Here is a 135,510-nt window from a genome sequence, read left to right on the forward strand (position 1 = left end):
TTGGATGTGTGGGGCCAAGGGGAGACATGCAGGACGGGGGTGGGAGGGATTGGACGTGTGGGGCCAGGGGGAGACATGCAGGATGGGGGTGGGGCCAGGGGGGGACATGCAGGACGGGGGTGGGAGGGATTGGACGTGTGGGGCCAGGGGGAGACATGCAGGACGGGGGTGGGAGGGATTGGACGTGTGGGGCCGGGGGGAGACATGCAGGACGGGGGTGGGAGGGATTGGACGTGTGGGGCCAGGGGGGGACATGCAGGACGGGGGTGGGAGGGATTGGACGTGTGGGGCCAGGGGGAGACATGCAGGACGGGGGTGGGAGGGATTGGACGTGTGGGGCCAGGGGGGGACATGCAGGACGGGGGTGGGAGGGATTGGACGTGTGGGGCCGGGGGAGACATGCAGGACGGGGGTGGGAGGGATTGGACGTGTGGGGCCGGGGGAGACATGCAGGACGGGGGTGGGAGGGATTGGACGTGTGGGGCCAGGGGGAGACATGCAGGACGGGGGTGGGGCCAGGGGGGGACATGCAGGACGGGGGTGGGAGGGATTGGATGTGTGGGGCCAAGGGGAGACATGCAGGACGGGGGTGGGAGGGATTGGACGTGTGGGGCCAGGGGGAGACATGCAGGATGGGGGTGGGGCCAGGGGGGGACATGCAGGACGGGGGTGGGAGGGATTGGACGTGTGGGGCCAGGGGGAGACATGCAGGACGGGGGTGGGAGGGATTGGACGTGTGGGGCCGGGGGGAGACATGCAGGACGGGGGTGGGAGGGATTGGACGTGTGGGGCCAGGGGGGGACATGCAGGACGGGGGTGGGAGGGATTGGACGTGTGGGGCCAGGGGGAGACATGCAGGACGGGGGTGGGAGGGATTGGACGTGTGGGGCCAGGGGGGGACATGCAGGACGGGGGTGGGAGGGATTGGACGTGTGGGGCCGGGGGAGACATGCAGGACGGGGGTGGGAGGGATTGGACGTGTGGGGCCGGGGGAGACATGCAGGACGGGGGTGGGAGGGATTGGACGTGTGGGGCCAGGGGGAGACATGCAGGACGGGGGTGGGGCCAGGGGGGGACATGCAGGACGGGGGTGGGAGGGATTGGATGTGTGGGGCCGGGGGGGGACATGCAGGACGGGGGTGGGAGGGATTGGACGTGTGGGGCCGGGGGAGACATGCAGGACGGGGGTGGGAGGGATTGGACGTGTGGGGCCGGGGGAGACATGCAGGACGGGGGTGGGAGGGATTGGACGTGTGGGGCCAGGGGGAGACATGCAGGACGGGGGTGGGGCCAGGGGGGGACATGCAGGACGGGGGTGGGAGGGATTGGATGTGTGGGGCCGGGGGGAGACATGCAGGACGGGGGTGGGAGGGATTGGACGTGTGGGGCCAGGGGGAGACATGCAGGACGGGGGTGGGGCCAGGGGGGGACATGCAGGACGGGGGTGGGAGGGATTGGACGTGTGGGGCCAGGGGGAGACATGCAGGACGGGGGTGGGAGGGATTGGACGTGTGGGGCCAGGGGGGGACATGCAGGACGGGGGTGGGAGGGATTGGATGTGTGGGGCCAAGGGGAGACATGCAGGACGGGGGTGGGAGGGATTGGACGTGTGGGGCCGGGGGGAGACATGCAGGACGGGGGTGGGAGGGATTGGACGTGTGGGGCCGGGGGGGGGCATGCAGGACGGGGGTGGGAGGGATTGGACGTGTGGGGCCAGGGGGGGACATGCAGGACGGGGGTGGGAGGGATTGGACGTGTGGGGCCGGGGGGGGACATGCAGGACGGGGGTGGGAGGGATTGGACGTGTGGGGCCGGGGGAGACATGCAGGACGGGGGTGGGAGGGATTGGACGTGTGGGGCCGGGGGAGACATGCAGGACGGGGGTGGGAGGGATTGGACGTGTGGGGCCAGGGGGAGACATGCAGGACGGGGGTGGGGCCAGGGGGGGACATGCAGGACGGGGGTGGGAGGGATTGGATGTGTGGGGCCGGGGGGAGACATGCAGGACGGGGGTGGGAGGGATTGGACGTGTGGGGCCAGGGGGAGACATGCAGGACGGGGGTGGGGCCAGGGGGGGACATGCAGGACGGGGGTGGGAGGGATTGGACGTGTGGGGCCAGGGGGAGACATGCAGGACGGGGGTGGGAGGGATTGGACGTGTGGGGCCAGGGGGGGACATGCAGGACGGGGGTGGGAGGGATTGGATGTGTGGGGCCAAGGGGAGACATGCAGGACGGGGGTGGGAGGGATTGGACGTGTGGGGCCAGGGGGAGACATGCAGGATGGGGGTGGGGCCAGGGGGGGACATGCAGGACGGGGGTGGGAGGGATTGGACGTGTGGGGCCAGGGGGGGACATGCAGGACGGGGGTGGGAGGGATTGGACGTGTGGGGCCAGGGGGAGACATGCAGGACGGGGGTGGGAGGGATTGGACGTGTGGGGCCAGGGGGGGGCATGCAGGACGGGGGTGGGAGGGATTGGATGTGTGGGGCCGGGGGGAGACATGCAGGACGGGGGTGGGAGGGATTGGACGTGTGGGGCCAGAGGGAGACATGCAGGACGGGGGTGGGAGGGATTGGACGTGTGGGGCCGGGGGGGACATGCAGGACGGGGGTGGGAGGGATTGGACGTGTGGGGCCAGGGGGAGACATGCAGGATGGGGGTGGGGACAGGGGGGGACATGCAGGACGGGGGTGGGAGGGATTGGACGTGTGGGGCCAGGGGGAGACATGCAGGACGGGGGTGGGAGGGATTGGACGTGTGGGGCCAGGGGGGGACATGCAGGACGGGGGTGGGAGGGATTGGATGTGTGGGGCCGGGGGAGACATGCAGGACGGGGGTGGGAGGGATTGGACGTGTGGGGCCAGGGGGAGACATGCAGGATGGGGGTGGGGCCAGGGGGGGACATGCAGGACGGGGGTGGGAGGGATTGGACGTGTGGGGCCAGGGGGAGACATGCAGGACGGGGGTGGGAGGGATTGGACGTGTGGGCCCGGGGGGAGACATGCAGGACGGGGGTGGGAGGGATTGGACGTGTGGGGCCAAGGGGAGACATGCAGGACGGGGGTGGGAGGGATTGGACGTGTGGGGCCAGGGGGAGACATGCAGGACGGGGGTGGGAGGGATTGGACGTGTGGGGCCAAGGGGAGACATGCAGGACGGGGGTGGGAGGGATTGGACGTGTGGGGCCAGGGGGAGACATGCAGGACGGGGGTGGGAGGGATTGGACGTGTGGGGCCAGGGGGGGGCATGCAGGACGGGGGTGGGAGGGATTGGACGTGTGGGGCCAGGGGGGGGCATGCAGGACGGGGGTGGGAGGGATTGGACGTGTGGGGCCGGGGGGAGACATGCAGGACGGGGGTGGGAGGGATTGGACGTGTGGGGCCGGGGGGAGACATGCAGGACGGGGGTGGGAGGGATTGGACGTGTGGGGCCGGGGGGGACATGCAGGACGGGGGTGGGAGGGATTGGACGTGTGGGGCCAGGGGGAGACATGCAGGATGGGGGTGGGGACAGGGGGGGACATGCAGGACGGGGGTGGGAGGGATTGGACGTGTGGGGCCAGGGGGAGACATGCAGGACGGGGGTGGGAGGGATTGGACGTGTGGGGCCAGGGGGGGACATGCAGGACGGGGGTGGGAGGGATTGGATGTGTGGGGCCGGGGGAGACATGCAGGACGGGGGTGGGAGGGATTGGACGTGTGGGGCCAGGGGGAGACATGCAGGATGGGGGTGGGGCCAGGGGGGGACATGCAGGACGGGGGTGGGAGGGATTGGACGTGTGGGGCCAGGGGGAGACATGCAGGACGGGGGTGGGAGGGATTGGACGTGTGGGGCCAGGGGGGGACATGCAGGACGGGGGTGGGAGGGATTGGACGTGTGGGGCCAGGGGGAGACATGCAGGACGGGGGTGGGAGGGATTGGACGTGTGGGGCCAGGGGGGGGCATGCAGGACGGGGGTGGGAGGGATTGGACGTGTGGGGCCAGGGGGGGGCATGCAGGACGGGGGTGGGAGGGATTGGACGTGTGGGGCCGGGGGGAGACATGCAGGACGGGGGTGGGAGGGATTGGACGTGTGGGGCCGGGGGGAGACATGCAGGACGGGGGTGGGAGGGATTGGACGTGTGGGGCCGGGGGGGACATGCAGGACGGGGGTGGGAGGGATTGGACGTGTGGGGCCGGGGGGGACATGCAGGACGGGGGTGGGAGGGATTGGACGTGTGGGGCCAGGGGGAGACATGCAGGATGGGGGTGGGGACAGGGGGGGACATGCAGGACGGGGGTGGGAGGGATTGGACGTGTGGGGCCAGGGGGAGACATGCAGGACGGGGGTGGGAGGGATTGGACGTGTGGGGCCAGGGGGGGACATGCAGGACGGGGGTGGGAGGGATTGGATGTGTGGGGCCGGGGGAGACATGCAGGACGGGGGTGGGAGGGATTGGACGTGTGGGGCCAGGGGGAGACATGCAGGATGGGGGTGGGGCCAGGGGGGGACATGCAGGACGGGGGTGGGAGGGATTGGACGTGTGGGGCCAGGGGGAGACATGCAGGACGGGGGTGGGAGGGATTGGACGTGTGGGCCCGGGGGGAGACATGCAGGACGGGGGTGGGAGGGATTGGACGTGTGGGGCCAAGGGGAGACATGCAGGACGGGGGTGGGAGGGATTGGACGTGTGGGGCCAGGGGGAGACATGCAGGACGGGGGTGGGAGGGATTGGACGTGTGGGGCCAAGGGGAGACATGCAGGACGGGGGTGGGAGGGATTGGACGTGTGGGGCCAGGGGGAGACATGCAGGACGGGGGTGGGAGGGATTGGACGTGTGGGGCCAGGGGGAGACATGCAGGACGGGGGTGGGAGGGATTGGACGTGTGGGGCCAGGGGGAGACATGCAGGACGGGGGTGGGAGGGATTGGACGTGTGGGGCCAGGGGGAGACATGCAGGACGGGGGTGGGAGGGATTGGACGTGTGGGGCCGGGGGGGACATGCAGGACGGGGGTGGGAGGGATTGGACGTGTGGGGCCAGGGGGAGACATGCAGGATGGGGGTGGGAGGGAGTGGTAGTAATGGGGGACTTTAACTAGACAGACAGCTGTTGGAAAAGTAAGATGGCAAAACCATATTTCCGATAAGTTCTTGGAACATATTGGGGACCACTTTTTATTTCAGAAAGTCAAGGATGTAACTGGGGGCAGCCATTCTTGACTTGATTCTGACCAACAGGAAGATGCAAATCTGAAGGTTGAGGGCAATTTGGGTGAAAGTGGTCAAGAAATGATAGAAAGACTAACACGGCTGCTACTCTGAAACAAAAAATGATAGAGTTCATGATCCTAATGAAGGGAAGGAGTGAGAGTATCAGAATAAAAACAATGGAATTTAAAAAACAAAACAAAAAACCCACAGACTTTAACCAATTTAAAAAAATCACAAGTAAGAAAATCTAAGGGAAAAAGGAGTTCAGGAGAGCTGGAAGTTTCAGTCTTCAAGGTGCAACACAAACTATCCCAATGTGAAGAAAATATTGGAAGAATAGCATGAGGTCAATATGGCTCCATCAGGCAATCTTTAAAATCAAAAAGGAATTCTACGGAATGTGGAAACATGGATGAATTGATAAGGAAGAATACAAAAGAATACCAGAAGCATGCAGGGACAAAATCAGAAAAGCTAAAGCACAAAATGAGTTGCACCTAGCAAGGGACATAAAAGGAAATAAGAGGTTTTAAAATACATTAGGAGCTACAGAAAGACAAAGAAAAGGAGTACTTGTGGCACCTTAGAGACTAACCAATTTATTTGAGCATGAGCTTTCGTGAGCTACAGCTCACTTCATTGGATGCATACCGTGGAAACTGCAGCAGACTTTATATATACACAGAGAATATGAAACAATACCTCCTCCCACCCCACTGTCCTGCTGGTAATAGCTTATCTAAAGTGATCATCAGGTTGGGCCATTTCCAGCACAAATCCAGGTTTTCTCACCCTCCACCCCCCCCCCACAAATTCACTCTCCTGCTGGTGATAGCCCATCCAAAGTCAGAAAGACAAAGGAAACCCTAGGTCCTCTGGAAGGAGAGCTAATAATGGGTGACATCAAGAAGGCTGAGATGTTTAATGCCAGTTTTGCTTCAATCTTACTAAAAAGGTTAATGGTGACCAGAGACTCAACACAATTAATATTAACAAGGGGGAAGGAACACAAGCCAAAATAGGGGAAGAACGGCTAAAGAATATTTAGTTAAGTTAGATGTATTCAATTTGGCAGAGCTGGATGAAATTCATCATAGGGTACTTTAGGAAATAGCTGAAGCAATCTCAGAATCGTTAGCAAGTATTTTCAAGAACTCATGAACAACAGGTGAGGTCCCAGAAGACTGGAAAAGGGCAAACATAGTACCTATGTTTAAAAAAGGGAACAAAGATGACTCGGGGAATTCTAGACCAATCAGCCTAACTTTGATTCCTGTTAAGATACTAGTGGATAGGGGGAAATAGGAGATGTGCTATATCTTGATTTTAGTAAGGCTTTTGACAGTCTCACAGGGAAATGTGGTTTAGAGCAAATTACTATGAGGTGGGTACACAGCTGGTTGAAAGACTTACTCAAAAAGTAGGTACCAATGGTTCGCTGTCAAATTGGGAGGGTTTCTCTAGTAGGGTCCCACTAAGGTCACCCCTGGGTCTGGTACTATGCAATATTTTCATTAATGACTTGGATAAGTGAATGGAAAATATGCTTATAAAATTTGCAGATGACACTATGCTGGGTGGGCTTACAAGCACTTTGGAGGACAGGATTAGAATTCAAAATTACCTTGACAAATTAGAGAATTGGTCTGAAATAAAATGAAATTACTTAACTTTAGGGAAATAGAAACTGAGCTTGAATTAATATGCAAACTAGATACCATTAACTTGGGTTTGAATAGAGACTGGGAGTGCCTGGGTCATTACACATATTGAATCCATTTCCATAAAGTTAAGTATCCTCACGCCTTCGTGTCAACTATCTAAATGGGCCATCTTGAGTATCACAACAAAAGTTTTTTCTCCTGCTGATAATAGCTCATCTTAACTAATTAGCCTCTCACAGTTTGTATGGCAACTTCCAACTTATCTGTGTGTGTGTATATATATATATATATATATATATATAATATATATATATATATATAATATATATATATATATATATATATATATATATTCTTACTATATGTTCCATTCTATGCATCTGATGAAGTGGGCTGTAGCCCACGAAAGCTTATGCTCTAATAAATTTGTTAGTCTCTAAGGTGCCACAAGTCCTCCTGTTCTTTTTGTGGATACAGACTAACACGGTTGCTACTCTGAAACCTGGCAAAAATGATAAAAAGTTTAGAAAACCTGACCTATGAGGAAAAGTTTAAAAAAAACAATGGGCATGTTTAGTGTTCAGAAAAGACAACTGAGGGGGGATCTGATAAGTCTGACTATATGTTAAGGGCTGTTATAAAGAGGATGGTGATCATTGTTCTCCATGTCCACTGAAGGTAGGACAAGAAGTAATTGGCTTAATCTGCAGCAAGTGAAATTTAGGTTAGATGTTAGGAAAAATGTCCTAATTTTAAGGGTAGTTCTGGACTAGGCTTCCAAGGGAGGTTGTTAAGAACATGTTGAACAAGCACCTGTCAGGGATGGTCTAGGTTTACTTGATCCTGACCCAGCACAGAGGGGTGGATTCGATGACCTTTTGAGGTCCTTTCCAGCCATGCATTGCTATGGATCTGTATGGGGTTGCAGAGGATGGAATGCAGGATGAAGGTGGGAGGGAATGGATGTGTGGTGGAGGGGGAATGCAAGATGGCTGGGGATGGGGAGCACTGGTCACGGGTATGTGTAGGGGTAGCAGCCTGTCGCAAAGATCACTGAAGAATTTGGGGCCAAGCCCACAGGTCTTTGGTGGAGATGAGGGGACAACCATTGTCCTTAGTTAGGTAATTACTACATGCTTAGAGGCAGGAAAGAGAGAGTCTTATGGTTGGAGCAGTGTGTCTACCTCCCATACTGCATGCCCAGTAGCATATACATTCCTGAGCTCTGGAATTTCACAGGAATAAATCCATGCATAGGCAGCTTGCCCTCTGAACTTTATATTCCATTTGCCATGCTTCTTGAGTTTTGACACAAGCTGCATATAGCAGAACACAGAATCGAGCTGAAAGACTGTATAAACTTAAATTGGGGCATATCTCAGCCTTGGGGGTTGTTGACATTTTAAAGGATTTTGTAAGAGATAAAGGAAATTGCATCTCAGGCTCTAAACCCCTCAGGTTTCTGGAGCTTGGGCTGCTACCCACAGCCCTTTGCAAGTTTTCTGTAACTGTCCAGCATTCCATTTTCAGAAAGGTGGCAGCTCTAATTTACACTCCAGTGTGTTTTAAGATGTTAATGGTTTCCATTCTCAAGTGTCTGATGATTTTTTAAGAAATGATGACAGGAAATTCCAGCTTATCCTTTCAATCTTTTCTTGATCAGCAGGTCACGCTCTTTTTAAAATGAAGATACATCCTTAGTTTAAGGCAGGGGTAGGTAAACTATGGCCCATGGGCTGGATCTGGCCCACCAGCCATTTTAATCTGGCCCTCGAGCTCCCGCTGGGGAGCAGGGTCTGGGGCTTGCTGCGCTCCAGCCAGGAAGTAGGGTCGGGGGCTGCTCCGTGCTGCTTCTGGAAGCAGCAGCATGGCCCCACTCCAACTTCTACGTGTAGGGGCAGCCAGGGGGTGCTGCTCTACATGCTTCCCCCACCCCAAGCGCCGCCCCCACAGCTCCCATTGGCTGGGAACTGCGGCCAATGGGAGCTGCAGGGGTGGCGCCTGCAGACAGGGTAGCATGCAGAGCCACCTCGGCGTGGCTCCATGTAGGAGCTGGAGTGTGGACATGGCCGCTGCTTCCAGGAGCTGCTTGAGGTAAGTGCCGCCCGGAGCCTGCACCCCTGAGCCTCTCCCCACGCTCCAACACCCTGCTTCAGCCCTGATCCCCCTCCCACACGCTGAACCCCTTGGTCCCAGCCCAGAGCACCCTCCTATACCCTAAAGTCCTCATCCCCAAACCAGAGCCTGCACCCTACTCCCGCGTCCCAGCCTGGAGCCCCTCCCTCATCCTGAACTCATAATTTCTGGCCCCACCCTGGAGGCCTTGTTAGGGGGCTTATTCCTTCACCCACTTACTTCCCTGGTCCTTCTTGCATGAACAGAGAGCAACAATACCCGAAGTCCAAAGGTGCAAACAATTTGATGTTTATTGGGGTGAACTTCCATGAAGCATGATTCCAGTTTCCTTCCTTAGTATCCTCCTTCCCAGCTCTGACACCACAGAGCCTTACACCTGTGTCCCTGTTCCCATTTCTGCCCTTAGCAAAACATGATTCCAATTTCCCCACTCCCATTCCCTGTTCCCATTTCCCCCTTTAGCAAAACATGATTCCAATTTCCTTACCCCCATTCCCTGTTCCCATTTCCCCCCCACACACACACAGCCCCGCCCCCCACCCTCTCACTTCCTGATTGACTGCAGACTATATAATAAAACTTGAGTTCTGCTTAGCTATACCTTAACCAATCATTTTCCTGAAATTTAACTAACCAATCCTAACATATTGTAACATGATTATGTAACAATTATATCCCACCACCTTAATTAGTTTACACCCAGCAAAATTAATTATACAGCAGACAGGAACAATCACAGAACCAGACAGAGATTATACAGACAAACAATAGCAAAGTGGGAACTATAATGACAAAACAATACAGAAGTGAGGATTTCACAGCCCAGCTATTGATAAGTGAGTTCTTGCCAGACAGGATGCTATCAAATTAAGTTTCCTTTTACATCTTCTAGGCACTTCCCTTTCTCTGGAGGCGATAGGCATTATCAGGACAGGATTGTATTCCTAACAGCCCAATAGCACCTTCTTTCAATGTGACTAGTTTGGAATGTAAGGATGTGACCCTTGGCTTCCCAGTTTATGGCTGTCTCTGCTGCTTAGCCAAAGGCCTTAGCCTAAGAACAGGGCCTCAGACTGTCACAGTAAGAGAAGGACCTTACACCGGCAGACAGTGATTTTGATTTTTTCTTTTATACCTCTATAACTAGCCAAGTGATAAGAATACACCTAAATTCTTTGAGTACAGGCCTTTACCGACAGGCCTGAATATCTATATCCTAACAGGCCTCACCCCCTCCTGCACCCCAACCCCAATTTTCTGAGCATTCATAGCCCACCATACAACTTCTATTTCCAGATGTGGCCCTCGGGCCAAAAAGTTTGCTCACCCCTGGTTTAAGGGCTCACTGGTTGACTAGCCAAATGTCTTTTATTGCTGTGTAATGGCTCTAGAAAATTTGGTTTAGATTCTCTTTATTTTCTTATGTTACTGTTTTTGCATTCCTTAGATGGTTGTGTGATAAATGTTGGGCAGCAGTATCTGTGTGTGTACACAATACAGATTTGTCTAGTTGAGAGTTTCAAGGGTAAAGGATAGTTTCCTGGTCCCAAGAAGAGAAATACATTCTTTTAACTTCATCTCTTCTATAATTTTCCAGCTTAGTTTCTATAGGAGAAATAGTGAGCATGTATGTGAGGAAGGGGAGAGTTCTGAATTTGTGCAAATTAACCCGTGTTTTAGAACAAATGTGAGTTTATTACTATCCAGACAAATCAAGCCCCAGTTGTGTATATTAGTAGTACAGCAGGCCATTTTTTATTTTGTAAAATCTTCCCTACAAATCAAATTTGCTAGCCAGATACTATTTTTTTCATTTTTGTTTTGTAATTTATATTTGAGAAGCAAATTGTTCTCTGTTGCAGTCTGCTGCAGAACAAATACCAAACAAATACCAGAACAAATTCTGGAGTAGACACCAAAATTACCATACTAGATCAGACCAGAAGTCCATTTGGTCCAGTGTGCTCTATCCAAATATGGACAGTACCACATACTATAGAAAATAATTAAAAAAACCCCTCTGCATTGTAGGCAGTTATGGAAATACAAATATGGGCAGAAGTATTCATTCTCAAAAAAACAACAAGGAGTCCACAGACTAACACGGCTACCCCCTGGTACTATTCTCAAAAAAATAATGTAAAGGTTGCGGTTTGGAATTATAAGATATTTGACTGAAGTTAATTTATAAGGTTCCATCAACTTGTGTGTTTTAACTAATGATCACTCCCCACTATGCCTACCTACATGCCTCCAGCTTTCATCCAGACCACACCACACGATCCATTGTCTACAGCCAAGCTCTACAATACAACCGCATTTGCTCCAACCCCTCAGACAGAGACAGACACCTACAAGATCTCTATCAAGAGTTCTTACAACTACAGTACCCACCTGCTGAAGTGAAGAAACAGATTGACAGAGCCAGAAGAGTACCCAGAAGTCACCTACTCCAGGACAGGCCCAACAAAGAAAGTAACAGAACGCCACTAGCCATCACCTTCAGCCCCCAACTAAAACCTCTCCAATGCATCATCAAGGATCTACAACCTATCCTGAAGGACGATCCATCACTCTCACAGATCTTGGGAGACAGGCCAGTCCTTGCTTACAGACAGCTCCCCAACCTGATGCAAATACTCACCGGCAACCACACACCACACAACAGAACCACTAACCCAGGAACCTATCCTTGCAACAAAGCCCGTTGTTAACTGTGTCCACATATCTATTCAGGGGACACCATCATAGGACCTAATCACATCAGCCACACTATCAGAGGCTTGTTCACCTGCACATCTACCAATGTGATATATGGCATCATGTGCCAGCAATGCCCCTCGGCCATGTACATTGGCCAAACCGGACAGTCTCTACGTAAAAGAATAAATGGACACAAATCAAACGTCAAGAATTATAACATTCAAAAACCAGTCGGAGAACACTTCAATCTCTCTGATCATCAATTACAGACCTAAAAGTGACAATTCTTCAACAAAAAAACTTCAAAAACAGACTCCAAGAGACTGCTGAATTGGAATTAATTTGCAAACTGGATACATTTAAATTAGGCTTGAATAAAGACTGAGAGTGGATGTGTCATTACACAAAGTAAAACGACTTCCCCATGCTTATTCCCCCCACCCCCATTCCTCACATGTTCTTGTCAACTGCTGGAAATGGCCCACCTTGATTATCACTAGAAAAGGTCCCCCGCCCCCCGATGGTAATAGCTCACCTTATCTGATCATTCTGGTTACAGTGTGGAGGGTAACACCCATTGTTTCATGTTCTCTGTGTATATAAGTCTCCCCACTGTATTTTCCACTGAACGCATCCGATGAAGTGAGCTGTAGCTCACGAAAGCTTATGCTCAATTAAATTTGTTAGTCTCTAAGGTGCCACAAGTCCTCCTGTTCTTTTGTGGATACAGACTAACACGGCTGCTACTCTGAAACTCCAAAAGCAGTGTAGCATCGTCCTTCTGACTGGACTGAACCATTATACCAAGTGACGGGGGTAGCACTGTTATATTAACATCTGACCCCATAAAGTGCAGCTACAACAGAAGATTAGGGCTGTTCATTTTAGAAAAGAGATGACTAAGGGAGAATCTGATTAAGGGCTATAAAATCATGAATGGTGTGGAAAAAGTGAATAGAGAAGTGTTATTTACCCTTTCACCCAATACAAAAAACGGGTAACACTCTTAAATGAATAGGCATCAGGTTTAATACAAACAAGAGGACGTACTTTTTCACACAAAGCACAACTCCCATGGAACTCAGTGCCATAGGATGTTCTGATGGCCAAAAGCATAACTGGGTTCAAAAAATAACTGGATAAGTTCATGGAGGATAGGTCCATCACTGGCTATTAGCCAAGATGGTCAGGGACACAACCCCAAGCTTGGGGCAACCCTAAACCTCTGAATGTCAGAAGCCAGGGGTAGATAACTCCAGAATTGCCCTGTTCTGTACACTCCCCCTGAAGCTCAGATATGGACCACTGTCAGGCACAGGATACTGGGCTAGATGGACCATGGTCTGACCCAATAAGGCTGTTCTTATATTTTTGGATATTCCTAACTGAAGTGAGATGACAGTACTGACTGACCTTTGTAGGGATTTGTATTTATATTTTTAAAAAAGATTTGACAGCCTTAGAGTAAATTGATCTGGGCAGAACTACAGCCAAATGTTAATCCGAACTGTGGAGAAGGGGAATCGGTAAGCTTTGAACCACTCAAGACAAAGATAAATTTCATAGTGTTTTTTATTATGAAAAAAAATACAAAAAATATTTTCTTTTCAATGCTCCTTAAGTCAAAATACATCTTCTAAACCATGATATTTTTCAAATCTCAGTAATCAGTCTCAATCATTCGCCATTCCTAATCAATGCAGCCTTTGATTGCATCTTTCAATACCACCATAAATTGGAGGAAAATACTGATGGATCTAAACTGCTTAGGTTTATGAGCTTCCAAAGTTACATAAATCCCCAGCTAGCCTAAAACCTGCTCACAGTTAGCACCACTGAAGTGACCAAATCGGACACATTTTTGAAAGTTAGCACTGAAAAGCACGAGGCTAGTGTATATTGACACAACACCTTCGTTAGCCAATTTAACATGGGCCTCAACTCCTCTGACATTCACTATAAGCCACAGGAACACAAATAAGGGGAGACAGAGTATTAAACCAAAGAAAAATGCTCAGATATGAGAGAGTTCCCCAGATGCAAGCCCTAGCTATACAACTAATCAGTATCGAAAAGGGAGTGAGTGCCAAAACTCAATCATTTACAAACAGCCACAGGAGTAACAAGAGGCCTTAGTCCAATCAAGGCTGTTACATACAGACATAGTGATGTGGATCATCACAGTCACCCATGCAAAATTAAACTGAACTGGTCAAAAGTCTTAATCCAGGTTTCTGTTAGCATCTCACTGCAAAGGAACAATGTCCCTAATCAATTTAATGGGAACAATCACTGTGGACCAGATTTTGCTGTCAATGGAGAGGGCCCTTTGTGAGAAAATGCAGAAAAACCCTTATCACAAACCTACATGGCATAAAAGCCCACCATACTGCCTCCTAATGCTTTATTGAGGTTATTTTAAAATTTCAGTTTCATTTAAAAATATTAGCTTCTAATATTTACTGATCTCCACAGGTCCCTGTGACTGAATATCATAATCCCCCTCTCAGAGCAAGAGAGAACAGCTATGAAATCATAAAACACCAGCCCATGACAAGCTAAAGGAGATTGCCCCCATCAGTGTTCTGTGTGCCCTGGTCAGCGCAGGTACTAAACAGACAACTGCGTCATTATGATATAACATCGCCATACTTCTGCAGCACCCTTTGGAGATCTCAAAGTAATTTACAGACATCATTAAATTTGGTCTCAACACTCTGGGGAGGTAGAAGTATTAAACCCATTTTACAGATGGGAAACTGAGGCACAGAGGTGACTTGCTCATATCAGACAGCAGCAGTCCTCGAAATAAAACTCAGATCTTCTGATGCTCAGTTCTCAGCTTTAGGCAACGTTCCTTTTCATGGACCATGCTCCCTTGTAATACTAGTTTGCACTTCTTGAGCACCTGTCATCCAAGGTGCATCACAAGATGCTTCCCAGCACTTGCAGGAGAAACAATAAGATATGGGAAATGAAGAGAGGGGAATATGAGCCATGATCAGATTGTGATGGCTGATAAATCCCAAATAATGAAAATGGAAGGTTTCCTACAAGAGGTCACCCCATGGTTTAAAATTCACTTTCTATTTCTAATCTTATGCTGGCATCATGGAATTACTGGGGACAGGCCTGTCATAGTGGAACTGAATGTCCTAAGATGACATTTTTATCATGGTGCGTCTGCTGACAGTGCACTAGTGTTCAGAGCTACAGGAACAATCAAAATCTGCCTCTTCCTCTCCTGATCAGAATTCATCCCGCAGCCTTGGAGGGTGGTCCATGCCAAAAAATGAGGAGGACTGCCCATGCACATCACGTTCTCGTTTCACAAAGGCAGTAAATGAAGAGACACAGTTCCCAATAAAATGGTCAGATTGGCCAAGGACATACAAGTCTAACTGGGCCACTTCGGGCTGCAAATTCACCACTTTGATCTGCAAAGTGAAAGGGGAAGAACAAGTTAATCCAGACATCACTGTACAGAATAGATAGTCCCAGAGCAGAAGAGTCCTGGCCGTAACATAGCAAATGGATACAAACTGGAATCAATCTAAACTTCCCCTTTCAAAGGCTCCAGCAAGTACTAGTATTACATAGTGACAGGTTTCAGAGTGGGAGCCGCGTTGGTCTGTATCCGCAAAAAGAACAGGAGGACTTGTGGCACCTTGGAGACTAACCCATTTATCTGAGCACAAGTTTTCGTGGGCTGAAACCCACTTCATTGGATGCATGCAGTGGAAAATACAGTAGGAAGATATACACACACAGAGTGAACATGAAAAAATGGATGTTGCCATACCCACTATAACAAGAGTGATCAGTTAAGGTGGGCTATTATCAGCAGGAGAAAAAAACCTTTTGTAGTGATAATCAGGATGGCCCATTTCCAACAGCTGACAAGAAGGTGTGAGTAACAGTCGGGGGAAAAATAAGCATGGGAAAATAATTTTAACTTTGTGTAATGACCCATCAACTCCCAGTCTTTATTCAAGCCTAATTTAATGGTGTCCAGTTTGCAAATTAATTCCAATTCAGCAGTCTCTCGGAGTCTGTTTTTGAAGTCTTTTTGTTGTGGTATTGCCACTTTTCGGTCTGTAATCGAGTGACCAGAGAGATCGAAGTGTTCTCCGACTGGTTTTTGAATGTTATAATTCTTGACGTCTGATTTGTGTCCATTTATTCTTTTACGTAGAGAATGTCCAGTTTGGCCAATGTACATGGCAGAGGGGCATTGCTGGCACATGATGCCATATATCACATTGGTAGATGTGCAGGTGAACGAGCCTCTGATAGTGTGGCTGATGTGATTAGGTCCTATGATGGTGTCCCCTGTATAGATATGTGGACAGAGTTGGCAACGGGCTTTGTTGCAAGGACAGGTTCCTGGGTTAGTGTTTTTGGTGTGTGGTTGCTGGTGAGTATTTGCTTCAGGGGTGTGTGTATGTGTGTGTGTGTTGTGACAAAGTTCCTCCTCTACCTTGGTGGGTCTTGCGCTTACTGGCGGATTTGCTCGCCTTGGAGCTTCACAGCAGCCCTCAGCTTGGCCGTTTTTCTGAACCCACAGTCCAGGTCGACTCCTCCTGTGTCTGACCAGGAGTTGGGGGGAACCCAGGTCCGCCCTCTACTCCGGGTTCCAGCCCAGGGCCCTGTGGAATGCAGCTGTCTAGAGTGCCCCCTGGAACAGCTGTGCGACAGCTACAACTCCCTGGGCTACTTCCCCATGGCCTCCTCCCAACACCTTCTTTATTCTCACCATAGGTCCTTCCTCCTGGTGTCTGATAATGCTTGTACTCCTCAGTCTTCCAACAGTCCGCGTTCTCGCTCCCAGCCCCTCACACGTGCACCACAAAGTGAAGTGAGCTCCTTTTTAAACCCAGGTGCCCTGATTAGCCTGCCTTAATTGATTCTAACAGCTTCTTGATTGGCTGCAGGTGTTCTAATCAGCCTCTCTGTCTTAATTGTCTCCAGAAGGTTCCTGATTGTTCAAAAAAACCTTCCCTGTTACCTTACCCAGGAAAAGGGACCTACTTAACCTGGGGCTAATATATCTGTCTTCTATTACTCTCTTGTAGCCATCTGGCCCGACCCTGTCACAATATATATCTTCCTACTGTATTTTCCACTGCGTACATCCGATGAAGTGGGTTTTAGCCCATGAAAGCTTATGCTCAAATAAATTTGTTAGTCTCTAAGGTGCCACAAGTACTCCTCATTCTTTTTGCTATTACATAGGCATCTCAATTCAGCTCAAGTCCTTGCCAACACACAGGACTGGATCTTTTAGTTCTGGAGGAAGCTGAATTCTTCAAAGGACCCTTAGTACTTTAATATTGTTGCTGTGGGTAAAGCCCACTTCTCATTCCATGTACCAGTAATTAACTTTCCTAATATGAAGGTTAGCAGTCCCTGAAGTTCACACTGATCTAAACTAGAAGGACTTGGAAATTTTACCTGACACTTATTAGCCCAAGTAGTAAACCTACTAGCCAGGGTGGAAAATATCTGTGCTACCATATTTTCTGTTCCTCCCAAACGTCTTTTTTCTAATATATCTCATCAATTTCTCCCACTACATTAAGATGTGGGCTAGGGCTCTACTGCCCAGGGACAATGCCTGGGTGAAAACTGATGTACCCCACCCCAACTGATGGGAAAGGGGAGAGTGCTGGGATTGTTAAAATGTTAGGGTTATTTATATAGGACCCAAGTCTGCAAGGTTCTGAGCGTCCAAATTCTTATGACACTCAGAACCTCAAAGGATCAAGCCAATAAACATCCAATCCTTTGACACTCACTAAACTATCTACCTCAATTTTAGTGCAGCACCAGGGCACAAAGTATTTCCTGACATCTGTTAATCAGTCAGTCTTAATTTCACTGAACACACACGAGACAATCAAATGTCCAGAGCATGCTGCAGCAGCAGCAGGTGTTGCACTAGCCGGAGGGGATAGCTCAGTGGTTTGAGCATTGGCCTGCTAAACCCAGGGTTGAGAGTTCAATCCTTGAGAGGGCCATTTGGGATCTGGGGCAAAAATTGGGGATTGGTCCTGCTCTGAGCAGGGGGTTAGACTAGATGACCTCCTCAGGTCCCTTCCAACCCTGGAGCGGGGGGGAGGGGAAGGATAGCTCAGTGGTTTGAGCACTGGCCTGCTAACCCCATGGTTGTGAGTTCAATCCTTGAGGGGGCCATTTAGGGATCTGGAGAAAAAATTAGGGATTGGTCCTGCTTTGAGTGGGGGGTTGGACTAGATGACCTCCTGAGGTCCCTTCCAACCCTGATATTCTATGATTCTGTGATAGAGCAGTCCTGTCAGTCTGAGAGTCTGAAAGACTTACCTTTCCTTTGAAAAGCTGCTGTATTTCTGTAGTGTAGGGCTCAGAATCAGTGGCAATGTAGACAGACATAGCTTCCACAGTCTTCACCCAGAGCTTGAGTGCACGCTTGATCTCCTTCAGGTCTGGCAGGCACATGTCCATTGTGAGAGGCACAGCATTGTTTCGGTCATAGCCCACGCACTGTGGCGAAGCCATGAAGTGTGATCCAGCCGTCCCATCCTTCAGCATTTTACATGCATTCTTCTATTAGGGGACAAAAAGAGAGAATGCCATATGTGAACGACAACAGCTAAGAACTGACTCCAACACAGCCAGCATTTCTAGTATATAAACACAGCCAGTTATTGAGTGCAAACTAGGTTTAGACTCATCTCAGAATGACTGACCACATCAGTGCTCCTCTGTTTCTCTTTTAGTATACTTTCTATAGGGATGGTGGCTGCCAGTCCAGTTGTGTGGTGATGACACTGGCTGCCTGCACCAGACCCACTGAAATCTACGTAAGAGCATAAGAGTCATACCCAGTCAGAGCCGATCCGCAGATGAATTCCTACATAGGGTCTAACCAGGAGAGAATGAATATAGGCCTCTCCCTTCTGCACCATCTCATCAGACCACACAACATACTTGTGCAGAGGCCGATGCTCCTCTAAGACTGGAAACTGGGCTGGAGCTCCAGGTAGGGCAAGAACAGGGTGCTCTGATGGTGGAAACCTGGAAGGAGAAACAAGACAGGAGCTCCATATGTTTTCAGCATCTCTGGGAAAGAGAAGGAAAAAGAAACAGGTATGCAGGAAATCTTTTGGCCTTGTCAGAGTGCCAGGGTAAATCAGAAAAGACAGTTACTCCATGGAATGGAAAGAACTGAGCAATCCTGCATTATAGAAGTCCAGTGAACCAACAACCAAACAAGTTGTTCAAGCAGTAGGTGTAATTCCAGACTAAAAACTATGAAGAGATTACATGGATAGCCACTCATAATCAAGAATTGCCAAAATTAGAGCTGCCTGAATGATTTTAACTCCACCCCTTTGGGGACATGCATTAGGATTCAGTTGTTAATTACATGATCACTGACATTCTCAAGAACAAACAAAATGCCTTCTCACCCTCACCATCCTTGCAGTTCTCTCACTTGTCCTTGGGTCTCTCCATACCTCATCCCCATTCATTGCCCTTGCAAGCTCTGGCCAGCTCTCCCTAGAGAAATTCCTACTCTTCCCATCTTGTGGGCTTCAGAGGTGCAAGGAGGAGTCTAGCCTGTGTGCACCTTAGAACAACCACATGAGAGATGTAGGAACTGAACCCTAGCCTCCACTCCTGCACTACAAGTTTCAGTGCATAGCTAGTTAGCCCTACATCGACGGTGTAGCCACCCTTAGCTGTGCACTTTATGAGCTTGGTATAAAAAGTACTTTTTTATACAGTGGATTAGAATGGAAACCATCATGCAAACTGAAATATAACAGTGCCTATCACTCTTGCTGTCAGAAAAAATGAATCTTCACCATTTCAGCATATGAATTTTTCACAACTCAGTGTCAAGACACTGCTTTTTACCTCAGACTCAACAGTAAATCAGAAGTGAATTAATGCAATTTGAGGGACAGAACAATGATAAGACAGCCTTGACATTCATGGCAGTGGATCAGTTATAAGTACTCTTTAGTGTTTCTCACTCCAAGTTAAAGTAGTTCTGATGCACAGGCCCACTGCAGTAATAAATATTAGGCCACTTGTGGCTCTGATAACAGGAAGATATTGGACAGAAGTTTAGTGTAGTGTGATCTTTGTTCATCAGCTGAGACCTGAATTATTTCTGATTTACTTCTGAAGAGCAACTAAAGACTCAGCCAATAAACACGGTAGTTAAATGTTATCACTTACAGGCTGGCAAGTCGCTCAGCCTTACATACTTCACACCTAATACTGTGAATAGAAACACAGCGTTGGGCCAACTGACCATGGAAACGGCTTCAAGGTTTTTGTCTCAAGGTTACACACTCCTAACTGAAATGTTAAACTATCACTTCAAGCCATCCCAAATGACATCAGGGCTCTATGGTGTGACTAGAGTGAGCGTGTCCCTGAGAGAGCCACTCCAAGTGCCTACACAAGTTCAGCTATTGGCATCGCTACTCCACCATGGTGCACAGCTTCCCCAGGCTCTTGCTACCTTTGGATCCAGTGGTCCTTGTAAGACAGACTGAAGGAAATGCCCCCGAAGAGCTCAGACCTATTGAAGTCCACGTTGAATTGATCCCAAAATGGACCAAAGGGATTTCCATCCTGCAAAACAAAGATAGCTGCTCATTCACCACAGCACATGGAGCCCTGGGCACGTGCAGTTAACAGGATACCTGCCCTTAGAGCTGGAATCTAAAAAGTGGAGGACCTGGAGAGGTCTGCAGCCAGAATTCTGCAACAGAAAGACAAGCTTACCAGGGGGTTGATGGCAGTCTGGTATGCTTACCATCTAACAACTTGCTGGGAAGGAGTAGATAAACTGAGGAGACCCCTGTATTAAAATAAAAGACTATTCCAAAAGCTGTCCTAAAATATATCAAGTAACAGGGGTCTGGTGCCCAGTGACCGTTTGTCCTGAAGGAGCCGGACTTTTAAAATCAGTTGGGGATAATTGCTGTGTGGATGTGATATCTGGGTAAAAGGCCAGTGGAATACCTGCTTTTTTTGGTTAAGGTCTTGTTTTTACCTAAAATTATAATTACTGTGAATATGATAAATACACACTTAAACATACAACCCTATTGACTCCCAACCCTTCACTGTCACCACCAGACCTGAATGTAAGTACCTCACAGATGGGTTCTAGTGGAAAAGCAGCACATGGATGGAGTGCCTGAAATGCTCGGGAGAGTGAATAATCTGGAATGCAATGCCCAAAGGGATAGGCAGGGGAAGAAGTGCCCTGTACAGTGATCTAGGACACCAAGCCTTAGGAAGGTCCCAGAATAGCAAATAAATACCAGTCTCAGACTCAATCATTCCTCTGACCTAAGCTAGCAAAACAGGAGTGAGACAATTACCTTCATGGGACAAGTCCTTTTGTCACTGCTTCTCTGAGCTGCTACTTCAAAGCAGTAAGCCACTCGCTTGCCAGGGGGCCAGTGAATGGGTGCTAATTGCTTCATGAAGTCCTCCAAGCTGATAACCCGGTGATATTCTAAGAGAGGTTCCAGCTTGAAGTATTCCTTGTAGGAAACATGCATCTGTGAATGAGAGAAATTAGATCTACTCATAGTGCAATTGGAAGTCAGTTCCAGCTAAATCTCTACTCAAATCAATAGAAAACACTGCCATCTGTATGCTTTTACTCATTCAGTAATGGCAGGATGAACAGCTCAGGACATCTTATGATCCAAGTAAACAAATGCTTTAGAATCCACAACTCTATAGAATTTGATGGGGGGAAACATGGCTACCTACATAAGAACGGCCATACTGGGTCAGACCAAAGGTCCATCTAGCCCAGTATCCTGTCTTCCAACAGTGGCCAGTGCCAGATGCCCCAGAGGGAATGAACAGAACAGGTAATCATCAAGTGATCCATCCCTTGTCGCCCATTCCCAGCTTCTAGCAAACAGAGGCTAGGCACACCATCCCTCTCCATCCTGGGTAATAGCCATTGATGGACCTATCCTTCATGAACTTATCTAGTTCTTTTTTGAACTCTGTTATAGTCTTGGCCTTCACAAAATTCTCTGGTAACAAGTTCCACATGTTGAGTGTGCGTTGTGTGAAGACATATTTCCTTTTGTTTTAAACCTGCTGCCTATTAATTTCATTGGGTGGCCCCTAGTTCTTGTGTTACAAGGAGTAAATAACACTTCCTTATTTACTTTCTCCACACCAGTCATGAATTTATAGACCTCTGTCATAGCCCCCTTAGTCATCTCTTCTCCAAGCTGAAAAGTCCAAGTCTTATTAATCTCTCCTCATATGGAAGCCATTCCATACCCCTAATCGTTTTTGTTGCCCTTTTCTGAACCTTGTCCAATTCCAATACATATTTTTTGAGATGGTGCGACCACGTCTGCACACAGTATTCAAGATGTGAGCGTCCCATGGATTTATACAGAGGCAACATCATTTTCTGTCTTTTTATCTATCCCATTCTTAATGATTCCCAACATTCTGTTCACTTTTTTGACTGCCACTGCACATTGAGTAGACGTTTTCAGAGAACTATCCACAATGACTGCAAGATCTCTTTCTTGATTAGTAACAGCTACTTTAGACCCCATCATTTTATATGTATAGTTGGGATTATGTTTTCCAATGTGTATTACTTTGCATTTATCAACGGTGAGTTTCATCTGCCATTTTGTTGCCCAGTCACCCAGTTTTGTGAGATCCTTTTGTAGCTCTTCGCAGTCTGTTTGGGACTTAACTATCTTGAGTAGTTTTGTATCATCTGCAAATTTTGCCACCTCACTGTTTACCCCTTTTTCCAGATCATTTATGAATATGTTGAATAGGACTGGTCCCAGTGGAGACTCCTGGGGGACATCACTATTTACCTCTCTCCATTCTGAAAACTGACCATTTATTCCTACCCTTTGTTTCCTATCTTTTAACGAGTTACCAATCCATGAGAGGACCTTCCCTCTTATCCCATGACAGCTTACTTTGCTTAAGAGCCTTTGGTGAGGGACCTTGTCAAAGGCTTTCTGAAAATTTAAGTACACTATATCCACTGGATCCCCCTTGTCCACATGCTTGTTAACCCCCCTCAAAAAAAGAGCAGATTCTACTAGTAGATTCTAGTAGATTGGTGAGGCATGATTTCCCTTTACAAAAACCAAGTTGACTCTTCCCCAACAAATTATGTTCATCTATGTGTCTGACAATTTTGTTCTTTACTGTAGTTTCAACCAGTTTGCCTGGTACTGAAGTCAGGCTTACTGGCCTGTAATTACCAGGATCACCTCTGGAGCCCTTTTTAAAAATTGGCATCACATTAGCTATGCTCCAGTCATTTGGTACAGAAGCTGATTTAAATGACAGGTTACAAACTACAGTTAGTGGCTCTGCAATTTCACATTTGAGTTCCTTCAGAACTCTTGGGTAAATACCCTCTGGTACTGGTGACTTATTACCATTTAGTTTATCAATTTGTTCTGAAACCTCCTCTAATGATATCTCAATCTGGGACAGTTCCTCAGATTTGTCACCTAAAAAAAGACTCAGGTTTGGAAATTTCCCTCATATCCTCAGCCGTGAAGACCGATGCAAAGAATTCATTTAGTTTCTCCGCAATGGCCCGATCATCCTTGAGGGCTCCTTTAGCATCTTGATCGTCCAGTGGCCCCACGGGTGGCTTACCAGGCTTCCCGCTTCTGATATACTTTAAAAAAATGTTGCTATTACTTTTTGAGTCTTTGGCCAGCTGTTCCTCAAATTCTTTTTTGGCCTCCTCATTGTATTTTTACACTTCACTTGCCAGAGTTTACGCTCCTATTTTCCTCACTAGGATTTAACTTCTATTTTTTAAAGGGTGCCTTTTTGCCTCTCTCCACTTCTTCTACTTTGTTGATTAACCACAGTGACACTTTTTTGGTTCTCTGTTTTTTAAGGCACTTTTTGAGTTTTCTTACTATGTTTTAAAAAGTTTTAATCTAGAGATTAGAAGAGGGGACTTTAAGTCAGGACTCCTGGGTTCCCAGCTCCACCACTGGCATGCTGAGACCTAGAGACATAAAGAATAGGCACTTACATTTTTCCTCAATGCCCCTTACAAACAGTATCTGATTAAACCTTGTATAGCACGTCAGTATTATCCCTATTTTACAGATGGGAAAGCTGTGTAAAGTTATTATGTAATTTATGTGGCTCAATGTTTATAATGTGCTTTGACATGTTCAGATGAAATGGACTATATAAAGGCAAAGCTACTATAAAGAGAAAATAACCAGTGTGTATCCTTAACATCAACTAATGGAATCATCAAATGCAGCATCAACATCCAGGCTGGCTTGTGAGAGGCACCCCTGTGATCACTAGTTATGATCTTGACTTTTATACCCCATTTACAACAGGGTGATACTTATATAAAAAGTAGCACTGGGCCCCTGTTACAAGGATGCAGAGTTCAGCAGCTGATACAAACCCCTCATTAATAACGTTTTCCCATGAGAACACTGACTATGTTAACTAGGACACGTGGGACTTTTAAAAAAACAACCCGTGAGATGCCATGTTTTTATTCACATTCAGTATCTTTGGTGCAAGAGAGCGTACTGGTGGTGAAAGGAGCTAACTTAATAGCCCCAAAGTCTAAAATCCTCCGGGTATCCATAGAACAGGTTCGGTGCATGCAAACAACAGGGCAAGAATCCCCACATTACCCTGGCAATGTGCCTTAGCTGGAGGGACCATTTCTACCAGCATGATGGAAATTCAGTCCCCACAGTCCATTCAAATCTTGGCCCCTCTGCTGAATCGGGCGATAATGGGGTCAGTTAGTGCCAGCGGAGTCATGCAACATCTGTGCAGTGGGAGCTAGTCTGAGATCACCAAACTCAGGAGTCCCTTTATATATTGTGCACCAGCACATCCTCTCTCTTCCAGAACACAAGCTCTCTGCAGCAGAGACTGTCTTTATTTTGTGTCTTGTACATCATGGAGCACACAGTTCAAAGCCAAGAACCAGAGCCATTATGTAAATACACAAATAGCTATGTAGAAGCCTGTCTCCCTAGAATATTAGATTATTTGGAGCAGAGGGTATTTTTTTCTCTATGCCTGTATAGCATTCAGCATGTTTGGCCCCAGTTGTTATATTAAGTTGTGCTGAATGTATTTATCAGGAACATGCATGTAGCACTACAAACCTACATGGCACCACACCAGCAGCGAGAGGGACACGTTCGCATGGTTTCAACATCAAAGTATGGATGGGCTGATCAGGACTTACATTAGTATAGGGAGGCCTGTGGTGTCGGTACTCAATCCAGGGAGGCACAGCCAGGGTACGATTCAGAGTCTTGGCAAACGCCAAGGAGCCCAGGAAATGATCCGCCTGATTCCCAAATCTCCCTAAAAAAGTGTCAAGATCTGGATTTATTGGCCAAATCAGAGATGCCCATGTTGCCACAAAGACTCACTACAACTCCATGCCCTCCCCCATCTCTGGGTCATCAAAAAAGTGAAGGTTTTCAGGAATTACAGGGATCTGGGGGAGATCTGGGACCCACGGCAGGCTGAGGATGGGATGAGGGAAGGCCCAGGTGGGAAAGGGGCAGGGGTGAAGGGTGATGCAAGGAGGGGCTGTTGGGGTGGGAGAAGGGAGGAAGGAAGAGTGGATGTGGGGAGTTGAGTCCCTGGGGCTGAAAGTATGATTGCAAGAGAAAAGAATGTCCCCAGTGGGAGACGGACACTGGGGGAGCTCCGAAGGGGCTGGAACCTGGAAAGGGGGAAATCGCGGGGGGAGTGGGGCGCAGGATCCAGGAGTGGGGACACAAGAGGGGTCTGGGGGGGCAGGGGCCCGAGAGGGGCACACGGGGGGGGGGCGGCGGCTCTGGGGGCAGGGGTCCAGAGAGGGGGACGCACGGGGGGGGGCGGCGGCGGCTCTGGGGGCAGGGGCCTGGCGGCGGCTCTGGGGGCAGGGGCCCGGGGAAGGGGACACACGGGGGGGGGGCAGCGGCGGCTCTAGGGGCAGGGGCCCGGGGAGGGGGACGCACGGGGGGGGGCGGCGGCGGCTCTGGGGGCAGGGGCCCGGGGAGGGGGGCGCACGGGGGGGGCGGCTCTGGGGGCAGGGGCCCGGGGAGGGGGGCGCACGGGGGGGGGCGGCGGCGGGGGCTCTGGGGGCAGGGGCCCGGGGAGGGGGACACACGGGGGGGCGCGGGGCGGCGGCTCTAGGGGCAGGGGCCCGGCGGCGGCTCTGGGGGCAGGGGCCCTGGGAGGGGGACGCACCGGCTCTGGGGGCAGGGGCCCGGCGCCGGCTCTGGGGGCAGGGGCCCGGCGCCGGCTCTGGGGGCAGGGGCCCGGCGCCGGCTCTGGGGGCAGGGGCCCGGCGCCGGCTCTGGGGGCAGGGGCCCGGCGCCGGCTCTGGGGGCAGGGGCCCGGCGCCGGCTCTGGGGGCAGGGGCCCGGGGAGAGGGACGCACGGGGGGGGGGGGGCGGGGCGGCGGCTCTGGGGGCAGGGGCCCGGCGGCGGCTCTGGGGGCAGGGGCCCGGGGAGGGGGACGCAGCGGCTCTGGGGGCAGGGGAGGGGGACGCACGGGGGGCGGCGGCGGCGGCTCTGGGGGCAGGGGCCCGGGGGGGGCGGCGGCTCTGGGGGCAGGGGCCCGGGGGGGGGCGGCGGCTCTGGGGGCAGGGGCCCGGGGCCCGGGGGGGGGCGGCGGCTCTGGGGGCAGGGGCCCGGGGAGGGGGCGGCGGCTCTGGGGGCAGGGGCCCGGGGAGGGGGCGGCGGCGGCGGCTCTGGGGGCAGGGGCCGGGGGGGGGGCGGCGGCGGCGGCTCTGGGGGCAGGGGCCCGGGGAGGGGGACGCACGGGGGGGGGGCGGCGGCTCTGGGGGCAGGGGTCCGGGGAGGGGGACGCACGGGGGGGGCGGGGCGGCGGCTCTGGGGGCAGGGCCCGGCGGCGGCTCTGGGGGCAGGGGCCTGGGGAGGGGGACGCACGGGGGGGGGGCGGCGGCTCTGGCGGCAGGGGCCCGGGGAGGGGGACGCACGGGGGGGGGCGGGGCGGCGGCTCTGGCGGCAGGGGCCCGGGGAGGGGGACGCACGGGGGGGGGGCGGGGCGGCGGCTCTGGCGGCAGGGGCCCGGGGAGGGGGACGCACGGGGGGGGGCGGGGCGGCGGCTCTGGGGGCAGGGGCCCGGGGAGGGGGACGCACGGGGGGGGGGCGGCGGCTCTGGGGGCAGGGGCCCGGGGAGGGGGACGCACGGGGGGGGGCGGGGCGGCGGCCCGGCGGCGGCTCTGGGGGCAGGGGCCTGGGACGCACGGGGGGGGCGGCGGCTCTGGGGGCAGGGGCCCGGGGAGGGGGGGCGGCGGCGGCGGCTCTGGGGGCAGGGGCCCGGGGAGGGGCGGCGGCGGCTCTGGGGGCAGGGGCCCGGGGAGGGGGACACACGGGGGGGGGCGGGGCGGCGGCTCTGGGGGCAGGGGTCCGGGGAGGGGGGGCGGCGGCGGCGGCTCTGGGGGCAGGGGCCCGGGGAGGGGCGGCGGCGGCGGCTCTGGGGGCAGGGGCCTGGGGAGGGGGACGCACGGGGGGGGCGGGGCGGCGGCTCTGGGGGCAGGGGTCCGGGGAGGGGCGGCGGCGGCGGCTCTGGGGGCAGGGGCCTGGGGAGGGGGACGCACGGGGGGGGGGCGGGGCGGCGGCTCTGGGGGCAGGGGCCCGGGGAGGGGCGGCGGCGGCGGCTCTGGGGGCAGGGGCCCGGGGAGGGGGACGCACGGGGGGGGGCGGCGGCTCTGGGGGCAGGGGCCCGGGGAGGGGCGGCGGCGGCGGCTCTGGGGGCAGGGGCCCGGGGAGGGGGACGCACGGGGGGGGGGGCGGCGGCTCTGGGGGCAGGGGCCCGGGGAGGGGGACGCACGGGGGGGGGGCGGCGGCTCTGGGGGCAGGGGCCCGGGGAGGGGCGGCGGCGGCGGCTCTGGGGGCAGGGGCCCGGGGAGGGGGACGCACGGGGGGCCCCGCAGAGAAGGTCTCACCCATGCAGGGGCAATAGAGCAGGTAACCGGCGGGGTCCCAGGCGGGCGCCGCCGCGCCGCTCGCCAGCAGCAGCAGCAGGAGCCCGAGAGCCCCCACCATCGCCGCGGAACCAGCGGGGCGGGAGGCCTATCCCGGCATGCACCGGGCTCCGGGACGGAAGGGGCGCTCTAGGCCGGGGGAGGGGAGGGCACCATAGAGGCGGAAGGAGCGCGAGCGAGCGCGGCGTCACTCCCACAATGCCCCGCACAATGGGGCCGCCGGGGCCTGAGCCGGAGCCGAGCCTGGCGGGGCCCGGGGGACCGGGGTGAGTGCGGGGACCGGGGAGGAGCCTGCCAAGCCACGCCCCCCGCCAGCGGGCGTCTCTCCGCGCCGCCGGGGCCAGCCCGGACCCCCCCCGACACCCCCCCCCGCGCGGGGCTGTGGCGGACGGGGAGCCCCGCGCGCGGAGCCGGTGCCGCCTCCTGCCCCCGGGCCCGGGCCGTGGAGCCCCGAGCCCTTCCCTGGGCGGCGCGAGAGCCCCGCCGGCCTGCGGCGAGCCCGGGCCGGGGAATCCGCCTCCCCGCCGCTGCCCTGGTCCCGCTCCGCCCGGGGTGGGCCTGGACTCCGGGCTGCGGGGGGCGCAGAGAGCTCGTGGCCCGCCGGAGCCCGACCTTGGCCCCGGCCCCGCGGCCAGCCTTCGCGGCCCCGCTCGCCCCTGGGTCCGTTCTTCCGCGCCAGCGCCGGCTGCCTGTCGGATCTCCGGCCCCGCAGCCCGCGCTTCAGTCCTGCCCTTTGGCCTCTCCCAAACGTTGTGCCCGCCGTGCGAAAGGAGCAGGTGGTAGCGGAGGGGCTGGTTAGCCGGCCGCCAGTCCGGGACACTGGTCATGGGGTCGGCGGTGTAAATGATGAAGATCAGGAATATAATTAAATGCCAGCCAACGTTCAACATGGTTTTATGGGACATGGGCCTTGTCAGATTTGATTCCATTCTTTGGGAGAAGGGAGGAAGGAGTTGAGTTGATGAAGGTAGCTAGATAGGCATGGTGAGGGAGGTAGGAGTTATTAATAAAGATGTAATATATGCAGTTGTGTGAGGTATTTAACTTATAACGGCGTGGCATTTCAGTTTTAAAATAAAGCACTATACAAGATCAGTAAATCACATGTTGAATGGATTAAGAACTGATAGCTTCATGGTATTTGTTGGTGAGGAATCATCATCGGCTGGAGGTCTTTAAAATGGGGTTCTGTAGCAATCGGTTCTAGGTCCGATGCTGTTCAACATTTTCATCTATGATGCGGAAGTGACTTCTAAATTACTGATAAAATTTTCTAATGACACCCAAATTGGTGGAGTGGTAGATCCGGAGGAAGACACGGCTGCTACACAATGCAGTATGGATTGGTTGGTAAACTGGCCCCATTTCAATAAACTGTGTTTTTTAATACAGCCAGAGTAAAGTGTACATTTAAGAACGAGGAATGCAGGTCATACCTACAGAATGGTGGGGAACTGTGTCCTGGAAAGCAGTGACTCTGAAAAGGATTCAGGGTCGAGAGTGGACAAGCAAACAACATAAGCCCTGCTGTGATACTGTGGTAAAAAGGGCTAATGCATTCTTTTGATGTATAAACAAGGTGTAATGACTAGAAGTAAGGGGATGCTATTTTACCTCTGTATACAGCATTAGTGAGACAGTTACTAGAACACTGCAGGCAATTCTGTTGTGCATATTTTAAAAAGGATGTTTAAGAATGAGAGGGTGCAGAAAAGAGCACAAAATTATTCAAGAGCTGGAGAAAATGCTTTTGTGAGGGATTTAAAGAGCTCAGTCTGTTTAGTTTGTCAAAAAGAAGGTTGAAAGATGACAATTATAGTGTATAAATATCTTCATGAAGATAAAATAATGGGACACCTGCCAACCAGTAGCTGACATGAAATGTGAGATTCCTGAACACACTGGGAAAGAGGAGGGGGGACCAGCACATTGCTACTGGATTTTAGAATTGGGGTACCTTAGCTTCTTTTGTATTCTGTCTGTCTAATAGGTGTCTGGTAAAGTTTTCAAGCTATATAAAAACAAATTTTCTTTCTTAGTATGACTTCAAAACATGCTTATAGATACTAATTCTCCTGGAGTCCTCCCATCCCTACTATTTTCCATCCTGTCTGAGGGAACTATTTGTAGTGTCATGGTTTCATCCTGTATCCAGGGCCAATTCTTGTCTCATCTATTTATAATGTTCACTGGGGCTCTGTCTTAACAGAAGGACTGGATCTTTCCCTTCCTGGCTGCAGATCTGGCCCACATCTGGCACTGCTGTTGATGTGTGGGTACAAAGTTCCTCCCTCATATGCAATCATTGAGAAGGGGTTAGAGAGTTTGATGCTATTTTAAGAAGAGTTTCTCATGTTGCTAAATTTAAAGGAGGAGGATATACTCCACTGTGACTTTGGTAAAAACAGCCATTCAAGTTAACCCTTCCCTGCCATATGAGGTTGTGGAGATGTACAGGCAACCGTGTGAAGGCAAAAGAGGGGACAGATTGAAGACAAATCTCCTATTAGAGCTGTAGTGAGAAATCCATGAGAGTTTTAATCTACTAGCAGAAACCGTCCAAGAGGAACCAGAAGATCCATAAGAATACTGTCAAATGTGTAGTTTTGCTGAAAAGCAGATGTTTTGACTGCCCATGATGATGTATAAGATCAGGTCAGACTATAAAAGGGGGGCTGTCTGTCATTACAGCAGGCTTGTTGATCCAGATAGCCAGGAACAATTCCATGTATGGTAGAAAGAAAATTCTAAGACTAGTCAAACGCTGAAACAGAGGCAGCCTATATCAGCCTCCCTCAGAGAGTCATATGTGCTTGTCTTATTGACCCACTTAGAGAAACACATATTTGCTCCACGGGAGCTGCTTTTGTCAGCTCACCCAACTGCTAGGGAGCTATAGAATACCAAAAATAATAAATAATTGAATTGTGGAATTTCTGCGACAGATGATGCAAGAAGGGAAGCCCAGCAAAGCCCAAGAGCAAATCAAAAGAGTGAAATGTATGAAGAAAGGGACTAGGATGATGAGGGGATGTTAGCTTGAAGAAGCAGATGAGAAAAAGATGACAAGCTTACAGCTGTAGAGGCATGACCAGCCACTATGTTCAGAGGAAATGAATTCACCAGGCAGCAATGATGACTTTTAATACAGTAGTTTAAGTTATGTGATCAGATAATGGTTGTTACGTGGGAAAGTTCTAACCCTCACCTCATTTTATTCATAAAAGATTAGTACAAGTGCCTTTAGGACCCCCATGAGATTAAGGGAGGAAGAGGACTGGTGAGAAGGTGACCTGAGACTGGAGAATAACTTTCTCTCTCTCCTTGGTAGCCCTCTGTGCTAAGAATGCTCGAGCCTGTTAGGAACATTTCTCCTCACAGAGTGGATGATTGGCTAGCAGGGTGAATCTTCCATCCAGATTTTACCAGAGTGGAAGCACTCTCAAACCAATCCCTTGTACCAGGCCATGTTGTATTGTGTTTATTCAGAACAAAATGTAATCAAGAGAAACAGGAGAATTTCTTATGTCAGTGGACCGGCATAATATGAGTGGCTTCATGCAGGCTGTTGCTAAGGTATATTTGTACCCATTTGGGTGCGCAGCTAGAACGATGCAGTACCCTCACCCCACCTGTTCTGTTGTTTCAGATGAAGATTTCTTGCTGTTAAAGTCATATCATTGCAAAGGTTCCAGCTATACTGGGACAGTGTAACAGCAAGTCACCAACAGGTACGAGTTCTGCTTAACATGGCCCTGTTCTACTAGGCCTGCCATGACGGCATTTTTTACCAGTGTTCCTACCTGGATTCAAGATGCAAAGCAGGAGGAGGAGGAGACAGGCTGGAAATTAGTCCCCAGGCAAAGGGGTCGAGAGGCTGAAAGTCAAGGCAAGTGCCAATGTGAAATTTCTGGGACCTCCTTTACCAATGTGGACAAGCTGAGAACTCACACGTTCACTCATACGGAGCAGAGACCTTACAACTGCCCTCAGCTGCACTGTGGGAAGGCCTTTGCATCCAAGTACAAGCTCTATAGGTAGGTGACTATGCTCAATGCCTCTAATTAACAGTTCTCTCCCCTCATAGGACTGGGAGAATCCCACTACACTGGGGATTTGTCATATCTAGTGACAGGGTGGAGGAGGGAAAATCTTTGTTACCTTGCAAGTAAAGTGCTGGTGTTACAGAATTTCTTTAGCCCCTTCCATCTGAAGACCTCACATTACTTTAAAATTTAAGGCCCAGGATAAGTATTTTCTGTTTTATTGATGAGGATATTGAGGCACACAAGTTAATCTTACAAAGCAAACAGTGGAAGGCCAAGAATAGCATTCAGGTCTCAAATCCTTGTCTAGTGCTTTAATCACAAAGACCATTTCTCTCCCACTTAGTAGTCAGCCATGAAGAGCCAGACTTTGGTGCTGAAGAATGGGATGGGATCATTAAATTTGCTAAATAAGTTCACTGTGAAGATAGGCTGGATGGATCAAGGTTTGAGAGGGTAAAGAAAATCCATCTGAGTTTCAAGTAAGAATTCAACCCAAATTGGTAGTGACAACAGGTTACCACTCTCTGCTGGCTGCTTCTGAAATGCACTGCTGGTCTCACTCCAGTCCCCAGTAGACAAGTGTCCAACACAAAAGCTACCAAAGTTGGCCCTAGCTAGTTACCCTGGTTGGCAGGCTTAGTAGAGAAGGCAAGAACTGAATGGAAGACTAAAGTATACTTGTGTAGATGTGATGCCTTCTGTTAGGACTGAAACAACTTAAAGGGCATTGTGAGGGAAGTTTGAAATGCTATTGCCCATGATCCTTTACTGGTTTTGTGGATGGAGGACTTGTGCTTCTAGTGCTGTCAATGCAACCCCTTTAAAAAGCTAAAATTTCACACGAGATTTTAAACAAAAAAGTTTTGGAGGGAGCAGGGGGAGAGCTTGCAAAAGCAGCACTTACTGTGCTGTGGGTTGAACACTACCCTAACTTTCCTTCTGTTTTCCTCACACAAGGCACATGGCCACACACTCTGCCCAGAAACCTCACCAGTGTATGTACTGCGAGAAAATGTTCCACCGGAAGGACCATCTCCGCAATCACCTGCAGACTCATGACCCCAACAAAGAAGCCCTCCACTGCCCTGAGTGTGGGAAGAACTACAACACCAAACTAGGCTTCAGGCGACACCTGGCTATGCATGCAGCTGCCAGTGGCGATCTGAGCTGCAAAGTGTGCCTGCAGACCTTTGAGAACACTCAGGTCCTCCTGGAACACCTCAAGGCTCATTCCAGGAGGGCATCTGGTGGAGCAAAGGAAAAGAAGCACTCGTGTGATCACTGTGACAGACGCTTCTACACACGTAAAGATGTGCGGAGACACCTTGTGGTGCACACAGGGCGGAAGGACTTCCTGTGCCAGTATTGTGCTCAGAGGTTTGGGCGGAAGGACCACCTGACCAGGCACATGAAGAAGAGCCACTCCCAAGAATTGCTGAAGATCAAGACAGAGCCAGTTGACATGTTGGGTCTCCTAAGCTGCAGCTCAGCTGTAGCAGTGAAAGAAGAGTTGAGTCCAGTTTTATGTATGGCATCCAGAGACATGATGAGTGGTAAGAGCTTTCCTGGCATGCTGCCTATGGGCATGTACAGTACACACCTCCAAGCTATGCCAAGTTCAGGGATGCCCCATTCTTTGGTTCCCAACTCTCTTCCAATGGGAATGAGTTATCCTCTGGAATCTTCTTCTCCTATCTCCTCCCCACCACAACCTCCTCCGAAGTACCAGCTCGGATCTACCTCATATTTACCTGAGAAACTACCCAAAGCAGAGGTGGAGAGCTTTCTGTCAGAGCTTCCTGGCAGTCTGTCTCTCTCATCTGGTGAGCCTCAGTCCTCCTCACCTCAGCCAGTAACTCTGGACGAGACTCTGCTTTCCAAGAGCCCTGCTAACCTTTCAGAGGCTCTCTGTGCTGCTAACATGGATTTTTCTCATCTTCTGGGCTTCCTCCCCCTGAATCTTCCTCCATGTAACCCACCTGTGTCATCAGGGGGGCTGGTCATGGGCTACTCACAGGGGGAAACCCAGCCATTGCTTACCACTTTGCAACCTCAACCTCAAGAATCTCCCGGAGCTGGAGGCTCCCTGAACTTTGGTCCCCTTCATTCATTACCCCCTGTCTTCACCTCCAGCTTGAGCACAACCACCCTGCCACGTTTCCACCAGGCATTCCAATAAGGTGACTGTGGCACTGGTTAGCGGGTCTTCCGCTAATACTTGCTCGGAGAGCCCTAAAAATGCACAACTCTTGTACTTCTCTGCTGGGATGTGAAAGCTTTTGAAAGCTGTTTCAGACAGGACGATTCTGGTGTCTGGAGGGAGCACTTGTAGACTGGAACAGCAGATATCCCTGTGCATGTCCCAGTCCTCTAGAGTGAAAAGGTTTCAGCTGTATTTTTTTTTTTTTTCTAATTTTTAATCTGTGAATCGGGAGCCACACTTAGCACTGACCTTCCCTGAGGTTTTGGAGCCTTGTCCCTCTTTGGGAAGGGATTGAATCTGAGGAGTTGGGGCTGTTTCAGTTTGGGCAGACTTGGACTAACCTTTTGAAGAGTCCAACTTCCATTTTGTGTTACCACATTGCAATCCTGGCATTACAGCCAATACCTGCAAGTGAATCAAGAGGAGGGGCAAGTCCAGAGACCTATCCCATTTGGAACAGACAGGAGAAGAGCTGTCCTTCCCCGTTACCCCCATCCCATCACCTACACAGCTCATGCCATTTTGCATCAGTGTTAAGCGATAATGATAGCATCAACACGATGGATGCAGAGCACCTCATTTCTTTTTGCAGAGCCATCAGAATAGACTCATTCCAGTGAATTTTTTTTTGAAAACACAACATGAGTCTCTTTCAGTCATTACAAAAATAGGACACACCAGTGTACATCAGTTTTGTATCTGGTGTAGCTAGAATACTGTTTACACAATGAAGTCAGGTTGCACTGATTTCTCTTCACTTGTCACCTTTTTCCCCCATGGGGAAAATAAACTGACTTGGACTACTTCAGTCTCTGCCATTTTAAATGGTAGTTCTTTGCACATTCCCTTTGACTTCCCATATGTGTCAGAGGGGGATGGAGCAACTTAGACATCTGGCTCACTTTCATGGTGTATGAAGTGAGCCCTTTTAAAAACACCACAACCACACAGATCTTGCCTCTATATTGGAAACCAAAGCACGCAAAAAAGCAAGGTTTAGAGCTATATGCTGGCAGCATCAAGTGCTGTCATACAGGAGACCCAGGTTTAGGAGTGATCTCTGGGCTTCTGCTCCATAGGTTAGGCATGGAGATGAAGGACAGTGTATGAGCTGACATCTTTTCTGCCACCATTTGCCAGGGTCAGTGCCCTCCTGGCTGATCCACAAAGCGGCATCAGGAGACATATTTTGACCTCCACAGTGGGGTGATAGCATGCAGGAGTCAGGAGAAAACAAAACTGGCCCTAGTTTTGTTTACACTTAGTCACTGTATTTGAACTGTTTCCCCAACACTAATTGTCCTAACAATAGCTGAGGTCTCTGGGATTACAGTCCCCCTTCCTCTCCTCCAGCCTGGAGTTGTGGGCCTTTTTTATTCCTCCTTTCTCCTGCCATACCCCCTGAACCCTGGGTTTGGCTTCCCTTGCTACCCATCATCTACAGCCTTTGAGTTCTCCTTTGTGGGATCTCCACCTACTGATAGCAAAAAGGTTAAACTTTTAAGGGTCAGTGGACTCCTAGTCTGATCAGCTCCGCATAGTCTCCTGTTCACATCATGCTCAGTAGCCCATAATCTTGGGTATGTTAAATCCAGCTATATTTTAATGCACATCTATGAACACAAACATGCAGCTTTTCGTACCTCAGCATGTAGGAGCATAACAGGCTAAGATAACCCAGGGAGTTTACCAACATCTCTCTTTACAAACCCCCCAAAATAGAGACCTACCTCTGTCCTGTTATCGTAACTCCATAAATGAAGTCAGTTACTGTCCCCCTGCATTCTCTTCTTTCCCTCTTCACTTCAGCTGACACAGTTTTTGCTTTTATCTTCAGCCATTTGTCTCAAACCCAGAGCGCACAATTAGTTCTGTTTTAATTGCTCATAGGCCTGGCTCTTCCTCCACTTTACTCAAGGATTTCCTATAAGTTTTTAGTAATGTCTTCCTAACCCCAGCTGGTGAACCAGCTAAACCTTGAAACATAAGGAGTGATAGACCTTGTCATTTAAAGTTTAGCCAGTGAAACTGCAAATGCTACTTTCGTTCATATCAGTGTAAGTTTTTACCTCAGCAATATCCTGTGAAAATGAGTTTCCATGGATTAAAAGTAGTACTTTCTTTTATCCATTTTCAAATGTTGCCTTTCAAATTTCAGCAAGTGCCTTCTTTTAATTTGAAACAGTAAATAGGGGGATCTCAGCTGGTCTTCTCTTAACCATTCATTATTTTTAAATACCTCAGTCATGTCTCCTATTTTTCTCTTTCCAAATTAGTTTCACAATTTCACTTTAAGTCCGATTCCTGTCTTTTTTTAATATATATATTTTTTTAAAACAAAATCAAAAATGGGAAAAAACTTGAAAGGTGATCAAAACGGAAAGCGTTATTTGGATTTATGCAGTGCCGCCATAATTTTTCCTCATCTCTATATTTTTAACATCTGATTCTCTTTTGGGGTTTTTTTGCCTTCATTGTACTTTGAGAAGAGGTTTTCACTGAAATATCTTCAGGGGTAGCCAAGTCTACAGCCAGGCAAATGCCTCCATTTTCTACAAATACTCTCTCAAAGAATCAATGGAATTCATTTAACTAGTTTTTGCACCACTTGGTTTGCTTTCCATGGCTATTCTAGCAAGCAGGTTCATATATAAAATGATTAACCAACATTAGGTAATATATTAATGGAAAAGCAAGTCTGGAACTCAAACCAACGGTTTACATTGGGAACTTGATGCAAAGATTCATCCTGACCCATAACAGGTCCTTTTGAGTTCAATGGATATAGGATCAGACACTAAGTATGCAGATAAGATTAAAATGCCAAGTGTTGCAAATACCATTGCAGACACAGAAATAATGCAAAAGATCTAAAGAGATGGGAAATAGCTAAATGAGATTCATGCAGGACAAATGCAAGTTAAAACATCTTGGGGGAAATAAATTGGAGAGGAGATATTTGGAAAGCAATATTGTGAAAGACTAAAGGGGTGATAGAGGACAGCAAGTTAGATGTATGTTTACAAAGAAATGTGACAACAAAAAAACTGTGGGATTTTAGACTGGATAAAGCAAAGCATCAATTCATAAGAGGAATAAATATCTATAACTGGGAAGACCTCATCTGTAATAATTATACTGGCATGTATGTAGTAGTTTACATCTGTATGTCTCCTACCACTTACAACTGAATATCATTTGCTCCCTATATAAAATAGGGATAATGAGACAGAGGTTAAAGTCAACATCAAAAGTTCAGAAGTGCCTTTTAAGAATCTACATTGGGCTTGCTCAGTGATAGAACCCATGAATCAACTTCTTGACTTCAGCCCTGCACCATGTCTGATCATGCTGTGTCCTAGAATACTGTATGTTTATGGACACCACTGTATACCAGAAGGGCATAGACAAATTGAGTTTCAGAGGAAAGCAATTAAAATGGGAAAGTGGCTGGAGGGGTTCATTTTAAAAAAGAAATTAATAGAAATAGACACCATGTAATGACCCTCAAATTTAAAAGACCTAGGAGAGAGAGAGAGGAATTACTGAGGATAGTACACAGGGGAAAATAAGGTTAAATAAATAAAAGGGAAAGTTTTGGTTGAATAGCAGGAAGGACGTCAGTCTCCCAATGGAAGTTAAGATGTTTCAGACCAAACTGGGTCAATTTTAGTACACATACAGTAAGGAATAACCCTGCAGTGCCAGGGAGGTGGGCTTCCTAATCTTTCCCAGGCTCAGATTTCTAGAACTGGGAGAATGTCACTCACCTAGATCTTTTTCCTGAGGGGTTACAGCTGGTTCAAGAACCCTTCTGTGTGCAGGTAGTGTAAATAGGAAGAAAATGTCCATTACTTTGCATTTGTCTATGCTGAATTTTATCTCCCACTATGTTAGTGACTTACCTAGTTTTGCTAGGTCTTTCTTGAGTGCCTCATAATAGGGCCTGCTCTTTAACCTGAATAATGTTGGAAAATCACCTCCCTGTTCATCCTCTTTTCCAGGTTAAATAGATGGTAGATTTGATTACTTCTGTTTGGAAACAGCTCTTTGTTCTTTTAATTCCTTCAGCACTGACAGGTGAACAGCAGCTCTCTAGGTGACTTACTGTAATTCATTCTGGAGTTTCCCCATCACTCCTTTCTGACATTGCTTCTTCACCTTCACTTCCTGGAAAAATAAAATCCTGCAGAAGGCATTTCCCATTGTTTTCTGTGATGAAGACTGGTGCAAAAAAATCATTTAAGATGCTTTCCCAGTCTTCCTACACTCTGGTCATCCCTTTTACTCCCTTCCAGACCCACTGATTCTCTTATGGGCTGACTCTTGGTAGTTAATTGCTCTTCAGGTTCCCCCTTAACCACATTTTGATAATAATTTTCAGTTGACCCAGATTGTAGGTGGTTTTCTTCTCCGTAATGATCTCAGTAATTATGCCCATAGTCCAACATTGTCACCCCAAGTCTCTTTAAATTACAACAGTTATTAGACTTACTGGGCTTGCATACACAAATCCTGCACCAATCAGGCGCCTAGTATCCAGAATGCTCTATCCTGGAAACAGATTACTGTACAAATTGATTAATCTCCCTAACACACTATAAATGCACTTCTCCCACAAAACAGAGTGGACCCTGCTTATAGTAAAATGGTTTGCACAGGACTGTTTCATTAAAAAGGTCTTTCCATCCTAGCTGGTCAATATTTCTTCATCTCTGCTCCTACAGCCACTTGCATCAATTTTAATCCCCTCTGATGTATATTTTAATCTCTGCACTGAGAAGGCTGATACCTGGGATTCTGAATACGGCTCACTTGATTTTTATACTGTGCTGAGAGGCAGTGTTGCCTAGTGGATAGAGCACTGGATTAGGACTCTGGAGACCTGAGTTGTTTGCAGATCTACCACTGGCCTGCTGGGTGACCACAAGCAAATCACTTCTCTCTTTTTCTCAGTTTCCTTATCTGTAAAATGGGTATAATGAGGATACTTCCCTCCTTTGTAAAGTGCTTTGAAATCAATAGATGAAAAAGCACTAGGTAAGACATATGTCAGTAATAATACTTAAGCGTTCTTTCCTTTCACAGGACACCCTTGTTTCCAGTCCTGGACCTGTTTTTCCAATGTTATTAGATCTGTCCCAGGTTCTCACTATACTGCCCAATAATGAGTTTGTGTTTGTCTACCTTAAATCTGTAGAGTGACTTTCATTTCCTCATCTTGTTTTGGGCTTGCTTTATTCTTTGAGGATGCCAACAGATTGCAAACCAGAACTTTTGTTTAGAATCCAGCTGTGCTCTGAGTCACACTGTTTTGGCACGATTCTCATTCCATCAGCCTCAGCAAAAGCGAGAGCTCTTACCTACCACAGCAGTTTGTTAATGTACAACCATCCCATCTAAATACCCAGAGCCATCTCTTCCCCACACTTGCATAGACTGCTTCTTACTATACACTTCCTTTCCTCTCTATAAAGGCAGGTTCAGCAAAACCCTTTGAGTTGATCACCAAGGATATTAGACCTTCAAAATGGAGAACACACAAGAATTTACTACTTGGGATTTTTTTAGTTTTCTAACTGAAAGTACATTTTGCTTCCTATGTTACTAATAGGGTATTTGAAACTATATGTAGTCTTAAGAAAAAAATCTGAGCCGTATCTCCTCATACATGACAGCAGGTGCTCAGTTCTTTTGTATGCTGTATATGTCCCTCTCCCACCCATGCAATCTTGCTTCCCACCAGCCACATTTACAAAGTGAACACAAAACTTGGAAAACATGGAAATCATTTTAAATTATGTTCTCACAACATGCAGCAGGAGAAACCAGTGGAAGTGAGCAGGAAACAAAGCCTGACAGAAGAAAACTTAAAGAATTTGGGATTTTATTTTCATTTATTAAACAGGGCAGTTGCACAACCCTCAAAGTGAAAGCATCTGAACTTCCTTATTTTTTAAGACAAGCATATTTTAACAAATTCTTCCACTCCATTGCTGTATTCTTAATGATTAGCACAGGCACTGCATCTTACCCTGAAAATGCTATAAAATCAGAACAGGTCTATTGCATAGGATATGCTGAGATGATAAAGGGAAAGCTCTGTGTGAAACAATTTCTGCAGTACAGGAATACCACAACATGTCACTCAGAGAATGGGTCCCAGTTAAATTAAATATCCAGTTGAAAAGACCAGTTCACATTTGGCATCTGCACCAGCAAACCCAGTTTCTTTCTGCATTTTGTTGTTCCTTTTCAAGGTAATGTACCATTAAGGTTTCCACTTGTGGATTTCACCAGCACATCCTGCTGAGAGATGTAGCCTTTGGCAAGTTTGAAGAAAGTTGAAATTCAGGTTCTTTCTGAATGTTGAAGTCTGCATAGCAGATTCGATTGCTTATGCTGGAAGCCTCATGTCTTGAGCTTATGAGTTCTCCCCACCCCCTTTTTAGTGCCTCATTAAGTTCTTGATTTTTTTTTTGTAGTTTTCCCTAATAACTAGGAGCTGTTTTAGAAAGTTTTTGTAACATTTGTATCAATATTTTACTTTAACAAGGATATTTAACTAAAAAAAAAAATGAAATTTGCCTTAGTGTAGGTTCAAAAACTGGGTGGTGACAAGAGGGAGAGTGCAGGGAACTTCTGGAAGCCACCCAGATTCACCCCTCGAAGTATTCAAGCTCTGAACCTGCAGCTGGAGGAAAAGCTACAGTAGCCTTCACAGCTATGGCAAAGTCAGGCTGAGGATCCTCTTCAAGTCAGGGTGAACTTTGTCACCAGTGGAACAAATTCTGCCCTCAGGTTCCAGTACACAGGAGTGGGACCTCCGAGGGCAGTATTTGGTCCAAAGGCTGGGAGCACCCCTTTCCGAAAGCAGCAACTTGGAATTTCTCTTCTACTGTAGCTGGGGTGGAAGGGAGTCAGCATCTTTTTTCTTTTTCCAGGGATGCAACTCAACCTTTTCCATGCTGCACTTTTAGAGCACAAGTTCCCAACTTCCATTCCTACAGCCACAGCTGTCAAGGCCAGCAGCTTCCCCTCCTTACAGCTGGACTATTTTTTTAAAGAAACTTTCTAGCACTTCTTTTTTTTTTTTAACACACAGTGAATAACCTCTTTTTATAGGAGTATTTTTGGGCTTTATATAAAACAAGGTTTTAAACTGTAAAATATCAAGTGCCATTAGGAAATGTACAGCTCATCTCTGTTAAATTAGCTTTTCCACTGTCTTACAGAATTAAGTCCAAGATGAAAGGGCTTTTTTATAATGAAGTTTATTAAAAACGTTTGAACTGTCTGCCTTGAACTTGCACTTTTTCCCTCAGAGGCGAAGCCCAGTAGATCACAAAGCTCCAATTCTCAACATGGATCTGAATGTACTTTTAATTTCTGCCTTCACATATATGGAGCAAAGGGATAAAAAGGCAGTTCTCTTGTGTGTGTCTTTATGGGGCTGGTTCTGTTTATCTTGTATCAATGAAGGGACAAGAATACAGTATTTTGGAGGCTTACATTTAAACACCCTGGCCACTTGATTAAAGTTATAGCTACCAGCAGTGTTGAAACATGACTGTTGCTGCTATTAAGGTTTTAGCACCATTTTCGTGACCAGAGTGAACAAAACTTTTGTTTGCTTTCAAGGAAGCAGGCTAGCTAATTCCCCCATCTATACTATACAAAATCAGTCAGAGCAGGAACCTGTTTATAACACTTATCAATGCAGTATCAACTTGTAGTGTAGGCTGGAATTGTACTCAAGTACTGAATGAGATTAAAATATGCTTAGGTCATACAGCCACACTGCAACACTAAACCACAGCAGGCAATTTTCACATTGGTGTCCACAGCCTGCTTGACTTTGTAGTGTAGACAGAACCTGTAACGCTTCTCAAAAAAAATCCCTGTTAAAAGTACTAGCAACAACCTCGTTTTGACAGTTTGTTGGTAACGCGATAAACTGATATGGCAACAGAAACGGATGGGTTCTGCTGAAGCTTTTAAATCAGGAATCAGAAGTTACCAGAGGGCAATCCCTTAAGCACCAAGTTAAACAGCTATGGTATCATAAATAATACTTTACATGTAAGGCACTATTAAGAGCACTTCAAACACGAACGTTTCACCGTACCCATGTTGGGTGTCATCTCCATTTTACACAGCTTCCCTGGGTCACTGGTCTCACCTAAGTAACTTGCACAGCCACACACAGCAACTCATTGGTAGAGCCAGGAATAGATCCTACAAGCCTGGAACTAGTTCTGCTTTAAACCCTACACAGTCCTCCCTCAGCAGAAGCTAAGAGCTCTACAAATGAACCATGATTTCCATGGAAGTGAAGAATCCAGCACCTTTCCTCTCCAGAGACTTCTAAAGTAGTCTGCATTTCTTAAAAGCTTCACTAGCCCAACAACTGTGCCTAGATCCAGACAAAATAACTGGGAATGGTGGGAGGAACCATGCATCCTCTCAGAAATTTCTCTTCATGAACCTAAAACCTGGGTTAGTCACTTCCTAGACTTCAAATTGCTGTTTTCCAGGCTAAACAATGTTGCCGAAACCCCAACAGAAGAGTCAGATTGCCACTTATTGACACACTACCATCGAAGCAAACCATTAATTGATCTATGCAGGAAGGCAGGTGCAGCTTGACATTCTTAGCTTGACATTCCTTTCTCCCTAACAAAGTTTCATGTCTTATGTTGTACAGCTCAGCCCAGCCCAGGTTCGTTGTATAGACAACAACAAATTGTCACTTCCTAACCACAAGTCAGTCTGTGGTGAGCCCTGTAGGGTATGTACATCACCACCACAGTAATCAGAGCTAAAGATGGAGATCCAGCTCTCCTCTTTTGGGAACGGATACTTTTGGGAGACTTGGCCAAAGAGTGAAAAGACAGCCCCTGCCTAGCCAGGCACTGAGATTTAGGGTGAAATTGCTGCTTTAATAAATTCACATGCCTGCACCATGCTGCCACAATATTTCTGAACTCAAACAGCTCTTCCATCAAATCTTCATTCAGTTTACAAATGCGATGCCTAATTCCTTAACCCCAACCATAGGAGGCAGAGGAGTATCCTCTCCATTGTACAGCTGACAAAACTGGCAGAGAGAGGTTAAGTGATATGACTAACATCACACAGGAAGTCAGTACTATAGCCAAGAACAGAACCCCAACTCACGTTTTAGACACAGGATTGTGCCTCAGTTCCCCTCAGTATGAAGAACATGCTGCACTGGGAAGAGCCTAAACATTACCATGAAGTTTGCTGGAGTAATAAAGTGAGGTTTTCTCCCTAAGTAGATTTACATTGTACTTCCTATTGCAATTACACAACAAGCTTTATTGTCTTTTAAGAACAAAAGATTGGGTCAAAACAGATGTTATGGGAGAGAAGACCATGAAAGGCTGCTTACACAGGACACTAGGACAACAGGACGATGGAATATTTATTTACAATAGGACACAGAATACATACATTAATTAAAAATACAAAGTAGAATACAGAAAAAAACAGGAGGGAGGGAGGGGAGAGAAATTAATGCAGGCTGAAACTCTCCACTAGGAAATCAACCAGAATCTGAGAGAGAAAGATATTTCAAATTAGAGATTACTAAGGATCCCACACAACTAGTGTATCCCATACCCCCTGCCCCCTTTTCATCCTTGATTCCGGGCTGGGTAACTGAAGATTATTAGGTGAGAAGCAATGCAGAGAAGAAGTTGAATGGTTTGGGATTCTAGTTCTCCATTCTTCCTGCTTGCGGAGCAAAAGGTCACCATTAAAAGTAAGAACCATTTACACAGCCCCAATGCAGACTGTTAAGGTGATACCCACGGTATAGAAAGCCTCAAATGTGTGAGACTCACTTAGCAACAGAGAGAGGTTTTGTTTGGAGTCACGTCTGTTCTGTCTAAATCGTATCACTGTCGCCTGTGACAGAGCAGAATATTTGGAGATTTTTTTCCCCTGTCCTGTTGAAGAAATAAAAAGAATTCTTATAGCTCTGACTAAAGTCACCCCATAGATCTGGGGATGGAGGAAGGCTTCACTGCAATTTGGGCCTAGATTTGCCAGCGGCCATAGTTTTGTTTTAAATGAGTCAAATAAAAATTCAAATGTATTTTTAAAAGCGCCTCCCATGGCCAGAGCCAGGCATCCAGATATGGGAAAGGAGGAACCCCCTATAAGATAGCACTCCTGGGCTATTCCTGAGGGCTCATCACATTTGGTAGCAAAGAGCGGAATACAGGTTACTGAGGTGTGAATCTTTCCTGCTCCCAGGAGGCAGTGTCTGAGAACAGGAGACAGGAATGGAGAGCGGGACCAGCCAAGAGACAGAGTAAGTGGGATGTATACCTCCCCTTTAAGAAATAGAAGTGGGAGGAAATCCTCAGGAACCACTCACTCCATCTCCTTCTGGCCATTATGCACTTTGTAGTAGACGTCCCCAAAATGAAGCAGAGATTTCTTGGCACTAAAGCAACACAGTAATGAGTTTCTCTACACAGGGCTTTATCTAACCTCAGAGGCCTCTCCTAATTAGTAGGGCTGTCCCATTTCCTCAGATGGCCAAAGAAATTAATGGAACAAAACCATGTGGCAATCTCATAAATGTTCTCCAGGGTACAGGGCCTTGTGCTCTAGAATCAACAAGTATTTACGCTGCTCTGGTACAACTCCCATGTTCTGCTTCTTCATGCTGCCAGGAAAGGTGACTCAGCTATTCCAGAAGAGTAGCACTCCTGCCCTCCTCTGAGCCCCTCCAGTTTATGCATCTGGGATGTTATACGCTGTCCAAAAGTAGGGGGAGGGAGAAATGATGCAGAGGGTTACGGTTCCCAAGCCCTCTCAGAGTGAAATTGCACTTGCCGGATTCTGAATGGCACCTCCATGGAACTGTAAACCAGTTGGAACTGAAATCACTGTAGTCAAAGCATGCCAGACGCATTCATGCAGGGGAAGCTTTTGAGATCCTCCTAGCTCACTATGGACTGAAGCACCCTCCACCTCTTCCAAGCAGAACCAAAGCAGGAGACAAACCCTGTGTGTTATTGGTCTGAAGACTCTCCCTGAACCCAAGTGCCATAAGGGCTGAAAAAAAAAAAAAAGTTTCACAAATGTTTCCATTGCTGTCTCAGGTCCATTCGTTATTCAACAAACAAAAGAATGAATGAGCAAAAAAGGGGCTTACTTACATAGAGGGGTATTTTTCTGCTAAAAATCCCTCAAAACTGGAATAAAATAATAAAGTTAAAATGCAAGGTATCTACACACCCCTCCCCCCAGAAGTAGCCCCAGAATCCATGTACGCTGTGCCAAAAGTTACATTCCAAAATGAGTAGGAGTTATTTATTTCTTTTGTCACTCCTCCATTGGGTTTTGTTTCCTTAAAAGAACTGGGAAAGGATCCCCTCTTCCTTTCCAGGAGGAAATGCACACAGAGGTGTCTGCTTTGTGCTGAGTCTGTGCATCTTCAGTCTATTTTCACCGCAGCATAGATCTTACGGACAAACATGTAGGCTGCGTAGAAGCCAATGGTGCCAGTGAGGAGCCAGAAAGACAGGACCATGAGAGCAGTGTAGCCAAAATAGAGTAAGGAGGGAATGAACTCAACGATATCCAGCTAGAATAGATGAGAAAAAGCAAAGTGAGCCTTAATACAAAGTGATGTTAAGAGTCAACTCCCCAGCTCAGTCAATGGCCTATTCCTTTTCCAAAAGAGGATGGTCGGGGGAAGCAGAGTGAGAAAAGAAAGCACTGGATAAGTTGGACATGGAAGCTAAATTCCTCCCCCCTTAGAAGATGGAGCTCCCTCCAAGTCATAGCTGGGATTTTCACTCCAGCTGGGGATGATCCCCCCAAGGCAGGGTTTGAGAACATTAAGCAAATGTTATTCCCCACAGGTGGATGGAGCACAGACCGGAATCTCCAAGTACCTAAACCTTCTTGAACTTGAATAGTGTAATTAACAGAATCATCTCTAGGAGACACAAAAAAGAGCACTAGACAATGAACGAAAAATGATACTGCAGAGAACAGCCATGCACTGGCAGGTGGGATGGACTAGAACCAGATGACCAAATAAGTATTCTCTCTTCAAATTCTACTATGCCCTCAGGGAAGATAGAGCTTTTACACAGGGGGAACTGACAATACCTTATTCACGAAGTAAAAGATGGCATAAATCAGTACATAGAAGGCAGATCCTCCAGACACCAAGAAGGTCCTCCACCACCAGCGATAATCCTGACACGGATAGAAGAGAGAGACTGCATTATTTCAACGACTTCATTTCCCTCTTGGGCTCCTAGGTACACATGACCCACAGTGCCTCCTTGGTCCAGATGGGGTAGGAATTATCCCCCGAGGCAGGCAGGTTACCACTGTTTGGGGATTCATCTTACAAAGAAGAAACTACTATGAATCATTCCCAAATTGTCTTAAGTATATCAGAGAACAAATAATGAACAATGAAACAGAAATCCAGCCCCTTGCCAGGCCCCTGTTGTGGCATATGCCATGGGAAACAAGACAGAGTTCTCCCACAAATATCTGCAGATTGGAGGTATTTCTCCAGAAACAAATTATACTTGAAACGAGTCTCCCTGAACCTCTCCTTTGCAGCTTCCTTTGAGGAAGAGTCTGGGCCCCATCCTGCAAGGTGCTCAGCAACCTCACACCCCCTGAAGTCTGTGGGAGTTGAGGGCATTCAGCACCTTATAAGCCTGGGCCTCACATCAGCAGACTAGACTTCTGCGCTGATGTAACAATCAAGTAATAGCGCTTCTTGAAAGACACAAGGTCTGTTCACAGATCGCTACTGAAACTGCAACGGGGTATGTCTCACCTCAGCACAGAGCTGGAAATATACCATGACAATGCTGATTTGGGAGCAGGATACCACCAGGATTATAAAAACCAGGAAGAGAAAGCCAAAGAGGTAATAGAACTGGTTCTCCCAGATCGCCTGAAACAAAGACAGCATAAGTTCCTCACACAACACTGCACCAGAAGACGCTGGTGCAAATCAATAGACAATCTAACTTTTCACAGCAGCTGACCCAAGCAACAGTAAGTGGTTTGCTCACTGCTAGGGTGGGTCTAGCAGATACACGAAACCTGGTATACTTTACAACATGCCTTGAAAGGCGTTAGGCTAGAAGAGCAAATTCACAAAGCTAGGCAAAAAATAGCTGCCTGGACTCTGAAAAGTCGAGGGAAAGGGGCCAAACAATCGCAGGGACACAGTATGAGGTGGGAAGAGCCACCATGGTGACACCTTCCTTCCCAAGATAAGGGTTCTTGCTCATGGGGCAGGTCTTTGTTCTCCACAGTAACAAGACCCCTGTAGTTTCTTCTGGTCAATTCCATGTGAAGGTGAGAAATGGGAAGGAACTACAATGGTCTCCTCTGAAAAGCTTCACACCTGTGGTTTCTAATTTTTGTAGCAACTGTGAGGCATCCCTTCACCCTGGCTGTCCTTAGCCAAGAATAACCCAAGAAGATTCTGTAGGATCAAATCTAACCCACAACATCTTCCAAGAGTCCCAGCAAGAAAACAGCCTGAAGACCTACGCTCCAGTGCTTCCCATTCACAGGGCCCCAGAGGGGCAGCAAAGCAGTTACCCACTCCCTGCATGCACACACCAAGATAGGTCTACTCCAGGTGGATAACCCCTCTCTCCTTAAAGGCACAATGCAGCGGTGGTAAGATTCTTATTTCAAAAAGAGGTGGATTTGGTGCTTACACTGAAGATGAAGAACAGTTCAATGAACATGGCTCCAAAAGGGAGAATGCCAGCCATAAGAATCCTATGAGTGAGGGAGAAATTCTGTTACCACCAAAACATGACTGTCTTTAATCAAAGATTAGAAAAACCACCACCCAAACCCAGATACACTTAGGGTCAAAGGATACTGCTGGAATAAGTCTCTCACAATTAATTAAAATGAACAATTCCTGCTTTCTTGGCCTTCATAGATCTCATTAGGTAGGTGGTTAGGAGGTACTAAGCTACAGACCAGGGTACATTTACTATTTCTCTAAGCAGCACAATGTTTCAATGAGTAAAGTGGGGTGCAGTGGGAGGGGCAGCCCACACACCTACAATTCACCTGTGATGTCCAGAGACCACCAGATGGCTGCCTTGTACAGTGGGCAGAGGGACTTGGAGTCTAATAAACTACCAGATTTACTACACATTTGCAACTCACCCAACGAATCTGTTCATGTACCACCTCTGCTCCGGGATCTGCCTTGGAATCTGATTGGTCCGCACAGGATTATCATATGGCTGTTTGCGAAATCCAAAATAGTATCCCAGGTAGACCAAGGGCAAGGAGATACCGAACCACATGCAGAGCAGGGCCAGCATGGTGGGGAAAGGAACCTGGAACCATAGCAAGCATCACCACTAGGGTCCTAGCAATTCTACCCACTAAATTCACCAGTGCCAACAATCAGATGAGGCTTTTCAAAGTCCAGCTCACCAACCAACCACAGGATGTCAGTGAGGGACCAGAGGTGGCTCATTGTCACATCCTGGGAATGCTTTAGGTTCCACCATTCACTCTGGCTTTAAATTAGCTCTGTTTCTGGGAGCATGGATTCCCCCACAACTGAAGATCCTGATACCCCCAGTCCCTCTGAATCCTGGAGGAACTCAGGCTCTGGCCATTTTTAGACAGCAACTCAGTACTGACCATACAGGACAGAGCAATTAGAACCTAAATCCAAGAGGCTGTGTCCCACAGCAGCCAGTTTTATCTAATCTCTCATTCTCTCATCTTCCCACAGGTAACAACCTCCCCTGCAGCATCTTAGCTACAGTTGGAAATGCAGCTGGTCTGGGCTCCACCCTGCCTGAGGTTCAGGTATTCTTTTACCTCTCCCTGGAGCCCTCTTCACATCCCACCTGTGTCCAGGGACAGCTTCAAAACACCTCAGGGTGTGCAGGAAGGTCCTTTTCAACATGCACTTATTTGCTTTTTTAAACTGTTCCTGCCTTTGTGTGTTTGCTTGTCAGACTGTCGCTCTCCCAACGGGCACAGCCAAGGGGAGTCCCTTCACCAGGGCATTTGCAGCTGGAACACTTCCCTTAAACAGCATTCCAGACCCCACCAGCCTAAACCTGCTTTGAAACACTCACCATTACAGGCCCAGCTCTTGACTGCAGACACCTCCATAAACTAGAGGAACCCAGAGATTAAGTGCCCTCCCAGGAACCCTGTGAGCACCCTACCCAGCCAGGTTTGCAAGGAGAAGTGGGTACATACCGCTCCAGAGGAGTGCTTCCCCCATATGAAACAGTTCAGGACAAAGCAGATACCAAAGACTACACCAGGGTACAGGGTTGCCGTCTGTGGGAAAGAGCACATGTTAAAAGAGAGTGGGAGCTCATTATCCCCCAGGTCACTGGTCCCCAAACTGTGGGGCATGCCCCCCCGGAGGCATCCTCCTACCCCTCCTGGCCTGGGTGTGTGTGGACACATTCCATTACCAGTAAAAGGGGGGCGGGGGCATGAGCACAAGACAAAAAGTTTGGTCATCACTGCCCCAGGTGATCTTAATGCGCCCATCACTGGGGTAAATTAGGTGCAGAAAAAACACCCCTCTGCTTCACGCATGCCTGAGATCCTACCCCCATGCCCTTCTGCTTTATTGTGATCCATACCCAAAAGACCTCTTTCTTGCCAGGATTTACCCGCACAGAGCTGCCAGGACCCCAGCCCCATACCCAGCTTCTCTCTATATGATAGAACTGGCCAATGCCCACCTGCCCAGCAATGCCTACAGCAGGATGCTTAACAGCTACCAAAAGCAACAAGTGTATTCTGCCTTAGGAAAACATGGCAAAGAGACTCCAAGAGTCACTTACACAGAAGGCCCCTTTCTTCCATCTGTGGCCTTTCAGCGTCCGATAAAGACGGCCAGCGGAGAACCCACCAAAAACCCTGGGATGGAAAACAGGAGAGAAGCCAGGTTATCTCCCATTACCTGACAGGCAACAGCATCCCAGCATAAGGGCAGGAGACACACCTACCCCATGAACATGAAGAGAAAGCAGGCTGTAGTCATCAGGGCGCCCCGGCTAGAAGGTGACAGCATCCCCAACATGGCAACAACTGCAAAACAAAACACAAGAGAAAGGTGGCAACCGATGGACGTGCTCTAGCGAACACTAACTAGAGGAGCCCCGGTTCGCACCATGGAGAATCCAGCAGCCGGGGATCGCTTCACCTCCCACACAGAACTTGTTTTCTCAGGTCGTACCTGAGACCAACAGCCTCTGGTGACCAGAGACAAGGAGGGAGTTAAGACCCTTCCAAGCAGCACCAAGGCTTTGGTCTCAAATAGGAGCAATACATGTCAAACCTCTTAGTGTTTCTAACTACGTTAACAGGTGCAGCTCAGGAAGACAGTGTGTGCTTTACCTTTTAGAGTCTGCCCACAACCCCACCAGCCAGCCCAACACAGAGCTCTCAGATCACAGGTGGACCCCAGCGTCCAAACCACTCAAAACCAGCTGACACTACATAGAAAAATATGGGTTCTTTCCTTAGGGAAAGGCACCTAGAAACCTGGAACTACTGAGTATGGCTCTGTAGTCTGAATCTGTCCTGAAACAGGACATAGCCAGCAAATGAAGAGGCTCAAACCAAGACAAGGGCAAGTACCACCAGCTGCTGAAACTCTGCTGGTGATCAGGCCTATATAAGTCAGATAATTCTCTTTCCCCTCCTGTTAAGGCTGCTCAAACCCAGTGGTGATACTCACAGATAACTATCAGGATCATGCAAAAGAGTTGAATTCCAGAGCCCAGTAGCGAGCTGAGAATCATGGGATATTGTGGAGGCCTGAAGACATCTCCATGCACAAGTTTCCAACCAGATTCCTCCATTGTATCTTCCTGTAGCAAAACCAGAAAAGGGGCATTAAGATTTTATCACCCAAATGGAAACACAGGCTCCTTCGGGATGTCACACTCTCCCAACACCAATTCCCTTTCAGGGAGTCCATCATTCTGACAAGAGATCCTGCATTCTTTTTGGGTTTTAAACTGAAGGTCTCTAAACACAGCTTTAGATCTGGACTGTCACATACCAGGACATGTGTTTACTGAGCTAATTACTTACTCAGTAAGTCTGGAAGAGTTTAATCAAGTCAGTGGTAGTGATCCCCCAGCAGCTTGGCTGAGCAGCTCAGCTGCTGAATGCACCAGGAGCTCACCTAACCGTCCGATCCTCCCCATCAGTTTATTACAGAGCTGCCCCTCCCACCTTCAATAGTGCTTCTAACAAAGTAGGGGTCGGGGAAATGCATCGAGTCTTCAGAGAAGGGCCCCTCCCCACATGTTCTGGTTTTACACAACTCCCCCCCAGGAGAACAGATACATTTCATACAATGTCATCTTCCTTGTTGTAGTTGGCAATGTCCTTCCTGAGAGTGCGGATAATGATCATGCTGAGAATACCTAAAACACACAAACCCAGAGTGAATGAGACATTGTTATAAGGCTCCCAAGTAACCCTGCCTTGCTACTCTCCCAGATGCTACAGAAGCACAACTCAGACTCATAGTTCCTTGGCTCATTCCTTCTATGCGTGGTCCCAAGCAACATGACTTAGGCAACGCAGCTGCTCTCCCAGAGCCTACTCCTGCACCACTGTCAACTGGAGCTTTGCCATTGCCTTTAGTGAGCACAGGATCAAGCTCTCAGGGCAAAGAATAGTATTGATGCACAAACAAGGCCATGTTGTCTTTCCAGGTTTGTTCCCAGTCTCCCTACTAAGCTGTGGAACTCAAAGAGGCAGAGAAAGTTGCACACCAATACTCGTGAGCACGGAGCGTGGCAGAAGTCAAAGCGTCAATGGACTCCTCCACCACAAAGTCCAGTTGGACCATACAAGAAACAAGAGCCAAGGGCTGACTCCAAAAGGAGCTGCCTGGGGTGGGAGTTTTACACAAACTGACCCTTGGCAATACTTTTTATTTACTGCTCCTATTTGGGAATTCAGACCTGCCCTGACGTTTAAAACAAGTTCCTGACCCCCAGTGGCTAGCAATGGGGAGATTAACCCCCCACCCCAAGGTCTCACTCACCTGAAAGGAAAAAGACAACCACGACTGAATTAATGATGGAAAACCAATGGATCTGCACATCACTCATGGTCAGGTAGGTGTCCCAGCGAGAAGCCCATTTAATGTCACTCTCCTGGAGGAGCAGAACAGCATGTTCGGAAACTGATAAGACACCCCAAAAGCCATCAGCTCCCCCTACTCACTCATCACACTGTACCCGCGCACCATTCATTACTCCCCTGTCTGCAACACGGACACCCATGGCACTTTTCTTTCTGGAGCCCAGCACATGGTCCTCCCTCATCCCAGGGTACAGGTCAGCCAAGTCCCTCCTTACTCCCTCACCTCCCAGTGGACAGAGTAGGTGAAGAGCAGCTGGTTCTTCTTAGTGGGATCTATCTCCTGAGGGGCTGAGCCTGCAGCTTCAGGCAGTATACAAGTGCCCTTCTCATCTGCCTTCAGATCTAAAGGAGAAAACATCCACACATTGTATGTACCACATTAGCATTTCCCTCCGCCACACAAAGGGAAGGGCAATCAAGCTTCCCCCAGACATCTAAGGCACAGTCTTGTTCTTACCAAAGACAGCAGAATGCACTGAGGGGACAGCAAGTTCCCTCCCTTGGTGGCTGAGCGCAGCTCTGCATTGTTCAAAAGCTATCCTTTCACCCAATAAACGACCAGCATTCATACACCCTGAAAGGAACCCTGGCTAGGCCCCTCCTTAGCTGGAAAGATGGAGGCTATAGAGACAGAGCCTCATAAGACAGGCATTTGGAAGAGAAATAAGCAGGTGGATCCTCAGCTCCACCAGAAACACTGAAGACCCATCAACCCCCCACCTCCTCCCATGCCCAGGGAGGTAGCAGGATCATAAGAATTAGCATACTAGATCAGACCAAGGTCCATTTACTTCCATCCCCTGTCTCCAACAGGGTCTGATATCTGACGCTGCTTCGGAAGGTGCATAGGATAACAGAACCTATAGAGTTTCATTCCAACCCCCAACAGCAAGAGGTTGCTCATGCCCTGAAAAAGGTGGACTTATATACCATCTAAGAAATTTTTTAAAATTCCATCCAGTGTAGCCATGGACATTCTCCTTATCAATGTAAATGTCTATGTCTGCTGTCTTTTTGAACCTTGTTAGCCTCAGTGAAAGCTGATGGCAATGAGTTGCACAGGTTAATTATGCAAAATTATATTTCCTTTGATCAGTTTTCTCATGTGGTTCATTTCAGTTTCAAGCACATGTCCCACTGCTTTTGTATCAGAGCAGGTGCTTTTATTTACTGGGGCATATTTCAAAATCCCTCAGTCCAATGTCCAAGTCTGCTTTTCAACTGGAACTTGCCACCTGGGATTTAGGTTCCTTTTTGGACCTGCAATGCAGGTGGCAGTGACTGTAGGGAGCTCTGCTGCCATCCTTACAGGCCAGGGTAGACTACATAATTTACCTTCCAGTTTAATGCTCTGGGGAATCACTTCAAACCGCACAACCCTGTAGGTGGGCTCCTGATTCTCCTCCACCTCCTCTCTGTGGTAGTAAAGGATGAAGGAGAGGTGGTTGTGCAGGTAGAACTAAAACAGATTGACATTAAAAAAAAAAAGAAGTGTTAGTGGCCCAAGGGAGAAATGGACAACACCTGGGGCAACAGCTGCACATTCCCCAGGTTAAGGACTCCAACAGCCTCAGATAATCTGGGCTACACAGCAAGGCTGCACTCTATTTCCCTCTGAGCTCTCAGAGAGAAGGAACAGGATCTCTCTTCTCAGTAACTATCTCAGGCTTTTGATCAGAATAAGAACGACCATGTTTCACTCCATTTCAGATCAGGCGACCAGCGATCTTCTAAGGGGCAGAACCCAGCCAACCGTTCAACAGCATTTTGCATGGTACGACTCCACTAGCAAGAGGTGCTCCTTTGAACTTACTGCTCTACAATGTTTCTGTAGTACACCAAATACATATACTGCAAGGGGTCCTGGCTGTCACATGCTTCTTCAAGGCAACCGCATCCCCGATCATATACGGGCAAAGCACAGCAGCTCCATAAAAGTACAGAAGGCTTCCCTCATCCATAAGAGCTTAAAGGTTCCCAGTGATCAGAAGCGCATGTGCAACTGCACACACAATTACAGCATGAGCACGAACAAACGAGGAGTCAGGCACATAGCTGGCTAGTGGCACATGCAATCACTGCAAATGCAATGCAATAACTACACATACAACTGCACACAAGTCTGAAATCTCCACAAAGTAGCCAGGTGGCTGTTCTTATAACTTGACCAATGTCTTTTTATTTTCCCTACTATTATATGCCCTTTACCCACCTCCTTAAGCATATTTGTTTGTGTCACACTTAAACAACTGGATTTTACTCAAGTGAATTCTGATTTTTGCTCTCTAAACTGAATTAATACACTCTCCATGATTGTATTCCAGCCAGTTCCTTTTGTTAATAAAAATACTGTGAGAAATACTCAGTGGCATTTATACAAGGAGCTCAAAGCAAGTTACAAGCATTAGATAATCCTCACAGCACTCCTGGGAAGTAACTACCACCACTTTACAGAGGGGGACACTGACACCCAAAGCATTCTCACAGTCATCTGGTGAATCAGTGGCAGAGCTACGTATGAATCCCAGGAGCCCTGGCTCCCAGTCCCCTAATCAATAGGCCACACCATTTCTCTAACTCCTTTTTCCATTCCCTCAGGGCCGGTCTACACTAGAAAATTAGACTGATTCAGCTACATTGCTCTGGGGTGTGAAAAATCCACATCCCCAAGTGACGTACCGAAGCTGACAGTGTAGACAGCGCTAGGTTGACAGAACAATTCTTCCATCGACCTAGCTACTGCCTCTTTGGGAGGTGGATTAACTCCAGCGACAGGAGAAACCCTCCCATCCCTGTGGTGAGTGTCTACCTTGAAGCGCTCCAGCGGTATGGCAGCTATGCTGCTGTAGTGGTTTAAGTGAAGACATCGCCTAGGCCTGAGGATCTAAAATACCATATTTCCGTCCTGCATACGGCCATTCAGCAGCAGTTCCAGCCCTCGCACCTGGTGGCAGCATCTAACATCATGGTGCACTTTATTCTTTTTGAAGGAGGCCCACAAGGTTCTCCAGAACAGGCTTTTTCAGGGATCCCACAGAGGCTTTATACAGGAAGCTTCAAGCACAGGTTACCTTATTACTGTCCATGAAACCAAGCCTGTATCCATGCTCAAACTGCACATCTTTTTCCTTCTTCTCCTCCTCCTCACGATTCGAATAGAACTCCAGCCGTGTGGCCACAGGCAAGTTATCAGCAATACTGAAAATACACAACATTTTCAAATCAAACCAGCCCACAGCGCAGCGATTCCAACCCAACCCTGTCATAGTGAGATTCGGTGGCAACTCACAGATGGATATAGTAATCCTCCCGGATACGCTCTGCAATCAGCTTGCTCTGTTCCATTGTCAGGGTGACTGGCTTGTTGGGAAAGTTGCACAGAACCTCACATTTCTTCTCTATGTTCATGAAGACCTGGAATGGCGTGTTTACTATCCGGTCCCCCCGCAAAACCTCACCTGGGAAACAGAGACACAATGGGAGGAGTGAGGGATACCATTATCAAGCAACACTGATTCTGCCATCGGGTTTCTAGCATGCTGTTTATCATGGAGCAATGAGGGCAACTTCAGTGAGTTACAGTGTGGACAGCAGAGTCTTACGGAAGCTGGAGAGGTTACAGCAGATGCTGACTGTATGGAAAGAGATGCGAAAGAACAGTTTGGAGCAAGGATCTTGTCTTGTTTGTCTGAAGCACCAAGTACATTGGCGGGTTCTTATTTCTGTAGGTCCATCAAAGAAGCATTTCCCATCACTTCTTGGCTAACTGGGAATTCCAGCTTCCTGCTGCTGCCTCTAATCAACTAGCAAGAAGAGCATGGTACACTGGAGAGTGCCTCCCCTCTTTTAATTCACAGGTTATCATAGGCTGCATTTGCAATTATTTCTCCCACTTAAAATGCACACATTGGAGTCACTCACACCCAGACCATGCAAGAGGTAGGGCTGCAAATATTACTGCGTTCCAAGTACAGGTGCTGCTATTGCTCAGCCTATGAGATTGCACGGGCCTAGACAGCAACATATTTACATACAGAGAGCATGCTGTGTGATGGGTACGTACCCAGATTCTCAGCCTTGTACGTTATCTTGTTGGGTTGGCAGAAAGGCAATGAATAGTACTCATATGGCAGCTGGGTTCGTGAACTGGTGAGCTTCACAGCCTGAAGAAAGAAGTAGCTGTTATCTTCCCCTCTGTGACCCGCTAAAAACTCAGACCATTTCCTATGCTCCCTACATCAGTTGGAAATTGAAGTCTCATTCAGAAGACCAATTTCAAAGGGAAACACACTTTCTAAGATAGTCTCAGTGGGGGGAAAGCCAATCTGAACTGCCCTTCCCACCACCATCAAACAACTAATCCACTAAGCGTAGGAAAAACCTGCTCCAGTAACTGAAGTCTGTAAGGTTACCAACTCCACCAGCTACATCAGGCTTAGTGGAGTAATTCTCTTACGCATAGGAACGATCACAAAGTTAACTAGGGCACCAGAGAGCCAGAATTGAGTATGAAATGTTTGTAAGGGGCTGGTTGGGCAGCAGTGGGGGAGTGAACCCCACTGTGTATAATAGAAAGGTATCCCTCTCAAATTTTACCATGCAACTGTCTTCTTCACAAGACACGCAGATACCCAGATACATTAGTTCCAAGCCTTTATTTGGAGCCCTGTTCTAGGAAAGGGGAAATGGAAGTTATGGTTAAGTCCAGACTTCTTCACCTCTGCAGCCTATTAATAGTTCTATGTGCCGTACCTGCTGCAGCAGCCCCATTTTTCAGTAGCAAAGAAATACCTGACGCAGATGTGCCCAATATGTCACTCCCCTATAACTACAGTCCTCTTGAATCTCTCCCATGCCTATTTTCTGAAGCACATGAATGGGTCACAAGTTTGTGAAAATGGTTTGGTGTGACCACTGTCGTTGCCTTTGGAAAAATCCTAGGCCAGCTCTACACAAGGTGCGCTTTGCCAGTATAACTATCCTGGCAGAGCACTCCCAGGGTGGAGGAAGCTCATCCAAGCAAAATTGCACTTTTGCGGGAATAACTGTTTCTACAGTGGATGCTTTTACTCACAGTTGTGGTCAGAGATCACCCTCTGTGCACCTGACCAACACAGTTGTGCTGACAAAAGTTTGTAGTATAGACCAGGCCCTAGTCATGTCCTCAATCCTATATGAAGAGTTGAGCAGAAGCTGCTTCTGAAGACAACAGATACTGACAAAACTGAATACTGCTGGTGGGCATCCACAAAAATGTAGGGCACAACTGAGGTGCAGAGATCCAGTATAAAGGGCACATCTGTTCTGACAAACAGGAGCTGTTTGTAACTGAAGCCAACCTCACTTATGGAAACGTACAGGAGGATTTGCCAACCGGTCTCACTGCTGGAGGACACATGTAGCTTTTGAAATCCTTTTGAGAGTTGCTATTCCAATCCAATTCCTCCTGAGGCTACTTTGTGATTTTACTGTAGCCCCGAGCTGTTCGCTTAAAATAGCTTGGGTCAGGGGATTTGTGACCAGAAAGTGAGTTGCACTGTGCTTGGTATATGACTAGACAACCCCAACATCCCCACAGACATCTACTTTTCTGGATGCCTTGTAAGCAATTTAGCCCACAGCTTTAGAATAAATAAATAAATGGCTTTAGGACTGTTTCTGTCTAGAAAGCAAGTCTGAACTCTCTCCCAGCAGGATAGACGCAGTTCCAGAGTTGGATATTAATAACATTGTGTGGGAGTGTCGGCAACCTTTGCCATCTTCGTGGGCGTTTGAGGTCTGGAGGAAGGATATGGGGGCATATTGTGGATTTCAGTTTATTCCTGGCATGGGGAGAGAGCTCGTGAGAACTGACTTGAACCAACAACTTGAAAGTGTTTCGTTCTATCCTTGGCTTTATCCCATCATCTTCAGGACACAGCCACTTCACGCTTTGCTTGTAGCCCAAGAACTGCCCTGATGGCAGTTTCACTCAGTTACCTCATGCATATATCATGCACAGTATTGGAGACAGAGAAGTTTTGATTACTTTCACTTTGTAACCAATGCTGCTGGGAAATCTCTTGTGCCAAGCAGAGCGACGTCTGCAGGGTTTCTGGTGCAGCTGTTTGCATGGTTCAAAGAAATACCTGAGAGAAGAAATGGGTGGCCAAGAGAGAAACTGAAGAGAATAAAAAAATAAGTTGGGACTTTGAGGGGGGAGGAGGAGGAGGAGGACGACGACGACAACAGGTATGGCCCAGAAGCCCCTTTTTACTGACATTTTACATGAGCACTGAATTTTAGAGGCAAGATTCCAAAGCTTGACTTTGGTAGTCCAACTTGGCTACTGTGCTATAAATAAATGTGTTCCCTCTTGCCATTTTTGTTCCTGTGAAATCCATCCTACCTTGATTTCTACGGGATCCTTCTGGTGGAAGTTGATTGGAGCTACACCTGGTACATAGAAGGAGCTTGTCTCATGAAAGAGTGCAAGCAGCATCAGCAAACATATCGGCCTTTCCTGAAAAGGAAAAGAGATATCACGGCTGCACCACCTGGGGGACACAGATCAGAGCAAAACCCGATGGAAGAAAGGTGACATGGTGGACAAGAAATCCCCAGTCCGCTAATGACATTTATAAAGGCTGCATGGTCTAGCAATTCAAGTACAACTGAGTCAGAAGAACTGGGTTCTATTCCTGATTTTGTGACTCTTGGCAAATCACTTTCCACCTCTGTTTTTCCATCTTTAAAATAGGGATAATATTTGCCTGTCTACCTACCTCAGGCGCATGTTGTGAAGCTCAATTAATATTCATGAAGTGCTTCAAATTTCTTAGGTGGAATACACTATAGACCAGAACTGCAAAGTGCTACAGATCTAGGATAACAAGAGCTCTGAAGCAGTTGACCATGGACACTTGATGATCTCATCACCATTTTTCTCATTCCACTCCCGACAAAGACGCCTTTCCATGGCATGCTGTATCTGAAACCTCCCCCCACCTTTACATTCTTGCTGCACACTACATAATCTGATAGGTGTGTAACAATCCCCAGGCTGATACAAGTACAATACACATTATTCTTCACCCTGGTAACTCCATGTTTCGCTATAGAGCAGGATATTAGACCCGGCACTAGCCAGGACTGCACTTCAGTAATTCTCCAGCAGCAACCTCTGGGCTGCTGTTCACAGGACTTATCTTCCCTGCAACAATTAGCTCAAATAAGAGCAGCCACACTGCAAAACAACATTCTCACTCAACACGTGAGTTGCGCACAGCAATTTGATTAGCAGCTCATGAATGGTGCTAACTCCAGCTGTAACCTTACTCCTGGGGGAATTCTGCTCCACTGCGCATGCACAGAATGCGTGTCCCCTGCAGATTTCTTTGCTTCCCCGCAGAAAAATGACTTTCTGATGGGGAAGCAAAGGGAAGCCACAACAGTGGTCATGTGACCCTCCCCAGCAGTATGTTTCAGGCATAGGCACTGACTCTGTGGGTGCTCTGGGGCTGGGGCACCCACAGGGAAAAATTAGCGGGTGCTCTGCACCGACCGGCAGCCAAGCTCCCACTTTCTCACCTCCTTCTCCACCCCCCCGCCCCGAGCATGCTGCGTCCCCACTCCTCCCAGCACTGCCCGCCTCCCCGGCGCCTAACAGCTGTTTGGCAGCGCTTAAGACTTTCCAGGAGGGAGAGGGAGGAGTGGGGACATGGCACACTCAGGGAAGGAGGTGAAGAGGCAGGGCAGGGGCGGGACTGGGGTGGGAAAAGGCGGGGTGGGGCAGGGACTTTGGGGAAGGGGTGGAATGGGGGTGGGGCGAGGGCAGTGCATGGGCAGGAAGAGGTGGGGGTCGAGCACCCATCGGGCAGAAGGGAAGTCAGCGCCTACAGTTTCAGGTGCCCAGGGCAGTTGGCAGAGAGGTAAATTGCTATGGGGCAGGACAGGGTAAAACCCGGGGGTGGCTCCTACCCAGAGCTGGGCTCAGCTGCTAATCTGATTGGACTTCCTCTTCTCCTGCACAGCATCCAGGGCCAGGTCAGACCCACCCACAGATTTCTCCCGCAGCTGCAGGAAGTTCTGCAAACTCCCTCCCCCCCAAGCTTCCTTTACCCATTGCTCCTCAGCTGCAGGGGAGGGGGAAAAAAATCGCTGTACAGGAAGCTGCTCCCCCATCTGCCCAACTCCTGTGCATCCAGACCCCCTCTACACAGACCCTCCCACCAAGCTTCAGTTCCCGCCCCCGCACTCAGAACCCCTCGATGAGCCCCAATCCCCCTGCACCTAGACCACCCCAATGAGTCACCTGTGCTTGGATCCCCACCCCCACCGAGCCCCAACCAGCTGCACCTGGATCCCCACCCCACTGAGCCCACTAACCCAGCACCTGGACCCCCCCCCACTGAACCCTCCATACCCCGACCCCCCTGCCAAGCTCTATCCCCACACACCCAGACCACCTCCGCACTGAGCCCCAACCATCTTCACCTGGACCCCCCGCAGAGTCCTATTACTGTTGCACCCAGAACCCCCCCAACAAGCCCCTGTGCATCCAGATCCCCCCTGTACCCAGATCCCCCATTAAGCTGCCTGCACCCAGACTGCCCCACACACAGGACAGTCTCATCCCACACCTGGATCACCCCCACACTACGTCCCTCCACACATGGATCCTGCCTTGCTGAGCCTGCCTGCTCACACCTGGTGCACCTGGCATGGCCCTGAAGTATTTCTGGGGCAGCCCGGTCCTTGCACGATGTCTGGCTTGGGTGCAGCCTCACCACTGAGTCCGTGTCCCGGGGAGGAGCTACACAGTGATCTCCCACCTCTGTGCAGCCCATGGCTTGTGCTCCCCAATGCCACGCTGTTTGGCAAATAAAATTTTGCAGAATTTTAAAATACTGTGCGCAAAATTTTTATTTTTTTGGTGCAGAATTTTTTCTTCTTCACAGAATGCCCTCAGGAGAATAACCTGTAGCTGCATCCTCCCCTACATTGCAAACTCAAGCATCAACCCATGTCTCTTAATGGGTCCACTAGCTGGAGTTTAAAGCACCACTTAACTCAAGCTAGAGATTTGTGTAGGGATGGGGTCAGGTTTGGGGCAACATTCAAGTTATACCTCGAGCTAACAGTGCAGTGAAGACAAATCTATGGTCAACACTTTCCTGTGCAGTTTCCCTATAAAAGCAGCAAAGTCCATGTCACTCTCCTGGGGTCACGATGTCTATAGGCAGAGGCTAGGGAAAAGTGGTGAAAGGAAGCACAAGAGAGAACAGGAAGAGAGCGGAGAAAATAGAAAAAAGAGGGAACAGGCTGGCCAAATGACATGGGGCTAGACGAGGAAAAGGGGAAGAAGCTGCACTGGTGGATCACAGTCTGGGACAGAGTTTAGCTGCTGGGGTGGGTGAGTAGGGTCTGGGAGTATGTGGAGGAAGGACACGCCTGCTTCTGAAGATGGAGTATCTTGTAGAAGCTACGCACTGCCTCTGTCCAACAAAAGCTGTATTGGCAGGCTCGAGGAAACTAATGCAAGTCAGACCTCTTTGGCCAGAGGCAGTGGACACAGTGCAGAGCAGTGAGGAGAAGATGCTGGCCTCTGGAAATTCACAACTGCCCATCAACCATGACAAAGCACAGTCCCACAACAAGGACGACGAGTGAGGACATCCATCCCAAACTGTGAGTCTATGATAAAGCACTACAATATCTGTAAGCACACTCTAAATACTTACCCCTTCCCAGAGTTTTCTTTATCATTAGTTTAAGCAACAAACCTCAGGCTAAGCTTCCTCCTGAAATTAGCTATTCCTATGTTCCCCTGCAGAGCCCCCCTGTACCTGGCTCTATTTCCCCTCTGCCTTCTGTACCCTTGGAGCTAATAGGCCCCCACCTGCTCTGGCTGCCAGCATGAGTCAACAGAAAGGACCTTGAACAGAGATGCACAGCAAAGCAATGGACAGACACCCTGTCACAACGACAAATAAACACAGGGGTGTTCTCCGATTTCCCATATTCATTCAACTGCAACACAAGATTACAGCTTTACTAATATTCCCCAAATCCAATAATCTAATCTAGAGTACAAACGCTTTATAATGTAAGCCTCTGCATGAACCCTGGTTTGGTGCCATTAAGATGAAAAAGGTCTCATAGGTGGATAAAACGCTAAGAGGAGAAATCACCCTTGCTCTGCATCACACAGCAGCCAGCTCTGTCACAGCCACTGCACTTAACGTTTATATAGTGTCAGAAACGTACCCTGCACTTTACAAAACAGAGTAAGGTGCAAACCTTGCCCTGAGGAGCTTACAATGTAATTGGATAAAACAAGGGTGTGGCTCAGGAAATGAGCAGGCCTGGAGGCATGACAGGAAGGATTTGAGGAAGCAGCAGGTCTTCAGTGGACATTTGACAGAAGGAGACTGTTCCAGATGCAAGGGCCAGCCAGAAAGGTGGTGTGAAGCTGAGAGCTGCAGATACAGAGAACCTTAAGGAGAGAGGATTGGGAAGCGAGAACAAGAGCAAAGGTACAGAACAGGCAGAGATGAGATTGTGCAAGGCCTTGAAGGTAAAGCCGAGAGGACAAAGAGGAGGAGGGAGACAGGTGGGGTTTTACGGAATTCTCCAGTTTAGATTCCTGGCATAGCTGTCCAATGAACAACAACATGCAGCATGTACAATGGAAGGAGTTAATGCTGGTATCAGGACCTTTGCTTTCACATTTGCAGGTCTGCTTCCTTGTTTTGAGACAAAAAAGAAACATAGCTGCAACAATATGGACATGTGCCAACCGATTTGCTCAACTCCAAGGCCTAGCCCAGCAGTGCCTCCACATAGAATCATAGAATCATAGAATATCAGGGTTGGAAGGGACCCCAGAAGGTCATCTAGTCCAACCCCCTGCTCAAAGCAGGACCAATTCCCAGTTAAATCATCCCAGCCAGGGCTTTGTCAAGCCTGACCTTAAAAACCTCTAAGGAAGGAGATTCTACCACCTCCCTAGGTAACGCATTCCAGTGTTTCACCACCCTCTTAGTGAAAAAGTTTTTCCTAATATCCAATATAAACCTCCCCCACTGCAACTTGAGACCATTACTCCTCGTTCTGTCATCTGCTACCATTGAGAACAGTCTAGAGCCATCCTCTTTGGAACCCCCTTTCAGGTAGTTGAAAGCAGCTATCAAATCCCCCCTCATTCTTCTCTTCTGCAGGCTAAACAATCCCAGCTCCCTCAGCCTCTCCTCATAACTCATGTGTTCCAGTCCCCTAATCATTTTTGTTGCCCTTCGCTGGACTCTCTCCAATTTATCCACATCCTTCTTGAAGTGTGGGGCCCAAAACTGGACACATGTGAGACTCCTTTCGGTTTCTTCGGAAGCTAAACGAGTAAAAGGTTGTAGGACTGTGTCCTGCCTCCTTAAAAAAACAACTCTGCTTACTTTACTTCTGGGGGAATTCTGCACTAAAAAAAATTAAAATTCTGTACACGATATTTTAAAATTCTGCATATTTTGTCAAAATAATGCAATATAATCACTCTGGTTTCAATTATTTTGGTAATTTATTTAAACTACAATACAATGGGAGTAGAGAGCATTGGAGGAAATCCCCAAACCCCCTTGCCTAATAGTAAGGTAGCTAGGTTTGACTCTTTATTTCTAGTTATTAGTCAACAAATATATGCAGCCATATGCTCAGTGTTACATCACAGGCAACAGAAAAGCAAGCGAGGGCTGGGGAATCAAACTCACGATTTATAGTGGCTACTGACCAGAAAAGTCAGTAGCAAACAGTTCATGGAGCACACTGATAGGAAATTTAGACCAGTTCTAATCATTAAAGCACTGTAAGCATTTATAAGGCCATACTGTCCTTTACACCAATTTGGCAATGTAAAGGAGCCTTAAAACATCTGCATGACATTCTGATTGATACATCAAAGTAGACCTCCATTGTATATTTCAAAAAGAAAAATCACTCTAGTGATGGAAAATCCCATTGGTGTACTGGGAAGTTGCACCATGTGGCAACAAGTGGTACCATGGAGTTACATAATTCCAGATCCCAATAGAAAACCTTTAAGCACAAGAGTCATAATTGACGAAGGGCTTGTCTACCCTACCCGCTGGATTGGTGGGCAGCGATCGATCCAGCGGAGGTCGATTTATTGTATCTGGTATAGACACGATAAATCGACCGTTGAGCACTCTCCCGTCAACTCTGGTACTCCACCAGAACAAGAAGCGCAAGCAGAGTCGACGGGAGAGTGTCAGCTGTTGACTTACCACAGTGAAAACACCGCGGTACGTATATCTAAGCATGATGACTTCATCTACGCTATTCATGTAGCTGAAGTTGCATCTCTTAGGTCGATCCTGGGTGGTAGTATAAACAAGCCCTAAGTTTCATTATTTAGTTTCTCACAAAACCACTAAGCCGCAAATGAGAGAGAAAACAAGCAGCTAGAGCAGCAGCATTCACTCTGAAGTTGGATAGCCAGACAAGAACGACTGTCCCCGTTCCATTGTGATAAACCCATCAAAGGGACAGGCACAACAAAATCTGGAGGAGAGGAAAGCACAGAAAAAGCAACAGCACTCTCTTTCAAACAAGGCTACTTCTAAGATCTCTCCACAAACAGAGAGCTGCACAGGAATTCTATGCTTTTCTGCAGACCTGGAAGTTAAATCTCACTGAGAGAGACCAGAGAGAGAACTCCCTTATTGCTGTGAGGCTAAGTGAACCCATCACCACCAGAAATTCCTGATGTGTGTCAACAAGGTCCTCCCAACTACACAATGTAATAATCATACCACCAGACAAGTGACGTTCTTCCATGTGTGAAACTCAGCACTGAACGGCATCAGGCAGAGTCACATACCAAATTCTCTCCAAGAAGTTCCTTCTGAATAATCACCAAACTTAACATGAGCAAACAATTCCAGCAGAAAGTTCCACTGACTGTTATGAATCTAATTTATGAAGTCATTAAGAACAGCCACCAGTTAATCTGTGAATCTGTTAGTGCTTTCCAAAACAGACACTTGTCTATAGCTGAGCCCCCCGCCTGTGTCTTGGCTAGACAGGAGCTTACTAGATGTTTTTATTATATTTTAAAAAGTGCATGCACACAGGGTGAGAGAATTTACAGCCACTGAAGATGCCAGCACAAGAGACTGAGTTCCACAGTTTATCTACAGAACAAATACACTGCAAGCTTCTCTCCATGCCTGTCTGCCAACATGCCTCAAACCTAATCTGGAGGGACTATCTCCAGGGGGGTGAAAAAGCCAGTCTCAAAGTCCATTCAAAGCAGTGGCCTCTCTGCCAAGACTGCCAGCAAGCAGCGTCTACTGGGGACAGCACCAAGACCAGGACCATAATTCACACAGGCTAACCTCAGATGGCAGTAACATTAGTCGTATCACAGGCTCTACACAGGGCTTGCTTTGGGACTTCCTTCTGACCACAGTTTCGAAGTTCACTTGCAAACCCAGTGACAACATTACAGGTGTACTCAAAGGGTGGAAATGGAGGGGGAGGGGAGCTCAGTGGTGACTGACACCATATAGACAACAAAAGGGAAAAACATCAGTGTGATCTGCTCTTTCAGTTAGTGTGCATCTTTCCGGCCTCTATGCTAGGGGCAGTGCCAGGCCCCTTTTAACTCACATAAAGCCACGTTTGGAAGAAAAGCCAGCAAAATAGAGAAGAGAAACCTATGTAGTGTGTCCCAGTGTTTTTAAAGCAGTCTTGTTAGATATTCTTGGCAATTGTGTGGACAAGCTCATCTTTATTACATTTCTGACCAGCTTTCACATGCACTCAGTAGAGCCACTGAAAGCCTTTGGCAAGGAGACAAATGCTGTATTCACGCTGCTTGCAGACTGTCCCTTTGACACTTGGGGAGCTGTGAACAGCCTCCTGTGCTCTCACCTCTACACAAAACAGAGGGCTAGTCTACACTAGAATAGCTACAGTGACACAGCTGCTCTGCTGCTAGGGCAGACGCTCTATGCACTCTCCCGTCGTCGGCATAATTACTCCACCTCCCTGAGCTGCGGTAGAAGAAGAGCTCCTCCCGCCAACACAGCGCTGTCCACACAGGTGCTTAGGCTGGTGTAACTTATATCGCTCCGGGGGGTGGCTTTTCCACACCTCTGAGCAACTTAAGTTACACCGAAGAAAGAGCCCAGAGGCCTCAGCCTTCTAAATGGGCAAAGGAACAATTCCACAGCGAAAGAACAAACAGGGTAATATAGATTTCTGAAGCAAAATAGATGAAAATTCCAGTACTTCCATGCAAAGAATCTTTAAACAATCTCCCATAGCATCCTCTGGCCCTAACACGACATAGAACACGTCACACATCCCTTCCCAGCTATCACTGCCCCAACACTTGTATCCACAAAGTATGTTGATGTCGCTCATGTATAAGCCACACACACACACACTATATATATATATATCTCCGAACCGGTATGAGCATCCTTCCACAAAAGGACGCTAAGTGATAGAAAAAAGCACCGCCACTGACTTACGGTGACACCTCAGGCAGGTCACCGGATTTCTCACGGACTTCTTTTCCCACATCTGTCATACCTGCCTACATCCCTGGGATGTTTTGTGAGGTGTAATAAACTAATGCTCGTGAAGACCTCCAGGAACCAAGGAGGGAAGGTGGCTATACATATCTAGTTTTATTACTACAACTTGCACTAATATTTGACACACAAATATAATCCCCCGTTAAACCTGGCACTAAGTGTTCGGCCTAAGTCCATGTTCCTGTTAAATGGATTACATAAAAGAGTCCTACTCTCAATTTTGCCATTACCAAGAACAGTTCAACCTCTTCATATTGTGGGCCACCTGGTCTGATGGACACTTCCCTCCCAATCCGACCTGAGTCAGCTAAAATGTTTGGTTCCATACAAAATAGTATTAAGAGTATTAGAGGACACATGAAAATAGTTTTGCTTTGTGATGCATATAGCTGGTTGGCTCAATCCTCACACCTCCTGTCTTATTGCTGATCTGTTTATTTCCTGTCCATAGGTACAGGGCTTTAGCTTGCAAGTTCTTTTGGGCAGGGACTGTCTTATATTTGCACAACACCCAGTACAATGGGACCCTGACCTGATTAGAAGCTCTGGAAGTTAGTTATACAGCTAATAATTAGGAATTGTCCACACTGCTCTATTGTCTCCAAGTTACTCTGTGTTTTTGATTTGTTCTCCAGTGTATTTATTACCAATGTTCGTGTCAGCCTGCACCACTTACGACACAAAGTAGGAAAGGCAAAGAGGGGCTTCAAAAAAAGATGTATTGGTCAAAAACCGCTCTAGAAACCTGTATCTGTATTAGCTTTTGGGGGGAAATCTCCAATTCACTACTGCCAGTGGTAATGCTCGTGTAGACAGGGCATCAGCATTTTACCACCATGCCATCTAGACCTGCACTGGGCAGGTTTAGACACCGCAGTGGAAAGAGACACAGGAGCCTTGCCTACATTAGCTCTGTAATTGTTCCCATCAATTGTGGAGCTCTGCTGATAATGGTGGAACAGTGGGAGGTTTATGTATTTTTTGAAGTGCAGAATAAACCAGAAGAACGAGGAGGACGCGTGGCACCTTAGAGACTAGCAAATTTATTTGAGCCTACGCTCTCATGGGCTAAAGCCCACTTCATCGGATGCATGTCTAATGCATAAAGAATAAACAAGGTCTCAGACTGGATTACAAAAGCAGGAAGACTCCTTGAAGACTGCGACAGTTCATCACTAAGAAAGAAGCAGCTCTGCAGAGTAAATATGAGAACCACTGTCTTAGAACGGGGAAAAAACAAACACAAAAGGATGTTTGGTCAAAAATTCTTAACTACAAGCCACCTTTGTGCAATATGTTTACAGCAACAATCTAATCTTTTTGCATAAAATGTAAAATAACAGGGCAGCAGAGAAATCATTCCACAAAGCAGTCTGCTAGTGAATGGAGGTGATAAGGACATCAACAGCCATGCTAACTTTCCTGTTTAACATAACACACCCATCTCCCTCTCATGCAGGGGTAGGGAAGATAGGATGATTTAAACTTTAAGAAAAGGAGGATTTGTGGCTAACACGGCTGCTACTCTTAAACTTTAAGGTTTGTCCTGACTAGGAAAAGTTTAGGTTGGGTTAGGCTTAGCAAGCCAATCAACTGACTGGTCATAGATCAACTGACCGCCTATTTGACCATAATCAAATACTGTCAACTATTCCAAAAAGAATGCCTGGATGCAGGCAGCAGCCTGCCTGCCGGCCTACCTACCTCTTTGATTGCACTACGATGCCATTCCTTCATTTTGTTTAGGACTTCATTTCACTGTGTTCTGCATTTTTGAGTTAAAATAATTCAGTTAACTAACCTGTTTTTTGTAATTAGTCATAAGTATTTAATTAAGGCTAAGCCTGTTGGAGACCATACAATCTTATTTTTTCTGTTTTATTGTTCTAATAACTTAGTGCTTTAAAATATTTGATTGTTTTTGACAATACTTGGTCATTATTTTTGGACCAGTCAAATGCCCAACCCAAGGCTGGGCTCTAATGCTTATTAACTAAGCTCAACCTGAACACGACCACTGTTCCTAGTCAAGTCAAAGTAACGAGTTTATCCCACCTACAACTTCTGTGATTCTACTAAACTCAGGATTATTCCTTGTAACAGGAACCACAGAGCTAAGAGGGCTAGAGAAAGTGCTGCTACCAACTAGCATAAAAGGCCTAACGCGTTTCAGGCTTTCCCGAGTTAAAGCCTGGCCTGTGCAGAGTTTGCATCGGTCAAGTCAGTGTCACATGCGAAGGGTGTTTATTTCCCCACAGTTCAGAGGAAGCAGAATTCAAGGGAAAACAGTTATTTCGGGCGAGAGCCTCTTGCTCTGTGTGATCAACGCAGGGGACAAATCCCACGGGCAGCTAGGTTCATTTCAGGAGACGCTTGTGAGAGAGGAGTGTTCTGGGAGCTGCTGGAGCGGTGACTCCCCAGCAAGCAGCCGGGTTGCGCCGCAGAATTAAAGCAGTGCCCCGATCAAGCCCGGGGCCCCAGCGCCCGCACCTTCTCTCCTTCAGCAACGCCCTGCCCGGGCCCTCAAAGCAACCCCCAAAGTCTCGAAACTCAGCATACTCCCCCGCCCCCCCGCGACCAGCACTCAGCTCGGGGCCTCAATGGGCCCCCCGCCCCCGGCAGTACCGAGCCCAGCAGCCAGCCCGGTCCCAGGCTCCCCGCAGCCTCAGGCCCCACCCGGGCGGCGAAAGACCCGCCCCCGCCGAGCCTCCGGCGCCCGCCTGCCCCCCAGCCAGGGCTCGAAACTCCCCCCTCGCCCCGCCACAGCCGTCCCGGGGCCCCGGCCCCCGCCCAGCTCGGGCCCCGGAGGGAGAGGCCGGGACAAGCCCCGGGGCGGGGCAGGGCGGCTGGGCCCGGAGCTCGGGCCCGCCGGGCGCCGCTGACGCCCCGGGGAGGCTGGTACCGAGCCCTGACAGGCACCGTCCGCGCCGCGCCGCTCCGCTTACCGTGGCCCCCGATGCCGCCATCTTGGATCCACGTGTCGGGACAGACGTAAGCGGAAGTAGTTAGTGGTTGGTTGGGGAAGTTTATCACCATGGAGACGGCGACGGGCGGAGGAAGCCGGTTCCGGGCAGCCGGGATCTGGGCCGGGCCCTCCAGGCGGAGCGAAGAAAGACCGAGGCCGGGCCCCGGCCGAGCATAGGCACTGCCTCCGCGGGGCTACGCTCCCTCGCCCCATGCCCTAGCTACCGACAGCGGGCCCAGCTCCGGGGACAGGCCTGCCTGCGGCGCCATCTTTACTGAGGGCAGCAGGGCTCGGCCTCAGGCCCGGCGGGCGGGTCTGTAACACTCGGCGCCATCTTTACTGAGGGCAGCAGGGCTCAGCCTCAGGCCCGGCGGGCGGGTCTGTAACACTCAGCGCCATCTTTACTGAGGGCAGCAGAGGGTACAGGGAGCCCAGTGTGACATATTCCCTTTCGCGGCCCTGTGTGGTTAACCCTGGAGCGTAATGATGGCAATCTGTCACTGTTGTTACGCTGGTTGATGGGCCCCCAGCTGGACAGAGAGGTGGTAGCCGCACCAGTGGGCATTGGCAATACTGGATACCTCTGTTGGGGTAAATCCTAGAAGGAAGAGACCGTGCCCTGAAACCTGAGGTCTCTCCCTCTATTAGCCAAGGGAGGACAGGGTACGTACCAGTAGCTAGAAACAGGTAATACCAGGCCTTCTTTCATTGAATAGTAGGGTTGGAAGGGACCTCAGGAGGCCATCTAGTCCAACCCCCTGCTCAAAGCAGGACCAACCCCCAACTAAATCATCCCAGCCAGGGCTTTGTCAAGCCTGACCTTAAAAACCTCAAAGGAAGGAGATTCCACCAGCTCCCTAGGTAACGCATTCCAGTGGTTCACCATCCTCTTCGTGAAAAAGTTTTTTCTAATATCCAACCTAAACCTCCCCCATTGCAACTTGAGACCATTGCTCCTTGTTCTGCCATCTGCTACCACTGAGAACAGTCTAGAGCCATCCTCTTTGGAGACCCCTTTCAGGTAGTTGAAAGCAGCTATCAAATCCCCCCTCATTCTTCTCTTCTGCAGACAAAATAATCCCAGTTCCCTCAGCCTCTCCTCATAAGTCATGCATTCCAGTCCCCTAATCATTTTTGTTGCCCTCCACTGGACGTTTTCCAATTTTTTCACATCTTTCTTGTAGTGTAGGGCCCAAAACTGGACACAGTACTCCAGATGAGGCCTCATCAATGTCGAATAGAGGGGAACAATCACGTCCCTCGATCTGCTGGCAATGCCCCTACTTATACATCCCAAAATGCCACTGGCCTTCTTGGCAACAAGGGCACACTGTTGACTCATATCCAGCTTCTGGTCCACTGTAACCCCTAGGTCCTTTTCTGCACAACTGCTGCCTAGCCATTCGGTCCCTAGTCTGTAGCGGTGCATGGGATTCTTCCGTCCTAAGTGCAGGACTCTGCACTTGTCCTTGTTGAACCTCATCAGATTTCTTTTGGCCTAATCCTTTAATTTGTCTATGTACCTCTGTATCCTATCCCTACCCTCCAGCGTATCTACCTCTCCTCCCAGTTTAGTGTCGTCTGCAAACTTGCTGAGGGTGCAATCCACACCATCCTCCAGATCATTTATGAAGATATTGAACAAAACCGGCCCCAGGACCGACCCTTGGGGCACTCCACTTGATACCAGCTGCCAACTAGACATGGAGCCATTGATCACTACCCGTTGAGCCCGACAATCTAGTCAGCTTTCTATCCACCTTATAGTCCATTCATTCAGCCCATACTACTTTAACTTGCTGGCTAGAATACTGTGGGAGACCGTGTCAAAAGCTTTGCTAAAGTCAAGGAATAACATGTCCACTACTTTCCCATCATCCACAGAACCAGTTATCTCGTCATAGAAGGCAATTAGATTAGTCAGGCATGACTTGCCCTTGGTGAATCCATGCTGACTGTTCCTGATCACTTTCCTCTCCTCTAAGTGCTTCAGAATTGATTCCTTGAGGACCTGCTCCACATATACAATGTTAAAAGAAAGCCACAAACAATGCAAAATGTTTTAATAATTATTGACTGAAAATCAAAGCTGAGATAGAAGCACATCCTCCACTGTCTCTCTCCTGTTAAGGGGAAAGTCACCTAACTATCTCAAAAATTCATTAGGAAAAAGAGAGACTTAAACATGTCAAAAATCTTTATCCTCACTCCTGCCACCCCTTCCACTCCCCCCCCCCCACCATAATCTATCTTTAAATACTAAAAACCTGAAATAAGTGTGCAAGAAATGCAGGGTTCCTTCATAGAAATGCAAGTTATTAAACTGCAAATTGTGCTATCCTCCCCTGCCCAGAGAAACAAATTGGATGGAATCACTGAAGTTAACTACTTTCTCTTCAGATTTCCAGTGCCACCTACTCTACATTGTAAAATGCATGAGAATATATCAGTCCTGAGCATCGTGTTCCTAACATGTTTTTTAGGAAACACGCCTGTAATTCTCAGACAATCAGAAAGGTGCCACTATAAAACCTGCAGAAACAGCTCAAGAAAAGAGTTGAAAAATCAAAATTCTGCTGTTGTTATGCCAGAGCAACTGGGGGTGGGGGGTGGGGAGGGGAAATCAGGCCAATGTCTGTTATTTATAAACTACCATATATGTGCAAGGCATTTTACGTGTCTTGTAAAAAGATGAGGTTCCTGCTCCAAGGAGCTCAATATCTAGTTTAGTTAATGCACTTGCCAATAGTTCACCCACAAGAAGATGCAGATCAGATCCATGCAGGAAACCATCACAAAAGAGAAATGGGTTTGAAAGAGGCTTTACATGGCACCTTTCATCCAGAGATCCTAAAGCCTTTTACAAATCACTTTACAAGCGACCACTTCTAGGGTGAAATCCAGCAGCTGTTTAACAGTACACAACTCCAACACATGACTGTGATGAGGAGTGAAAACTATATTCATTTGAAACTGCATGGGGAGATTTTAGTCAGAATGTAGTTATTCATAATGTAATTTGCTCTGTTATCCTATCTGCATAAAGCAAACAAGCATCATGGGATCTTTAGAGAGTCAAGCCCACAGTTTTCTCTCTCATTGGAAAGATGGCACCTTCTACATCACAGTCCCTTCTTGAACTATGCTAGGGAAATAGTTCTATATGGATTTAAAGGGAATGGAGCCATCTGCTGAAGACTTTCTGCAGCAATGGACTTTCCATAGCAGTCTCACACCTAAATACTAACAAGGGCTAACAGTGTTTAGCTTATCCAGGGAGTTCACAGCCCAAGGAGGCTGAAATGTAATGCTACTGCATTCTGCCTCTCAACTTCAATCAAGTCAGTGTCAGGAAATCTTTGGTATCTAAGAAGAGGCTGATGGAAGTGGGCAATATGTATAAAGGAATACTAAGGGAGGGATGGGACAGGAGAAGAACAGACTGGGTGTGTATATTACAGGTACTATAGTATGCACAGTTATGGATATTCATTGCTGTCCCTGGATTTTCTACATTAAGGCTGATGCTGGTACTGGCTCTCTGTTGCAGTAAAGAAATCCTCCAGAACACTCTGTGTGTACTCAAAGGTAGGACGATCTTCTGGTTTGGTCTTCCAGCATCTCATCATTATGTCATACAGCTCTTCTGGGCAGTTTTCTGTGCGCGGCATTCGGTATCCACGCTCCAGGGCACGGATCACTTCTGGGTTAGACATCCCTATAACACAACAATAGACAGGAGGGAAACCGAGTATTAAAACAGGTGTTTTCATTTTGATTTTTAACAATCCCTTTAGGAAGTGTGATCCCCAGACACAGGGACAGGAAGAAAACACAGGAAGAGGGGGTGGGGATAAGCCCCTATACCACTACCTGGGAAAGGTACAGCAATCAGAGACAATGACATTCAAAGCAGTATTAACATAATCATTTTTTATCCCAATAAGAGAGATCAATTATGAAGTCCAGTTCTGCGTAACACTCCAAAAATAAATACCATACTCTTCATTTAATAGGCAGCAAGTTTAAAAACAAACAAAAGGTAATTATTTCTTAATACAACACACAGTCAACTTTTGGAACTTGTTGCCAGGGGATGCTGTGAAAGCCAAAACTATAACAGGGTTCAAAAAAGAACCAGATAAGTTCATGAAGGACAGGTCCATCCATGGTGTCCCTAGCCTCCGTTTGCCAGAAGCTGAGAATGGGCAACAGGGGATGGATCACTTGAGGATCACATGTTCTGTTCATTCCCTCTGAAGCACCTGGCGTTGGCCCTGAATTTCAAAGGTGCTGACCATCCACAGTCAGTGGTGCTAAGCATCTCTGAAATCAAGCCGTGTTTCAAGCTGGGTGCCCAGAAGTGGAATCACCTAAGTTTAGTGGACACCTTTGAAACTACAGACCTTAATTTCATGGCCCTTTCTCAGTCTCTAAAACTGGGGCTGCTGCTTTGGGCTCTGTGCACTTTGATGTCTGCCAATTTCAACTGGAGTGTATTTTTAGGCTATAAACAGTGAGTAATCAAGGTTAAATTAAGAGCACCAGCTGGGTTTCAATCTTTCACACCATCCAGTCTGGGCTGGTACCTGCCCAAACAGCAAACGTGGATGAATGAATAATACATGTTGGTCAGAGATGTGACCACACCATGCCCAGGGTACTCTGCCTTTTACTTCTTGTTCCAAGGCTTTGTCACCTGGAACTCTGTGCTCATGACCCTGTCTTCAGATGCTGCTCCCCAGCTTTTGTGGTTCAAAGTTCTCAAGGCACCCTTCCTTCCCTGATACCGTTCTAACTTCAGCTAGAAGTAGATTATATGGACAAGCCAAGAATAGCATATGGAGACATTTCAACTTCCTACCTGGGTATGGGGTCCGCCCATAGGTAACTATCTCCATCAGGAGGATTCCAAAGGACCAGACGTCTGATTTTATAGTGAAAGATCCAAAATTGATGGCTTCTGGTGAAGTCCATTTAATGGGAAACTTGGCACCTGGCAAATAGATCAAAATTGTCAGGTGTAACTCACATGCCAAGCAGTCAGAAGTGAGGCACATAGCAAGATAAGTAACTAACAGAAGGATGTATGGAGATGCAAGTTAAGTAGCCTCCATGTTACATTAACCTATGTGGTAACTTCTTCCACATGTCCTCGACATGCAAATTACGCCAACTCAGACTCCCGTGTACATGGGTAGGTAGGTGTAAGAAGGCCTAAGGGAGTCTAAGTTACACCATCTTACACATCACCTCTGAATTTGGCCGTCCATGTGCATTTTGTCATGCCTATTAGGTTATGCAAGCAGCATTTGTGCATGGCATCCACAGCAGCTCTCTCTACCTTCCCGGGCCGTGTACTCGTTATCCTCAATGATTCTGGCCAGTCCAAAATCTGCAATCTTGCACACCAGGGTGGCTGACACCAGGATATTGGCAGCTCTCAAGTCCCTGTGGATGTAGTTTCTCTGCTCAATGAAAGCCATTCCTTCCGCAACCTTTAGAAAGGGGAGAAAGTGTTTGTGAGCCACAGAAACAGACCTTATCCATGGGCACCATGAAAGACATTAGCTGATCATTAACAAGCACCTGGAAATCAAGGACTAGAACAATGAGTGCGCAGTGAATCCTCTCTCTCTGGGAAGAACTGCGGTGACAGACTAAATCCCTGTCCCCTAAGGAAAGGGTTGTTCATTGAGCTTCAAGACAGGGGATCAATGAAGGCAAAGACCAGGATTCTGGGTGGCATTCAGCCCTCTGCACAGGGTCAACATGAGGCTTATGCACCACTTACACGCATTGTGGGGAGATGGCAGAGGACAGTAGCTGATGAATTGAAGTATCAGAACCAGACTTTGCAAATTTCCATGAACTGGAAGCTGGGATATAACCTGTTCACCAACCGTCATGCACATGGACTCACACAAACATCCATGAATTTGCCAGCACTCACACACGAGCTAGTGCGCACATCATCATAACCCAAATCTGCTGCCACAGGCCCTCAACTCTACTATCAAGACCTGTGGGACTATACTAGGCTCATGTCTGCTTTTAAGCTGCCTCAGCGATAATCTTTTTCCAAATCTCACTATAACTGCACACGTGGAACCATCTCTGCTGACCCCCCCCGCCCCAGTACATGAAGAAGAATGTAAGTGAGAACATATACAGATCTCCCATTAGCATGGAGAAACTCCATAGAACTGAGAGCAACTTTCCCAGAGCCTAAACATATATGAGCACAGTTCTCCCTCAGACATCTCTCCCATGGAGTTCAGTGGATGTGGTGCCCGAGATGTCTAACTGGAGAGTGGGAATTTTAAATTCAGACTTGCCCATAGTAGCACTGAATATTACATCTAAATAACAGGTTTCAGAGGAACAGTCTTTGAGAGCGTGAGGCACAAGCTGTCAGCATAGTCTGTGTGGTATGTAGATTGTAATGGATTATAACACTCCCTTGTTATCTGACCATGCTCATATGGGGAGAGCCCAGTAGATGGCACTCGCCTCAAACAACACAGAACGCTCATCAAGAGGCACTCAGACAGAGCAATGGGAGCAGGCGGCTACAGAGAATGGGACACTAGGAATAGACTATGGAGCTGGAAAGGAAAGAATCCATGGGGATGAAGTATGCATACTGCACTTGCTTACCCCTGTGGAGAATCTGGCCCATAGAATTTGGGGGCCTAAACTTTCAAATACTTGCACCTGTGCTGTCTATGCAAAAAACAAGTGCCACAGACACAAGAGGTAATTTCACACTCAGGAACCTGTTTGCACCCACAGTTACTCATTCTGAATGTGCAAACGTGCTGCTCACCCAGCTGCCCAGGAGCTATTTGCATGTATTGCTGCCTGTCTCTGGGAAAGCTGGAGGAAATACTAAAGGTTATTACATTAAATACATTTAATACATTAAAGGTTCTAGCTAGGCCCCTTGTGAAGGCTCTGAGAGCCAGGAAAATGACGTGCACAAGTGCATATCTAATTTGCATAGGCATTTACCTGAGGCAGCGTGCTCTAGTACAGAGGTTCTCAAACTGTGGTCCGCAGACCACCAGTGGTCCGCAAGCTCCATTCAGGTGGTCCACGGATAGTTCCCTCTAAGGTGCGCGCCTGGGCGGCCACACACGAGAGCATAAAGGGCCACCCACCTAATTAGTGGAGCCGCACAGGCGTGGCTCCACTAATTGGGTGCCTGGACCCTGGAGAAGACACATGTAAGGTGAGGTAGTGGCCTTCGGAGTAGGTGGGAGGGGGCAGTGGTATGAGAAGAGGGAGTGGGGGGAATTTGGGATGTGCAGGGTGGTGGTCAGAGAAAGAAGTGACTTTCCCCAGCTCCAGGGCTGCGGCTTCCAGGGACACGGTCCTCCTTCCCAGCCTCCGCTCTGTGGCGGGGGAGAGACCCCCCTCCTTCCCAGCCCCAGCTCGGGGGCTGCCATGGCGGGGGAGAGAGGGCACATCCATCACATTAGAAAGGTAAGACTACGGATATTAAAATATGAGTTGTGTGCTTTTATTTGTAGAACAACATTTTTTTAATTATTATGACTTTTTTTATATAACGCTTTTATCCAAAGCGCTTTCCAATAGTTAGCTAACAGTACAAACAACATTTGGAAAGATCATTGAGTGGTCCACCGAGACCCTCAGCTATTTTCAAGTGGTCCGCAAAAAGAAAAGTTTGAGAATCACTGCGCTAGTCCTAGTGGATAGGGACTGAACTAGGAGACCTGGGTTCTATTCCCAGCTTTGCCATCAGCTTGGGCATGACTTTATGCAAGCTATGTCATATCTCTGCCCCTCCCACCTTTAGCTTGTCATTTCGAGGGTAATCTCTCCAGGTCTCAGACACAGTCCAAAAGCCCTGGTCTGCACTAGAAAATTAGGTCTGTTTAACTAAGTCAGTCAAGGGTGTGAAAAATCCCCTGCCCAGTGTAGTTATGCTGACCTAAGTCCCTCTATAGACAGTACTAGGTCGATGGAAGAATTCCTCCATCGACCAATCTACTATCACCTCTCAGGGAGGTGGAGTCCCTATACTAACTAGAGAATCCTTCCGTCAGTATAGTTAGTGTCTACGCTGAAGTGTTACAGCAGAGCAGCTGTGTCACTGTATCATCTGAAGTGCAGACAAGTCCTTACCAGGGGCGAGTCTGCACTTCAGAGACTTTGCTGATACAGCTATACCAGCATAGCTGCACGGCAGAACTTCCTTGCGTAGACACAGTGCATGCTGACAGAAGGTGGTTTTTCTTCCAGCATAACACCACCACCTCCCTGAAGCACATTAGCTATGCTGAGAGAAACACTCTTCTGTCAGCATAGCTGCGTTTACACGGGGGTTTTACTGACAGCTATGCTGGAGAAGGGGTGCGGCTTTTTAACACGCCTGACTGACATAGCTATGCTGGCAAAATTTAGTAGTGTAAACCTGGCCTGTGTATATGTACTGTGCCCACGACCCTGGGACCGTTACCTTGGCTGGCGCTTCTAGCTGCTATTGAAAGAGAAATAATAATACATTTGGATACACAATCAGTTCACTTCACACTCAGATTAGATGCACAACTGCACATCCAACTTCTCTGAAGATCTGGTACTGAAAATGTTATTTCAAAAGCTATTTTCAGGGAGCACTCTGAACTCCTGTGAAATCTTTTACTTTCCTTAGGCTTATTGTCAACCCACTTTCCCCTCTGCTAGGAAACTACTTTTAGACATGGCTTCTGCTAACACACTTGTGCCAGGCAGGGTGTATGGAGCAAATGTTCATTATGCCCCCTTCCAGGAGCCTTGCCCAAGACTACACTAGTCTCATGTTTAAAATGGTTTCCCAACATGGGGTAAAGTGGAAAACAGTTGGAGCCTTGGGGAGCTGGAGAAAGTGCCTGGTGGTTCAAAGCATGAATTTTTGACTGAGTAAAGAATGCCCTGACTGGAAAGCTGCATGGCCCTGCCTGAGTACTGTGGTGTCTGGCAGAAAGGTGTCAGAGATGGAGCCACCAGGTGGCCTGTGGCTTGTAAACCAGATCACCAATACACAGAGTTATTTCTGCTGCTCCTCTTTGAGTTACACACCTGGCAATTAGCTGACTTCGGCCATAATTGTTGTATCCTGGAGACAGGAGAGAGCAAGTCTGGGTGACCAGAAATAAAATGAAAACTTTCTCCCCCGTCCCGCTCTCCTGCTGGTAATAGCTCATCTTAAGTGATCGCTCTCCTTACAGTGTGTATGATAACACTCATTTTTTTCATGTTCTGTGTGTATAAAAACATCTGCACTGCATTTTTCACTTTTATGCATCCGATGAAGTGAGCTGTAGCTCACGAAAGCTTATGCTCAAATTGGTTAGTCTCTAAGGTGCCACTAGTCCTTTTCTTTTTCCCCATCTAGACTCCCACAAAGAAAAGTCACCAGAATCTGTAGTAAATTCTGTGGCCACTAGAGCATAAAACCAAGGGCCTTAATAGACACATTTCAGAGTAGCAGCCGTGTTAGTCTGTATCTGCAAAAAGAAAAGGAGGACTAATTTGTTAGTCTCTAAGGTGCCACAAGTCCTCCTCCTTTTTTTTTTTAATAGACACAGACACCTCCAGATCATGACATGAGAAAAGCTGGGACTGGTTCCCTGCCAGATAGCTGACCAACCGGATCCTTTACAACACTAACCAGCTGCACAGTCCCCAGACCTCTAACTGCCACTGCCAAATTCTCTAGTTAAGGGTTTAATCATCAGAGAACAAACTATTTCCCCTTCAGCCACCACCACACACCTGCTTCTCCTAAGCGTCGCACAGCTGTACTGTGGGGCCCAGGGACAGTTGTGAACAAGTGGCCAGTTGTTCCAGAGAGCAGAGTGAGAACACCAACGCATCAGAGACGGCGCAGGGAAAGGAAACTCACTGGATTATTTCCATGTTTCCTCTCCCAAAGCAGAAAAAGCACCAGGTCCTCCCCAACACCTGCACGTTTTTCTGGGGCGTACGAGGCCTATTTGCATATTCAAATCAGGCTGACAACTCTCCATTGTTAGATCCTGAAGAGTTGGATTCTTCACAGAACCTAGCTGGTCTCTACCCCCTCCCTCATCATCAGCTTTTACCAGGAAGGAACATCCCAGGCAGGGGTTTGCTCACAGCAGGTAACGACCTACAGGCCAAATATTTCTCCTGATCGTTTCAGCTTTTGAATCTAACACTCTTCCTTCCAGTAACACAATTTGGCCTTTTATGCCTCCCAATCGCTTCCCAAACACTCAGCTGTTCCAACTCACACCCCCGATGGAGGTAAGGAAGTATTGCTCTTTGCCTTTTAAAGACAGGGAAACTCAGCTAGACAGGCAGCCTGGCCCTCATCTCACTTACACTTCAGTACTTTACACTGCCCTCAGCAAGAGAAGAGGCAGGCCTCGAGTTCAGGGACTTTCTCAAGGTCACACTGAGTTAAGTGGCACTCCAGGGTTCTTGGTACTCAGTCCCATGCTCAGTACTCTAGACCACATTGCCTTTGAGGTCAAGGGCCCTTCTGCTCTGTAACTACCCCAGTCTGCAGTCTGGCCTCTTCAGCTCACACAGGGCTCACAAACATGCCAAGAGACCAGTTGTTTTGACCCCAAAAGGTCAATTGCTGCAGGAACTTGAGGCCTTAGCACAAAGACCTTCAGCTCAAGCTGGCCTGGCTTCTCTCTCACCACTGGCCACTGAGCACAACTCCATTCCTCCTCCGTGGCTCATGCCCAAAGTAGGAGCAGAAGTTTCTCTGGCCCCCCTTATGCCCTCACTGTGCTCTTTCCTCACCTGGGCAGAGAAATCAATCAGCTTCGGGAGAGGCTGCTTGTTGCCTTCATCGCTTTTCAGGAAATCCAGCAAACTGCCTGCAAAGGGCATGACAGGAAAGTGGTCAGGGCCTGGCCAGCATGTTCTGTCCGTCGCCAAGCCCCTGGGTCATGGCCTGCAAACTTAGCGCACTGCCCACGTCTGCTCAGGGAAACGCAGAGGGGAAACTACAGAACCAGCCTCCCAGGAGCGATTTCTCAATCCTGCACATCCTCAGTGCTGCAGCCAGAAGGATTCAGGCAGAAGATGGGACATCTCATGCTCTGATCCGCGAGATGTGTCTCCTGCCTCCTTTCTGCATGCCCGTGGAGTGGGGTTAGTCTGGGGGGAGGAGGAGCGCTAGCTCGACTCCATGGGTTTCTCATGCTTCTTGCCTTTTTCTTTGTTCTCTTCCTGTCATTTCCCATGCACCTTCCCTCTTTCCTGGCAACAACTGTTATCACATACTTCCAGCCATGAACCGTATTCTGGCCAACTGCACGTGGGCAATGCACTCCTCCCAGACTGAGGGACAGCATGTGTGGAGGGGTACGGGCAAACCGTGTCTGCCTGGAGCTGCCAAGGAGCATACCTCGCCTACCCCCAGGAGGGCCCTGAACAGTGTTACCACCTGGTATTAGTGTACTCGGGGCTCCACCTCTCCCTCTGCCCCAGAGGCAGGTCAGCTGGGGGGGAAGTTACCTTTCTCCATGAATTCAGTGATGATGTAGATAGGCTCTTCCTTGGTCACCACCGCGTGCAGCTTCACCAGCTTGTCATGCTGCAGGCTCTTCATTAGGTTTGCTTCTGCCAGGAAAGCTTCCACTGACATGCTCCCTGGCTTCATGGTCTTCACCGCTACTTTGGTGTGTTTGTTGTAGGTGGCTGGAAGGGATAAGAGGACACTAGGATGCTTCAAGGCCATTCCCAACCAGCCTGGGGCTGCTGACATCACTAGCTGCTTTGAGAGCAAAACTGTACAGGGCTTCCTCTCTTCCAGTGGCCATGGCCCTGTCCCACTCTGCAGTCACAGATCAGGCCTGTTCTAGTTACAGCTCAGGAACCTGATGCACGTGCTAGCACCCCTGAGGCTGCTCATCTCTCTTCCTCCGCCCAAAGTGACTCAACCCCTCTCAATTTGCACCGAGGCTTCTCTGCCCTGGGAGATCATTCGATTTCACAGGCACGACCCTGGTTTGTATGGACACAATTGCTACATGAAGGCTGGTGGCTAGACATATCCTTCAGTGCTCTTCCACCTGCACCTGGCCCAGCCCTGAGAGGCAAATCATAGGAGAAAGAAAAGCAAAATTTGGTTTCATATATCCAATTATTCAAATCCTCCCTTCTCTGCAGCTGGAGAGATCAGTTATTTACCTGCCTCCTTCCAGTGGCCTCCCTTTCTCATTGCCTACTATATCCCTCACCTCTTGCCTTCAGAGCCCCTTCATCATTACCTCTTCTGTCTTCCCTTTCCCCTTGACCCCCAATCCTTGCTCTTACCCATCCAGACTTCTCCAAATTGCCCAGCTCCCAGCTTCTTCTCCAGCTTCAGGGATTCCCGGGGGATTTCCCAGGCATCTTTCTCCCAGGGTTTCTGTGGCTTTGGCGCAGCACAGGGGAAAGTGAGCTTCTGGCACAACCCATCACTTTGGTCTGAAAAAAGAGGAACAAGATCTACCAATCAGGATCAGTCTTTTCTGCCAGGCAGGATGAGACCGGGCTACAAAGCTCTGTGCCAGCGTTTCAGCAGGCGAGCGGCTCCTCTCAGGCTAGTAATAGCATAAGGGCCAGTGTAGATGCAGGGGTTTTCACCACACGCAGAATTTCACGACTCACATAGCAGCCGGCCACATAAATAATGCCATTCAGTCCAGCCCTAAGGACTGGTTTTGCTTTAATGGGATAAACGTTCATCCGTATGGCATGTGACCTCCAGTGTGAAGTCCCCCCTATGCACTAAGTAGGAATAGGTCAGGAAGCTTCCCCACAGTGCCCGGCATCCTGGGATTTTGGAGTCCGGGGAGCACAAGCCACTTCTGGAGTGTGGGGAAGTTTCCGACGGTGCCGCTCTCCAAGCCTCTGCTCCTGTGTGCAGATTGCTAGGTATGGGGGTAGTTTGGGGATGTGGACGCCTGCTGCTAAGAACTGGACTACAGCCAGCAAACTTATGTCCTAGAGCATCCAACCGGCTGTCAAGCATGAACAATTTGCAGGCACCAATGACCAGGGCTGGATTCAAAGCAGTAACCTAGAGGTAGAAGAATCCATAACTGATAGACGGCCCCTAAAACGAAGGAAAGAAACCAGGAACGGAGCCCTGACGGGCAGAGAGAGGGAAAGAGGTAGCAGGAGCGAGGAGATGCTGCAGAGAGACAAGGCTCCAGGGAAGCCGCCCACCCATGGCGATAGCAAGGCAGCCCGGGGGCAGCAGCGTGTATGAGCAGCACTTTCTCTGTGAAGGACCCAGCACGGGTGACATAGGACTCACTCTGATAGTGGCTGACCAGATCCTGGAGCGTGGCAAAGCTGTTCCGAGGGGAGATGTAGAAGCCACCGCTGTCCAACGTCCGGATCTTATAGTGCTTCACTGTGTCTCCATTTTGGGAATCAAAGTCTCTCACAGACAAGGAGTAGCTCCCTGATTCAAGAGACAGACATGCAAATGGAGACTCCAGGGGTACTGGCAGGCCCTGTTGAAAGTGGGTAGCTACAGGCTCCTTGTTCTGTAGTGCTTCCACACTTGCACAGGTTACCCCCGTAATGCCAGCCTGAGCTCCCCTCCACGACACCACTGCCTCCTAGTGTGGACTGCCCATGCCACAGCGACCTCCTCACCATGCAACCCAGCTCATTGCTGCCAAGGGCAGCTAGTTCAACAGCCTGCAGCAATGCCCAAGGGAAAGTAGCTCTGCTAACCGCTCCTCCCTTCTCCCCTAAGTGCCCACATCCCTTTGTCTGTTGTAGGGATTTCCAGAAGCATGGCGGTGGGATTTCTAGGCTGACACTCAACCCCCTACACAAGGAAGAGTTTGCAATGGGCTTGTTTATTGAAGCACTGAGCTGAGAAGCGGATAAACTCCGCCCTCCCCGATCATCCGTTCCTCCTAACCTCAAGGGGCGTGTCAAATGGGGTCATTTCCTGCAAGCCTACCTCTCCCACATGGATTAGGTTATTTTGCAACATTGTGGGTGACAGCGATACGTTAGCAGAACTAACCCTATGTTCTGGTAGCAAGAGGAATCGAGTTAGACACCCAGCGCAGAGAGGGACTGGCAAGGGGGAACTTTCAGACCGTTGTTCATTCCCTGCCTGATAACTGCTGCTTTGTCTGGATCAGGATCACCCACCCCCACCCAACCTCCTCCTGCCCTGTCCCAAACAGCAGAGGCCTTCAATTCCACAAGGGGCAGCACCCCCTCTTCTGCCCCCTTCATTACCTCGGGTTGTCTCGCTGTCCCGGATCATGAAGGACCCAATCATATTCCCCGGAGCGAGGAGGTGACGCTCTGCATCTTTCCGGCTGACTCCTTTGAAAAACCACCTGTAGGGTGAAACCAGAGCTGACCCCTGCCCCCTGCGCTGAGCACGCAGGTGGGTTCCCAGGCTTTCTGCTTCTCAGACATTCCTGAAACTCTGCCCACTTAAGCCTTTCCAGGACAGACTCAAGCTGAGGGTGACGGTGAGTCAGGGGAGACTGCTGGACAAGCAGCCTGCTTTGCCATGGTGTTTCTACAACACAGCACTGCTTTGTCAGGGTCATTCATGTGACATGGCAGTTACAGCTCCCATGTCTCCATCACTGGGCTGCAAAGACCCAACCCCCCATTACCTATGCTTTGGGGACTCACCATGGCGTCTATGTCATGCCTTTCAAATGGATCTCCCTGGCACACAGGAACAGGAAGGAGGCTTCCTGGGTGATCTCTCCCCCTGGCCTCACTTTCTCCTCTGGACTCTGAACAGCCAGGTCAGGGCCACAAAGGGTTGGGGGGCTGGAGCCCACATTTAACCATCCCTTCGGCACTCCGGGCATTCCCAGCCCCCTAAAGGAGTGCGTGGTGGAGAGAGACCAGGGCAGAATTAGGGCAACTCATTCTCTGGGGTGTATGGGGAAGGGCAGGGAAAGCTTATGGTTCCCGTGAAGGAGGAGAAGGAGTCTGTGGGGAAGTGGGAAGCAGAGACTCTGGTGGCCAGCCCCAGGTCTGTCTCTAGGCAGGAGAAGAGTTTAACCTTCCTGGAGATGCAGCAAGCAGAAGCAGAAGATCAGCAGAACAGAAATGGGAAGGTTACGCCCGAAAAGGCAGCGAACGGCAGACACGATGGGCAGCGGAGTGCAGGTTATTCAGCTAAAGAGGGATCTCTGAGGTTATCCCTGCACAGAGATCCTGCCCCACCCAAATGAATGGCAGACTCACTCTTCTGTCTCCAGGGAGTTTACCCGGGCAACGTAGTTACTAGGGATGTAGCCTTCTTGCCCAGTCAGTGCCTTTGCTCTCCACCACTCTCCTGACCTGAGGAGAGACAGACATGACATTGCTCCCATCACCCGACATTGCAATGGGAGTCTGAAGTGCATTTCCGTCCTCCCTACCCCCAAAGGCAGCACTTCTAAGGCATCTCTGATGACCTTCTAAGGCCACTCCAGGCGAGGCAGCCTTGTAGCAGAGGAAACTCTACAGGCTCAGAAGCCTAGAGAAGAGTAATCACAGGGAATAAGCCTTCAAGGCTCCCCAGGACCCACAGAGCCAGCTGCCAGGTGCTCAAGAAAAACAGGCTAGTCTTACGCCATCACTCATTGAGCCTCAATGCCTTCCACTCCCGCAGCCAGGGAGCCGGGGCTGCACTTACTTCTCCAGGACCTTCAGCTGGTCTCCTTTTTGAAAGCTCAGGTCGTCACTGTGTATCGCTTCATAGTCATACAGGGCCAGGACGATGTAGTCATCGGAGCCTGCAGGGAGGAACACACACCCTGTCCCTCAGAATGGCAGAAGAGCTTCTCCTGGGCACAGGTAGTGGGGTGGGGGGGAAGCAGTTGACTCAGACACAAGACACCCTCACCCCTCTCTGTCCACAGGTCACGGGGACCCTTCCATTATTTCAGTGGATCCTTCACCTGGAGGGGCGACTGGCTGTGGCCCCTGGGAATTCAGCTTCCATGCACATTCAGTCCTGGCTGACCCCACACTGTTTCCCCTGATGGATTCCAACCCGGACTAGCCAGGATCAGGCCCCTCTGGTGGGTCCTTCCGAATTCACCCAGCCAACCCCATTATAACAGCGGAGTCCCCTCCACTCGAATAGAAAACACAAAGCCAACAGCAAAGCGCTCGTCTCCCTCACAGTAACGTACACACTCGTGCCTTCCCTCCCCACACACAAACACACTCGTGCACAGCAGGGGCAGGGACTGCAGACCTGGGGGAGGCCCCATGGGGGGATAAGGATTTATGTACCTGTCTGTTTTCGAGTTTTTGATGAGCTTGGGATATGCCTGAGCATCCAGAGGCACAACACTGAGCCTATTACAGTTGCTGGCACCCAGGACCCAAGTGGAATCTGAACCCAAGTTCTCAAAGGTGAAAGGCGGGTGTATTACACGCAACACTCAGACAGCTCGTATCAGGGAGGGGTCCAACCAGGGCACCGGAACAGATCCTCTGCTCTCGGGGAGTTTGAACCAGATCTGAAGCCTGCAGCTCACATTCATCTCCTACGCTCACTCTAACACAGCTGCCTGCAGACCATATTTTATACATACCATCCGCTGTGTGGGGCTGAGTCGTGCTGGAGGCGTTATTGCTCTGGAAAGCAAGACGGGGAGGGGAACGGTTAGAGTATGAAGTCCCCAGACGTCACACAGACCAATCACTCCCCTGCAGAATGGAGATGGGCCATGGACGGCACTGGAGACCATGTGGAAAGGACATACTCAGGGAGACTGGGCTCAGCAGAGCTGGGAGTTGCACCATGAAAGTCTGGATGGACAGCGGGATGGAGCACACGCTCCTGTGGGGAGCCACAGCCATCACCCCCAGCAGGACAGCCCGTTATGGATGACGAGCTCCTGCAATATTTATATTCTCTCTTTAACCCATTCACTGCTGACCTCTAGTGGAACCATGACCTTCATCTCCTCCTCCTCCTCTTCCTCCCTCTCAAGTGTCTTCCTCCTTCTCTGACCCCTTCCTCTCTTTTTCATTCTCCATTAGCTTCTTCATTTCCATCAGCTTACCCTCTTGCCTGACCCTGGGAAGGATTGCAATACATTTGCATTCCCAACCCAGAATAAACCAGCATTACCCCCCAAGCCACAGGCACAGTGACAAGTAGACTCCTTCTGGTATGCTGGTCCCAGATGCCCCAAGAGCAGGTTATCCTACTGCCTAGGTCAAATCCAAACAGAAACATTGGCTGGTGGTGGGGAAAGAGATTCCATAGCTCCCTTTTCTCTCCTTTAATGGCTGGATCTTGCACCTCATTTCCCTTTGCCCCTGGTCTTGACCCATCAGTAAATACAACAGCAGCAGGACCTTCCCTAGCGTTCAGAAAGGAATTTCCACTGACATTCCCACTTACTTTCTTGTTAGTGGATGTGGGGTCTTTCACATAGTGGGGCTGCAGGAAATTAGGGCTAGAATCAGCTTTGAAGTCCTTGCCATGCACTCTGGCATCCTTGGATTTCACACAGCCCATCCTGCAGTGGAAAGAAGAGAAAGAAAGATAGTTTCTCTGGCTCAGTGCTGCACAGAAAGGAAATAACTTTAACACTGACAAACCCATGTTCACGCCTACATAGCCATCAGCACACCCTATTAGGCCCCCACTCATCTAGCCTGCTCGGTCACCAGCAGCAGCCAGTACCAAGTGCTGGAACCCCAAAAGGAACAATGACAGAAAAACCAGCCCAGAGGAAAATCCCTCCCTAACCCCAGGCAGTTCGCGGTTGGCTTACATAATACAGCAGGATTATTATCATGACTACTTCCAAAGGAGCCCAAAGACATGGTAGAAACTTCCCCAAAAGGAAGGAATCTTGACCCCAAGGAGCTTACAAAATAACATTAGACAGGACTCAAAGAGAGGAAGGGGGAGGCGTGAGGGGTCTCAGCAGGAGGATATTGTGGTTACTCAGGAAGGGCTAGAACATCATGGTGAAACAAGGAGATGTTTTTAAATTTGTTTTATTCAGAGAAAAGAGAGGTCTGAGTTGGTGAATCTCACGAGGGCAGCACAGCGAAGAGGGGCCTGAAGGAAGGACATGATGGAGGAGAATTGGGGGCCTTGCAGCCCGAGCATGCCATGCCAAGGGAGCACAGGAGGCACCCGGAGACAGCTGGGGGAGAAGTGACAAATGGCATATGGAGGCCAGCACCACTGGCAGCGTGGGGGAGGCAGGGAGTGAGGACACCCTGGCTTGCAGGGCGGAGAGACAACTCCCCAAACAGCCACAATCACAGCCCTAGCAGCGTGCTCCCGGACATGGCCACTGGCATTCCCACTTGGGAGGACCTTTGGGGACCGAGATACCAAGAAGCCAAACACCAGGGCTTCTACTCAGACAAGACCCCCACCGGCCCAGATCCTGAGCGATACTGAGCAGCCGCAGTGCTCATCAGCTTTCAGTGGGAATCGCAATCGCACAGCACCGCTGCAGATGCAGCCCTTTGAATTCAGTGCAAGTTCCCCTCAGTGAGGGTGGTAGGACTTGGCCAGATAATGATAATCCTTGTTAAGGAAAAAAAAAAGTCTTTGTGGTTGCCAAAGTACCCTCCAAACACTAGTTAATCTGCACCCCGTGTGGGAGGGAAGGACACGCACACGGTTGATCTCATGAACACTCCAACGCCCACGAGAGTAACAGGTGCTCAGCACTCTGGAAATTAGTCTGCAAGTCACCTGCTCTGCCACACGCATCCCCCTTGCAGCAGTGCCTGGGCTTGACCCTGCTTCTCCCACTCCACAGCTCAGCAAACTGCATGGGACTTTCTGGGCCTCAGAGTCCGGGGAAGTCAAAACTGTATTCCCTATCTCTTGTTCGTCCAAGCTATACCCGTGACTGTACAGCCTTACTCCAGGCTCACTGCTGTATGCTCAGAGTCTTCATCTCACTTGAACTGCATGCTATTTTGAATCATATTTCACCAAAGACAGCCGCGTTGTGGCTGCAGTCATAGGCTTGAGGCAGTAGAGTAGCTGATTAACTGTGTTTTAAATAGACATAGGACCTGAGCCACAGAATTCAGATGCAGGCCAAGATGTCCCCACAGTTCAAGGACTTTCACGCCAAGGGCTCAGCATTGGTCTATTTGTGCAATGGTGTTGGATCTAAAATTTGTATTGAAACCAATGGCTGGGGGCTTGCTTAAAAAGAAAACCTCAATGTAAAATGTCATTAAGGTTTCATGTCCGTCCTGCTCCCACCTGCAAGGTCTTTCCACAAGTCAGGATTTCCAGGCGTCGTGCTGTAATAACTGGGGTCTAGCAGGGCTATCACCACAGGAGTGACGTTCTGGAACAGCCTTCCCAAAGAAGCAGTGGGGGCATAAAACCTGACTTGTGATAAGACTGAGCTTGATAAGATGATGGTGGGGATGGTAAGATGAGATGGGCCACATGCCATTGCAGGCAATCCGTGACTGCTAGTAGCAAATACCCCCAACGGCTGGAGATGGGGCACTAGATGGGGAGGGCTCGTAGTTACCACAGAGAATTCTTTCCCAGGTGTCTGACTGCTGGATCTTGGCTGACACGCTCAGGGTCCAACTGATGGCTATATTTGGGGTGAGGAAGGAATTTCCCCCCAGTTCAGATTGGCAGAGACCTTTCCTCTGCAGCATGGGGCCCGGGTCACTTGCAAGTTTAAACTAAACTAGAGTAAATGGTGGATTCTCTGTAACTTGAAGTCTTTAAACCATGATTTGAGGCCTTCAGTGACTCAGCCAGAGGTCAGGGGTCTGTGACAGAAGTGGGGAGGTGAGGGTCTGTGGCCTGCGATGTGCAGGAGGTCATACTAGATGATCACGATGGTCTGTTCTGGCCTTAAAGTCTACCCCAACTGTGAGCTCAATAGTTGGAAAGTGGGAGGTTTCTAAGCTGTCACAATGACTGTAAACAGAAGCGGTGCAAACAGGAGATTAGTTCTAACAAAAAGGTCTCCTGACACCATGCAAGCACTGTGTTGAGGTCATGACTGGTAAAGAGAAGAACGGAACAGGAAATCAATGGCCCAAAACTAGTGCATCAGACATTAGTCCTAACTGGGGGACAAAATAACGAGGGGATGGGCTATTCCACCAATCACTCTCTTGTGGGGGCTGTAAAAAGACACTTTGGGGAGAACCAAAATGAGAAGGGTAGACTGACTGAAAGCACCATCCTGGCTACCACCCTCACAATCTCCTGGGACCCCAGAATCCTCCAATGACATTGCCACCTCCCCCAGCTCCCACTAAATCCCATCCACCACTTGGAACGCGAGCACTGCTCGCGTCAGGCCCAAAGGCTGTTCCAGCACCGTTTTTTTCCTTTAAGAGCCAGAATGGCATTCTGGTACTTCTGCTGGTCCTCGGCTAGGTAGCTCCTTTCCCCTCCCCAGAAGGGGAGCAAGGGGGCTGGAGCCACCAGGAGCCCAGGCATGTTGGGAGCCAGGTGGCAGGGCCACTCCGAGAGCAGCACACCAGCCCCAGATCCTCTCTGCTCCCTCCCAGGGCCTCCTGCTGCCCTGTATTGGAGCACTTATTTATTGTTTTAGGCCTGTAGCACAGAATGTGCGACTTGGGTTCCTGCTACCACCCCTCCCTCCTGTAGCCTCTTCCTCCCCCACTTTATTTCTTCTCCTTCCTCTCTCTCTCCTTTTGCCTTCTGTTTAATGGGAGTCTGGCTCAGTCCAGCCAAGACAACTGCATCTTTTGCAACACTGCTGGGAGCCTGGGACCAGTAGAGCTAAAAGCAGTGCCTTCAACAGCCTGGCATTGGTACAAGTTTGCCAGGTCTCCAAGTGGCTGTTAAGCCTGTGTGCTGGGCCAGCGTTCGCTAGCCATGAGAGCGCAAGTATGAGTCTGCACCGGAGACAGATGTTGCATTTTCTGTCTTTGCTGTTCTGTTCTCTCCACTCTTGTGTGTGTGTCTTGTTTTATCTTACAGGAAACAGGGCCGGACTTTAACAGCAGCAGCAGCAGCTCCAGACCAGTTCAACTCTCTGTTGCTCTTTTCCCCAGAAAGGACTCAGTGGTAGCCATGTTAGTCTGTATCAGCAAAAACAACGAGGAGTCCTTGTGGCACCTTAGAGACTTGTGCCCAAATAAATTTGTTAGTCTCTAAGGTGCCACAAGGACCCCTTGTTGTTTTTCCAGAAAGGACTGTTATTACCATCTTTAACACCATCGCTAAACAAAAAACCAGCTGTCAGATGGGGGTTTCCTTATGAAAACTCTCTACAGCTAATGGAAACAAGGGATATTGTTAAAATGAAACATTACTGAATACTTTACATGTCAAATGCTTTGTTTTCCCTGCTTTTCTGTATCCTTAATGAAAGATTATAAAGATTTTTAATGGTGTGTTTGTCTTGGGGCTAAGCAGCCTGAGGTCACTCAAGCCATGTTTAACTGTGCAGCATTGTACAGCGACAGGATCATGTAAACACCTTTGACTCTCTGGGCCCATTTATTCCATCAAAATTAGTACAACAGTAGACAATTGCTTTGGAAAAAAAACAGACGCCAGAAGGGAGAAAGTCACTCCAACAGCCAGCTACTCTGGCGATATCTGCCCATTGCAGTTCCTTCTGTTGGGAGATGTCGTATGCACCCAGAACAAGATTCCCAGCGTACCCCTGCCCATGGCACTGCCAGAGCAACACAAAACAATACGGGCACGTTGGTGAGTGAGGCCCTGAGAATTACAGGAACAGCAGCCACCTGGCCTAAGGGGTGGCATTAAGGGCAAATTATAACGTAGACACAGAAATCCCTTACACTGGCACATGTAGTATCTGCTCCTATGTGCAGACCCTCCTCCCCCTCCCTCCCGTGACCTGTGAAACACCATACAAGGAATTAAAAGAAAAAAGGAATGAGTGAACGGGGTGGGGGAGGTACATGGAGTACTCCCAGGGCTGAGGGAGTTCAGTGTGAGCTTGATGGGAAATGCAGGTTGGGGGAGCCCATCATCTGATCTGAATTTGCCAGAGGTGAAGGACTTCTGGAGAAAAATCACAGAAGCAAGATGGAAAAGACCCATGAGATCATGCAGTCCCTCCTGATGCCAATGTGGGATTGTCCCCAATTGCACATTCTCTAGGGCTTTGTCCCTGTCTGTAGTTTGCGTCCGCCACGTTCCTTGGGAGACTATTCCACTGCCCCAAGGAGCAATTCCTAACACTCTCAACTTAATCTCTCTAAATCTCACCCCATTACTCCTCATTCTAGTCTCTTGCTCTGCCCCACGGTACCCTCTCCAACCCAGTTTCTGGGTTCCTCATCATCCTTTTACATACTGAGTTAAGTTAGGCAGCTGCCATCCCTCACCCAGCTTTTGTAAACGCTGGGCTTTTCAAAGTTCCCTGTGAAAGGTCAGTGAATCTTTAAAGTGTCAGCAGTGAACGGGCCACAAGAAGCAGAGACGGAGAAGGAGCAGCTTCCTGGTGTCCTGTGGAGACCTCACTCAGAACGAGAGAAAGGAAGTGCTTGGTGCTGCAGACAGAAAGGGAAGAGAACCACAGCATAAGCAAGAGATGCCACGTAACTGATAGCACACACTGCACCCCTCCCACCAGGATGGAGACCAGGAGGTGGTGAGCAAAGCGACAGGGGGTTCTTTCACCAAGAGAGAAGTACAGCTTGGGCCCCATCCTGCAAGAACTCCCTTGGCTCCCAGCAGGAGCTGAGGACACCCAGCACCTCTCAGGATGGAGCTGGTACCTGAGCCGCAGGCGAGGCAGTGAACAGCAAACTAAGAGACGTTTGAAACCAGTTCTTCATTTTGGAAGGAACCTTGTAGCCTGCCCAAAGATATAACTGCATTTCTCCAAACAGCAGAGAGAATCAGGCCCTTCCTCCCTCCCCCCCCCAAAATCTGTTCTAGGGCTCCTCTACTCTGCCAGTACCAACCTCCTCAGAATCCAGGAGAATGTGCCCCTCTCCAATCAGTGGTGCTGGAACTGGGGGTGCTGCTGCACCTTGTAGGTGGAATAACAAACACCAAATACATGGTTTCCATCACCAGCACCCCCCACTATAGAAATTGTTCCAGCCCCCCGTCCGCAATAGATGCTCCCCTCCACTGCTCTACACTGCTCCCTTGTAACACAGGTCTCCTACCAAGGAGCTGCAAAGACCCCCTCCAATGAGCTGTCATGCACCTCATTTCTCAGGTGGAGCTACCAGACTGATAGACACTTGGCACAATCTTTATGAAGACCCCTTTGGGCCCCCTACACTGGGCTGCGGGCAAAGCCCTGAGCAGCAACAGCTTTCTATAAAGGGAAAATAAAGTCCCAGCAGAGGGACTTAGAACACAGGGCAGAGTCCCGGCCTCGATGGCTCATTCTGACTGCGTGTCTGCAAGCCAGCTTCTGAAGTCCTTACTCAAGGAGTCAGTGAGAGCTTTTTGGGATACCCCAACCGGTGGGTTTGGCCCTGTGAGTTTTATGCAGTTAGAAAGTACTAAATGTTTGCTTTGTAACTCTCAGTAGTAGCATGGATGGCATCTTCCCGATAGCCAAAGGACAGTGGTTTTCAACCTGTGGTCCGCAGACCCCTGCAGGTCCACAGACTATGTCTAAGATTTCCAACGGCTTCCGCACCTGCATTTGAAATGTTTTAGGGGTCAGCAAATGAGAAAAGATTGAAAACCCCTGGGCTAGGAATCTGCTTACTAGAGACTCTATTTTTACTTTACTGTTTTCTTTCATCTCCACTCTCAACATGTTTGGGTGCATTTAGTGTCAGCAAAAGGGTCCAGATTAACAGGCCTGGAGATGGAAGGAGTCCTCTACCCATAGGACAGGTCCAGCATGCGAGGAGGTACCATGCAAGCTTCCCCCATACACTGCTCAGCCAACAGGTCACAGGCCTGTTCAGTACAACACTTCTGTGACGAGATATAACTATTAGGAACTGGACTGAGAGCTTCCTTCCCTTCATTTTACCATGGTGTGACTTTTCTCTGTGTCCATTTTCATAATAAATGGAGGGGTATTTAAAGGTGCCCATTCTCCATATTGCTATCTAGAAGCAGGGATGTTATGACTCAGTACTATGAGTTAGCATTATATTTTCCAAAGCTCAGCCTCCACTTTCTGCAGGCTCAAAATTGAGAGAGCAAATATTTGGAGATGGATGGCTTGCAGATCTTGTAGTTAGCTGTCCAGCTGCTAACTTCTGCACATGACAGTCACTAACCTGGGGGGCGGAATTGGAGTGCAGTTTTTCAGATGCAAATTCTACCTCCAAATAGGGAGGCCAGGCTGAACCCCTGCTGTAAATTTGGGGCTTAATTTTGTACGGTTATGTGAAGAAGAGGCCGGGGTCTGGGACAGCTATTACTGCTGGAATTGATAGTCATTGTACTGGAAGTCCAGCTCTGGCTCCAGCCCGAGACGCTGCCTTCACCATGAGCGAGGGTCTGAGAGGAAGATACGTTCTAATTACATTTCTTTCTGGAGGAGGAGAGGGAAAGAAAACATTTATTTTTCAAAGTCACCACAACGTGTGAAACGCTGGAGCCAAATTCATTGTCGCGTCACTGAACTGAAGTCAGGAGTTCCACCAGCAAGGACGAAATTATTCCCAGACCTGTAGCAATAACAGAAACCCCGTGTGATGTAACGACACTGCCCGCCTCAGAGTGTGGGAAGCCAAGCTCCAGTTGTAGATTTGGGGCACTGCACACTGGAGGAGTGTAGCTGGTTGTAAGTGGGGGGGGGGGGGAGATGATTAAGAGTTGCCAGTACCTAACTCTCAGGGGTTGCACACACATCAGCAATTTTTAAGGGGACCTAAATCCATGTGTCAACATTTCAACTATTTTATTTCACACATGGAAAAAAAACCCCATACCTCAATGCTGATAACTTCAGTTCCTTCTCCGCAACCTGGCAATTACCTTCAGTTCCTGAATAAAAGACCACAGGGTATGAAAAGTCAACCTTCAGTTCTTGAATTCATAAATAACCTTCCAACACACTCCAGGTGGTCTATTTGCAGGCATCCAAATAGACAGTGTCTGTGTCTGCACATTCCCGGCCACAATCTTTACTTAAACGGATTAAAGGGAATGAGATGGGAGCTTGCCCTGAGGACAGGTTATCCCATCATTGCCCTGAACCATTGCTTGCACCTTACGTTGAAGAAGCTGGTACTAATCAAGAGTGGAGACAGGATAAAGTTAGACCAGCCGTTACCTGCTCCGCTCTGGCAATCCCTCGGTCCCTACCCCACTAACCTTTGCAAACACCCGCGCTGGGAGCCAGCCACAGCTTCCCACTCAACTGCTTGGCACGCACAGAGCTGCGTTTCGTCCCCACAGCGCTTTCCAAACATTCAGCGATGACTCTGCACCGCGGCCTGGCCAGACACTTGGGTGACTTTGGCAGCCACGTTCCCTGGGCTCAGCAGTGCAGGGCGCGGAGCCCAGCCTGCCCGGGGAGCCCCTGCAGCCCACAGGGCATCGCACCGCGGTGCACCCGGCTCCCCGGACGCCGTGCAAAGCTCGCCCAGCAGAGCGAGCCGCCGCCCACGCGGCGGGTGGGACCGGGACGCACCTCCCAGCCCAGCCGGGGGCTCGCTGGTAGAGCCGGGGATCGTGCACCGCAGCCGGGGCGCCCTGTCCGGGTCCCCCCCACGGCAACTCCGGAGCGTGGTACCCGGGCTCTGGGGCCGGGACGAACCCAGACCCCGGCCCCTCCCCACTGAGGCCAGCCCCCTGCTCCTTCCCCGGGGCCCCAGCGAGCGCTGCTGGCCGCCCGCCGGGGCGGGCTCCCCAGCTCGCCCCCCGGCCCCGACGGCCGCGCGATCTCACCGGCGCTTGCAGCCGCGAGTCCGCCTGGGGCTCAGCCCCCTTGTCTTGGCTGCATGTCTCCCCGCTCCCCGGAGTGCAGCTGCCACTTTCCTGCTACCCGGCTCTGGGTCCCAGGAGGTCAGGCTACCGGCTCCCCGGCCAGGCCGGGGCCGCTCTGCCCTGAACCGGCTGCTAACTGGACCCCAAACCATTCCCCCGCCCTCAGGAGCCGGTTCTGAGCCCTCCAGCACATGCCCCGCCCACACGACTGAGGCCCCGCCCACCACCACCACATGCCCCGCCCACAGACTTCTAACCCTGCCCTTTGTCAGTTCCGCACCTGTATGGTTCTACCCGACCCTACCCTCCTACTCCGATTCCATTCCAGCCACCGGTCTCTGTCTCTGGGCCCCTGTTCCTACAGCCATCATCTCTTACCAGCAAAGATTCTGGTTCTTCTCCCGTGGACTTTGGCCCCTTCCCCTCGGGGAGCTGGTTGTCACTAGCCCTCAAAGACACTGGGCCTGGCTCCCTGCTCCCTGATACAAGAGTTATGCCAGTATAATGCCACTGAAGTCAACAGAAGGACCTCGGGGTAGAACCAGTGTAACAGCTTCATGTCTAGGGCTGAGCAGCCGGGGGAGAATTTGTGTCATGCTGGGAAGAGGGCATGGTGCACGGTAGGCTGGCGGGAGGAGGCGGAGGGCACAGTGTCAGACTCTGCAGGCCTCTCACCCTGTGACGATTTTGATAAGAGAAATTTCAAACAAAAAACTCCTGAGTGAGATTTAAGAAAATACGGCAGCGCCCTAACAATGACACCACCCGCTGTTCCGGCAAGACTTTGCCCTTCTCTAGCTTCCATCATCTCAGGAGCTTGCTGTGCTCTACAAACCTCAATGAGTTCAGTGGGAGGCTTTAAAAATTACCTTAAAAATGAATCCCAAGTGAATGACCCTTGGCAGCTCCGTGTGGCCTTCACTTTGGCTATTAACGCAACACACACACACAAACCATTCCAAGAAGAAACCATCTCCAGGCCCATACTCAGGGAGCTCGTTTGGAGCTGGAGGCATTCCTAATCACAGAATCAGAGAATAATAAATGCAGAACAAGAGAAACTCCTTCCCATCTGTCCCTGTCTGATTTCTTGGGGAACGTCATAACGTCCCGCTCCCAACCTGAGCTCCCATCTAGCTAAAGGGAGCCAAGCCCTATGGTGTGAATTGGACCTGGAAGTTAGCCAGGATCAGCACACTGCAGAAGCTGTCCCCGTAACCAGTTCTTTAGAGAACGTATTTTCATATTTATGACATAGTCACAATATAATTTGCATGGATGTACTAGGAATTCTCATGGGCTTCCTTGGATTGTAACTACACAAAGCAAACACAATGGAGAGAAATATCTCTGCTCACTCTTGCAGGGGTCTCCTCCCCGCTGCTCACTGTCCCTTTGTTAACTTAATTAAGCTGATTTGGCCCCTCTTCCCAACTCTGACTCTGATCAGAATGTCCACACAACTCTCGCGGCCATATCAGATGTGAATCTCATGGTGAGCCCAAGCTCCTGGGTGTCACCATATCGACCCCAAAACTGTTGTGTCAGTCCACTATCACCAGAGTCTTGGGCAAAGGTGTTCATTTTGTGCAAGACCATCATCCAGGGCTTGACTCTCCATTGCCTTTCTCCCTGTGTTGTCACCGATATCTGTGAAAGTGGATTTAAAATGTTACCATTCTGCTCTGGCAGTGGGGCATCAGACTCCCCAATATGTGCACTGTCCATGGAGTTACTCTGGATTTACACCAGTGCAATGGAGATCAGAATCTGACCTAAAGTCCACTTTGATGAAAACCCCTTTTGCATTATCAGAAAAAAACATTATTCCTTAACATCAAAGGTCAGCAGCATTCCACGGGGTCTGTTTCTAGAGATAGAGCAATGGTGGCTGCCGGGAGCTTGGTTCTTCTGAGCAAAATTAAGGAACTTGTTGTATGACAACACTTCAAGTTCCTTCTTTAGTTATTGGAACTGACCCGGAATGCAATTAACATGCAAGGAAGAAGGAACAGAAACAGGCTATTCTACGCCTCTGAGAACCCCAGCATCTCTCCCTAACCATCTCTTTTGCTCTCTCCATTTCTGTCTCTCTAAATACAAGCGAGACAAGTTGGGTGAGGTAATGTCTTTTATTGGATGAACTTTTAGTGAAAGAGACAAGCCCCTGCCTCTCTAAGTGTAACAGCTCTCTGTTAACAGCTCAAATAAATGGGTGAGTCTCTAAGGTGCCACAAGTCCTCCTGTTCTTTTGGCGAATACAGACTAACACGGCTGCTACTCTGAAAGCTCTCTCTCTTTGGGGTTCTTAGCAGCAGCTGATAGCACTGCCTATTATAAGGCTGCCTGACACTTCCCACTACAAAACCCTGTTTTCAGTTGCTTACAACTTTGCCAAACTTTAACTGGCCAGGCTGAAATTTTCCATTCTGGATGTCTGACTCTTTTTTTTTTTTTTTAAATTTCTGCCAAAACAGTTTGGCCATTTCTGAGAATGAGGCTAGCTAAGGGGAAAATGCTTGTTAAAAAATTCTGGTGAGTTTTTCTTTGAACAGCCCTCACACCTCCATGCATTGGAGCAGGGACTTGAAATTTGGCAGGGGTAGATTTTGTGTCAGGGATGTCCCTTTTACCATCCCCATGAAAATCTGCCCAAATTTGGCCATGCTATAAGCCTTGGAAAAACTGCAGTTTGTACATGCTTGGTAAAGCCGTCTTCAGTTTTAGCAACTAAAAGCTTGGAAGAGTCCATCCTCACTGAGCACACGCCATCCTCTCACAGCTCCCGGGGTGACCAGACTGTGTATGCACTATCCCCACAGAACATGGTTTCTAGAGCCCAGGGCAACAGGGGAGAAGCTGGTCTTTCCCTGTAATGGCTGCTGCCTGCTGGGGCAGGGCTGGGCACCAGTACTCAGAGCAGGGAACGTGTCTCCTCCGTGCTCTCAGTAACCACACTGAGGGCGCCCAGGCAGCATAGAGAGGAAACTGTCTGATTCGAATGCAGAGGGGACAAAAAACAGACTACAGGGAGGGAAAGGAGTGGATTGGGATGTGGAGTCTGGGGAGACTGGGACTGGAAGGGGGAGAGAAATTGGGACGGGGACAAGCTGAGCAAAAAGGGTGGGGCTGGGAGCCAGGGGTGGGTTGGAAGGCTCGTACTAGCTGAGTAAAGAGACTGGGATGGGGACTCCAGTGGGGAAGGTGCAACTGGTTGGGCCAGGAGGTTGGGTGCTGGGGACTTGGAGCCAGTGAGGGAAAGGTGGGAGACTGGGATTGAGTTGTATGGGAGGGGTTACACTGACCTTGGAGAAGGAGAAGGAGCTGGAGGGTGGGGGAAACTGGGACTGGCTGGACAAGAAGACTAGGACCAGGAACTAGTACAGGGGGAATGGGGCAGGCCGCAGGAGGCAGATCTGACAAGGAGTTGTGGGTCAGGGGAGAGAGCTGGGGCTGAGGCTCAGACAAGGAGTCATGGAATGGGGAGACTGGAGCAAAGAGCCAGGGAGGGAGGGCGGAGACTGAGCTTGGGTGAGGAGCCTGGGGGGGAGACTAGGACTGGGAGATGGGGCTGGGAGGGGAGAGATGGGTTGGACAAGGAACCAGGAGGGGTGAACTGGGTCGGGACTTGCTGGGCAAAGAGACTTGGATGAGAAGCCTAAGCCCGGGAGAAGACACAGGTTTGGGAGAGACACATGTTGGAGGGATGAGGCAGAAGGGATCAAGCCTGGGGGAATGGACAGAAGCATCTGTGTGCACGCGAGCACAATCAGCTCCAGAACCTGGAATGGAGCGCAAGATTCCAGAGTCCATTCCTCGGCTGTCAGCAAATATCTGTGAAAACCCCCTGGCAAAGTTTGTGGCTTATTCACCTCTAGTGCTGGTCCACCTAGAGGATACAGCCTACTACTGCTAACAGTTGCTCCATTACACCAAGGGGCAGAGGTCTGAGTGGCTGGATCTAAAGGTTCCAACCCTCCCAATGATCCATGCTGGTGTCATTATGATGCTACATGATGGAATTTCTGAAGTGGTTTGGTTTGGTTTTGTTTGTTTGTTTGGTTTTTTTTTTTTTGCTTTGCTATTAGAAATCTACGACATTACTCCTGGTAACTCTGTTAAAAGAACAGTATTAAGGTGCCAAAGTCAAGCACTCAAAAGTAAGGAAATGCTGGAATTCAGGTTGCCCATGCAACCTTACACACACGGGGCTGAAGTATCTGCATGACGATACAGCCTTTAATTACATGATCACATCCTATTTTTTGACAGAACCACTGTCTCATGTGGTGCACAACACGAACCTGCTTCAGGGTTTAATCAGGGCAGTGCAGTGAATGAGGCAGGGGTTTGAAGGAAGGGAAAGGCTGGTCTCATGGCTAAGGCAGATGACAGCTGCCTTGGAGAACTGGATTTTATCCCCAACTCTGCCCCAGAGTTGCTATGTGATTCTGGGTGACAGATAGAACAACTTCCTGCAGTATCTTTGGGGTCCATTGTTTTAAGCGAATGGATGATGGCCAGTTGTGTTCTTCTCCATGGGGACGGGCTGCCCCAGCTCCTCAGGAACTAAGCACTGTGGGTGGTGACTAAGGCAAATCAGCCAGGTTGTAACCCCCCCGCCCACACACACACCAGATACTGCTTCTTGGGGATGCTTGCATATACTAGTTCAAACTGGATTCTCCAGACACCACTAGACAAAGAAATGACTTTTGGATAAATAGCCTGCATGTAAACTGGCTCATGGCCTGCTTTCTGACCCAGCAAATGGACAGGACCTTCTGTCCAAGGGGAGTTCCAATCCTTGGAGAAGGGTTGGAAGGATTTTACCTACTAGTGCCCCATAAGACTGATGGGAGACCTCTGGTAAGATTTTTAGCATGCATGTAGATTCTTTTATTGTTTAATGTGTTTTCTCTGTAACACTTTTATCGTAATAATAATTGTGCTTGCCTAGAAGGAGCTGTGTGGTGACATAACTGCAGGAAGTTCACTGGGGCACTTGAATTTAATATGTAAATCTATTATCATGTTATTCAAATTACAATGCACTGACTAGGGTATGTGTGTGCCACTTGGCTCTTCTGGAAAGAATCACCACTGCTCAGCTGCATGTCATATCACCTATAGTGCTAATGGAGAGTCTTCTGTGGCTAAGGGAGCAGGAATCTGTGATGCTGGAGCAGAAGCAGCTGAGTTTTCTCCCCATAATTTCTGTAAAGCTCTAAATGATCATGGTATGCAGCACAGTGACAGCTGTGACTTCATTCATAGCCCTCAGAGAGAAAGCGAAGCACTGACACGGGCCTGTTTGGGCAGCCTGGCTTGCTGGGGATAGCACAGTGAAGGCAGGGAGCTGTGCAGCCTTAAAATCTTTAGCCAGAAGGGAGAGAGAGACGTGGGTCTCTGCCCAAGAGAAGTGATGGATGGGAAACAGAAACCTTTAAATGGGTGCTCTCAAGGGACTGCAGAAGGGGAATGGAGTTATCCTGAAACTGTGATGCTTACTTAAACCAAGAATTTCCCAGGCGGTCACTAATTGTGTGTTCCTCATTTTCTCGGTGCACCACTTGAGACCCTGGCGTGTGATTTGCAAAAGTGCTGAGCACTCACAGCTGCACTGAAGTCAATGGGAGCTGGGCTTTGAACATACCCAGTGCTCTGCAATGCTAAATACGCCGCAAAATCCGATCCGAGGCCTCTGAATTTGGGCATCCAAAATTAGTGGAAACTTTTCACAATCTCTCTGTGCCTCAGTTCTCCATCTGGAAAAAGGGGGGTCACACCACCCCTTCATCTCATGTGACAATAAACTGGTATTTGTGAAGCACTCACACACTATAGTGATGAGCACCATAGAAAAGGTCTATGAGGAAATTAATAATTCCATCTTCAGAGCAGGGTTTGAATAGGGTGTGGTAGATAAGGGCTGGAGCACACACTGAACAATGACAATAAAATAAAATTTTGAACTGTTGCTTATTAACTGGCCTGGGCACTGAAGGAAGCAGAGGGCCTGTAGAAAAAAATAGCATGTCATCATATAATTAAAGACTGTATTGTATTGCATACGCACAAGGGGGGCGCAAATTAAGGTTGCACTGGCATCCTTAATTCTGGCATTTCCTAAATTTTGAGGGCTTGACTTTGCAAGCTTAATTTGTGTGTGTGTGAGATCTAATATAGACATTGGAGTTGTGGCATTCCAGCATCCTAAGCCTTTGAAGACCACCACACACTCCCCTTTTTATGGTCAGGGTCTATATAAATCACACGCAGTTCTGGGCTTTGTTATACAAACATGTGTAGCTGACATCCCATTGCTATTTCCAGACTCCTCCATGTATTTCTAGCTGGTAATTAGCCACACAAATTGGGGTCAGGTATTCGTGACACATCAGACATGTTGCAATGTGCTGGTTTGGATCCTGTAGTGTATAAATCCCCAGCCTCACCTCCTTCCTCCCAGTGGGTCCAGGGGATAAACCTGGTTCATGAGAGGAGAGGGGGTGAATTATGAACGGGCAGAGATAATAGGAAGAGATGGTGAGGAATAAAATCCCCAAAGGGAGAATGACACCAGACGGTAAGTGCAATGATTGATTTCTCTCCATCCCAGAAGCTGGGTCCAGGCCCACCTACCAACTTTCTTTATCTCACTGCACATTGTGTCCCCGCTGTAGCCAGCTGGGACTTCACAGCTGTCACTGTACTGCACACCCCAACCCTTTGGAGTATCACAGCAGTGATATGGAAAGAACTCAGCTGCTTCTGCTCCAACATCACAGATCCCTGCTACCTTAGCCACAGAAGACTCTCCATTAGCACTATAGGTGATATGACACACAACTGAGCAGTTGTGATTCTCTCCAGAAGAGGCAAATGGCACACATATACACTAGCAAGTACACTGTAATATGAATAACATGATAGTTGATTTACATATTAAATGGAAGTAAACTTTGTCTAAAGAATCCCAGTTTTATGAAAGGACCTCAGATCAGATCAAGTTTCATAAGCTAGTCTGGGCTTGCCCTCAAATCAAGGGCAGCATGAATTTAATATCCCATGCGTCCTCTAACAGGGGGGCTGCATCCTGCATGGATAGGTCAATGAATTCCCTGACCTGTCTTTGCCAGCTCCAGCATCTATGCCCTGCTGGGTCTGCGAACAGGGCACTGGCCTCTGTTCTGTTAGTGACTCTCTGTGGAGACTCAGCCCCGTCGTTTCACCCCGGTACCTTGGCTTCAGTAAGATGGGGATAATGACATTACTCACCTTAGAAAGTGCTCTGAGATCCTCTGATGGCAGGTGCTAAGTATTATTAGTACAATCCAGTGTTTTGTGGTCAAGCTCCCTCCAGAGGTTAGGTGAAGCTGCTAGGCCATGTTCTGGGATTTTAGCAGACTCCTAGCGGGTTGACGAGGTCCCCGGCAGACTTAGGGCACAATATTCACTTTTTAATCACAGGACATAAAAATATTCCTTTCCATCTGTTAATTTGCGCCCCCGTGGCTCCCCATCCCCTGGCGAGGCAGAGCGCAGAGAGTCTGGGTGAAGGAATCAGAAGAGCAACAAGAGAAGCACACAACCCTGCGGAGGATGTCCTGAAACGGACAGAAATGCCACAGGAACTGCTCATAGACTGTTTTTTCTTGCTTAGCTGCACTGGAATGCCCAGCTGGCACCCTTCTCATCACTGGGGCAGTCACAGGGGTGGAAGAGGTGGGGACAAGGGGAGGTCACTCGTCTAAAGCACGAACTAGCTCTCAGTCTCTGGGGAGGAGAAAAGAGGAAATACCCCTCAACTTCCCCTCCCTGCTCTCCAAGCCATGACGCCTGCATTAGGCCATACAGCCCAGATGTTGCTCAGGTGCTGGGGGCTTGGGGTGGAGGGTTTTGGCTGTTTTTCTTCTCTGTCTGATATTTACATAGCAAACAGTGGTTGGAGCCTTCCTTCACCAGTATCCACAGGGACCAGTTCCACAGTTCCCCTGGTTAAAGGTAAGGTGAGTAGAGATGCTCAGACTTGGGGCTGCCGTACCAGCACTGGGGTGAAGGGCTGGACCTGGAAAAAGTGGTCCAGATCAGCATTTGTCAGTCCTTATAACATTCAGAGAGTCGGCAGGAGAAAGTTCAGAAGTTCTGATGGTGTCACTGCCATGAGGTGCTGTCTCCTGAAATGGCTTCCCATCCTAGTCTGTGCCTCCTTAGGATCTGCTCCCTGCTTGGAAATGGCTAAGGAGCATTTCCCGTAGCAGTATTGGAGCTGCTCCATGAGAGCCAGACTGGATCAGGCCCTTAATGAACTCTCAGCACCTCCTTCCTCCTCCTTGTTAGCCGGCAGCAGATCTGGGAAGTGTTTGCCCATTGCCAGAGTTCTCCATCCTCATTCCCTTCCTTAGAACAACAGGCAGAAAATTCTGACGGGCCACCTCTCTCCCATCTGAATTCCTCACTCTTCCTTTCAGACTGCTGAGTAGCAACCTGCTCGTGTCTGCAGGGAATGGGCAAGGTCAAGATCCTGCTGGCGGGAAGACCCCTCTCAGAATATCCTGGTGGCCTTGCGGGTGTGGTTTTTCACCAGGAAGCGTAATTTGATGGATAAAGGACCTTCATTCTGAGCTACCTTGAGTAAAACCTGAAGGGGCAGCATCTCAGAGCAGGTGGCTAACTCAGTGCCGTGGAGGCAGCAGCTGAGGAGGAAGTGGTAGGAGGGGCAGCCAATGGAGGAGGGTATCTGAGTTCAGCAGAGCAGGAAGCTGCAAGTCAGAAAGGGTCATTTCCCCTCTGCCTATTGCTAGGGCCAGTGGGCCTCTCTTGGTTTTGGTTTTCTTTGGTACTGGCACGCTTCCCAGCCAGTCAAACGACCACGCTTCTCACTCCACTCCCATCTCTTGGCTTCTTGCTCTGAAGGCAATTTTCATGTCTAGGCTTTAGAAAGCTAGAACCATGCCAGGCTGGGTGCTCAAACACTTGGAACCAGAAGCAGCTTGTTTGCAGCCTGAGCTGCTGACAATCTATGTCTGTGCCCTTCGGCAGCACCGTCTGCGGCGTCATGCAGAAGGAAGATGATCTTTTAGCAGTAAAACCAGAATCGGAACCCTCTGCCCAGGGAGGCAGCACGGTCTGGTGCAGCCATACTCAGCCTGAGGCTGCAATCCACAAGTGGCTCTTGAATGTGTCTGCTGCAGCGCTTTGCCACACATGATCTTAAACCAGTGACTGATTTAATTATTAACCAATCAGGGTGCTTCTACTATGTTATTAATCAGTTGTAGCTGATAAAATAATACTTGGTCAGCCATTTTGCTGTGAGAATATATATATATATAGAGAGAGAGAGAGAGTAAATGAAATAATGAATTCACACTCCTGTGGCTCTTTTGGGTACTGTTGATCACTAATTTGGCTCCTGAGCCATTGAGGTCTGAGTGTCACTGGTCTAGTGTGTGGGACGCTGGCCGGGGGTGTGGAGCAGCTCTAGTGTAATACAATTTGCAGAAGCCAGAAGTGAGAGCACAACCTCCAGGACAGACAAGTAGGGAGGGACACACACTTATTTTAGACTGGGGCTTGCTCAAAGTCATGATGCTGAGGGCTTTACTGGAAGCTTCCTAGGAGTCCTGAGAATGACACCTCATTTGCATATAAATTTGCATATTTCTTTTTTGTTTTAAATAAATAACTAGATGCCAGCAGGCATTTCCTTGTATGTTCCTGTGCCTTGCTGGTGACCCAAATCGCTGACTGTTAGCACTCAACAGGAGCACGAAGCTGCAGGCTCATCCAGCAGTCCACAGGGAAAGTGGGGCTAAGAGGCTTTCAGGGCTCCAGTGTCCACATTTGCCCAGGGCAGACATGCTGGGCACATCTTTCCTAGGTGCACGATTATTTGGACCGAGTATCGGGGGCAGCCGTGTTAGTCTGTAGCCACAAAAACAACGAGGAGTCCGGTGACACCTTAGAGACTAACAGATTTATTTGGGCATAAGCTTTTGTGGGTAAAAACCCCACTTCTTCAGATGCAAAAACCCCCCACTTCTTCAGATGCAAAAAAACCCCACTTCTTCAGATTATTTGGACCGTTATGATTGTGTCACTGATCCGACCCACTGAGAGCTAATATGATGCTGTTCAGGGAATGGGTGACCCTCGGTGGGTCAGCAACCTCCTCGGGAGCTTTTTAAGGTTCCTGTGTATTTACAAATCTTTTCTTCACCTTGTAATTTAAACCCATGTGTTTTTACGTTTCCAACCATGATTCCAATAAAAACAACCCTATCTCCTAGCTGCTAGACAGGCTGAGCTCTGTCTGAGGGAGAGAGAAGCCCATCTAACCTAGACTGCTTCACGGGGTTCCTGGTGTATGGTCTGGGAGCTGGCTTTTGCTTTCATTAGGATTTCTCTCTCTACCCCCACTCCGCCTTGTCGCTAAACTCTCTCCTGTGTGGGACATGAACCCAAGAGCAGCCACGCTCAAGTCATATTTTCAGCTTTACAGTGTTTGAGTGAGTTGGAATTAGGCCAGTTAACTGCAGCTGTAGGAGTTCTTAGACTAGCCCAGCCATCTCTTCCTGCCCTGGATGTTGGTAACAGAACTGGTCTCCAGCGAACAGGCAGGGGCAAGCCAGGGACTTTTAGCACAGTGGCAAAGAAGGGACCAAGTCAACATCAAAGACTTCCCCTCTGCCATGCTGAGCTCCAGGCTGTGGGTGCTGGGCAGCTAGGGAGACAATTTTCCTGTTATTCTCACACATGGTTTTTGTAAATGCACCAAGATTAGAAAAGGGAACTGTCTGAGCCATGCTCCACATTAACCCCTTGGGCTGCTGGAGGAAATGGTGCAAACAGGAGAGCTGAAACATGGATGCCCCTCCCGTGTTCACCTGGCCAGGGGAACCCCACGCCCTGGGGCAGGGCTCTGTGCACTGACAGGCAGGACTGTAAGAACTAAAGCAGCTAAAGGCACAAAGGGACAGAGATGCAGATTGGAAGCTCCTTGCAGCAAGGCCCACACTTTTGTTACGTGTGTGTCCAGCACCTGGCCCAGTGGGGCCCCGATCCCTGACGGGGGCCTCAAGGTGCTCCAGCAAGATGCACAGCCAATAACACCAAACAGACCACATCCTGGTCAGCTGCGGTGTGAGTGAACATTGCACTTGCAAACTGGAGCGTAACTTGGGGGAGGCAGCTGTGATGTGCTGGCTCTGTTGTAGGGGAGGGGGAGGAAGGGGAAGCAAAATGGCCCATGGCTGATTGCAGTTGCCCTAGTTTCCCTTTGCTCACGCGTGGAAGCAGGGCGCAAGAGCTACCAGGAGGCTGGTCCGAGGGGTGAGAGAGCCAGGGATAACCAGCAGCCCCACTCCGCACCCAAAGAGTGGGAGAACTGCAGGGTCACGCCAGGGCTGCATGGAGCTTGGGCTGAAAGTTTCCCAGCCACGCACTACTGCCAGGGGAGCCCCAACAGTGGGAGCGTGAGCGTATAGGCCCCAGGCGTTTTAGCCATGGTGTGGTCTATCCCCCCGCGGAGCCCACGCTGTGCTGGAAATGCTGACAGCTGACCATTGGCCAAGAGTGAGTGAGCTCTGCTGATGAAGTGCCCAACCCTGTTCCCAGAGGAGCTTTTGCCACTGAATTCAGTGGAAGCAGGAGCAGGCCTGTAGGGCCTGGTGTGAGAAACCCCTCTGCAACTGGATGACAGCTCTGGCTCTTTGCTGATCAGGAAGTTCATTTGCAGGGTGGGAACTTCCTTTTGTGAAATGCAAATTGCTCCACATCTTGGCTCTGATGTAATGAGCTCTTTGCTTATCAGCCACCATCGAAGACCTCAGCTGGGGGGAGAGGAGATGGCCAGCTGCTTACCCCCCTGACTTGTTACCTTGAGTGGGAGGGTCCCTCTGGCACAGCAATAACTCATTTCAGATCAGTAGAGTCCCTCATTCCCACCAGGCCCAGAGCAGCAGAAACCACTATCCCTGACAACCTGATCACTTTCTTTGACAGGGTAGCAAGCCTTGTGGATGGTGGGTAGCAGTAGACGTGGTCTATCTGAACTTTAGTAAAGCTTTTGATACTGTCTTGCATGACCTTCTCTTAAACAAAGTAGGGAAATGCAACCTAGATAGAGCTAGTATAAGGTGGGTACACAACTGGTTGGAAAATCGTTCCCAGAGAGTAGTTATCAGTGGTTCACAGTCATGCTGGAAGGGCATAACGAGTGGGGTCCTGCAGGGATCAGTTCTGGGTCCGGTTCTGTTCAATATCTTCATCAATGATTTCGATAATGGCATACAGAGAACACTTATAAAGTTTGCAGACGTTACCAAGCTGGGAGGGGTTGCAAGTGCTTTGGAGGATAGGATTAAAATTCAAAATGAACTGGACAAACTGGAGAAATGGTCTGAAGTCAACAGGATGAAATTAAATAAGGACAAATGCAAAGTACTCCACTTCGGAAGAAACAACCAGTTGCACACATACGAAATGGGAAATGACTGCCTAGGAAGGAGTACTGCAGAAAGGGATCTGGGAGTCATAGTGGATCACAAGCTAAATATGAGTCAACAGTGTAACGCTGTTGCAAAAAAAATGAATGTCATTCTGGGATGTATGAGCAGGAGTGTTATAAGCAAGACACGAGAAGTAATTCTTCCGCTCTACTCTGCGCTGATTAGGCCTCAACTGGAGTACTGTGTCCAGTTCTGGGTGCCACATTTCAGGAAAGATGTGGACAAATTGAAGAAAGTCCAGAGAAGAGCAACAAAAATGATTCAAGGTCTAGAAAACATGACCTATGAAGGAAGATCGAAAAAACTGGGTTTGTTTAGTCTGGAAAAGAGACGACTGAGCATGGACATGATAACAATTTTCAAATACATAAAAGGCTTTTACAAGGAGGAGGGAGAAAAATTGTTCTTCTTAACCTCTGAGGCTAGGACAAAAAGCAATGGGCTTAAATTGCAGCAAGGGAGGTTTAGGTTGGACATAAGGGTGGTTAAACACTGGAATAAATTGCCCAGGGAGGTTGTGGAATCTCCATCATTGGGGATTTTTAAGAGCAGGCTGGACAAACACCTGTCAGGGATGGTCTAGATAATACTTAGTCCTGCCATGAGTGCAGGGGACTGGACTAGATGACCTCTTGAGGTCCCTTCCAGTCCTATGATTCTATCCCTGCCACCCTCCATGTGCTTTGGGGTGAAATGGGAAAGAGGATGTCTTCACCGCACACTGACCATGAGTAATGAGAGCTGTTACTAGAGTGTTGGCTCCAGCACTGGAAAGTTACTCACTCACATGGGAGAATCCCCTTTACTTCCCCCACCACCACCTCAAAGGCCCCATGTGACAGAGACCCTCCCTTTGGCTGAGGCGCCCTCCAGAACTCACCCACATTGCACTGGGCGCTGGTCAGCTAGGACCACTCTGGAGTGACATAGGGCACTCAGAGCATGTGTAGGCCGTGGGTCCCAAGGCTAGCTATCCAGGTCTTCCCCATGGCTGCTCAGCATGCAGCCCTCGAGCGGCCAGGCCAGCCCACAAAGGGACACTTGCCAATACAAAAACGGGGTGTGTGGGAGGGTGGCTGGCTGAGAACTTGTCTCCATGATAGCTACGGGGTAGAACTAGGTGTTAATTTAAATCAATGGAGTTACACCAACACCAAAGTCCCCGGGGACAAGCCTATGAGTGGCTTATTGTGGTTTAGTTCAGCCTGCTTGTAAGAGATGGAGCGATAACAAATTACTTCACTCCCACACCACAATACAAACATGCCCACAGCCTTTGATACTGGCATAACTCTTCCTTTAGCGATCCATTCAGATGATGCCCGTGCAATGCTCTTGTGCAGACAAGCCAAGAGAGGGAACAGTGCCCTCAAGTGGCTTTCTGAAGCATTAACAACAGAAGCCACAGCAGCTTATTGGAATAGCCACATTTCTCTCCTGAATGACTCCTGGATTCAGACACCCAGGAGTCATCCTGCCAAGGCAGTCAAAGTTCAGGTCGACAGATTAAGCCCTGCACTGGCAGAGCGGGAGAGCAGATGCTGTGGGACGAGAACCAGAGCTCGGGAAGGGACTGTTCAAAAACTTGCTCTGGGCTTTGCTGCTTGAGCCCATCTTTGCATTTCCCCCCACCCCAACCACATGCTCTCTCATGCTGCTGGGTTCCTTGGAAAGGGAGAGCGTGGTTAGCACACAGCTAACTGCCCACACGGCAAGGGGCTGCACAGCACTGCCTCCCAGCACCAGGTCTGTGGGCTCCCTGCAACCAGGCCTCTGGCTAGGCTCCAGGAGGTCAGCAGGCGGCAAGTATGCACCATTTCAACCTGCCAGCTTGAGGCTGCTACAGCTGGGTCGCTATCCTGGCAGATTCTCTCTCGAGGGACAAACCAACTCCTCTCTCATGGCAGAGAAGAGAAGCCCCAGCGTCAGGGCTTCCACCCCTAGTGCAGACCATGCCCACCTCCCCAGATGGCCTGGGACAGGAATATTTGCTTTGGATGCCATTTACTGCTGTGGCTGTGGGCTGCTGGCCCTGTGCAGGCAGGGCCCTGTGGGTGGGCTCTGTCCCACCAGCTGAGGGCTTGTTAACCTGGAAGCCTTCAGCGCGGCGACTATTGAAAGGAAGAACCCCGTCGGGGCCTAAGCAGCAAGCCCTTCCCCCAGCCCACCCCTGAACTGGCATCGCCGACGTCACTCCTGCCATTGAGCCGATGCCCTGACACAAGGGACCAGGCCCGGCCCCAGGCAGGCAGAGTGCAAGGGAGTGCGAGGGTATGGCCATGGTCCGTGCCAGGATATGCTGCTCTCTCATCGCCTGTCCCGTTTGTGGCTTACCTGCAGACTGCCGTGCAAAAACTGCTCCTTTGCTCCTCCTCACGGAGCAAATGCTCTGCTCTCTCGCCCCCTCGGGGCCTGGGCTGGCTCTCAGCGGGTGTAATTCTGTCAGGTCAGGCTGTGCAGATCCCAGCAGGGCAGTTGGGGGGAAGGAGTGCCCAGGCCCCATGACAGAGACACTCCCCCACCCCCTCCTTGGCCAGCAGTGGAGCATTCCCGTCAGGTGGCTGCTGTTTGAGAGGAGAAGCACTAATCCCAGCTGTCCTCAGCACCCAGAGCTGGGCTCCACGTGGGCCGCCCTGGGCCCTCATTAACTGGTAATCGCCTTTCTGCGGTTCTCCTTTAAACCCCTCCCTACTCTAAAGACACCTCTGTGGGGCAGCCCTCACCCACGGCCCTGAGCAGGGCCGGAGCTCAGTCCTTAGAGAGCAATTCCAGGGGCCAGCTCAGCCCTGGTATAACTGGGAGCAACCCCGATCTCAGGAGCGTCTCACCCCCTTACCTCATGAACTGGAGCATGTTCATTATAGCCCGCCCCGTGTTGGATTTGGCCTGTCACATCCGTGCTCTGCACAGAAAACCGGACCCCGCCCCTCTCGCTGGAAGGGGGGTCACCATGGAGCCCTGGCTCTCTTCCTCACCCTCGCACGCCCAGCTTGGGACTCAGCCATTCCCTTCCCAGGCTTGGGGTCACTGGATTCCCCTGATGGCCTAGCGTGACTGGTGCCTTGGGCAATAACACACAACAAGCGCCAGCCCCGGAGTTTAATTCTGTTCCAAATTACTCAGAACACACGCCCGTGCCTGCCCCACAGGGTCTCTGCTCCCCTGGGTGCTGATGCGGGAATCCCATGAAGGCTGACGAATCGCTAGTTCCTGTGGAGGGCAGCGGCTGCCCTCTTCCTGCTGGATGATTGTTAATGAAGGGGAGAAAAGTTCTGCTCGCGGTTCCCCCCGGGGAGCCTCCCCAGACCTGGACGGGGGGACTGGCCTCACCGAGAGAAGAATTTGATCCCAAACGTTTAACAGTAAATTGCTGCTCCAGAAATCCACCGCCAGGTAAGGCAGGTCTCAGTCCCCTCCTTGAATTAGTGGTGCTACAATCCAAGCCACTCAAACCGGTGGCAAGGTGCATACAGAGCCTCACTGGGGTGTGCGAAGCCAAGGTCCAGCGAGTGGCAGCAGCTCAGTCTCCCCCTCCATCAGGCCCCTTGCAGAGTCCAAGACCGCTGAGGAGAGGAGGAGGCAGAGCTGGAGCGGTGAGGGTTAAAAAGCCAGCAGGCTAGCACCAGCCCCAGCTCAGCTGAAACGTGGGGGGGCTGGCACCTTTTGAGTTCAGCCAAGAGGTTTCAGGGTCTCAAGGAGTCTCCCGGCCGCAGAGTGAATCACTGAGCACCCTTTGGGGGAGGAGGTGGGAGTCCCTCACAGATAGTTGTCTTCCTCCTCCTCCTCCTCCTCGCGAGCCAGCGCCTCGATGTCATGGGTGATGTCCGTGATCATGCGGTTGAAGGATTGCGACTCGGAGCGGAGGGACCAGCTGTCGTAGCTGCGCACGGCGGAGGCGGAGGTGTTGCTCATGCTGCGCTTTATCCGCCCGAAGCTGTCGGTCAGGATCCCCCCTTCCCGGATGCCAATGCTCTCCAGGAAGCTCTCGAAGTAGCCGATGTCCTGATCTGGGATGAAGGGCCGCATCCCTGAGGGGACACACAGCCATGAGGTGTCGGCCAGGAGCCAGTAGGCGCTTACTGCCCTGGGAAGGGCTCATGTTCCCAGGGGCCAGAGGGGTCGGGGGAGCCCACAGGCCACCCCCTTGGTCTGCATGTCTAAAAGCAGCACCCGACCGACAAGCTGGCCTAGCAGGTACAGGAGGGGAAGGGCTGTCAGGAAATCCAGCTGCTATTCCCTGATCTGCGCTAGACTCCCTGCGGGACCCGGGCACGTGTCCATCGCTAGGACTGACCTGGGCCCTCCTTACCACAGCATCCACGCACCTAGCACTCCTTAACGGATTTATCCTCACACCCCATCTGGGAGGGCAGGGCTGTCCCCTCCATCGTACAGAGCAGGAATGGAAACCCATAGATTTCCCAAAGTCACATCAGTCAGCTATAGGAAGCACGGGGCCCTGTCACTGCTTGACAGCATCTTCCACGCACCAGACCCCTTACACAAAATAAGATCTAACAAAGACATGCCCTGCCCTTATAGATGCTACCTCCCCCACCCTTATAGACACCACCTCACACCTAGGGTTGGTAACCATCCCAATTTCCCCGGGAGTCTTCCGGAATCAGGCTCTATCTCCCGGAGGCTACTGAAGCCCATCTGGGCGATTTTAGGTGCTAAAAGTCTGGCAGCGCAGTGGGGCTAAGGCAGGCTCCCTACCTGCCCCGGCCCCGCACTGCTCCCGTAAGTGGCTGGCACATACCTGTGGCCCCTGGAGAGGAGGGCCAGAGGGACTCTGTATGCTGACCCCGCCCCGAGTGCTGACTCCACAGCTTCCATTGGCTGGGAATTGCGGCCAATGGGAGCTGCAGGCAGGGGCAGTGCACAGAGTCCCCCTGCCCCCGACAGGGGCCTCAGGGATGTGCCGGCCGCTTACAGGAGCGGTGCGGGGCCAGGGCAGGTAGGGAGCCTGCCTTAGCCCAACTGCACCACCAAACGGGAGCTGCCCAAGGTGAGTGCCACCTGGCCGGAGCCTGCACCCCTCACCACCTCTCACACCACAATCATAGAATCATAGAATATCAGAGTTGGAAGGGACCCCAGAAGGTCATCTAGTCCAACCCCCTGCTCGAAGCAGGACCAATTCCCAGTTAAATCATCCCAGCCAGGGCTTTGTCAAGCCTGACCTTAAAAACCTCTAAGGAAGGAGATTCTACCACCTCCCTAGGTAACGCATTCCAGTGTTTCACCACCCTCTTAGTGAAAAAGTTTTTCCTAATATCCAATCTAAACCTCCCCCACTGCAACTTGAGACCATTACTCCTCGTTCTGTCATCTGCTACCATTGAGAACAGTCTAGAGCCATCCTCTTTGGAACCCCCTTTCAGGTAGTTGAAAGCAACTATCAAATCCCCCCTCGTTCTTCTCTTCTGCAGACTAAACAATCCCAGCTCCCTCAGCCTCTCCTCATAAGTCATGTGTTCCAGTCCCCTAATCATTTTTGTTGCCCTTCGCTGGACTCTCTCCAATTTATCCACAAACCCCTGCCCCAGCCCTCAGCCCCCTCCCAAGCCAGCACCCTGCACCCCGTCCCACCCAAACTTCCTCCCAGAGCCTGCACCCTGGACCACCTCCTGCTCCCCAACCCTCTGCCTCAGCCCTGACCCCCCCTCCTGGAGCCAGCACTCCAAACCCCCTCCTACACCTCAACCCCTGCCCTGAGTCCCCTCCTGCACCCAAACTCCCTCTGAGAGCCCGCATCCCTTCCTACACCCCAAGTCCCTGCCCCAGCCCGGAGCCGCCTCCTGCACACAAACTCCCTCCCAGAGCCTGCATCCTTCACCCCCTCCCACACTCCAATACCCTGCCCCACCCCTGAGCCCCCATCCAGCACTCAAACTCCCTCCCAGAGCTTGCACCCAGTATCCCCTCCTTCACCCCAACACCCTGCCCCAGGCTCAGCCCAGAGCCCCCTCCCACACACCGAACCCCTCAGCCCCAGCCTAGAGCCACACCCCCTCCCACACTCCAATCAAATGTCCCAGCCTGGTGAAAGTAAGTGAGGGTGGGGGAGAGCGAGCAACAGAGGGAGGGGGGACGGAGTGAGTGGGGTCGGGCCTCGGAGAAGGGGCGGGATAGAGGCAGTTTGTGTGATTAGACAGCTGGAAAACCTACTCACCCGCCCCCCCAAACCCTTATAGACACTGGCTCACCCCCACCCACCTTTAGAGATGCCGCCTCCCACACGCGTAGTTCCTTCAGTCCCTCATTCTGGGTCGTATTCTCAGAACCAAAGGCCTGATCCTGATCTCACATCAGTGCAGACCGAGGAGATGGCCACTGAAGCTGGCAGAGTCACCCCCGTCAGATCAGAACCTTTATATCCTGAAGCCTTCGCTTTCCCATCCCTTCTTTACACATAGGCCCAAACCAGAACGTTGCATCCTTCTGGACCCTACTTTTTTCGCGGTGGAGGGTTGGTTATGAGCAAAACCAAGTTTGCAGAATCTGAATCCAGCATTCAGGAGTGCCTGGATCACAGTGTTCAGAGTCTGGACCTGGACTTTTCGGGTTGGGCTCCATCTCTCATTGGACAGTGCTGGTCTGATGAACACAAACCTCAACTCCCTGAAGAGAGATGCCTGTCTCTACACATCTTAGAAAAGGTCAAATTAATTGCCGTCGACACCACCAGGTCTCCCACCCAAGATGCTGTTTCCACTAGCCAGCTAAGCCAGAGTGGGGATAGCAGTCAGTAACAAGCCATTTACCCAGAAGGAGAAACTTCCTCTTGTCCCCATAGAGCTGCAGGAGATCAGAACAGTATTCCTGGACTGACCTTCCCATCCGGTACTCCCTGAGCAGCAACGCAAACTGCTGGATCTCCTGGGGGGAAAGCTTGTTCCTCAGCTGCAGAGCAGAGAGAGAGAGAGCAAGGTTAGACCGGCTCCAGCCTCCTGCAGGTCCCTGGCAGTGATGCGTAGGACTCAGGGTTGGAAAGATGGAATGAGGCCCGGGGAAATGAAGACTCCCCCATGATGCAGTAGCAAGGAGAGTACCGTGATCATGTAGTCCTGCAGCTGCTCCAGCCCCACGCTGCTCTGGTCACTGGCCAGGCTGTCACGCGACTCCCGGCAGGAAGGGGAAGACGTCCCACTGTAATACGCTTCAAAGGTCTCGTGGGAGCCATTGCTGCAGGCAGAGGGGAAGGCGATCAGCTGGGCTGTCCAGACAGCCTCATTCAGAGCATAGTCCGAGCCCTACTCTAAACGTTGGCCCTGCTCATCCCACACCTGCCACCCCGTTTTCCAGGCGGTGGTGGGATTGCTTCTTGTGGCTGAAAGAACAGGAGGACTTGTGGCACCTTAGAGACTATCCCATTTATCTGAGCATGAGCTACAGCTCACGAAAGCTCATGCTCTAGTAAATGGGTTAGTCTCTAAGGTGCCACAAGTCCTCCTGTTCTTTTTGCGAATACAGACTAACGCGGCTGCTCCTCTGAAACCTTCTTGTGGCTGGTATCTCCTGAGGGACCAGCCACTAGAGGGGGGCCTAACGCCATCGGCCTTACGAACAACCAGCTGGGATGTTTCTCGGCAGGGTTCAGGCCCTGCTGGCTGCGGGTGGAGCCTGGCTGCCCCTCGCCCGCCCGCCGGAGAAAGGATAACTCCTGGGACCAGGCTGAGCTTGTTCCTGTTTCTTGTCTGTATTTTCCCAGTTTTTCTCTGGAACGGGGAGATTTTGTTTTATGTTCCCTGTTTTATGGGCCCTGGCTGTCAGCTCCCAGCCCCTTGCACAGATGCAGGCAGATAAATATATCCTCCTATTTCTAACTCTGTCTGCTGTGAGTCCCCCTCACTGGGCCCGGGTCCCTCGCACAAGGGGTGAAGCGGCTGTTTAGGGCTACACAGAGCATACACAGGAATAAGGGGGGAGGGTCATTCAGATATTCGGGGAGCAGGACATACAATGAGCTGCAGCAGCTGAAATCAGCATCGTATCCATACGTCCCATCAGTGCGGCAGCTCTCACCTAGGAAAAGGAAACCCCGGGGGCAAGATGAGGGAACTGTCCAACGGTGCTCGCCTCGCCCCATGTCAGAGTCCTGCTGCCTCTTTAACCACCCCCAGGAGCCAGGGACACCACCTCCCGCTCCCATCCACTATGCGCAGCCCCAGCAATGACTCCTAAAGCACCACCCCAGAATTCAAGGCATCGCAGGCAGACTCCCACTATCCCCAACGCTACACGCTGTCCCATGAACCGAGGAGACTCTGCCCTCTGTCGGAGGAGACAGGGAATCTTGCCTCAGGGCTTTGCCAGCCCAAATGCCGCCCCCTCGCAGCACTGCCAGCTCCCCACACTGCCGGACCTCACCATCCTGACATCACGTGTGGGCCTCCCCACCTCAGAGCTCCACGATAAACACCCTGCAGTGGGAGGGACCCATGTCCTGTCATCCCGCTAAGCCTGGCACGCCCAGCACTCACTCCTGCTGGAGAGCCAGGGGCGCTCGGGGGTGGAGGTGTAGTGGAAGCCAGCCCGGTCTACGCACTCGATGGTCTGGTCCCCATAGATGATCTGGAAGACCTGGCAGATGAGGGCACAGGATTCTTCAGCTGCATCCTGCACCCAGTGAGAGAAAACAGCTGTCATGGTGATCTGGAGCGGGTCAAACGCTGGGTGGGTTGGCAATGGGACAGCACACTTGGCTACTTACCCTGTTGGCCACGGCCAGGATGATGAGGTTGCAATACGCTTCAGGGCTGGGCTCCTTGGGATCCAGTGGGTTATTCCCTGTGTGCCTCCTCTCCCAGCTGCCATAGGTCTTACCCCTCTCCCAGCTGCCACTGTAGGTCTGTCTCCGCTCCCAGCTGCCTCCAGCCTTGCCCAGCTGCCTCCGCTCCCAGCTGCCACTATAGGTCTGTCTCCGCTCCCAGCTCCCACCCGCCCGGCTGCTGTGCCTCTTCTCCCAGCTGCCACTGGCCTGCTTCCTCTCCAGGCTGCCTCCCCCGCCCTGTCTGCCCTCCTGCCCGCCCCGGGCCATCTTCCAGTCCAGGCTGCAGATGGTGTGCCGGCGCTCCATGGTGCCCCCCAGCTGCTTGGGCTCCAGGCAGATCCCAGCCTGCCTCTTCTCAGCTGCCCCTCCAGGGAGCTTTTTCTCCAGACTGCCCCCTGGGTACATGTCCAGGTTGCCCCCTGCAGGAACGGGGTCAACTCCTAGGCCTGGAATAGACGAGAGAAGAGATCTGTGCTCGGAAAGCTCCAACCCCAGCTGGCATGAGGAGGTGCCGCCTCCCACCCTGTGGGGGGATTGGTACCCACCCGGATGCTGCTCCCTGCCCCAGCCTCACACCCTCCGCTGGGGTTTACGAGGTGAGTCTCCTGCCTCCCCATTCGCCCTGGTGCCTGCAAGTCAGGGTAGGGTGCAGGGCTGCCCCTATAATGGAACCTTAAAACCATTACAACGTACAGCCACCAGGTGGCGCCACGGGTCACACATCTTCCCTTAGCTGCTAACAGCTGGAGTCAGCCCAGGGGGGCATTAAAGTATGGGGTAGCCAGACCCCATTTCTTGTGCCTACCTCGGGGTGGAAGCTCTGTAGTCAGGTCACATCTGGGACAAACGCCTGACCAGCTAGTAGCAGCCCTGCCACTGACTGTGGACAAGCCGTTCATGACACCCCTGCCCCTGGAGATCCCAGCTGCAGCTACTGACTGAGGCTGGGGTTTTTTGTTAGACGCGTCCAAACCCTCTTCTCCTTAGACTGGGTCCTGGCATATGGCAGGTGAGGGGAAAGAAACCAGCCCCTCCACTGCAGCCAGGAAATGCAGGGCGGGGAGCATCAGAGCACTGCAGAGCATGGCCTGTCGCTGCTCTCCGCTTCTTTCCACCTTGGCCATGGGGAAGTGCTGTAAGGCAGAGGGGGGTCTGGGGTGAACTGCCAGGCCAAGCAGAGCCCTGCTGGGCTGCTCATCTATTGTGCCAGCGAGCCTGACTCTGGAGACCCCCTGAGGCAGGAGAGCTCTCTAAGGACGTGGCTGGACCTGGTGACACTGCATGCCTCTGTATTACCCTGGAGCCCCAGGGTGCTGCAGGGAGCTGCACCCAGCCAACATGCCCCTTCCCTGTGCTTGTCTCACTAGGGATATAACCAACCACATGCCTCGCTTATTCGTCACAATCACCCGGGCATCCTGCCGGCATGGGTGCAAGTGATGACACGCAGCCCCAAGCAGCAGGGAATCGGGCTGGTGGAGTCCCGTATGCACAGTGGAGGGCAGACAGGTTTGCAGGGAAAAACCCACACAGGTGCTGGGCCCAGGTGAGTCTCCGCACCTGTTTTCAGCACCAGGAGGTGCAGGGCATCATCCCGCAGGTAGGAAGCGGCAGCGATCTCATGGGTGGGGATCCTCAGGATGAGCTCCTCATTGTCTCTCCAGGTGAGAAGGAGGCAGCGGGCCGACAGGCTCAGGATGCTGTCCTGCTCCGGGGTTGTCTGGAGGGGCAGTTCCTTCAGCTGCTGCAGATGGGCAAAGGAACATGGTCAGAGGCAGAACGGAGGCAGCCCAGTGGGCAGTGCTGGGGCTCTGCTCTGCGGGAGCCCACCCTGCTGCAGTCCCAGCTCTCCTCAGCTGGGCAGGGCCGCGGCACAGAGAACAGTTTCTGAGTCAGGATGGGCATTGCCGGGGCACTGCTGCGACTGCGAGGAAGGTCACCCTGGCCCTTCTCTCCACAGGAAGCCAGCTGTACCCAAAATGGAAACAGCCTGAGCCGGGCTCCCTGTCTGCCCCCCCTGCAGCATGGGGAAGCTGGCAGCTGGCACTGAACACTACGCATGGCTTCCCTTCTAACCCAGGTGCTGAGTGGAGGCGCGTTGGGGTGGCAGCTCCCTCCCCGGGCTGTGGACTCCCTCTCTTACCCGGGCTGTGTCCAGGAGCTGCAGCAGCTCATCCCGGCTGGAGGGGTTCAAGGAGGACGTCACCCAGGTCAGGTGGCCTAAAAACTAGAGAGAAAAATACTGCAGGTGACTCGTGTGAGTGTGACAGGTGGTGGAGATTCCTGCTGTCCGGAAAGCCCTGCAGGGAGCCCCGGGGGGCCTGGGGATCTCTGGTCCCAGGGATGTGCCTTCAGAGTGGATGGATGGCCCAGTGGGTAGGGCGCTAGCTGGAGACTTGGGTTCAATTCCCTGCCACAGACATCCCGGGTGGCCTTGGCAAGTCTCACGGTCTCGCTGGTTGGCCTCTGTTGGCGGGTCCGCTTGCTCCCTTGCTGCGCAGGGGCATTGATCAGCCTTGGGGGTGACAGGCTGGCGCCCAGTAGCCGTAGACGCCGTGTCTGGGACAAGGGAGGGGCTCCAGAGCCCCCTGCAGAGCCCTTACCAAAGTCCTTCAGGAGCGATACAGAAACCAAACCTTCTGCCTCTGCTGGGTCACACTGTCCTTCGGTGCCTAACCTATCCCACAGCCCAGGGCTGGCCCACTCCCCCCTTCCTCAGGGGTCCGGAAGGCCCCAGCTCGCCCCCTGCCTCTTCTTCTCCCCACCTCCTCGCCTCGGGGGGCTTTGTTCCTTGACCCTGCTGGACTCTCTGCCATCTCTTCCCAGAGAGGGACCCCAGAGTTTTTCCTTACCTGGAGCCCCTTTCTGCCCTGCACATCCTCTGTTTAGAGTAACCACCTGGCTGCTTCCCCAGCTGGGACTCCTGCCTGGCCCTCCCTGCAGGTGCAGCCAGAGCGCATACATGACCTCTTAGGCCCGCATGAAGCCGTTCAGGGTCTGTGTGGGCTGCACACCACAGCGCACAGTGTATTTCTATATCCCTGCAGGACAAAAGGGGAAGGGGTCTCCTCTCGGTCACCTGCCTGGCGAGGGAACCTGCAGCAGCAACGCTGGAGCGGAAGCAACCAGCTTCATCCTGAAACAAGGACAAGGGCTGGGTGCTGGTCCTGGCCAAGGGCAGTGTGTATTCGGGCACCCGGTGATGCCCATCTCCATGGGCCTGGCCCGAAGACACCGGAGCACCCTGCAAACTGTGGGATGGAGACCTGCCTGAACTGAGGAAAAGAAACTCACTTTAAACCAGTTTCAGAGTAACAGCCGTGTTAGTCTGTATTTGCAAAAAGAAAAGGAGGACTTGTGGCACCTTAGAGACTAACCCATTTATTTGAGCATAAGCTTTCGTGAGCTACAGCTCACTTCATCGGATGTATACTGTGGAAAGTGTAGAAGATCTTTTTATACACATAAAGCATGAAAAAATACCTCCTCCCACCCCACTCTCCTGCTGGTAATAGCTTATCTAAAGTGATCACTCTCCTTACATTGTGTATGATAATCAAGGTGGGCCATTTCCAGCACAAATCCAGGGTTTAACAAGAATGTCTGGGGTTGGGGGGTAGGAAAAAACAAGGGGAAATAGGTTACATTGCATAATGACTTAGCCACTCCCAGTCTCTATTCAAGCCTAAGTTAATTGTATCCAATTTGCAAATGAATTCCAATTCAATAGTTTCTCACTAGAGTCTGGATTTGAAGTTTTTTTGTTGTAATATAGCAACTTTCATGTCTGTAATCGCGTGACCAGAGAGATCAAAGTGTTCTCTGGCTGGTTTATGAATGTTATAATTCTTGACGTTTGATTTGTGTCCATTTATTCTTTTATGTAGAGACTGTCCAGTTTGACCAATGTACATGGCAGAGGGGCATTGCTGGCACATGATGGCATATATCAAATTGGTGGATGTGCAGGTATACGAGCCTCTGATAGTGTGGCTGATGTGATTAGGCCCTGTGATGGTGTCCCCTGAATAGATATGTGGGCACAGTTGGCAACGGGCTTTGTTGCAAGGATAGGTTCCTGGGTTAGTGGTTCTGTTGTGTGGTATGTGGTTGCTGGTGAGTATTTGCTTCAGGTTGGGGGGCTATCTGTAGGCAAGGACTGGCTAAGTTATTATGCAAGGTAACCTATTTCCCCTTGTTTTTTCCTACCCCCCCACCCCAGATGTTCTTGTTAAACCCTGGATTTGTGCTGGAAATGGCCCACCTTGATTATCATACACAATGTAAGGAGAGTGATCACTTTAGATAAGCTATTACCAGCAGGAGAGTGGGGTAGGAGGAGGTATTTTTTCATGCTTTATGTGTATAAAAAGATCTTCTACACTTTCCACAGTATGCATCCGATGAAGTGAGCTGTAGCTCACGAAAGCTTATGCTCAAATAAATTGGTTAGTCTCTAAGGTGCCACAAGTCCTCCTTTTCTTTTCACTTTAAACCCTGTGTCCCCGGGAACCCTTGAGACTCGGGGTCAGGCTCTGAGTAAAGGGTTCCCAGCTGCCTGGGGCCCACCCTGCCGGGGTAAAAGTAACTTAAAGGACTTACCGGTACTCAGGGCCGGGGTCCTGAGCGGGGGGTGGGGCCTCAGGTAGAAGGGGCGGAGCCTTTAAATCCCTAGGCCCTTTAAATTGCCACCCACTAACCCAGGGCTCTGGCAGTGATTTAAAGAGCCAGGGGCTCCAGCTGTGGTAGTGGCAGCCGGGAGCCCAGGGACCTTTAAATTACCACCACATCTCCATGGTAGCTGTAGCTGCAACGGGCAGCCGGGAGCCCTGGGGGTCTGGTGGTAATTTAAAGGGCCAGGGCCTCCAGCCACTGCTGGGAGCTCAGGGCCCTTTTAAATTGCCTGCCTGGGGAAGCTGCCCCCTGCCAGCATGGTCAGCTGTGTACTGGCTCTTGCCAGTACACCATACCATACCATACCAGCTTACTTTCACCTCTGCACCCTGCACATGCAAAAGGGCCCTGCCATGCATGTAGCTCTGAAGCTGCAATCCTTGGTCACTTTACAGTTTGAAGAACTCCCCCAGCACATCCTTCCCCTGGGTTTTCGCTGGGCCCACAGTTACCAAAGGCCAAATGAGCGTTTTCCTGCTGGAGTTAGAGGCCAGTGGCGGATGGAAGAACCAGGATCCAGGTCTTCTTCTGGGCAGACAGTCAGCTCAGCTATTCAGTTTGGTCTCGTGGCAGCCTGTTTCCCTGGGAGAGCTCACTCCAAACCACCAGGTGGTGATTCTCACATGGCTGGGGTTTACCTGGCGGGTGCATTACAGTGAGAGGTGATCCACCTTCCCTGGAGCACAGCAATGGGGAACTCTCACAGGGTTAAGGAAGCCAGGCCTGTGACCTCCACTCCTGCCAGCGACCAAGAAGATCTGAGGTTCTGGGATAGCGCCTGGCCCTCCCGGCCACCCCTCCTTACCTTCACCTCCTTCTCCACGTAGTCGTGCAGCAGTATTTGGGGATCTATGAGATAATCAGGGGGGTAGAGAGGGACAGAATGCAGAGGCCTCCGGTAGACACTGCTCCTGAGCGCCTGCCTGCGAGCCGCCTTGGGGAAAACCAGCCGCTTGATGGGAGACACAAACCCCTGAGAACAAACAGGAGAGCTGAGAAGCTGGCATCTCTCATCCGCTCCAACCGCAGAGGGGCTTGTGTTTGCTGTGCACCCTGGTAGGATCATATGTGCATGAATATGCCCCTCAAGTGTAATATGGGTTCAACAGCAATCCCACAATGAGAGGAAGCCAGCATCCCCCAGGGGAGTCCCAGACCATGTGCAGTAAAGGGTGTGTTAGAAATGCTATGAGAGAGAGAGAGAGAGAATCTATTCCTAGAGACACAGAGAGTGAGCTCCCTCCGGGGCTGGCTGTAATTGCGCCAAGTAAATAAATCCAATGAACATAGGCCCTGGGCCTAAGGCGGCTGTCCTGCACAGAACAGGACAGGCAGAGGGGTTTGGATAAAGAGCACATGGAGAAGTTTGGGGATGCCATTATTGGGGGGAGGGCAGTGGATGGAGTAAACAAGCCATGTACAACCCCTGGGAAGCGAGGACATGATAAATGAACCAGAAATACCCTAGTGGGAGAGAAATGGATGAATCAGAGCTGGAATTTCCAGCCAGAAAGAATGGAGCCATGCATCTCTCCCCACAGACCCCGAGATTGGGCCAAGCCAAGGTGGCAGGCCGAGCAGATCAGAATGCCATGTTCACAATCGCAGCTGAGTTACATTCCTGGCGCAGAACTGATGGACAGCCAGTCCCTGCCTTGCGGAAAACCCAGCCAGGACTCTAAACCCAGCTGGTCTCTGCCGGGCCTCTGCCCTGGGGCCTTTAACTGTGCTGGGTCAGTCACAGGGGGGAGAGGGGAATAAAAGACCCAAGGGTCAGGCTGTGGATTCTCCTCTGTACAGAGTCCCTGAAGGGAAAGCACCTTGCTGGCCTCTGAGAGCCACATGTGCACCATCTTGTCCCATGGGCCACGCAGGACAGAGAGCATAGCCAGCTGGGTACATATGGAGAGATGGCCCAGTCCCCTATGGATCCTGCATGCAGCTCCCCACACCCCAGCAGCACGGCTGGCTCTGGGGCTCCCCGCACCCCAGTAGCACGGCTGGCTCTGGGGCTATGCTACCGTTGATTCCCCACCCCCAAGGGGTCACCTGGCACGTCGAATAGCCTAAGGGCTCAATGCAATTTACGCTGCTCTGGGTGGGGCACAGGCTGTTTGGTGACTCCGCCCCTTTCTGCTAGGCCACGTCCCTCTTTTCAGCCCGGTTTGGGGGTGGGGGGAGGAATCATGGGCTGCCATTCTCCCCTGTAGGCCCTGCTCCCCGTGAATTCCACTCACCTGCTACCCTGCATGCTGCCTAAGGGAAGGGAGCACTTGGCCTTTGTCTCACACCCAGGCAGCACTCAGTGCCCCGTGCAGTGACACCCTTGGGAACCGCCACACACACGCACCTGCACCCCGCAAAGCCAGCTCGGCCTGTGCATACCTTCTTCCCCTTCTTGGCCTCGTACTCCATGTCCCTGCTCCGCTCCTGTCACGGCAAAGGCAGCTCTTTCCGCTATGTGCTATTCCTTTGTTTTTTTCCTGTGTCGGAAACTCCACCAGCGACGGCTCTGATGTGAACTCGCTGAGTTCCTGCCCCTCCGGGGAGGGAGAAGTTCATGGAGTTGAGCTCTGGCCGAGCAGACGGGGCTCTGGGGCTGCTGGGCTCGGCTCACACCCCAAGGGGAAACGCTCGTTCCCAATGCACTCACGCCCACCCCCTTGCCCGCTGCCCAGCGCCTAGCACACATTGTCTTTGTGCACTGTTGCCGTCTGTCTGTCTCTCTCACACACTCCGTCCGTCTGTCTCTCTGTCACACACACCCCGTCCCTCTCTTGGTGCTAGTAACCCAGCCAGGAGATCTCGGTGGTTCTGCTGGTGCCGTCTTCGAAGGGACATTCTCCAAGGCTCTTCTGGATCTCCTCCACAGTAGGAGCTCCTGGCAGCTCCTCGGGGGCTCCCCTGTCCGTGACTCACTCCCGTGCCAGAGTAGAAGGCCTGGGGCATAGATGGAGGATCAGCTGGGTGCAAACGTGGGGCATGCAATGCAGTTGTAGGGCTAGGCAGGAACCAGAGCTGGCCCTGGGACAGTGACTAGAGCAGGGGACCTGAAATGCTAGCCATGGTGGGGGCTGAAAGCCTCAGAGGCACCAAGGCTCTGGGGCTTCATAAATTATCAGCAGGGACCCAAATCATCATCGCTAAGGAGCCCCAGCTCTTGAGAAGTGCACATGAGGCACAAACCTCAACCCCCCCGGGGCCTGTGGGGAGCTCAGACTGCGGCTTGGGCCCCGCTCTAGAGTGGGGGAGAGCCGGTGGGAAGAGAAATTCCAGGCTAAAAGGGATGTTCCTTCCCTCCTGTGCACTGCATCCTGCCCCAGCAGCTGCAGAGACTTCCTCTTCCCGAGCAGCAAGGGATGGACAGGAAGGGGACAGACACTCAGGAGCTGACGCCTACAGGAGCTTGTAAATCTCTGGAGTCAGGAGTCTCCTGGGGGCTGCTAAACTCCATTTTTTCTCCTGCGTGAGCCCCCGAGCCCCAGGGTGAAGGTCACTTGGTGCCATGATGGGGGTTTTCTCCAAAGAGCCACCACCGCTCTCCCTGGCCAATCTCCTCCCTGGGGCAGGTCCACTAAAGTCAGGGATGACCCTGACCCTCCCAGTGTGCTAACACGTGCAATGCATTCCCATCAGCCTGATTTATGCCCCAGGTAATCTCCTTGGTTGGGTTTGCCCCGGAGTGGGTGTGTTCCATTTCCTGCGTGGTGCATTCAGGCAGTGGAGTGTCTCCAAGGATGCTCCCATGTGCCTCACATAGTTACCAAGCCCCACCCGGGCTTCTGTTTCCTGCAATGTCCCTGATGCCAAATACCCAGCCACATAGTGAGTGGCAGGAGCAGAAGGGAGCTGGCATCATGCAGGAGCCTCTTGCGGGAGCTGATCAGCATCTGCTGTGGGTATCGTAACCTCCCTTCCGGGGGGGGCTCCTGCCTCCTGGATTCCTTTTACTGTGTCTGGACCCAGCGCAGTCTGCCCCCAGGAGACAGGCTATGGAAATATGAACGCTCGCTACACAACAGTCCAGCTCTGCATTGGCTACATTACTGCATGGCAGAGCATGTATCCCTCCCTCTCCCGGCTGGTCTATGAGCTATGTGGGAGGGGATCACAGCCTCCTTGCTGCCCTGTCCCACCAACCCACTCAGAATAACACTCCGCTCTTACACAGCTCCCTCCCTGATGGTCTCAAAGTGCGTCACCCGCCTCAGTGAATTAGTGCCACCCCTCGAGAGGGACGGCAGAGTCATTATCTCCATTTTACAACTGGGGAAATTGAGGCAACTCCCCCGAGTTAGTGGCAGAGCTGGAAACAGAACCCAGGAGTCCTGGCTCCCCGTCCTCGTGCTCTGGCCAACAGACAATCCCAACTCAGCCACAACCAAGCGATGCAAAGTCTCAGCACCAACTCTGCTGCCAGCCTCTGCTGCTCTGCCCTGTGGGAGACCTGCTCCTAGCTGTGGTGTGCAGTAACCTGGCCTCTGCCCTGCCACAGGGCTGCCGAGGTGCATTGCTAGGAGGTCCCTGGTGGGCTCCACGTCTGGTTCTCCCAGCTCAGCGGAAGCACAGCGCCACTGAGCCCACTGCGTTGCACACATCAGGCTCCTGCAGGAATTGGCACCCCTAGAGGGGAATGAGGACAGAGCAAAGAAAGGCCCGCAGGCCAGGTGTATTGAAAGGAATTTAATATCTCATGTTGCAGCAAAATTAAAAATATACAAAAAGTTTGTGGTATACAAAAAAGTCTTAGTACAGAACCTCGGTCTCCTTCCCCCCCACCCCTGGCCCTGCCCGCCTCCCAAGGGAAGTAAGAAGAAGGTGGCACACAGAGTATTTACAGTACATGATGGAAGTTTTTCCAGATGCTGGATGAGAAGGAGAAGGGAGAAACAAACAGCTCTGAGAGATCTGTGCCGGGCGAGGGGAACTAGCCAGCAAACCAACCAGCCACGTGGCTAGTGCTCCCAACAAATCCGTAACCAGAGTGGGCGCTTTGTTCCCACTGGCTGTTTAAAACTAGAGCTGGACCCTGGTAAACCCCAGCTCCAGCTCCCTGAATTCTGGGGGGGAGAGGGCTAGGATTCAGCACCCTCCCTCCCTGCTCTGACCCCCGGCACCAGTGGGGTCTGTGTCATTTAGTGGGCAGAACCCAGTCCCTAATCTGAACCAAGCTCCCCCTGCTCTTAAAGCAGGAGGCAGAATCCAAACCTGACCCTAGACCCACATTTTGCAGGTGTCCCTTTGGCTGGACCAAAATCTTGGTTTGGGATTTTGAGGGGAAGGGGCGGGGGTGTTCAAAATCCACCTCTGGCTCCAGATTTCAAGCTGGCACCCACGCCTCCGCTCACGGAAGGGCCCGTTCCGGGAGTTGCCATGGTTACGGTGTTGTTGGGGTGCAGTCCTGCGCCAGCCTTGCACGGGATCTAGCTAGGAGAATGTCGGAAAGCCCATTTCCCAGCGGCTGAGGTCAGTTTTTCCGCTTGGTTTGGGTCTTTTTTCAGCCCTATTGAGAATGTCATGAGAGTCGTGACGTTGCAGGGAACAGGCTTGTTTCTGGGTGGGTGGGGAGGCGACCGGACTACCAAGGCTCCTCAGGCGCTAGCCAGAGAACGCTCAGGGACTTCCTATTGGGAGCCCTGCCTTAGAGACGGCGCAGGTGGGCCAGGCTTCCTCTGCCCGCCCTGCCCACACATGGCCTTGCACCTGCCCAGCAGGAATGAGCAGCTAGAGGCAGAAGGGCAAGAGGCTGCATTGGCGGGATCATCCACCGGGAGATGAGAGACGAGACTCGCAGGGGCTCCGTTAGTTCCCCTGCTGCAGGGCCCTTCTCCCAGGCCCAGCCATCCTTCCTGGGTCTGCCTCCCCATCCCCACTGGCATGCCACATGGTGCGCTGGCTGCAGGAGCCCAGCTGCTGATCTGCTCTGAGGTTATTGCAGGGGCTAGGGAGCGTTCCCCCTCTCCCGATAGCAGCGGAGACGGTGAGGATACCGTGGCTGGAGTGCATAGAAAACTGGCCCTTTTATCAGTGGGCTTCCCGTTCCCAGCGCTTGCTCTGGGAAGGTTCCTCCAGAGGGTCCAACGTCCATGGCTCGGTGCACAGAAAAACCTGCCCTTTCCTCACAGCCCTCCCTGCAGGGCTCCCACCCCCCACCAGCCCAAGGAGCCAGCGACCACCTCTAGGTCACTGCTGAGCCAAAGTCGGTTTCCCACATGGCGACACGCCGGCCTCCAAGCCCTTCCCAGATGACTACAACCCTGTGGGAGGAGGTGCATATTTCACAGGCCAGCCCACAGAATGCGGGATTCTTGCGTGTCTGTAGCAAGCTGTGGCTACCTCAGGCAACACCCTTCTATCTGCTGGCAGGGCCCACGCCCATCTCACAGGGGAGTGTGGCTGGTCCATGTCCAGTCCCTGCAGCAGGACCTCAGAGACCCCCCTGACCCCCTCCTTCCTACCTGACCCCAAGTGCTGGGCTGGAAAGACAGGCTGGAGGTCTCAGGTCATGTGTGCTGGACAAGATCACGTCACGGAGTGCCCACAAACACACGTAGACACAGCGACACAGAGCAGAACACAGGAAAACCCATCCCCCCACACCGCCGTCCCCCAAATGAGACCCTGGACACAGTCAGTTTCACTCTAGCTGATCTACATATCTATACGGACAGTATAAACACCCAGCAGAGCTCCAGAGTCCTCCCTTCGCCCACAACACCCTCCTGGCATCTGCCTGCCAACCAGGCCCCCGGAAAGTCTTTTTACTTTTCCCAGCAAGTGGCTGAAAATAACTGTGGAGGCAGCTGGGTGTATGCTACACGGGGCTGGGATAATCGTCTGACACAGATGATGGCAGCTGAGGGTCCAGCTTCTTTATACCTAGGAGCAAACTGCTGAGCAAACCGAAGGGGAATATCCCACGGAGTCCCCTGGAGCCACTAAAGAACCCGTCTCCAACAACTGCCCTCTCTGTGCTCATGCCATGGGGCTGGGGCGGGACAGGGGCTCTAAGGAGGAGGTGATGCAGATTTGCTGCTCCTCCCTAGGGCTGCAGCGAGGATCCTGTGACAAGCCCAGCTAGGTACCCCAGAAGAGCTGGGGCATCACTGCCCTAGAGGAAGCCGTCACTCTTCCTGCAGAGGTCCCCAGCATGGGTATCAGTGGAGGACCATGAGGATGGTGATACGCTGAATGCTGACAGGCACCCTCTGGCTAACAATGCTGAATACCAACCAAAACTGAAGCAAACCCAGGACCTGACAAGCTTCTGTAGTCTAAGGGGCACATGCCACTCTCCTCGCCTCTTCCACAAAACCCAGGCCAACGGGATCTGTGCAGGAGACTGGAGTAGGGGTGTGGAAGAAGCCTCTTCCCCCCACTCTGGTGGCATGATGCTGCTTGGCTGCTATCCCAGCCCCAGGGACTGTAGCAGCAATGGGGTCACTGAGCATCCTGCTGGCCTGTGGATCCAACCAGTGATTCACTTACCCTGCTTCAAACTCTTCCTCAGTGCTGCTGCCAGGCAGCAAGCAGAATGTCCCCCAGGGGTGCGTGGCCCTGGAGCTCTGGGGTCTGAACTGGCTGCCAGCTGGTTCCTGGTGAAGTTTAAGGGGTGGGGTATGAGCTTTAAAGCTCTGTGGTTGTGTCTACACCACACACTAGGCCCAGGTTCTGACTTAGGTTTGCCCAAGCCCCCCTTCCGTCCACAAACAAATCAGTCTGACTTGGGTGAGCAAACACTCAGGACCTAGATCCTAGGACCCTGCTAGGGAGCTGAGTCAGAGACCGAGTCCCGCTGCGACTGTGGTCCAAGCCCTGTCACTTTGCAGTGTGGACGCAGCTCAAACTGCAGACCCAAGTTGGACGGTCTGCATGGCGAGGTACGGCCACGTTAGCAGGACGGTGACACCCAGGTCCAGCGTTGCAAACCCAGGATTACTACACAGTGTGGGCTTGGAAAGTTCGCCATCAGACACCGGCGGCTGGCCTGTGCCAGCTGACTCCCTCACAGGGCTCAGGCTGCCAGGCAGTTCCATTGCCGGGTGCCATGTAGACATTCCCACTGGGGCCGCAGCCCAAACTCTGGGACCCTCCCACCACCTCGCAGTTCCTGCCCCTTTAACTGTCCCCCCGCCACCCCACAGTAGCAGGCCCCAGACTGTGAGGCTTAAGCATGTATTTACCCCTTCATAACAGCTGGGGCTGGCCAAACAACAGCCTGTCTCTTTGGAGCCCGAGTGACATGAACACGACGCTTCCAAACTTGCTAAGAAACTCTTTCCTTACGTGTATAAAGTAACAGCGTGCCCGCAGCCATCACAGTCCCCTAGGACTAACCACTAGAGCCAGATTAGAGCCCAAACAGTGGGGAAGGCAGGCTGCAGTGTTTGTAACTGTCAGCCATCGTCAGAAGGGATCCAATAAAAGGCATTATCTCAGCCACCTTGTCTCTCCAGTAGCCATTTATAGGGCCAAAAAAATGACCTCATGGTATGGCAGACCATGGACAGGGGAGCTAATAATATTAATCAGTTCTCACTTCTCTAGCACCTTTCTTCTGAGCATCTCAAAACCCCTGACGAACATTGATTGCAAACTCACTACCCCATTCTTACAGAATGGGACACTGAGGCACAGAACGAGGCCCAGGAAAGATTAAGTGAGCTTGCCGAGGGTCACACAGTCACTCAGAATCAGAGCCATGGCCAGAACTCTGAACTCCCCACTGCCAGTCCCATGTTCTGGCTACAACACAATACTCCTCATTGCTCCTTTCACATGACCCAAGTGGACCAGCTATCATAGTATTCCTGACCCATAAATGGTTCCCTGAGGCGAAAGAGAAACCCAAACCCGACCCCCAAGCTCAGATCGTCCCACAGGGCCCTAATTCACACCCAGATGCTGTGCCAATGCCAGGCCGGTTAATGCTGAACTCGGAGGGGCTGGAGTTCCTGTCAGACCTGGGGCTCCAGAGGACCTACTAAAGCAAAACACTTCTCTGCCCTTTCATTAGTGTAAATTTGCTCCATGCATATGGGTGTGTAGGCCTGGACTCCATGCTCCAGGACCCAGGGGAAATGCATACAGCAAGGATTTCTGCGGCTGCCATTCAATACGGAAAGGTATAAAAACACCCCAGCCACCAGCTTTGGCCCAGCTCTTCAGATTACAAAGAATACAACACACAAGGCAATGTGTCCACTTCGAGACATTGCACAGAACAGCAACCCAGCGACACCTAGGGGAGACGCTGGGCACTGCAGGGGGGCACTAGCTCTTGCTACTGGCTGACACTTTGAGAAACACCAGTTAAAGCTCAAGGGCGTTTCGTCAACAGGCTGCTTCCAAAACAGCGACCAAAATAAGCAAGGGGCTAAATCTGAAGCCCAGGTTATAGCCGCTGAGGCAGTGACTAGCTCTTGGGCTGCCTCTACGCCCTTGCTATGGGCTTAGCCCTGTTTCTTCAGATTGCAGCATCCAGGTGGGAATAACCCTGACACCCATGCGGACAGTCATTTGCAGACTATGCACAGACCGCTTCTGTCCAGCTGTGTCTATTTCTCTCCCCCAGCTCTCTCTCTGCAATCTATTTCAAACCCGCCTTCAGGAGTCAGCCTCCAGCTGCAATCCGCTTGCCATCAGGCAGGCCTCAGATGGCCGTGGTTACAATCTGCCTCGGAAGATGTGAAGAACATTCTGCTAATTGTGCTAACTGTCCATGCTGCAGACAGTGCTTGGTGTTACAACACACGCTGTGCCGCACTGGAGCAGAACGCATGCAGCATCCTGGGGCAGGCTGCGCCGGGCGGAGGTGGCGGGGTGATCAGCATGCCGTGCAGCAGCACCATGTGGGCACGGTCTTCTTCAGGTGGTGGGTCAGCGTTTGCTCTCACGTTACACTGACAGAAATCCAGAGTGACTCGGCTGACTGTGCATTACCCTGGATTGATGCCACTGACCTGAGATCATAATCTGGGCCAGTCCATGGTACAACAGGACCATAGTTGCCTGAAAAGGACAATGGACATATGGTGCAAAGGAACAATTGCTATATAGCATGCTACTATCAATGTGTAGTGTGGTGTATGGGACAAGAGTGTGCTAGTAAGTGTGCAAAATACAGTCAGATTGAGAGGTGTAATACACCTGGTGTAGTCAGCAGTGATGGTGCAGTTACAGTGTGAGGTCTGCACAGTTATATGGAGCTCACTATTACCAGACAGTACAGGGAGCCAGGGTGAGTGAGAGCACGGTGTGTAAAAGGCACATATCGCAGTCAGTGTGTGGTAATGCAGATGCCAGGGGTATAATGAGGTACAACACATGGTACAGTCAGTGCACTGACAATCAAGCACTGGGGTTAAAGTAGATTGAAACAAGAGTGGGGCGGGAGGGGGGGAGAGCCTCTCCCTGCACCAGTTGAGGAGGGGGAGCTGGACTGCCCCTGCTCTGCCCCGTAGTTTCGCCAGAGCCATGCACAGCTTGTTCTCACTGGCACTGGGCGTGTGACCACAAGGGACTGTGGAGTCATGAGTGAGACTTGAGGGTGTCCCCGTGACTCCCTGCCCTGTAAGTCCTGCTTGTGGGACTCGTGCCAGACAGTGCACGGGAGACGCGATGCTCAGTTTCTGGTGTACAGGGAGGTGTAATCAGTGTGCACGGGACACTCTGTCCCTGGGAGAGATCAGTGCACCAGCGGGTGAACACGGTGCTTCGTGTGGGTGCCGGGGCAAGCCGTGCAGTCAGCGTGCCCAGCCCGCGGGGCACTTAGGGGATACACAGCACCTGCTGTAGCCAGGTGCATCAACACATCAGTGCACAGGGAGGGGGCGTAGTCAGTGCATGCGGCAGGAGGGATGCCCTGTGCTTGGTGCCTGCAGGCGACTCAGGTCACGGTGCATGTGGGCCAGCCAGCCAGGACTGCACAGCACGTCCAAGCCCTGTCCAAGGTGCACGCTGCTCGGCTCGCTGCATGGGACGGTCAGCGCAGAAGCGGCGCTCTGGGGGAATACATCGCGAGGCCCCAGGGAAACGCGAGTTTGACCATCACCCCGGTGGCTGTAGAGGCAGGTGGAAATGGGAAAGAGCGGGCCAGATCACGAGGCCCTGCTCAGCTCCAACCTGCTGACTTGCACACACCAGTGCTAAGCGTGGGATAAATCCTTAGCCAGAGGCTGACATCAGGAGCTAGTCTGAGTGAGGACTGGATGAGAACTTAGCAAGGGCCCTCAGGACCTGCCCACAGATGACAAAGGACAGATTCTGCTCTCCGCTGCGTGGTGCCTCCTCATGAAGCCCCGAGAGTCGCACCTGGGCCTGTACTGCCTGGGAAGCTCCCCACCCAAATCTCACTGGCCTGGGTGACGTTTGGCGCAATGAACCTATGGTTTTCTGGCCTGGTGACGAGCACCCCCCCCCCCCCAGCAACCCCTGCCGGCAGAGCCAGCTGTAGCAATGGACTCCAGCCCGCGTTGCTGAGGTAGATCATTTCACTTCAAATCAAACAAATCAGAAAAAGCAGTTCTCGCAAATCAGACAAACCATTGGTGCCTGGCTCAGGCAAACCCACGGGCCGAATGGCCCAGCAGAGCTACCAGCCTTGGGCACCAGACACCTTCCCCCTCGTTCCCTGTCCTGACTGACCCCCAAGAGGAGCGGAGGCTGCCCTGGGCAGACCTAGCCCAGTGCGTTTACGTCCCAGGAGGAGACGCAGAGGCAGCTGGTTTGTTCTCTGGCTCAGTTACATTTTAACCCTTCCTGCCCAGAGTCAGCGCAGCCCAGCCTAGCTGTGGGAGAGGAGACTCAGGTATCCCCCTGTGTGAGCAGTGCCCCAGTTCTCCCGGTGCCCCAGTCAGGTGCCAGTCACAGGGTGCTCAGCTGTGCAAGAGGACACAGGGTAAGCAGGCTGCAGAACCACCAGAATGAACACACGTCGAGAGAGCCAACAGCTGCAGGGGCCAAAGGGTTAAATCCAAGGGTGAGGGCAAAAAGAAACAGGAAATTGGATATTTCAGACTCTCCCATAAGGTGCCCAACTCAGGCAGCAGGGAGCTACCCCCTTCTCCCACCCCAACCCCAACCCCAGCCCCAGCCAGGCAGAGAGGTGAGCACCAGGGCAGGGCCCAGTGCTGCTACAGCCCTTTGCTCATGTAGACGGAGGGACTCAGAGAGCTGGTGGGGCTTGGACCATGGGAAGCGTGAGCAGCCTGTACGTGGTGGGGGAAGGGGAGGCTGTGTAGAGAGTGTCCCCCTGAAACCCTACAGCTAGGCTGAAAATGTGGAGAGGGCTTTGCCTTCCTCCCAGCTCCACGTGCTCCTGCTTTCTTTCTACATGCCATGTAACTCTTGAGTTTCCTCCTTTTCAGCCTGGAAGGTGACCTTGGGCCTGGCCAGACTGGGCTCCCCCCACAGCTGAAGCAGGTCTGGGGTTTCCGGCATAGCCCTGAGCGAAGGCTGTTAGCTCTCAGGGCATCATCTCCTTTCCTGTGGTTGCAACCCCTCCTTGGGATCATGGGGCTCACAGTAGGAGGAGCTCTGTGTGTCAGACTGAAGGGCATTTAGGATCAGTGAGGTGGCACTGTGAGCTCCAGCTGCCTCCTCTCTGTGGGCCAGGGATTCAGCAAGCTTCAGCTCTTCATTGCAGGTGAAAAAGGGGCAACTAACTTCTGCTCTTGATTAATGAATCTGCCCAGGCCAATCGGTAAATGCGCCTAATCAGCCTTTTGCATGTACAATGAACCGGTTTGCGCACATAACCGCAGGCATCTGGGAGCACCTGGGCACCTCACACGTTTTTTAAATCTATCCCTTGAGATCCGTGTGTGCATCTATGCATGCCCAGGCCTCACCCTGCCCTCCCTCACACCTGTGTGTGCGCTGAAGTCCGGTCAGAACAGAGGTGGGGCTGGCCCTCTGCGGGGCCAGGGGTGTGCGCACGCGGCTTTCTTTGTGACCTGTTAATCTTCTTGGTGAAAGACACCCCTCTCCCTGACCTTCCCCTACAATCATTTGAAAGGCTGCAGGTTTTCCAGATGTGGAAACACACAAGCAGGAAAATATATGAAGTAGCCACCAAAACACCCCCAGCTTCCCGTGGCAGACCTGCCACAACCCTCTACAAAGCTGCATGAATCTGGCTTGAAAAGGCCTTGTTCAGATCATTGTCCTTCAGTGGTGGAGTATGGATCTGACAAACGGGGTTTGTCCTGCCCGCTGGCCTGGCCTGCACAGGGAGGGAGCCTTTGTTAATTTCATGGCATGCTGGTGATAAAGCCCCACCCCACACACCAGCTGGTTCACAAAAAACCTGAAACAGCCACCCCCGTGAGAGATCACTGCCCCCAGCCTCTGGCCTGGGTTCGGGGCATGCCTGCAGAGCTGTGATGGGACACCGATCCCTGCAGACTCAGTATTTACCACCCGAGGCCCTAGAACCAAGCGCGGCCCCGCTGCGTTCCTCGCACAGGAGATTGAATGGCACAGAAGGCTCTGCAGAGTGGCAAACGCTGGGTGTGTGCTGGTGCCTGGCATTGCTGCAGCCCTGGGGCTTTTGCATCCTGACGACCCTGGAGTCCCAGGGAGTTTGGCCCTTGGCACTGGTATGAATCTGGCGTTTACCCTGCCAGGGCTGTTGCTATTGGCTTGGCCTGGCCTCAAGCAACCACCTCATTCAGCTCCAGCTTTCTCCCTGTTGTCTCCAGCTCCTGCCGGCCCAGCTTCGCCGACGGGCTCCTTGGGATCCCAGGAGCTCCCTCCATCATGACCCCAACACTCTAGGGAGAATCCCCCACCACGCTCACCCCATGGGAGGCTGGGATTATTAACCTTCCTATGTCCCCTTTACTCAGAGGCAGAAGTGCATCTGCCCCCATGGACTGGCACAGCTGT

General features: G+C 50.5%; 5 protein-coding genes across 10 annotated transcripts; 1 reads left to right on the top strand and 4 right to left on the bottom strand.

Annotated features, from left to right (window-relative positions):
* Window positions 1-13,251: 13,251 nt before the first annotated feature.
* Window positions 13,252-27,861, bottom strand: POFUT1 (protein O-fucosyltransferase 1). 2 transcript variants are annotated; one of them, XM_073308731.1, is made up of 7 exons: window positions 27,702-27,861; window positions 24,977-25,098; window positions 21,087-21,269; window positions 20,216-20,328; window positions 18,561-18,753; window positions 18,040-18,282; window positions 13,252-15,134 (listed from the first exon to the last, which is right to left on the bottom strand). In XM_073308731.1, exons 1-7 carry the CDS (start codon window positions 27,799-27,801, stop codon window positions 14,946-14,948), a joined length of 1,143 nt encoding a protein of 380 aa, XP_073164832.1. In that variant the 5' UTR covers window positions 27,802-27,861; the 3' UTR covers window positions 13,252-14,945. The 2 variants fall into 2 exon arrangements, with proteins under 2 accessions (XP_073164832.1, XP_073164834.1); XM_073308733.1 differs by lacking the exon at window positions 20,216-20,328 and having other exon boundaries at window positions 18,667-18,753.
* A 42-nt stretch (window positions 27,862-27,903) lies between these two features.
* Window positions 27,904-54,582, top strand: PLAGL2 (PLAG1 like zinc finger 2). 2 transcript variants are annotated; one of them, XM_073308713.1, is made up of 5 exons: window positions 27,904-28,006; window positions 31,390-31,777; window positions 32,747-33,342; window positions 48,793-48,955; window positions 53,910-54,582. In XM_073308713.1, the coding sequence occupies exons 2-5, from the start codon at window positions 31,515-31,517 to the stop codon at window positions 53,986-53,988; spliced, it is 1,101 nt and encodes a 366-aa protein (XP_073164814.1). In that variant the 5' UTR covers window positions 27,904-28,006; window positions 31,390-31,514; the 3' UTR covers window positions 53,989-54,582. The 2 variants fall into 2 exon arrangements, with proteins under 2 accessions (XP_073164814.1, XP_073164813.1); XM_073308712.1 differs by lacking the exons at window positions 48,793-48,955; window positions 53,910-54,582 and having other exon boundaries at window positions 32,747-44,700.
* TM9SF4 (transmembrane 9 superfamily member 4) lies at window positions 43,423-69,839 on the bottom strand. The gene is made up of 18 exons (XM_073308710.1): window positions 69,742-69,839; window positions 58,588-58,701; window positions 56,263-56,362; window positions 55,489-55,657; window positions 55,271-55,397; window positions 53,535-53,658; window positions 52,423-52,541; window positions 52,099-52,210; window positions 51,399-51,469; window positions 50,773-50,905; window positions 50,039-50,120; window positions 49,874-49,949; window positions 49,272-49,355; window positions 48,210-48,385; window positions 47,744-47,807; window positions 46,843-46,962; window positions 46,152-46,241; window positions 43,423-45,618 (listed from the first exon to the last, which is right to left on the bottom strand). The coding sequence occupies exons 1-18, from the start codon at window positions 69,760-69,762 to the stop codon at window positions 45,469-45,471; spliced, it is 1,932 nt and encodes a 643-aa protein (XP_073164811.1). The 5' UTR covers window positions 69,763-69,839; the 3' UTR covers window positions 43,423-45,468.
* Window positions 69,840-71,628: 1,789 nt separating this feature from the next.
* HCK (HCK proto-oncogene, Src family tyrosine kinase) lies at window positions 71,629-103,304 on the bottom strand. 4 transcript variants are annotated; one of them, XM_073308866.1, is made up of 15 exons: window positions 95,614-95,805; window positions 94,653-94,707; window positions 92,121-92,285; window positions 87,169-87,286; window positions 86,351-86,393; window positions 85,441-85,540; window positions 85,008-85,103; window positions 84,030-84,133; window positions 83,080-83,229; window positions 82,092-82,244; window positions 81,291-81,473; window positions 80,571-80,647; window positions 75,106-75,259; window positions 74,626-74,757; window positions 71,629-73,479 (listed from the first exon to the last, which is right to left on the bottom strand). In XM_073308866.1, the coding sequence occupies exons 4-15, from the start codon at window positions 87,283-87,285 to the stop codon at window positions 73,277-73,279; spliced, it is 1,512 nt and encodes a 503-aa protein (XP_073164967.1). In that variant the 5' UTR covers window position 87,286; window positions 92,121-92,285; window positions 94,653-94,707; window positions 95,614-95,805; the 3' UTR covers window positions 71,629-73,276. The 4 variants fall into 4 exon arrangements, with proteins under 4 accessions (XP_073164967.1, XP_073164968.1, XP_073164966.1 ...); XM_073308867.1 differs by lacking the exons at window positions 92,121-92,285; window positions 95,614-95,805 and adding an exon at window positions 102,934-103,304; XM_073308865.1 differs by lacking the exon at window positions 92,121-92,285.
* Window positions 103,305-111,280: 7,976 nt separating this feature from the next.
* Window positions 111,281-124,047, bottom strand: CCM2L (CCM2 like scaffold protein). The gene is made up of 10 exons (XM_073308838.1): window positions 124,006-124,047; window positions 122,426-122,593; window positions 119,090-119,173; window positions 118,507-118,690; window positions 116,887-117,392; window positions 116,657-116,792; window positions 116,135-116,198; window positions 115,226-115,358; window positions 114,938-115,076; window positions 111,281-112,195 (listed from the first exon to the last, which is right to left on the bottom strand). Exons 1-10 carry the CDS (start codon window positions 124,033-124,035, stop codon window positions 111,924-111,926), a joined length of 1,716 nt encoding a protein of 571 aa, XP_073164939.1. The 5' UTR covers window positions 124,036-124,047; the 3' UTR covers window positions 111,281-111,923.
* Window positions 124,048-135,510: the final 11,463 nt, after the last annotated feature.

This window comes from Lepidochelys kempii, chromosome 13, assembly GCF_965140265.1.
Source record: "Lepidochelys kempii isolate rLepKem1 chromosome 13, rLepKem1.hap2, whole genome shotgun sequence".
Lineage (NCBI taxonomy): Eukaryota > Metazoa > Chordata > Testudines > Cheloniidae > Lepidochelys > Lepidochelys kempii.

Bases quoted from the DNA above. Each gene is read 5' to 3' on its own strand.
- PLAGL2 (XM_073308712.1), top strand. From the start codon at position 31,515: ATGACGGCATTTTTTACCAGTGTTCCTACCTGGATTCAAGATGCAAAG. The intron at 31,778-32,746 runs GTAGGTGACTAT...TCCTCACACAAG, and splicing joins TCCAAGTACAAGCTCTATAG to GCACATGGCCACACACTCTG.
- CCM2L (XM_073308838.1), bottom strand. From the start codon at position 124,035: ATGGAGTACGAGGCCAAGAAGGGGAAGAAG. The intron at 119,174-122,425 runs GTAAGGAGGGGT...TTTTCTCTCTAG, and splicing joins ACGTGGAGAAGGAGGTGAAG to TTTTTAGGCCACCTGACCTG. The intron at 117,393-118,506 runs GTGCGGAGACTC...CGTCTATTCCAG, and splicing joins CCTCCTGGTGCTGAAAACAG to GCCTAGGAGTTGACCCCGTT.
- POFUT1 (XM_073308731.1), bottom strand. From the start codon at position 27,801: ATGGTGGGGGCTCTCGGGCTCCTGCTGCTGCTGCTGGCGAGCGGCGCG. The intron at 21,270-24,976 runs GTAAGTCCTGAT...TCTCATTCACAG, and splicing joins ACAGGCCTCCCTATACTAAT to ATGCATGTTTCCTACAAGGA. The intron at 18,754-20,215 runs GTAGCAAGAGCC...TTCTCCTTCCAG, and splicing joins AAGGACCACTGGATCCAAAG to GTTTCCACCATCAGAGCACC.
- HCK (XM_073308868.1), bottom strand. From the start codon at position 87,285: ATGGGCTGTGTGAAATCCAAGGATGCCAGAGTGCATGGCAAGGACTTC. The intron at 82,245-83,079 runs GTGAGTCCTATG...CTCTTTTTTCAG, and splicing joins TCTGGTCAGCCACTATCAGA to ACCAAAGTGATGGGTTGTGC. The intron at 73,480-74,625 runs GTAGGAAGTTGA...GTTGTGTTATAG, and splicing joins TGGGCGGACCCCATACCCAG to GGATGTCTAACCCAGAAGTG.
- TM9SF4 (XM_073308710.1), bottom strand. From the start codon at position 69,762: ATGGCGGCATCGGGGGCCACG. The intron at 52,542-53,534 runs GTAAATTATGTA...TTTCTCCTTTAG, and splicing joins CCAGAGCATTAAACTGGAAG to ATCTGAAGGCAGATGAGAAG. The intron at 51,470-52,098 runs GTGAGTGAGACC...TGTGTGTTTTAG, and splicing joins GGTTGTCTTTTTCCTTTCAG to GTATTCTCAGCATGATCATT.